Source organism: Meleagris gallopavo, chromosome 24, assembly GCF_905368555.1.
Source record: "Meleagris gallopavo chromosome 24, MGAL_WU_HG_1.1, whole genome shotgun sequence".
Taxonomy (NCBI): Eukaryota; Metazoa; Chordata; class Aves; order Galliformes; family Phasianidae; genus Meleagris; species Meleagris gallopavo.
This window is the reverse complement of record NC_139427.1, coordinates 1,710,955-1,849,257: the sequence shown is the minus strand read 5'-3', so window position 1 is coordinate 1,849,257 and position 138,303 is coordinate 1,710,955. Positions and strand designations below refer to the sequence as shown.

Here is a 138,303-nt window from a genome sequence, read left to right as displayed (position 1 = left end):
GGCAGCTTCAGGGACACAGGAGACTTGGCCAGACTGGAATTTGGCCAGAACTCATGGCTTGTCATCTGCATATTCACAAAAGGTTTCACTGCATAGCTTAGAAAACTCTCGGGTCTGTCTTGCTGCTCACCTGATATGGGAAGCTGATAAAGGGAACAGATGCATCCCTAGACTGTTTGTCAGAAGGCAGGACTAGGTGAACCCAACATTGTTTGCTAGCACTCCAGCAACGAAAACATGCTACTCTGCCTTCTGTAAGAGCTGAACACTTGCTGCTCTTAAGCTACAAGCTGGAACCAACTATCATCCCCATGGCATGTTATGATTTAATTCAAATCTTCTTCCTGAGCTACCCTTCCAGCTCAGAAGAGCCATTCCCTCTTCAAAGAGTCCACCTTCCCCATCCAGCTGCTGTTCAGAGGGGCAGCCTGCTGGCTCTGCCAGCCTCACGTGGCACGCAGCCACAGAGCAGCTCAGGGAGAACAGCAGCTGCATTAGCAATTATTCTCTTTGTGAGCCAGCACACAAGAAGGGAACATACCAAACTGTACATAGCACATAAGTAGAGGCTGACTTGTTTTTGAAGAGATTCACACAAAACATTTCATGCCTCCCTTCCACCACCACCTCTTTCATGCTTGGAGAGGCAATAATTTCATTAAGTGATTAAGTGCTTTTATTCCTCTGACTCATAGTTCATAAGACATATGAGCATGAATTTCAATTAGTGTTTCTTACGGAGAAAATGGGATGGAAAGAAAACATTCCTGAGCAATACAGCAAGTATGAGCTCAACTGTCCTTAGTAACCCTGGTGTAAATCAGCTGTAACTCTCCTGAACCCCTGGAATGCAAGTGCACAGAACTAGTGCAGTTCTGGAAGACAGCTCAGCACATCCAACTTCAAACTGCTCAAGCAGCTTTATTAAAAGCTAATTAAGTTAGGTTTTATCAGTTTTATAGGTGTTTAAATTGCTCTTAAAATATATATATAAAAATAAAATTCAGCTAGTGGGCTTTCTCGTGTGAAAAATCCCAATGTTCCATGAAGTTGTGGGTAATAGTTTGGAAATACCACATCTCAGTTGTTCTTTCTTCTAGAGGGCTAACTGCAAAAAAGAAGCAGCTGAAGAAACAGCAGTTTGATTTTTCTATTAGAGATCCTGCAAGAAAGGACAAAAACACAGCCTTGGGAGAAGCGTATTTCCAAGCCTGAGGAGTACCCTGGTCTGTACCATACTCACTGCTGTTTTCTCCCTAGGAAATAATAATTTCAATCACAACAGCTGTAATTCCATTTACAAAATAGCTACTTTTAATTACCACCTCATTTGATGTTTTCATTGATAAGTTGATACCAGCACTAGTTACCATGGAGCCGCACGGCACTTCTCTCCTGGGCTTATTATTTATCATCCAGATCAAACGGTTTGAGAAGGTTAAAGCAGGAGGGGAGCTCAGAGACATCAGCTGGACCTCAGACTGACTGCATTTGCGATGCCTTGCTTGCCTCCAAGTTACGGCCTTTGGGGATGTCACTGTAATAAATAATAAGCAACATCTATTTCATTCTCTGAACTACCTGTCCAATTTCTGGAATAAACATCCCCTCAGTGGAAATGGTTTTTCTTCCAGGCACAAATGAGTGCTCCCTGAGTCAACTTCAGCTGCCAGAGCCCCACAGGAGCCAGAGGAAATATTCCAGTTACACTTCTGAAGTTCTGGCTCCAAAAGACACAGAGGTATGGGAGTTACAGTAGTTTCATTCAAGTCCATAACTAAATGAAAATCAGCTTCTAAACACACAGGTCCTTTTTCTATACTGAGGCAAACGCTGCTTGTAGATTCCCCTGACACGGGACCAGACTACAGCCCTCGCCATCAGGGCATCCTCCTATGAAAGGTCATACAGCAGCAAGAAGAGAAAAAACAGTTTCAGAGGGCAGATGCTGTAGCAGAAAACATTCCAAAAAGGACACTTGTGTCAGAGGAAAGCCTGAAAACGAGACAGTTGCAGCACAGTTCACTGAGCACAAGCTCATGAGAATACCTTTTTGTTTTGTAACCAGAAGCAAGAAGGGCTTCAAAAGTCCAGAGATTCCAGACAAACCATCCCTGCATTACTTCTTCCAGCATATTATGGATGGAAGTAGACAAGCTTCCAGAGCGAGAGCACAGAAAGTTTGGTCTAATAATTAAGTACTATCAAATGGTTTAGAGTAAATTTGTTCATCACTGAACACATGGGACCTTCATTAAGTTGAATCTAGTACAAAGCACATTTTTGGCTCCATGCTGTTCCTCAGCGCTAAGATCGAGTTGCAGAAGTCAGACTGGCAGAAAACCAGAGCCCAGCCACAGTTTCCTCAGATTCACTTCTCATTGCATTTTTGCTTCCTAGGGTTGAGTTCAGAACCATGAAGCAAACGGGTAACCTTAAACGTACTTGAAACTGACAACCACTGGCAGCTGAGGCAGAGCCACTTCCTCATGCACAGTAGAGAAGCAAATACTTTGTAATGCAGTGGGAAGCACAGCAGTGACAGCAGAGCAGCAAGGACCCAGGCTGCAGCAAGTGAGGATTTGCTCAAATGCAAAAACTGTTGGACAGAAACAAAGGAAAGAAGCTGCTTGACTTCACAAGGCCTCAGGTACACAGGGAGCTCCAGCAAGATCCCCTTGCCTTCACTGCCAACCCTTAAATGAGGGTTGGGAAGGGGTGGATCCTGGCTCCAGCCCTTTGGGTCACTCAGTGCATTGCATTGCATGCAGCTGAGCTCCCCTGGGTTGGCCCTGCCTTCCCACCAGGTGCTCCATCACTGCTTCAAGCCATGTCTCAGCATTTCCACTATACACAGCATCTCAACAGTTAAAAATCAGATCGCCATCAAGAATCTCCAGAGCAGCCTTTGATAATGAGCTTTATATAACAGAGATAGAAGATGAGCTTTGCCAAAATCCATAAAGGGCTCTCAGCACTAAGACAAGCCTTGTTGTAGATTTTCATGATTATAACTTCCAATGAGGCTCAACTTCAAGTTCTTTTGAGAAATAATTCAGTTGATGATTATGACTCCAACAGGGAGCATCCGTCCCTCAGTTTGATTTGTTGTCTGCTCACTTTTCCTTTTAGCACTTGGGAATGAGAACAGCATGGGTGATGGCCACTGCTATCGAGTGCCACTGATTCATTTCCATCCCCATGTTGATTTTGTATTGATCAGTGAGCTGAAACAGACTTATTCAAATTCTGTTTCAGCAAAATGAACCCTGATGTTTGCTCTGATGTTTTTAAAGAATGCAGAACTCTTCCCTTCCATTAGGATTTCTTCACACTGCTTGGTGAAGCTATTTACCTCAGAACACTTCCAGGCCCTTTGCCCAGGGCTCTGTTGTGCCAGTGTGCAAAAACAGTAGCAGCAAGGCAGCTCAGAATCAAAGCTGTGGTTTAACAAGAAATGTTAATGCAAAAGTCAGATTTAGGAACATTATCCTTACCTTGCATATGCAGGACTTCAGGATGGAAAGCCTAAGGCTTTTAGCCTCTTTGCAATGATATAGGCATGTCAAATTCTAGAATTAAACCCTATCACTTAGTCCAATGCCTTAAATACAAGAAACTTTCCATTTACAGAAATGCACAGCATAAACAGTCTCAAAGGCAGCCTGGAAAGATTGCTGTGATGACTTAAAATCATCAGCTTTGGGTGACAAAAGAGCTTCCCCATCCATCCCTCCCAAGACAGAACCTGCATAAGCTTTCATCTGCCAAAGTGACTGTTCTCTCCCAGGACAGATGCAGTTAGCTGTTTCCTGACCAGGCTGTTCATTGAATGTGCCCTAATAAACATTCCTCTGTGTCCAGTGTAATTATTTGTGATCAAGGCCAAATACACAATTCTGACAGGGATGTTCTTACAAGTTCACAGCCTGTAAAACTGTCAGGGCAAATGCCTCTTTACATGTCCGTTCTTTAAGTTGAGCTGTCAAGAAGTTACCAAGGGAAATAGCTTATATAACTATTAACTATGACTGCAAGTTCCTTCCTCTGTGCCTAGCTCTGTTTAATTGCTCCTTTATGGTTTCCCCAGTGTATGTGAAGGTGGGATTAACTCCAGAAACCATGGTAAACACAGGAGGTGAACTCTGCATCCCTGCTGCCACAAAGAACATGCATTAGGAAAACCAAGCACAGGAGCCTTTCAGTGCTGGTCTCATGAAAGCACCAGCCTGACAGCCCAGACACCACAGGCCTTGGTTTACTCTCAGCACTGAGACAGCCAACAAGTCCTCCTGATCCATCAGTTCTTCCAGGTGAAAATACGCAGTACCTGCAGAATCCCAGCATGGATACCCCAGAAGCTGTTGAAAGGAGGCAGATAACACAGCAGGTTTGTTGGCATACCAACATTTGGTTTGGTTATTAGCCATTTTGGCTATACCAATGGTTTTGGTAACAAGGATGCTATTCAACCCAGAGAATGTCTTGTAACTGCTGAAATTCCTCTTACCAGACACATAACAGCTGTCATAAGGAAACCACGCAGACTTTATTGACCTAGCCTAAGCTGACAACATCAAAACCAGTCCATTTTGCAGTAGCACAGTGCAAGGCAAGAGTAGCAGGAGGAAAAAAATAACACTTCTGTCTCTAGAAAGAGGCGAGAGTATTACATTGTGGCTGTTTATTACCTGCAGTTTGTTATATCAGCAATAATTCCAGATAAAATAGGTAGAACCTTTTATTATACAGCCTGACTGGCCAACAGTTCAGGGTTAATAGGTCATGTACCTGTATCTGTTTATTATGCAGCCTGTTGTTTTGCAGATTAGATTGCTTTTTCTCTCTATGTACAAAAAGGATGGAGATTTTGCATGTTCCAAGCAAGCACCACATCTTTCACAAGAAATCTATTTCTTCTTGGGGTACCCTCTGCTTTTCCAATGCCTATTCTTCACACCAAATGTGCCTGCTAACTGCTTCTGAAGAAAGAGCTCCATGTAGCTGCAGTCTCCTCTCAGACAGCTCTGTGATTTTTGCTGTCTTAAAGCAACACCTTGTCTTCTTCTATCACATTATCTCAATCAAAATACAGACAAGGAATGAATATTTGATGCTGTGAGGCAGCAAAGGACCAGCAACACAAAGCTCAGTGCTTCAAAGGAAGCATCTTTGTGCAAGCCATGTTTCAGATACAGTTCCTTTCCTCCTGCTCTGCTACAGGTGCATCACAGGGCTCTGTCCTAAAGTTCAGCATAGAGAATGAACTGAATATACATGAAAAACTTAGTCCAAAGAAATCTGAGGACCTGGCATATCCCAGCAAGAGCCAGAAGTGAGCTTCCTGCAAGCCTACCTTCGTGTTTATGTGCTGAATCTGACACATTCAGAGACCTACCTGAAATGCAAGTCTCAAAACACAACTGCTCACACAGTTGCCTACCAAACAGTGACACACTCACTTGCTACACCCAGTAACAAACAACACCCTCAAGCATGACAGCCTCCTGCTGTGCCACTGCTGCAACCTAGGGAACACACTCAGGGCCTGCAGCTCCTGGGCTTCTATGTCTCTGAACACGCAGAATTAAAAGGGACTGTAAGGTCAGCAAGTCCAGTGTGTTGTAACCCCTGCACAAAAGGGCACAAAACAAGCTGTTGAGGCCATTTGAAAGGGTTAAGTAGGCTAGCACTGACTCAGAGGGATAAGCATTGCTCCTCCAGAGGAAGCAGAAGCATCACTACTAACCAAAACACACTGTAGAAGTCTTTCATCTGAATTCCAGCTTTGGACTTCAGGGGCATCTTTGACATTAATTCCCGTTCAAAGTCAGCACAGTTCTGCAATATCAAACAGGTATAAAATTAGTGCAAGAGGGAAGGCAAAAATCAATTTGGAGTAATTCGGCTTTTACATGATTGTACTCAGTCCTTTTCTATCTGTTATTGCATATTCAATTCCAAGTTTCCGTGGCCTAAAAAAAACAGCAACTGGTGCTGGAAGGAAGGAATTAACTTCTCCTTGTTCTGCTAATAGAGCAATTTTCCACTTGTCATTAAAAACATCAGGGTATGAGGTGTTTGTAGCAAGGGTTACATATGAAGAGAGGGAATTTGACACATGCTGTGGGACATTATTTGTCTGCAGATGTCAAAATTTCATTAAAGAACTGTTTTATTTTTTTAAGCAGAGAAAAGACTCCATGGTAAAGCAGTTCACCCAGAGGTTTCCTACTCTGCTAGTGATAGAAACGAAACATTGGAAACTCCATTCACCTCAGCTGGAAGCTACAACTTGCAGCAGGATTAGAACAGTCTCTTCACTGAGCAGACAAACCCAGAAGACCCCAAACCCAGCTGATTTCCATAAGAATTACCTTACCAGAGTCAGAAAACATCCCATAAAATAAGTGGGGGGGAAAAAAGCACCCAGACATTTTTCTTCTTGAGTGCTGCAAGATAGAAGGACGTGAAATGCCATGCTTTGAAGCAGGAAAGGAAAAGCCAACCCTCACGCTCTCCCCTACTGTGTTATGAAGGTTCACCTAACCCAAAACTGCAGTTCTGTATGCAGTATACCACACAGCAGGCCCAGGAGATGCATCACTGTCTGCCATAGGTAGACTGCCCTTAAATGTTTTAGCCTGCAGTGTTCCACAGCTTTGGAAGGCAGCATCTTTCTCACAGTATTTTAAAAGGGTAGAAACCATCCCTCATGTAGCAGCCCCAGCTTGCCAGGGGTAAGGATAAGCTTTCTTGGCTTGCTCAAAGCACATTAAACAGCTTTAATCCCTTCACAAAGCTGTAGGAAAATATCATCTCTGCTTAAAACATTCTCTGGAATGGGACAACAGTGTTCTTTCTTCCACATCTCTTTACTCATCAAAAGGTGAGACTCGGTGTAACAGCACTCAGATCTCAGACAGTGCCTGTAATCATTAGTCTAATAGAAATAAATCTCCGTGCAATTACAGAACAATGTTTGGTAGACTCATTCCAGATAACATTTTCCTTCCTAATGCTTCACCTCCACATCCTCCCTGGCCTGTGTTGCAACTCTTCCTTTAAAAGCAATCAGCCTTGGTGAACTTTGCCTCTTCAGGAATGCAGCAGGGCTATGAGAGCAGTCCTATCTATATGGAAATGCACACTTCAAATATATCCATCCTAGTAATCAAATCCAGAGGAAACAATCCCCTAATATGGAGCTAATAAAAGTTGATTTTAAGTCAGCCTGAAGCTGTAAGCAATAAGGAGCAGATTTATAACGGTGGCTTTCATTACTGCTGTTTTTGTTCTTTACATCTACACCAGCTTAAACCTATTGGTCAGCTTGCTAGCGAAGTTACCTGTGTTCCCCAACCTCCCTTAGCTCAATCCATGTTTCTTCTTCCATTCAAACAGCTCTAACTCAGCCTGGCTGAGCAGAAAGGTAGGTGATTAGGTAAATCACGAGAGCTTGCCTCTTCTGCCTGGTTTAATCATTGAGGTAAGTTAAAGCATTAAGCCTTTCCCCTATGTGCTCCCCCCTGAGACACTTGTGAACACATGCCTTGTGCCATTAGAAGGCAGCAGTGCCCCCAGAATTATTGATCAGCCATTGAAATCCCGCTACAAGCGGCTACAAGACTATTAACTTCAGAATGGAAAAATAAGTCAGTAACTAGAATAGATGAAAACATGAGAAAGCCTGTGACTTAACGTGGTCAAGTGCATTTTTCCTGTCTCCTCCCCCCCCCCCCCCCCCATGGATCTTTGGCTATAAAAGGCACTGATCATCTGGAATTGGAGCAATGATGTGACATAAAGCAGAAGGTAGCAGACCGAAGCAGACTTATCTCACACAAAGCCCCTAAGCACACAGCATTCAGGAATACTGAACCCAACAGAAGCCCTCTGCTCCACTTTGTGGCTCCCAAGTGCTGGGCATTGCTCCTCCCTGAAGGCTGTGGGTTCACCATAGGCCTTAGTGTAGATTAGTTCCACTTTGTTTTAAGTAGAGGCAGACTGTATACAGTGCCATTATTTCTGGATGCTGTACAGTTCCTTCCAGGATTTCCCTCTGGGGACTGAGTAGTTGGGCACATAACAGAAACATCTGCCTTGCCCAGGGAATAGCACCTCTCCAGCAAATGTTAAAGAATGTTTTCTGTAGGCAGCATTTGCTAAGTGCACGTTTATCTGCAGCATTAACAGGTGAGCCTTTGTGCATGGCTCCTACTGATGATGTAGAACAGGTAAAAAAAACCAAACAAACAAACAACAAAACCCACGACATCAGAAGTTCCTGATCTTGAGAAGAATGATTGATCTTTCAGAGGGATGATGTAAACAGGATTGCATCAGCCATTTATTTTTTAAGTGGTAAATTGTTGTCCAAAGCCTTTGGTACAGCTATTTCAGACTAAGAGTTTACTGCTTAGACAGGGAACAGCAGATTATACTTCTAGCCAGCATCTTCTTAATTGAGCATTCACTCCGGATACACACTGGGAATATTCTTTATTTTGTTCCTTCCCTACAAGGACTACTTACTCCCTGGACACATACACGCATTAATAGAATCCTAGGTCAGAGAGTAGTATAAACAGACCCATATATTTTTTGTTAAGAGAGGTTTGGTCTCCAGAGCTTGAAAGCATAAAATTGCTTGTAATAATAACCATCAAGAAAGCTCTTCGGGTAATTAACAAAGCTGACATGACAAACAAACCCAAAGAGGTAATTCCCCCAGCTCTAACATGAAATTAATGTATTATTTCTGCCCTTTCAACACTGCAGTCAGAGAAATCCTATAAGAAAAGGCAGTAAGGTCGACTCCATGACTTCATTGCAGGCAGATCATCAATAAACTATTTGCTGCACAAGGTATGTTTATTTTGTCAATGCTCTGGTTCCAGTTTTACCAAAGAAATTCAAATCAATATCCAGCTATTGAGACTTCCAACCTGCCTCCATCTCATTGATATTTCTGTCCTGTGACAAAAAAATGTCAGTGGAATTAAACTGCTGAGCCATCCTCCTCTCTATCTTTAACTCACAATAAACAGAGGAGCTGGAAGGTGCTTCCATCAGAGCTGATATCTGGCACACCTCTAACTTGTGTCTTTACCTCTCAACACAACCTCCTCCTGTAGCTGTCATCTTCAGCATCCTACCTTCCCAGCAGTAACCATAAGCTGCATGAATAGAGGATACAACTACATAAACCACTTTGCAGCATTAATTTCTGCCAGAGCTTGCAACAAGCAAATGATGCCCGCTTATTTGTAAAAGCACACAGTGTACAAAAGAGCATTTCCAACAGAATCCAGAACGTGGGATTAGCAGATAGAAGAAAGGACATGTTCTATCTGTTTTTCAGGCTGGTAATGATGCTTAGGCTGTTTTCCTCCCATGCTCCTGATTTTTGCTCGCTGCTGAACAGAACTCCAGCTCCACTGCCTTTGTAGCCCTTTACTGTGCATCTTCAAAGCACCAGAGACAGGCAACACCTGATTTTGGTATAGTCACAGCACACAGATGCATATTCTGCTACTGCTAGTTTAGGATGGAATTGTATAAACTTGTTGATTTAGAGCAATGCAAGTCACGCTTCCCTTAAAAGAAAAGAAAAAAACCACCACAACACACCTTATTATCCTTCATTAGAAACACAAGTCTTTAAAAGTCCCAAAACTTTCAGTCAAAGAGGTTGGCAGGGGTAAGAAATAAGGGAGATGTTTTAATGGGGGTATTGTCAGCATTGCCCATTTTACAAAATAAATGTGACAAAAGACAACGTTCTCTCCACCCCTTCCTGCATTTCCAGTAGACTTGGAAGAGGAATGACTTTTCTAAATCCTAAACTGACAGGGCTCCATATAAATCAATCTCCCATCACGCTCAGGAAAGGAGGACTAAGACAATCTCCTCAGCATCTCTAATATCAGCATCTAGCCTGATTACTTGTATATCCATTTAAGATAGGGTTTCCTAGCAACCTTAAGGATTTGTAATTAACATTGGGCTTTAAAAAACAAAAAGGCTGGTTTTAACATCCCCTTGTTTTACCTCTAGCCATAAGTCACACATAGCTATTAAAATGGAGTTTGATTTAAGTAAATTATCTTGGAAGCAGTTTAACGTTTAAATAATGGAGATGCTCCTTCAGGTGGCAAACCTGACTCTTAAACATGATATTATTAAATTTTTCAGCAATTTTTGGTCCCACATCATCGCAATACCTTACCAGGCTATTTCAACTACAGTGTGATTTAGGTAATTTAGGGATATTTGAGCAGTATAGAACTGAGATGCTGATGCAATTTCAGCGCTGTAAGAGTCAGAATTAGACTCTTTGTTCTGTGCCAACAGCTAACACAAAACCTCGCCTCAAGTATTACATCTTTGCTGTTTACTGTTATTCAGTACCGATAACAATGAAGTAAAATATTCATGTACTATCATTATTCTAATGCCTACAAGGATAGGAGATGCAGTTGCTAGCCATCATGCTGCTCGAAGGAACCAAAAGTTATCAGTCCCGTTAGTTTTACGATTATTGACATTGATAGCATTAAATCCTAACTAGTCAGCTACAAAACCTATGGTGAAAAGCATGAAACACCCATAAGCGTCACCCTAGCAGTGAATCTATGTTACATGCCCAGAACTAAAACCATACTAAATAAGACAAATGGCCCCACCAGCATCCGAACAGCTAACTGCATTAAGGAAATATAAAACTGTCTCTAACAATGACAAATCCCTCGCACAGCCTCGGCTGCACAGCTGGAACCCCCACCCACCGCCCTCACTGCCTTTCCTGGCCAAGCCTGGAAGGAGCAAGCTGGTTGTAATGACAGCAGAAGTCAAAGCTCATTGCAGAAGGAAAGAGCAAAGTGATATACTGGCTAAGAGGAAACAGGAAAAAAAAATCTCAGCTTATCAGTGTGTGTAACTTAAAAGCAATTGAAGACAATATTTCTATTAACGGGTCAACAGGAGACCTCTTGTGTAACAGCTTTCCTCCTCTCCAACAAAGGGTCGCAGCCCTGTGTTACACAAAGCACAGTTGAGGCTCTTGGCAGAATGGAGACAACGATGGAGACCAAATGTGAGGCACCCACTGCTGGCAGAGGCCGATGACAAGCAGGGAAGTACAGTTACTGCACCATATCTGGAAGCAATAACATTCTGCTAACAGAAGTTATGCACCGGGATGGAAGAAGATGGTAAAAGTAGCAGCATAAAAAAAAAAAACATTGCATAAACTTCTGATAGCAGTGAAGTTGCAACAATGAAAGTTTTGACACTGATAAACAGTGCTGGAGCTGGGTATTAGGTGAAGCTAAGGAGCTGCTGGAAGCCACAGCTCTTTACCCATCCACTCCATGGGCAATGCTATGGTGACAAGTGTTAACTGGAAGCAGCTGAAAGAAGGCATCTCACACCAAAGCATTTCAGCTGTGTGAAGAGTGGCCTGGGCAAAGCCAACCATTAAAGGAATAGCCAACTTTGCCTTGACAAAACATTTACATTTTGACATTGCACTCTGAAGAACCATCTGCAAACAGTTTGGAAACATTACGCAAATATTGAAATATCAGCTATACCTCTACATTACTATACAGAACACCCTTATTGAAGTCACAATATTGCCATTTACTCAAAGAAAGACATTGATTTTTCCTTATGATGCCTTTGAATTTCACTCCTACTTCCAACCGAACTAAAAAGCAGGAAGGAAATTGCAGATTAAAATAATGCACATAGCAGTTACATTTGAGCCCCCCTTCACTTTTCAAATATTTGGGTGTTCTCACTTCAGATTACCTCCTCCCCTTTAACAGATGATGAAAGCCTTTCCCCAACCACCTCTACCACAGATTTTCTGCTTTAAATCACTTCTCCATAGGCTGAAATGGCAAAACCCAGCAATAATCAAACACTCTTTTCCATTTCAAGCACTGCTATAGGCTCTAGGTCAATTAGAACTAACAAAACAGAAAAGACAGGTAAAACCAGAGTGACAAAGTCAAGCTTAGAGCTATATTAAAGCATGAGATAAAGCTCAGATGTGACAGGATTTTTAGACTAAATAACCTGCTCATCTGAGAGCTCTTCCACGTCTTTAGCTTGATCTTTTCTGTTCATATAGAGCAGGCTGCAAAGGTCAGGAAATATCAGATAGAGAAATGAGCTCTTACAATCTTTGCTGTTCCCAGGATGCTGGGAAAAGGTAGCATCTTCCTGCAGTCTTTGGCACAACAAGCTTTTCAATAGTCAGCTTAGACATTTGAGTAACTGCCAACCCCCGCTGAACAGCCTTTGAGTTGCATAACCTTTGTATTGATGGTGGATTTTGAAGATTGTTCTGAGGGGTTTTCTTCCCTCTCCCCTTTTTACAATGGCCTGCACAGCTTTGCTGCTGAAAAGCTGCCAACAGGACTCAGGGCTGGAAATTTTAATTCAGGTTTAGGGTAAAGCTTCTGTTAGGAAAGAAAGATTACTCCCTTCCTCAGAAGGAATGAAGTAAGAAACGTGAGCATGACTTATTTCTCAGAGCTCCTCAGAGTGCCTCAAAGGGAAGGATGCCCCTGAGCAGCACTGTGCAGCACCTCAGCCAAAACGCAGCATGTTCCTAAATCCCCATCTAACAGGATTCAGCTGCTCCAATGCTCAAGCAGAAGGAACCTCTGATTGATCACCTGAGGCAAGCAATGAGTCAGCCCTGGGAGCACAGCTGAAGGCAATTCACCTGTGCTACAGGAAGGGATGGAGCTTGGCTCCACCTCTCCTAGACCCATTTAAGTGCTGACTACCAGTAGGGAACTCCTTTTGGAGTTTTCCAGTGAGCCCAGGACAAGGGTAAGCCCTCTATCTATTCTTTTTTGGTGCAGTGACCTGCTTAGCCATGCTCTCTTGTATATTTCTTAATTATAACTTCTGTGTATTCATTGATTATACACTGTTATATTGGTGTCACGCTCAGATGTTTCCAGCAGCAGAGATGGTGGCTCTACACAGGTGTGCTGCAGAGCCTGAGCTGTGTGCTCTGTCCTCCAGCAAGAGCCAAAGGGGCACAGAGAATCGTAGAATGGCCTGGGTTGCAAAGGGCCACAATGATCATTTCGTTCCAACCCTCTGCTACGTGCAGGGTCACCAACCAGCAGACCAGGCTGCCTAAAGCAACATCCAGCCTGGCCTCAAATCCCTCCAGGGATGGGGCATCAACAACCTCCTTGGGTAACCTGTTCCAGTGCCTCACCACCCTGTGTGTGGAAAAACTTCCTCCTAATATCCAACCTAAACCTCCCCAGTCTCAGTTTAAAACCATTCCCCCTTGTCCTATCACTATCCACCCTTGTAAACAGCCATTCCTCCTCCTGTTTATATGCTCCCTTCAAGTATTGAGGAGCCCTCAGCCCTTCCAGGTCCTTCTGATGCATCACTTTGCTCTCTCTGCTGTTGTTATGACACTCCAACCCTCAGCATGAAGGAATACTGCATTGTGGTGATGTTCCTACATGAAAACAAGGTGGCTGTAATCGCTTCCTCAAGAGCCTTCGTTTACATGTGGTGGGGAAAGGAAAGGGGAACAAACCCAACCTTACATAAAAGCAGTGTTTTGAGCAAAGCTCTGCAATGATTACTGAGCAAACAAGTTCCCCGATTAGAATGGCAGAGAGGCTAAATTGCACTTTACAGGGGAATGGCACAGAAGGGCTTTCTGCTGAGTTATACTTAAATTGCAGCCGTTGCTAAAGGAAAGAGCTCGCAGTTTATGCATGGAGTTAAATTATGCATCCAGCAGGCAGGACGTTTATGGAGAAAAAAAAAATAAATAAAGGGAAGTCAATACATTACTGAACTGCCACCACCTTTTGAAAGGACAAAAATAACTGTAGTGGTAGGGCATCAAAAATGAGCCACAAACATCCATTATTCACCACTGTCCGGTATTCCTGAGAGAAGCAGCTCAGCTCTTAAGCACCCATGGAGTCGTCAACAATGTTAAAATTGTAAAGTAATTGTATGCATCTCTGCCATGTGAGTTTTGATGCCTTAAGAAGAGCTGCTTTGGGGAAATCTGTTCATCAAAGCGTGGCATGTGATGGTGAGTGGCTTTGCAGTGACTTCTCGAGGCATTGCTGGGGTAAGAAGGCTTGTTCACTTTCATCCAGGTGCTCTGGGGAGCTGACACTGAGGCACACCGTGCCATTGGCACAGCTGCTTGGAGGTGTTTGGCTCTCCTTAGTGGGGCTCAGGTGTTACAGGGAGGGCAAACTTCCACAGTGCATCCTTCATCAGAAACTGCTTTTACTAGTACCGTTTTTCTGCTTGTCTCTTGTTTAAACCTAGCCATTATTTTCCTGGGAAGCCTTCATGTGTTTTTTTTCCCATTGTTTTTACTATGAGTGGAGCGTATGAAGTCCCTAATGAGGATACAAGTCATACTGTTTTATTGTTACAAAGGGAGAGGTGTACAAGGCACAACACTTGCTTTCCGTCTGGTGTAGAATTGCTCTAAGTAGTCCTAGAAGAGACTGTGAGTGATAACATACTGCATATTTACCGTGTGCTATATCTAATTGTTTTTAATTAGAAGTACAAGCCTTAGATTTGTGATCCAGTAACTGTAATGTTAGGATCATTGGGATGTTCTGCTCACCAGCCTTTTTTATAACAACCACAGTAAAAAGATAATGCAAGATTCAGCCAAGCATTTTCAGTGTAACATTTCAAACTGTCACTTAAAATGTACAAACCCTTCTGAGCAAGGGAGATTTTTTTTTCTACTCCCACTGTTCTATTGCTTTGTGCTAACTTCCCTAACAGTGCCTTTGACAGCAAAACATGGCTTCTGACTTCTGGTCAAAATTGCAGCTCAGCTCCTCCCCATGTTTTCCCCCACTCCTTGTGCACTGCAAACCATTGTCCAGGCTTCATGCCCCTGCTAAAACACACGGGTCATCAAGTCTTTACTTGCTGCCATATAGTTATCCTTCAGTGCCCCCCTGCAGGAGGTATCATCTAGGGATTAAAGAAAAGAAGGGATGGGGGGGAAGAATGTGTTTGAAATGTCTAGGAAAAGTAATTTAAAGCCTGGAAAGTGAAGAGATGAGAATATAACTGGTGTGAAAAGGAAGAACTACTTGGGCTCTTCTGAGGACCTTTTAGTAAAAAGAGCTGTGGCACATACTGCAGGACTACAGAGCTTTTCAAGAGCTAGAAATGTGGGAATGTGCATCTTGGAACACTTTCTAAAGCATTTTTTTTCTTAAAGCTAATAATGAACTTTCAAAAGAATCTCTGACGTGGAGCATTAAGCACCAAGATGGTCGAATAGGCCTTAAGTCTTACACACAAATCTGTCAGCACTAAAGCCTTGAAATTAAGGACAGAAAATAGAAGATGGAGGCTATCCTAAGCATTTTCCTTTATTGAAGTGTAATGGGCCACCTTTGGACTCATACGGAGATGCATAGAGATGATGCACTAGTTATTTTTTCCCTGTCTGCAATTACCAGCTTGAGCTGAAGTGCATCTGAGACTGAGAATTGCAGCTGTTGAGCAGATGTGTAGGGAAAATTGGGGCAAATACTCATAAATGGAGAACCAAGAACCTGAGGAAGGAGAAAGAAAGTGGAAAATTGAAAGCATATGTCAAATGTATAGAGTAATACTGTGTAATTGTTATAATGGCAGAAACTGAAAGGCTTCAGGTATCTCAAGCATGTGGATGTGCAAGGCACTTCCACAAACATTAGAATGTAAGTATTTTTCTGTAGGAAGTGATGAAGAAGGAAAATAGGAAGAAATGGATGAGCAATAACTACTGCTGCTGTACTGAAAAGAAGTCTTTCACCTTGCAGATTCCTAGGCATACATCTTGTGTATACTAACAAAGCCGAAAGGTCCTTCTGATTTCTTCAGTCCTGATGATATGAATGAAGCTCAGGGAGTGTCTTGCAGTAGCTGTGGCATCCGTGTGTTGAAAGGACCTGTTGTACACCTGACTTTCTAAAGCTGGGATAGAGAGAAGGGCAGCTTGTGTACAGCTCCACTGAGGCTCCTCTGAAGAACTGCACTGTGAGCCCATCTGCCTACAAGCCACAGGATAGATGGAGTTGGGCAGTAAATCTAGAGATAAATGACTCAGCAAGATGGAAGCAGCCCATAACTTGTCCATGCATAACAGAGAAAGGTTGAGATAAATAAAGGGATAATTTTTTTCCCCAGGAAACATAGAAAGTGAAATAGGTAAGGGAGATGACATCTCAGCAGACTGTGACACGAGTAGCTCATGCAGCTAAGCATTAAGAATGGTTAAAAAGGAGAAGAAACATCTTAGAAAGACACACTTGGAATTGTGGCTGTAGGTTCGGAAGAATTCGAGTTTCTTAACTCTTGTTTTAGTTGAGAATTTGCCTGGTACTGTATCACCAACAAAGAATTAACTCAAGGAGCCTATTGCAGAAATCACTGTGATATTTTAGGGTGCAGCTGTGCTGCAGTTCATAATGTCTTGGTCCCAGATGGTGTAGAATAACTGATATGATGTCATGAAACAAATTACTGAAAAACCTATGAGCAAATGCAGCCCATCTCCTTATACGTGTGTGAACAGAAGTACCGTTGGCAACTGCCAAATGATGTTGTGCTGAAATACAATTATTTACAGGGAACTTCTCCCAAAAAACTTTCATAAAAATGTTAAGAAATGAGATTAGAATGGTCAGCAGCCAGCTCAAAACTGCAGCACCAAACACAAGGAGGCAAAACACCTTTTTGGCCTTTCCAGATGCTATTATAAAACAAACTGTAAAAACCAATAATGTAATTATTCATTCCTTCCCTTTTATTTTTGAAGTATAAAAATACCAACAGGAAGGGGGAGAGAAAGGAAGGACCTATAATTATTTCACAGAAGCTATTAAAAAGTGGTATTAAAATAAACTTAATGAATAGATATTAATATCTGGTTAAGGCTGCTCTGACCTCCCATCTTACAGGTCCCTTTTATGTCTTGTTTGATGAAAGTTTTTTGAGACTGCGAAGCAAAAGGGCAAACTGATTTATGAACAAGACTTATTGTTGCACTGGCAGATTTGTATAATGAGAAATATATTAAATCTAATGAAGGGAAAGCGTGCCTTTCCAAGGCAGTAAGTTTCCACCATGATTAAGTGATTCAATATCCCTCAGTGGATTAATTTAGACAATGCAGGAGGCATGCAGCCACTGTTGCAACCTCTTGCTCTAATGACAAATGTTAAGCAATGTCAAGTATTTGTTTTCTATTTCAAGCTGTGGTGATAAAGTCAGAGGATGTTCACTAAGAGATGAGTTAACAAGGGAAGTTGCCCTGATGCCAGTGCACTGGAAGATGCATCTCTGTTGCTTTGCATTGGAGAATGGCATGGCTTGTTCCATTTGACCGTCTGTAAGCCTTATTTTACAGCCACCAACCTCTATTGGTTAAAAACTGGTCTTCAGATCTTCAGTCAAGTGTTGATAGAATATGGTGGGAGAGCAGAGTTTGTGCTGCTGGTGGTGGTACATCACAATAAGAAATATGTGAGGAGCAACGCCACGGACAGAACTCAGAGCCAACGCTGTCTCTGCTCCTGGAAATGGTCATGGTCAGCGTAGATATGTCTTTAGGATGAAGTGCTAGAGCTTGGAATCTTGATGTCCCTTCAGAGAGCACTATTTCGGCAGCAGAAGTAGCAAATATATCCTTGACCTCACCTGCTTTGAAATATGAGAGGACAGATTTGTGTCAAGGGAAAACAACTGGTATTTGTTTGTCTGAAATAAAACAATAAACCCATCCCACCACACTAAAAATATTGATTAAAGGGAGGAGAGCATGTGAAGATGGTGGAAAACAAGGCCAAAGAAGCCAAACATTGATAAACTTAATTAAATTTCTAATGAAAACAGACACAGCCTGTAGTGATTACTCTGTGTAACTGAGACTAATACACCAATTAGGCTAATTCATCCCCCGGTGCTCTAAACACCGTTATAAACTTAATCCATATTTCTTCTCATATGTCAACAATTGATTTCCTTCGTTTGGGACACTCCTGGCTTGGACACAAAAGGCAACAGATTCTTTTTCACTAGGGAGATGCTCTATGGGAGCAGATAATGTCCTCCTGGCTGCAGATTGTCCTCTAGGGAGTCTCCTTTCTTTCTTTCCCAGACTTTCATGGGAACCCTAATGTACACTGAACACATAATGAGTCTAGTTCAGGATATTATTAATTAGTGAATTCAGCAGTTGGAAACATTATCTGCATCGGCACAGATGTGCAATGCATGGAGAAGTTCCATTTGTCTTTGGGCTGAGGGAGACCTGCACAAGGTGAAGCTCAAACCATTCCTGTTGGTCCCACGTTTCTGGACCTGGTGTTGCAAACCTGATGAAAATATCAGGTTGGACAAAGCAATTTGCACCCAAACTGAAATAATTTCTTCCTTAAATACTGGGGGAATAAAAATGTAGGACTGAGGTGGCCTGACTCCAGCTTTCTTTGCAGGCAGATGTCAGTTTAGAGCTGTGCAGGGGCAGTTTGTGAGGGCTATGCATGCAGCTGTCCATCACAACACAGGCCTGCATTCCAGATCAACGCCCTCTTGTGAACTTGCAAAAGTGTTAGGCATGTTTAAGCCTTTGACATCTCAGCACACAGAAATTTCTTCTGTAGCAAATGAAAATTGTAATAGGAAGGTCAGAGACCACCTCATGGCTGTTCTGTGTCCAAGAGACAAATCATGGGCAAAGCAACGAAGAAGCATTTGGCAACGTTGGCTCAGTTGCCTGTCAATAATGTAAACTTAGATCAGCTGGTTAGATACAGTGGCTGTATCAAATAAATACTGTCTCTGGCAATTAGCAGCACTTAATTTTGAAAATGAGCTAATATAATCAATTATGTCTTTTAATTTGTCAGAAAGTATCTTACAGGGTTTAATTTTCTGCTACTACACCTTTCAAATTATCTTCAGGTGCTGTTTTGAATGCGATCATTGATGCTTATTCTGAAACCATTAGCACTGAAAGTGCCCTCCACATGGAGACAGCCAACCCTCAGTGTCAGTGATCGATGGAAAGAAGGTAGCAGGTGATGTCCTGCTCCAGCCAGCATTTCCCCGTGGCATCAAAACTTTTAGGTTTCCACATCAATGGGTATGAATCTGTACTGCTGCTGTGTGAAACGTGTGTCTGGCATGTCTTATTTTTATCTCATCCTGCTGAAGGATAACGCTATTTCAGGAGGTTTTACATGAGTAGATTAGAATTATTACCAGCAGGAGGATATGCCATATGCAGATTGTGAATGGCATAAAGAGCGTGTGTATGCATGTATTTCCTTCCCTCCCTCTCTCTGAATCAGATAAGCTGTGCTGAGCTGCCTTGGGTTTGCACAGAACTTGGAATTGAGAGCTTAAGGAGTTTAAATTAAGGAACTGCTTTTTTTAGATAGGAATTGTGTTATTTGAATGAACTATTAACTTGCTAGTCTAACGTTTTATTCATGGATGATTCTAGGAATTGGTGGTAAATGCTTGGCATAGCTTCCTCCTTTGTATTTCATCCCCCAGGCAAAGGTAGTTCCCCAGTAGTCCAGCAGAAGAGGGGGGGAAAGGAGGATGGTTGAGTGATGGAGGTCCAGCTGTGGGCAGGCACACAGCTTTAGGTGCAGCTGGTGAGTCCCATAGGGCAGAGAGCCCAAGCGTACACAGAGTGCCCAGGGTACAAAGGTCACTAGTTAGGGGGCTGCGGATGGCTTCCTAGGGAAGATGTGGAGGCAAAGGGGAAGTTTTCCAGCATAAGGTATAGCCTGTTTCCTAGGAGGAGCCGCACTTTGTTTTTTCTTTGCAAGATCTCTGCTCTTGCAGAGATAGAGAACAATACTCTGCTTGATTTCCTTGCTTTCTTTTTCCTAGTGCAGCCCTCCTGCATGTTGCTGTGTTCTCCACTGTTCTGCAGGCTCTCTCTGCAAGACGGGCATGCTTCAAGTCAGACAAGGCTTCAGGAATGCCACTGCTCTGCAAACAGCTCCTGAGAACTGGCTCTGAATTTATTGGAAGAAGTTCTTAAGCTGATATTCTTCAGTTCCTGTAAAGGCAGTAAGGAAGCTGCCTCCCTCAGTGGACAGACAGACCATGGCTCAGTGGTCTCATTGACTACACACAGTATCTGACTCCTCTGTTTCTTTACCAAGTTGCCAGGTATTTGAGGATGACAAGAAACAAGAAAGCTGTTTTACTCATTCTTAGGTGGTCAGAGCTTGAAAAATACACAGCATCTTTTTTGGCTGCTCTTGTCTCTTCAGGCAGCTTTGTTCGTGCCTGACCTAGGCAGAAGAAAAAGCATTTAAACATCAAAGCAATTATATTTATGCAAATAGAGCAAATGTGCCTTTCGTTTTGTTTGTAATGAGCGCTGTGCTTGCATAAAAGCTGTGGTTGAATGAAGGGCCAGTAGGCATTGCTGGCAGTGGGCTGATTTGCTTAGCTTGGAAGGAAGGCATGCTTTCCAGCAGTGTGGTAAGTTACGAGCCATATACGTGGAGTCATTTCACTGAGAATCTTCATTTCCTCTTTAAATTGGCTCTGCTCAGCAGGAGACCCAAGCACAAATCCATAGGGTCAGCTGAAAGCTTGCTCTGTGCTTCCAAGTCTCTTGTTTTGCACGACAGCAGCAGCCAAGCTGAGCAGTCTGCAATACCTAAGACATTTCCTCTTAGCATTTACCACTTCAGAAGCTTCTGAAACATGTGTAAGGCAGCAGCAACTCAGATATTCCCTTCTCAACTTTGAGCTGCTTCACAAGCAGCCACCAAGGTCAGAAGCTCAGATTTGAATGTAATAATAATTTTATTCAATTTACAGAAATAATGTGATTTCCTAAAACGTGGGAATTAGCAAATCAAGCCCAGAGAATTAAAACTGCCCGGAGGCTCAGCTGCCCTGAAAGAATCCGGTAAAACTCCATCTCAAGTTAGCAGGAAGCAGAACACGGCATCTATTTTTATTATGACGTCCTTGAGGTCAGTCCAGCAACGGGGAGGGGAAGAAATTAAAAGGTAGTTTCTCTGAAGACACCTATTTTACAACACTTTCTTTGCTCGTAGCTTGTTAATTTTCACAGCAGAGTTGCCTTGGGATGTGAATTAAAGAAACAGATGAAAAAAGTCTTGTGCCTCTAACTGTACTGCAGGCCCTACGCATACTCCTGTGCCTTTGATGAGAAACATTAAACATTTTTAATTTAGCACATCAATTTGAAAATTTAATTTTTTTAATGCTTTGTAGCAGCAGACGCTTTTCACGGTGCTGTCACTACCATAGAAGAATTATGAGAAACTTGAACCGCGAAAAGTAAATTAGAAAAATCTCATTTCAGTTACTCTAAAAAGAGGGGAAATTAGATTTTGATTAAAATCACTCACACATACAATTTTAGGTAAACTAATTTAGCAAGGCTGACTATATAATTTTTTTGCTTGCCTCCTCGTCCCATAGCAGCAGCTGCCATGGCCCTGGGGTGGGAGGGGAGCTGCCAAGCGTGGCCATTCCTGGTCAGTCCCATGGGAGGGGAGAAGAGGTCACCGACTGCAAGAAGTGCTCACAACTTGTCCTTGAGGTGTGCCATGTTGGATATTCTTGTCCTTACCGATCTCCTTAACTGTAAGAGCAACCAGAATTCTTCAAATCTCTGATAGACTTGAAAGGAATTCAATGCTTTGACTTTGGGGACGGGTGAGTGATTCACAGAAGGCACTCTGGTTTTGTTCTAGTTCATGTTGCTTTGTGACTTCTCCATGAATTTGGCATGATTTTCCTGTGTCACTTCAAGCTATTGCCTGTATAATGGCAGCGAGTATTTTTGGACTTGCCCTGAGAGCAGGTTTTAAATGCGTTCTGTGCTTTTGGGCTGTGATTTGGCATAGTGAGCATGCAGCTGCATTCTTCTCTCCTTCATTGCTTGTAGAGTCATTCAGAGCCTGATTTTGGAGGTGACTCCATGCTCCTGTGCATTTCAGCCTGGTTGAACCAAAAAATGTTCCAGTGAAAGTAATCAACCGAGTTCTTTCCCCTGCTGCTTGCATTTGACTTTGTGCACAGAGTTGTTCCCTAAGGCATCATCCTCAGCACTGAAACAAGTCTTAAGTAGGACCAAAGTGATGCATGTGTTGCATTGGACTGTTGCACAGGGATGAATTACACCCATGTAGTCCTGCAGAGCCTTCTTCGACTTCATGCCCTCTTTTCTTCCACCAGTAAACCAGATGCAGTAGTACATATTTTTTCCCTAGATGGTTGGATCAAGTGAAGTCAGTGAGCTTTTATCTCTTCTCTGCTTTGATTTAATTTGAATACCCTTATAGCAGAAATACCACGATCAAAGATGAAATGCATGAAATGCGAAATGAATTTATTTGGTCCTAATATTCATGAGATATTTGTATGTTTTTATTTAACTCCAGACCCAAACATTTGCAAGAATGGTCGACGTTTTAAAGATCTGTAAGGAGACTGAGGAATAAGACGTCTAACACAGAGAACTGGGACAGAAACTTTACTAAGCAGTAGGAGAGCAGTGCCACGACTGAGCAGTAGCACAAAGCATCAGAGGAGGGGGAGAGATTGGTAAGTGACTGATCTGCTTAAAAAAAATCACAAAGGTGATGCGAGGTAAGCTTTAGCATAAACACATAACCTTAGAGATGACAAGGCCCGTTTCCCCTTTGCTCCCAACTTCTGAAGCGTGAGCAATATTAGTCAAATACTATTTAACCTTTCTTTCATTGCATCTGCTGTTGTTCGTTTGCATCTGTGGGAGCACCAGAATCTCTCCGTGGGTGAACTTTCCTCTGCTTCTATGCAGCTGGGATCTCCAACAGAAGTGTGTAATTTGTACCCATGGTGAACCTGCCCCATAAATGTGATGTTTAAGTCTTTTTACTACTGTAGCTTTTAAACTGCAGATTGCTGGCATTGTTTTACCCATCTTCACAATATGCTCCCTTTTTATTAGCTTGTTCTGGCCTTTTAAGTATATGATTAAACTATTTGGTAGTTTTATTGTAAGATCCATAAAATAAGTAATTTACAAAGAAACTTAAAATGGCTTTTATTTCCATGATAACCGTTTCTAGTGTCACAGTTCTGACATAACAGTGAGTCAGATGGGGAGCTGACCTCTGTGCCTCATGCATGACACAATGCATGGCTTCAGCACGAGGACACTGGATGGAGGCTGAGCAGCTCTTGCAGGATGGCTGCACAGAATCCATGCTGAGGAATCCTGAGGTCATAAACTGTAAATAAATCCGAATACCACACACGTTGTATCTTTCTCTCTAAGCAAATGTGGCTCGCAGTTGGAGACCATCAGCGTCCTGTTATTATGTGTATGATCAGAGCCGTCTGTGGCTTTGCCAAGGCTGATATTTATTTCATTTTTGGTGTGTTTTTGTGGCCAGGAGCCCACAGGAACCAGTGCCCTTTCTGTTCTGCCCTGCAGCAGTTTGCAGAGCAGCGAGTCACGCCTGCACGGAGCTGCAGCCAAGCTCATGTCCAGAAGTCGTGTTTTTGGCAGCTCCTCCTATGCAGGCAGGAGCTGATGAATGCCAGCTGAATCCATGGTGATAGGAGTCAGCGTGGCAATGCTGCCCATGGAAACCAGAGCTGCTGACTGTCATTGCTTCCTGCTCCCAGGCTTTAATACACTGTCACTCACTTTGGCTTTGCTACCACTTACACCTTCCTAAATCTGGAATAAACTTGCTTGTTGATGAGAGCCAGAAGGCATTAAAAGAAACGGGAGCCAACAGTCAGTTGCCCTCCCAAAGAATGACCAGCACAGCACATTTTTTTGCTGCACAGGAAAATTAGTGTGGCTTCCTGACTGTAACTGCAAGCAGACTGCCTGCTCTCAGGAGATCCGAGGAAGGGATGACTTCCTCTGTGCTGCTGCTGAGAAGCAGAGGAGGATTTAAATGGTACAGCTGGAAGTGAGGCAAGCATCCAGCAGGCAGATCCATGCAGCCAGACTGCAGTCATTGCAAAGGGAATGGGGACCAAAGCAACGCAGCCCCATGTGGGGTGGTGATGGTTTTCCACTCAAACCTGTCCTCTGCCCTCCAGATCTGACAGCATAAAGATCCAGGCGCAGTGAAAGAGCAATGTTCATTTGCCCCTTTTGAGTTCATAACTGCAAAAATTAAACATCATTTCTTGCCAGTGGCAACTTTCCCTAGGAGGGACCAGCAGCCATCCCAAAGTGACTGACAGGAGTAGTCAGACAGTCAGTTTGATACTGAAATAGATAGTAAAAATGCACTGTGTTGCTATTAGCTGTAGTAGTAACGGTGGGGATAGACATACTGGTATCTGTCATGAAAGTATTAAATCCAAAATTACTCATTGTTATCAGCACTGATAAAAATCTAGCTATCAAATTCTTAAATTGGTATCTAGAATGATGAACTCTCGGTCTCTGTTATCACACTGATCAGGGACAGGCTGCTGCTGAATCTGTCTGGACTCTTGCCTCGTGCTCTCTCTCCCAAATAATATTCAAAGCCCAACACACGGAGCAACAGCTGGATTCTGCAGACAGATGTGGGGAGCAGTGAGTCAGTGAGATGGCTGTGATTAGTGTGATAAACAGCTATCACAGCACACAGCTGCCTCATGGCTCGTAGGGTTTTGCAGCAGCAAGGTTCTGTGATGTCCCTGCCCAGAATGTCCCCATGCTGAGCTGCTGCACAGCAGGGCTGTCTGCCAACCTTACAGCTGCCCCTCAGAGGTGGATGCAGCCCACAGCTTTATGGGCAGCTGTAGATTTTAGAGGTGCCTTCCAGTCCAATTTCCTGACCGAACTTTCTGAACTCTCCCTGGCCTGTATGGTAGGCATCATTTCAACCTGGAGGCACTAATTGGTCACTGAATGCCAAACTGTTCATGGTGCCATTACGTGACTTCATTTGGTGCCAAGGGCTGAAGTGCTGCTGGTGCTTTGGATACCCTTTAGATACCCCTTACGTACCCCTTGGATACCCTTTGGATGCCCTTTATGCACTGCATACACTGCTATTTCTGAGGTACAGAGAAGGTCTCGTATTTAAGATGCTGAATAGTGCCAAACTCTCCAAAAACAAGGATAAGACCATGAGATGTTCCTTGCCAAAATGGGTTCCAAATGTCACTGCCTGGCCTTTATCACCACCAGCCTGCTGGTGTCCCAGCATGTAGGAACGCTCCAAAGCAGTGTGGCTCTCCCTAACTTAGTACCTCCTGCAGCAGCCAATATGAAGCCAAATTTTGTACTAAAGCATATGAAAAGAGTTCATGTCTTCTGCTTACCAGTGGAGTTTTAAAGGAGAGTGATTTTTGGCGAGAGGAATAATTTAAACCATTGTAGCTATTTTTGAATGTGAATCTTTTCTATAACCTGAGAGCTAGCTTCTTGCCTGATGCAATGACATGCTAAAAGCATAATGCATACGTAGGGGGAACAGAAAGGCAGGGTTATTATCCCCATTTCACAGGTGAAATCTGAAATGCAGTGGAGATTAAGTGATTTTTTCCCCAAACCACATTGGCACTGAAAGAAATCTCACCAGACATGAATGAAGATGCATCCATCCTGCGGTTATTATGGGAGGTAAGTGCAGCTTGTGCCTGCAGCTGCAAGGTGACGTTCAGTCTTCTGACTTTCATGTTTGCATTTGTGTGGAGGGACTTGGAGGAAGACAGTAAGGCTGCTGGGGGCTGTGTTAGATGTGCCTGTGCAAGTATGGTTTGGGAAAAGGGGATGGTTGTGAGCCTGGAGTCTTTCAGCACGTTTAATAAAGATCTTTCCTGTTGCATCAAGCGGAGCTAACAAAGCAGTGCCTGCACATACTTGATCAACCTGAGACCCCTCATGGCTGCCCCTGGTGTGTGTGTGCTCAGCGAGGGCTGGAAGGCTGCAGAACAAGTCAGTTGGCAGCCTCTCTGCTGAAGCAGCCCCTCCTGAAGCATGGCACTCCATTGCTGTGCTGAGAGCCAGCTGGGTGCACGGAAGTACAGGAGGGCTTTTGCATATGGGAAAATATAGTGGGAGAAGGGGTGTGAAACCTCCCTGCAGTGGCATAAATTATCTGTTGAAGAGCTAGTCTGTGGCCATCACCATTACCTGAATTATAGGTCTTTAGTCTGAACAGCTTCAAAGCAAGCTGTGTTTTTTTGTATATTACCCCTTCATCCTTGAATATTTAGAAGATGAAAGGAAGGATTTCAAGCACCGGTGGGGAATTTAGGCAGGAACAGAACATTCTGTTTCTTATTGTGTAGACAAAGGATGTTTGTCTTAATTAAGGTAAAAACTGAGCAAGACTACAGAGAAGTACTGCTCTCTGATGGCGGATGGAATCTACCTGAGAACAGTCCTGTGTGTGCTTTGACCAGGTCAGGTCATGGTCCTGGTTGTTCAGCTCAGTTTCTGCTGAACTGTCAGATGTGTCATAAGGCAAAGCTGCTGAAAGCTAAGTTCGAGCAGGGAGTGAAGTGAGCTTATGATCTCATTAATAATTAGAAATTGACTTGAGTAGGCTTGATAATTTTCAAAAGGAAATATCCAGTACTGAAAGCGACTAAGGTCCACTTGGGAGTCTTTTAGGTAGATACCAGAAAACAGCCTTTGTGAGGCATAGCTGTGTACAATGCCAAGAGAAATGAGAACTAAACAAAATGGAGAATATACATCACCCATTTACATTTATTGCACATTAAACCTTGGAGCACACAAAAGATAATGACAGATGCAAATTGGGAGCACTTGAGCGGTGTGTCTGTCAATGGGGAACAGGCACAAAGCCAAAGACCCATATTCCCACCAACCACTTGCTTTGAGGTGAGGTCCGGCATGAACTGAGCTACAAAGTGTGGTCTATGAGAATGCAGGCTAACCTCTGCCTGCTAGGATCTATTTTTGCATCCAGACTTGGCAATCAGTTATTTGCAGCAGTGGAACTGAAGCAGATGCCCCAACGCTGCCTTTGCACATACAGAATTCTGATCCAGAGAGCCTATCCTGGGCTCCTTCAGCTTGCTTGTTTTAGGAACCCAGCTGAGATCAAATCCCCATTGCACAAAGGCAGAAAAGGCAGTCCCTAGCCTGAAGAATTTGAATACAAACAATAAGCAAATAAAAGTGTTGGCCTTGTAACTAATATACTGGCATAAGGACAATACATTGCAAGGCAATTTCCATCCCACTTGATGTGGGATCATGTGTGTGTCATTGAAGCCCGCTGTCACCCCAGCTGAGCAAGAGGAAATCTCATCTGATTCACCTAGGATCAAAGTGCTTATTTGTTTTAGATCACTGTTCTTTATTCAGCCAGCACAGCCTCTAATGTAAAAACTTCATTTCAGATGGAAAAAGTAGAGCAAGGTGCAAGTTTCTGCACAGCTGGAGCACAGCTACAGCGCTGGAGAAACATCTGCATCGAGCACAGAGCCCTTGCAAGTCAGCAAGCCTCTATCAAAACAGCCCCCTGGGCAACTGCCTGGAGAGCTCATCCTTGGTCAAGTATTTGTTTTCAAGGAGGAGCTTTGACACCCACGCTGTAGTGTTTGCCTTCAGCCTTTCTGTGTCTCCCCTCCTCCCGTGAGCGGATTGCTGTGAGAACATCTTGCTGCTTCCTTCGCTTCTGCTGCGCCAAACACCCATCGGTGCAATGCTGAAAAGGAACAGAGAAAGGGGCTGGAAGCACTTTAATTACTGTGAGTTTTGTTTTGTGTTCATTGCTTCCTATGATACGGTAACTTCTTCTCTTTCCCTCTGCAAGCATGGTGTTTCTATTTATCACGAGGAAACCAGAGCAGCAAATTAGAGAGGGAAAGGGAGCAACTGCATTGCTCTATTTGTAAGCAAAACTGGCAGTGTATGCAGAGGAGCAACAGTTTCTGTTGGAAGCAAGTAATGGATTTTCTCCCTGCTGAACTCCTTTAGTCCTTCACTTTCACTTCCTGTTCTTCATTTGCTTTTAAAAGATTGCTCAAGCTCTTGCCAAGCTTAGAAGAGTTGAGTGCTATTATTCCCATTTACAGAGAAAAAAAAAATGTAGATGGAGAGAAGCTTCTACCTGTGAACGTTGGTCGATCCCATTCTTTTTAATACTGAAAATCTGTTAAGGAAAATGAGGTGCAGAGTCAGACCCCGCTTGGGCTCCAGGGATCACTGAGCAGCTGTGGGCAGCACTGCACACCATGAGCTGGGGCAGCTTCCAGAACTGGAGCTCCTGGTGGTGGGAAGGGTTCTGTTTACATGAAGTAACATTCCCTCAATCACCTTTTCCATTTAATTTTCTGTGCTTTGTGCTGCCTGCTAGGGATCGTTAAGCAATACTCCTGTTATCACTGCATATCACTTAGTGTGCTTTGCTCTAATAAGCTTTTGTAAATAAAACCCAGAGAGATGAAAAGGCCAACGCCTGATTACGAGCTACCAATTTTGTCTCATTAAGTTCTTATAAGGGAAAAAAGTAAATAGAATCTTTATCAATCTCACACACTTACAGCTCTGAAGAGAGAGCTTTCCACATTCATTAGGAAGGATGCTGAGAACAGAGATGTATTTGCAGGCACTTCTGCCTTATGAAGTTGCTAAGGGATGTTTTACTGATGATCGGCCGTTACTTCAATCAAGAGATGAGAAGGCAAAGATGGAAACCAAAGGAATCATAAAATATTCAAAGGCTGTGGTTGGAAGGGGCCAATACACAATGCTGTGCCATATTTGCTCTTCAGATGCTTATATTGATGGTCTTCCCGCATACTAAGATAGGAATAGCTTTAGTACTGGAACTTACTGCATTTCTATTTCAGTAGCTGTTGTGTAGAATTATTGATAAATGTGGAAAAATGTAACAGAGGAATTGTGTGGTCAGGCTGAGTGGACATCTATCTGCTGATCAACAGCATCTTGCCTGTCATTTTGTATTTCTTTACTTCTCACAAGAGAACCAGCCTAGAAATAGATATCATTTACTTCGGTGCCCATCTTTTTTTCATCCGTACCATCCTGAATTATGTTATTAGAATCATCAGTTTAAAGGACAAAATGACTATTGTGGCCAATTTCTGTAACTATTTCAATTGAGGGCTCTGTGAGAGCTCAGCAGGCAGAACTTCAGCTCTCACTCAGTGAATGGGGGAAAGTTTTCTGTTGCACATATTTTCTTAAAATTCAGGGTTATATCTGCCCCCAAAATTGGGGCAAATTTTTGCAATTAGCAAAAGCTGGCCAACTCTGGCAGACCCTGGAATTTACATCAGGTATTTGAAATGGGAGGCAAGGCTGATAGCCTGCATGTGTATGCTTGCTTTCTTTGCTACTCATTGTACTTCTTTTAATACATGAAATGCGTAAAATCCACCAGGTTTTTCCACCTTTCATCCTATACCCTCCTTTTGTTTCACGCCTCCGTACTCCAGCTTCAGTGTTTTCTCCTTTCTTCACAAAGACAAGCAATTCACTCATTCATCAGGCAAATTCATGGAACAAATGAGTAGAGATGACTTAGTCAACTCATTTCTTGTGGGCGTCACCGCGCAAGTGGATGATTTAAAAAATAACTAATAGCATTTTCTTTTGGAGAAGATAACACAGATATTTTTTTTTTCCTCTTTGCTTTTCGCAGTTCTATTTAGTCTTTATTTTTACCTAGGCTTCAAAGCTTTAACTCCTATCATTTCTGATCACCCTTCCCTTTGCCCTGCTCAGGAACAGCAGCAGCCATCCTCACGGGGTACAGCAGCACAGAGCTTCACCTTGGCCCATTCTTTTGACTACTGGACAGAATTCATCCATTAACATCAGCTGAATGAATCCTACACTCCCCAGATGGCATCATCCTGTTGGCATTTCCAACCTCTGCTGGTATTTGAATCATTCTTCTGGTGTGCTGTTGGCTGAGTCCTGCCAAGCACTCTGTGCCTATGGGCTGCCCTGTCTGTGCCTTGCTGGGAAGGCCCAGCTCTGCTCAGCTGCACTGCTGCCTGGGCTGCATTTCCTGCAGCATCCCAGCCATGCTCTCCTCCTGCAGCCCGTGTGCTTCCCACAGCCACAGCCTCTCTGTGCTATTCTCTGTGATCTTTGCACCATGCTGTGCCATTTGCCTCCTCCTGTTCAAAAGCTTTGGTGCCGGGATGTGCTGTAGTATGTGCAGCTGATGTTACAGACACATGGAAAAGGGCTTTGTGAAGCAATGCAGCTGTGGGTTCTGCCGTGCCCAGTGGTACTCAGGGTCTGGAGGGCTGGTCTTCGTGCTGTGCGTTGTGCTAAAAAATCCGTTGGGCTGCTGGGTGGGGATGCACAGCCAGCAGCACCTCTGAGCACAGCAGCAGGGATGCATCGACACACTGATGGCAAAGGCACAAGTGTCAGATTTAAATACGTGGAGCTAAACAATACACCATTTTAATTCACAGGCAACTTAAGATTCTTCTTCTTCAGTAAAAGAAATGTTTGCGAGGAGCAGCGCCCTTATCAGTAGATGCAATAGCTCCACCTTTGGGTCCTGGAACAAAATGCGCTTTGGCCACAACTTTTCCCCCGGTTTTTTGTGTAGCAGACTTATCTGCTGCATTGATGAAGATTTAATATGAATAGTAAAACTGGGGAGGGGGGAGGAACTGCTGCAGTGCTGAAGTAGCCTATCACAGGGTAGAAGCAATGGCAGGTCCATAGCTATCATGTACATGATGTCTTGATGCTGGTAGTCAGATGGTAAGCACAGAATGCAGAGCCAAAGTCAGACTGAAGGCAATATCCGAACCCAGATTTAGGCTAGGGTGGATTTTTCCACCTCTAATTCTTAATTTTGCATCTGGTAATAATTTATGCTAATGTTATGCATTTGACCAGACGCGTTGTAATTAGAGAGATTAGCTGCATGAATATGAGCCAGGTTTTTTTTCCTGCTGAAAGCAGGTTTTGAACCTTTCACTTGCAGAATCTGCATGCCTGAGACTGCATCAGATGAGTGCTGTGCAAATAAAACCACCACATCTGCATGCTTCTGTGCTCACAGGCATGGCTATCAGACTGAGATCCCCTACGTGCCCATAGGGCAGTCAGGCACCTGCATGGGGCAGTGGTTGTGTCTACATGCCTTCATGCAGCTGTCGTGCTGGCGGTGTGTCTGCATGCTCTCGGTGATGCACTGATGTCTGGTTGTATTTGCATGGCTGTATCTAGAGACAGCGCTCCTGTACACACAAATATTTATCATACTTGCTTAATAATGAGATCCCTATACAATTGTGTACATGAGAGTGTTTGCCCAAATACCAATGAAGTTTAAAAAAAATATCCAGTCGAAGTAATCAGATACTTCCTGAATGCATTGACAATAATAAGCGTGAGATTCTAGACCAGAACACTTATTCCCTCTAGAAAACAAAACAAAAGGAAGAGCTCCAAATAACCAAGTAAATGAAGTAAAAATGCGTTTTGCTTTCATATGTGCAAGGTGAAATCTAAACTTTGCTGGCTCTTACTCCTTTCCCGTGGTGTAGGAGACTGGAGCTTGCTAATCACAGCAAGATAAAGCAGAGAGATCTGCTAACAAGCCTTCAAACTGACAGCAGGTTTGGCAGGGTTGCTGTGCTGCTGTGTTGAAGATCTTTAAACTTCAGGGGTCATTATCCTCTGACCTTGAAAAAAAAACCCTACCAGATATCCATATGGGCTGGCTGCACAGGTCTCACTTAATTGGATGCACAGGTGTGCAGAGGAGCAGCTGACACTGCTTGATGGACTGGCTGCACAGCTGCAGATGCTCTCTCAGCTTTGATGTGCCATTAGAGAACCAGGGACAGCTTGCACCGCGTCCATCTCAGGGATGGCTTCAGCCTCATCTCCTACAGAATGCCACTCGAAAATCTCCCCTGGGCTCCAGCAGGCTTCAAAGCAGACAGGGCAGAATTCTCTTCGTGGTGGCATTTGTGCAAATGTAAATGTTGCCCTGACTTTGATCCTCTGCATGCAATGACCTGAAGTTTAGCAACCTGCAAAACACTTCTTTGCATTTCATGTTTGCATCCAGCTTTATGAACTGATCCCTTTACACTCAGACTCAATGCTCCTGGAAGTGCAGTCCTGCAGTACTATTATCTTTCAGTCTGCTTAGCTCTCAGCAAGGTCATTTCCTCACCCTTCATACGTCCTGTCATTCTCCCTTTCCATGCTTGCTTTGATGCAATTGATTTCACTTCTGTTTCTCCAGTCTCCAAAGGGTTTTTCTCAGATCCTGCCAAACATGCTGTAGTCAGTCATGCACCTCTTAACGTTTTCCAGCTAGGCTCTTGTTACGACCCTTTAATTGAAAAGGCTCCTAAGAGGTAGCACTGTATGCAAGTGTAATTGAAATATCTATTTTTTTTTTTTTCCTTGAGGTTCACTTGCATATAATGCTTAAAGGAACAAAATCAGTGAAGGCGGGTTTGGCCTATCCATTCCCTGCCACGTATCTTAGATCCAGTGACAAGAGGTGAGGATGTGAGTATCCGCAGCCATACAAGGAGGTGGACTCCCTGGGGCAGAAAGGACACAGCCCAGACCTGGATGGCTCTGCCTTACACCAGCCCTGTTCTTTTTGGATCCCGTGGGTTCTGACACCGGCAGACCAAGCACAGTTCTGATACCACAGAAACTTGTCTGATCAGCACTGCGGCCTCATCCACATCTTCTCAACCCCGTCGGAGTCTCCTTGAGGCACATGGAGGGCTGGGAGCTGCCAACAGCTCTTGGATCGGGCTGCCAGCACGGGGCAGTGCTGCGGATCAGCCCTGAGACATTTTTCATGGCCTTCATTCTCCTCCCAGAGCTCTGTGGGTTCTGTTCCCTATTTCTGTGCCTGAGTGCAGAGCACCAGGCAGATGGACAGTGGCACACTGATAACTTGAAGTCCCCATGCAAAGTAGGTAGCAGCTTCGAGCTGTGACACAGCCTGGCCCTGCCAAGTGCCACGGCTTCCCTGAGAGCACGGTGCTGCCAGCTCTCCCACCGTGATGGCTGCACCCTCGGGGAGATGTCCAGGTAATTGCTCTGTGTGCAGCCCTTCGTTAGTGGCGCTTCCGGATTGTGTCCATCAGATCTGCTTATTGGCTGAGTTATCAATACAGGGCAGCAGGGTGACACGCCAGCTAACAAGATGTCTTGAGAGAATTCCCTTGTAGGAGGGGGAGGAGGGAGGGAGGAGGGAGCAAGCGATGCTGCTTCCAAAAGATTTCTTCAGGGGAAAAAAGAAAGCAAATGAAGTGGAATGAAAGCTGCAAAAAGAAACACCCCTGATAGTTTGCTAGTGAATACTGCTTTTCATTTGGAACCAAGAGGGAGGTTCAGGATGGGAGCGGAATGAGGGACACACAAGTGTAGGTGCCATCCCAGGGAGATTTCAAAGAACATCTTGAATGGAAGAATTTATGTGATTAGCTGGAATTACACAAAGATGCACAAACAACCTTGGCAAAATGGCATAGAGCAAAAAGAAAGAAGAAACAATCCAGTGCTTCAGCGTCTGATGCTATTTTGTCTTTTAATGTTTGTTTTCTGCACAGTGCCAGCAATTCCTGTCATCTCTGGTGCACGTTGCCAAGTCTATTATTTGGGATGATTCCTGCTTTAAATATTTTTAGCTGTAGCGGATCTTTAATCACGGGGAGATTGTTTTCAGGAATGATTACTTTATGTGCATCCAAAAGCATATCTGATCCAAATCATTTGTGATCCTTTTGTAGCCAAAGGACAAAATGGGAAGGATGGGGCAAACTCAAAGGCCACTGAGGGAAAGAATGTTCTTTTTGAATGAGGTGACTGATCTCTGCCCTCTGCTCAGCCCTTCTGGGGTTTAGGACTAATAGTGGCACATTTGGCCTGCAGCCAGAGAAAAAGGTCCATTCTTTGAACTCTACAGTCTACTGTAGAGTCCAATTCATTCCATTCAGTGTTTGTCTGCAGCATGTTTATGATAAGCAAAACAAATCATAAATACAGGAAAGGCTTCTTAATATTCCAGTCTATCTGCTCTTTTAAAAGAAGCAATAATTTTTTTGATGTTAGAGAATGAGATATCCAGCTGTATGTGAGCTTCCATTGACTTCACCAAGGACACAGCAAGCAGGACAGCAGCACGGTACAATCCAGTTGTATTTTCCTATTTCATTCCTAAGATCCAAGGGTAAAACTGTCCCACTTTGAAAAATGCCACTAAGAATTTAAGAGCTGAATGAGCTGCTCAGGTTTCCCTCCCGCGTGGGGCAATTCTCAACCAGTATGTGGTGGAATCTGAGCACAGAGCTGGCATGAACCTCACAGCCCTCAGTGTGCTGAATGCTGCTAACAATGCTGCCTCCGTAGGAAGGCTTGGAGTTTCAGATAAGCACAAAACCTCAGATGATTATCTGAATCAATTTTGCAATGCAAAATTAATATGAAAACTTAACAAGAGGGCAGCTTTCCCAACAGCCTCTCCCCACAGCTCCTATTGATTATTATTTGTATTAAGGGAGCTCCTGTAGTTTCCTACTGAAATTAAACCCGGGCATTTTTCATGCTCAAGCTTTATAATCTATAGCTGGGACTTACAAACTGAAACGTGCACACAACACGCATTCACAGGGCTTTCTGCTGCTGACAGAGTAACAAAGATTAAGAGTTTGTAATTAAAGAAAAACTAATCCAAGTTAACTTTCAAAGTAGATTAACGACATGGCATTACAGCGTGGGGTGCAGCTGCCCTGCTGCTCTGTGGGCAGAGAGCTGAGCAGTCTGATGTGCAGGTAACCTGACTGCTCTCTTCCTCTCTACGTGGAATTAACATCGCTTCAGTCATGTCTGTGCATGTGCCCATGAGGATAAATGGGGTTTAAGTACATCGTTCTAAATTTACATCGTTAGTTAATTAGGATCAACTTTGCTAAGAATCTTGGCATTTCTCTGGAGGAAACCCTGGGCAGAGCAGGGAGACCTGCTACCCGTGCTACTCATTCACCAGCCAAGAATGTCTTTTCTGCTCTGGAAACCAGATGTTCTTCCATGGTATATTGTAGTGTTTCGCCGTCTGTCCTTCTCTCAGCCTTTTGATATCAACCATAACATGAAAAAAGAAGGAAGAAAAAAGCTCCATGGGATATCTGGTGCTTTCCAGACAGCGAGCTCTGGCTCAAGGTGGGTGCAGCACAGATCCAGCAGCTGGCTCTTGCTGCAGCTCTGTTTGCTCTGGGCACATCCCTGATCACAGCCATGTCCATGACATCCCAGTGCTGCCACCTCTGCAGAACACTGTGGCCCTGAGCCCCATGAGCTCCCAACCTCACCGCATTAAGTGTGCCCAGCTCTCTGTAGTGGTAACTCAGGCAACCCTGTGTGGTCCTTCTGTGCTCTCCATATCTGCCCCTATCTAACAGCAGCTGATCTTCCCTTGCTTAGGGCGCTGCCTGCTCGCAGCTGGCCTCTTTACTGCAAATAGAACATTACAACAATGGATAGGACCGCGCTAATTACAGCAAATTAGCTTTGGTAACACTTGCAACCAAACATACAAGCAGGCTCTGAAAGAGGTTAGCTGCTCCTTGCTGGCTGAATGGAGAGGGATGATGTGTGCATCCTCACACCCTGGTGTAGAACCACAGCACAGAGCTGCTAAGAGGCATTGCTTGGGATGGAAATGTACAGTGCAATGGATTTGGTAACTTTGGAAGAGAAGGAATTGGAAAGGTAGTATGTGATACAGGCTAAAATGATGCACGTCGCATTTCTGCTTCTGCTCTTCTTGCAATCTTGTTTTCATTGCCCAGTTTCTTGCTGGGTTGGATATCTACCTGTCTCAGGAAATAAATAAGTGTGACTGAGACAATCTTCTGGGTAATGTGGGTTCCCATCAACTCTAAGTAAAAATTATATATATCAGGGGGAGTTTACTTTTCATAAATCTTACGTACTGGATGGTTCCAAACATGCTTTACCTTGCTTAGAATGGAGAAAGCATCCACACAAGTGAATGTGGTTGATGTAACAAGCATGTGGGGGCAAGGACTGCTGTTTTCCTTGGTCTTCCTGGCATCATTTCTTGTTGTATCTTTAGACACTGCCAAAATAAACACAGTTGCATCTTGATGAGCAGAACTGGAGTACACAAGCTGCCCTGGGTCAGCACTGAGCTGCAACAGAAGAGCTGGGAAGAAAAACATTGTTCCTTGCTTGAATAACCACCTGATGTGTATTTGGTACTTAGAAAGTGCCAGAAAAAAGCAAAGAAACACTGTGTGAAGTACTGCTGGTATCACTGGGTCCACGTGAGCGTCTCTCAAGCTGAATGTTAAATTGCAAGCATAATCACGCACTTAAAATCTAAGGTGCTGTATACATGTGTTGAGAAGATGGCTCTAATGAAATTGGCCCCAGGAGCATAATTCATATTTCAGTATTCATTACTCTCCTTGCTTTCGTGATTATACTAATCCCAAGCAGGAGGAAGGGAGAGACGGCTGAGGCAATCCTGCCAGTGATCTGTATTTGAATATCTATGTGGATATAGGAGTGTGGGCTGACATGAAACAAGTATTAAATACAGCCAACAACCCCAAAGCAAACCCAAAATGGATGAAAGCGTTTTGTTTGCATTTCTTGCTCCCTTTTTCCTTTTATGACTTTGGAGCTTTTCTGTGGCACTGCAAAAGCAAGCGAGATGGGCTCCAAGAAGGAGCTACGCTGTTTGCACAGGAGCTAACCCGGTGTGATCCACGACTTGGTTGCTCCCACATCACTCTGATGACAGAGCCCATTAATGCACTAATTACAGTACAAGGGAAAGGAGCCCTGCTGAGCGAGGAGCCCAGGGCTGGAAGAGGGGAAACAGAACCCGGTTTCATTGCTCAGCTCTTGCAAGGCAACTACAGAAATCCAAGGCAGTACATATCTGTGGGAGCACCACACACCGTTTGTTTTTCTCTCTTCTCTTATTTAAATCACTTCCAGCTTCTAGTTAGGAAACAGAGCGGTAAGACAGCAACCAATCTCCCACCACCAACAGCGGGTAGCGGCGTAAAATTTACTGAGCGAATATCAGTTGGATTGCAAGCTTTTAAGGGTAGGCAGGAGATATTCAGAGTCTCCAAAGGGATTTATAACGCTGCCAGTTTTTGTGATTCCATCAGTACAAGTCTCTCAATATTTACTGTTTGTTCTTAAGGCTGCATTTCTTGCGGAGATGCGATTACATGTGAATCGCAGCATTATGCATTTGCTTCTTTACAAAAAGGAATATTTCTAACCCTCGTAGATTTAGAGAAAAAATGGAAAATATGCCTGGTCTGTACCCTGTACCCTGGGGCAAATAGAAAGAAATTCAAACTCTAAGTCTAAAGATATCCCATAAATTTAATCAGACTTTGCATACGTCCTGGACGCACGGTAGCCTTAGCCTCAATGGCATGGAATAGAGGTGCAGCAGAGCAGTGCCAGCCAGCTCTCCCACCAGCACCAGCGCTGCTGGTGGCTCAGACCTGCTCCTAAAATGCCCCCCAGCCCACATTGCTTATCGCCCCGCAGCCACAACCTCTCCCCAGCCAGGCTGCTGGTAGCCAGCCTAGCAGTGTGCTGAGCTACAGGTCTTCTCACCCTCTGCCATTGCAACTATCTCCTCTAATGTAATTGTTCCCCATCCAGAACATTTTTGCTTACTTATAGTCTGTGGAAATATTAAAGTTGATTAAACACATATGCTGCTGGTAGATAGCTCCTCTGATTGCATATGGAGCGATAAAAGGTTAGCTAAGGAGGACAAAATAGAACACAATACTCTGCTAATGCAAAGAACCAGCAGCTGAGAAATGCCAAGTCTGTGACAGGGGGAAGACACCCACACTCAACAAGAAGACTCCTCTGTGTATGAGAGGGGTAATGTGGGGGGAGGAATGGCATCCAGGCCAGCACTTCTTACCTCTTCTTTTGGCAGAGATGTCCTGAGCTGCACAGTTGCTATGCTTGGAGTCAGTTGGGCCAGGTCTGCATGGTCTCAATTTTGAATGAAGAGCAAATGCGGAGAGATGTCAAACACAGGCATATGCCAGACAGATCTGATCTGTCCATCTGTCTGTTTGCCTATGTATCCATATGTCTAGCCATCCATTTATTCCTATATTTATTTGCTTGCCTTACATACGTCTTCTCTCAATCCTGCCTGAACAAACGGAGCCAGGGAGGCCATATTACCAACAAGACAGCTTCCCTGCACCCTGAGATGGTTGGGCAAGTTCTGGGGTGAACACAAAGCCACCCCCACCTGACACAGCTGCCTTAAGGCTGAGGGTAGTTTGGTATTGGTGTTCCAAACACCAGGCACTGCAAATAGCCAAGTCTATTTCTATATCTACTGCAGCTCTGGACCTGAAGAGAACCATGGAGAAAAGTTTGAAGACCTTTCTGGATAAAAAAGTTCATCCTCCAAGGCTTTCAAAGGATGTTATTTAACTCGTATGCAATCTAACAAAAAGCAAAGCTCTTCCCTCATTCCCTGACCTCACAGACCAGATGCAAACTGCTGAAGGTGGTCATCTCCTCACCACAAACAAATGTATCTTTATGCATCTTAAAAGCATTAGGAAGGCTGCTAGGTGAAAGGGACAGGAATAGCATCTGCTTTCACAGCGTAATGGCCTGTATTCTATCTGGGGAAAAAGCATGCGTTTTCTAATTTGCAGAAGTCACAATCTAAAATGCTTTAAAATATACTTATTTCTCCCCTTTTCCTGCTATGGAAAAAGTGCTGAGGTAGATTTTTCTTTGCCCATAAACAGGATGCGTTTTATCATTGTGCCAGGCACGCTGCAAAGCTTTGCAAAGCAAAGAGTGGAAGTCAGGGAATGACAAAAGCTTCACAGATTGAATTTGCTCACTTGTATACAAGAGGGAAAGAATAGGAGAATGTTGGCATGGAACGAGGTCTTTAATCGTAAGAAAAAGTGCAGGAAGCTGCAGAGGTAGGGACAAATTTTAAATAACTAATAACTCACCAAAAAAGTTCTTGAGTACGCTCTCTTTGCTCAGAGTTGCTTCCCTTCTCATCAGCATCTCTGCCCACTTGCTTTTTGCTGACAGTTGCAGCAGAAGTTGCACAGAAGATCCAGGTCCCTTTCCTGCTTCTTCCCCCTCAGCTCACTGGGACTGCACTGCCCAGCTCTGAGTCCCTGCATGGCTTTACATTTGCCCACCTTGACCCATGTTTTCTGCCCACATAGACTTCTGTTGGCCTGGCCATCCCTTGGGGCTGTTTATTTTTTAATATATGTCTGCATGGTGCCTGGTGCAAGGGTCAGGCCTGGGGTCTGTAACTGCAGCTGTAAATAACAGAAGTATCTGGATCTCACAGCCAGGAAACAGCCTGCCATGGGGATTCCCTTCTGCAAGGTTTACTTTCCCTTTGCAGGACTTTTCCCACGCAGAAGGCCATGGCAGTCTGTGAGGAGCTCGGGTGGAGCTATGGTTCAGTTATACATCCATGACTTCCAAAAACAAGACTGCTCAGATGGGATCACTGCTCTGAGCTCTGCGTATTCATGCCCTCCCCCGGTGCTTTGCCCATCAGAGACTACAAATTAGTTTCCCCCTTTCCAAGATGGGCCCTTGCAGAACACATGATGGGGCTCCGACTCAGCCCTTGGAGAAATTGAAAACTCCTCCTGACCATCTATCTTGCTGTGGTGCACGAATAGATGATGAGTAGATCCTATTCCAGTTCCTTCTCTGCCCATCCATCACCTGCTCTGCCACCTGCTGTCCCCATAACCAAGAGAACAGAGACAGATGAGAGAGCCAGACAGACAAATGGGCAAGGACAGACAGAGGGATGTGCTCCTGTGTTTTTTGCCTCTCAGTACCATTTGAATAAGGGATACCCAGTGGAAATGGAACTAATTTCTCTTGATGGAAAATCTTCCTATTAATGTGGGTCTTTTTCTCATAGGGATTTGCAGATATCTCTTGAGAACAGCATCTACACAGCCACAGTGAGCAAGGCAGCTAAAGCAGGAATCGTTAACCAAAGGTATTGGTGGGAATAACAGATTCCATAGAATATTTCTGTACTGTTATGAGACAGCCTGTGCCACTCAGTGCACAGAGAGCAGGGATGACGTCTCTGTACAAAAAAAACCTTGTAGCCCCATGTCTCACTCATATACTTCTAAGGAATCTATCACAGATAAGATTGAAAGCCTTCACAGAACCAAATATCCACAGCATTGGTTGTCCTCAGGACGTCCACGGGCAGCAGCTCTCGCAGCAGTTTGCAGAAGCAGACACTGCAGAAGCAGACACTCCAATGCATTGCCCCTCGTGCCAATTGCTGCCTTGCACTGTGTAGAGCTGACCAAAACCATCCCTGGCAGCCCTCTCATTTATGATCTTGGATCAACACTGCCTGCAGCAGGGAGAACTGTGCCTTCCTTGGCTGTTGTCAGAGAAACTGTGACAGAGCATTTCTTTCCTGACAGCCGGATCTCTCCCAGAGAAACCACTGCTGAGTTTCTTATCGCCCAAGGAAGATCTGCTCTCATGCCAAGAGCTTGTGTAAGAGGAACTGTAAGGGCACCATCTGGAGCCCCTGCAGCCATGGCAGCAGCAGAGACATCGAGCTGCACTGATTTGCAATGAAAGCACTGTTTGATTTCAGAAGAGAGAAGGGGAATTCACCACCACACCGTGATGGGGGTGTTGTCCCAGATGCCAGAACAGCGCACAGCAGCACAAGCTGAGAGTGCCAGTTCCCAAACACATCGATTCCAACAGTTGCAGGAGGAAATTGTCCCCATCCTGTAGCTCTGTCCCTCATGTCTTGTGCAGTTCTCCCAGGTCAGCTCCGAGCTCCTCGCTACGCACTGCTGCTCCCATCACTGCTAACACATATCGACATAATGGAGAATCTCCCCCCTCGTTTAACTTGGCAGAAAATATTACACTGTTGTTAGCAGTCTCCAGGCAGTGAGTTCCATTCGTAAGCTCATCTGTCACCTTCCAAGGTGTGAAGACATGGAGAATCTGAATTCTTCTTGCTCAATGGGTTTTTGAATGAGGCAGAAGAGTTTTTGTTCATTCGGTGTTGGAAATCCTGTGCTGTGCTTTTTGGTGCATGCCAATTTCCTGGAAGTTCCATGGAACCATCCAACACTGTTCCCCCCTCCCCCCCAGGATGTTGTCTCTTCACACAACCTAAGGCGATGCTGTGCCAGCAGAGAACTGCTGTGTGTTTGCCCCATGGCTCTTGCTGAGGGAACTCAGTAGCCAGCAGCATGCCTGGGGACTGCAGAGAACAACGCACTGAGAAAGCAGATGGCATCCCCATGGTGCCAACAACTGGGCTGCACACTGCCAGTGCTCTCAAGCTGCCTCTCTTTCTCTCCTTGCTCAAGCTTTCTCAAACTCTTGCATCAAATCCTTTTCCAGGTGAACATCTCAGCATTAGCTGTATTTTCAGCCCTGAGTACCCAGTGCTGTAATAAACGTGGATATCTTCCAGCCCTCCGATCGCATTCAGTATGAAAGCCACACAAACATTAATTGTCTCTCTGTGTACTACTTCTGGATGCTTTACATGGGCTGTGATGAACTTAGTGGCTTGTTTGGCACCATCCAGATGAAGCAAGCTCATTGCCAGTTGAGCCTCTGGACATCTTTTGCCAGCAGATAATTAAACCTGTGCAAGATGGTCCTGGCAAATACCTGATCTAGCAGGAGATGCAGGCTACGTTCGTTGCAAGATTCATGAACTCTTCAACCTACAGAGATTCTCCATCAATAACATCTGAACCTCTCACCAGCACGAATGCTTTACTCTTCCTGCACTGCCACTGGCCAGAGGAGAATCATTCCCACTTCATAGGAAGAAGAGAATCATCAACATGTGGACTGACTTAGCACAGGGGGTGGGACCAGGAAATGAATCTGGTTCGTGTGATGGCAATTAGCTATTAACCTCTTTGAATGCACACACACACGGTTGTTGACGACATTTTAGGAGCTTTGCCTCGAAATGAAGTGAAACTGGCAATCTGTCAGCGTTTCAGGGTAAAATCAGGTGCTTTTTGTCCTGGTTAGTCACGCAATAGGACTTCATCATCACTTAAAGACTGTGAATTCCTTACACGTAATGTCCCACAAGCAAAGAGGACAGAAAGAGGTGAATTTCCCATTGCTGTGATGTACATTTCTGCCAGCCCCCCCTTGCTGCACTGGGGTATCTGAAGAGCTGAGAGCTTCTTTAGACCAACAGGAGCCAAGGACAGGCAGTGGTAGCAAAGACTGCAGTGATTTTAATACGGTGTTATGAAGAGGGAAAGAGAAATGTGCCTTTCTGCCTCAGCTGAAGGGAGGGTGGGAAAAGACAGCTCTCTCCTTCCCTAAACGAACCTATCTGCAACACTTCCATTTGAATCCAAATACTATCTGAGGTTTGGGATTCAGCAGCAAACTAGCTCTGAGTCCTTAATCCCAGCGCCTGATGTCTGGGGGTGTTGGGATTTGGAGCTAATTAATTCAGCCACCTGTAATTTTCACTCAGATGTTCTGTCTGCCTCTTCCTTAGATATATCATATGGTTTGGAAGCTGCAGACAATGCTGGCCTGAATCCTAATCCCTCGTATGTTGAGTTTTTTTCTATTTTTCCTTCTCTCTTTTTCTTCTTTTTTTTTTTTTAATGCTTTTTCTTGTTTCTTTTCTTCCATCCTTTCCCCACAGCCATCTCCCTCTTCTGATGCCTATTTAAAAAAGCAAAACCCCAAATATGTGACGTGCAGTGGGTGCTCTGGCTCTGCCCCATGGGTTCCCTGCAGGGCTGCCTGCACAGCGCCCATCCTGTTCTGCTTTCACTGAAGCACAAAACATTCAGCTCCTGTTGGGAACAAGACTTCAGGTGATAAATGTTGCAAGATCCAGAAAGCCCAGGAGTGCTGTCCTGATTTTTCTCCCTTGGCAGGAAAAGGATGGAAGAAGAATGAAAAGATAATTAGTTTGGAGTTTTCCGAAATGAAATGGAAAGGTTAGCTCATTGCCTTCTAATGCCAAGTGAGAGCTTGGGCTTAAACTGCAAGATTCTGCAGCCAGGGAATGTGTCTTCTCGCTTGTTCACAAAACACCCTCTGTTCTTTTGTGCCTGTAAAAATAATGGCTTGCAACAACTAAAGCTGGAGTCAGTTTTCCCACATCTGTAGAGCCTGGAGCTGCTATTTTTTTTATGGCTGCTTTTCATGTTCCATCATTGCCAAACAGACCTGGGGGCCCAGCTCTGCTGGGGGCTGCAGAGAGCAGCAGGAGGCAGCAGGCTGCTCACCCAGCTCTGTGCTGCTGCACGGGGTGGTTGCATGGAGGGTTGGAAGATGTCAGAGCAATGAGGAGAAAGTGTTATCGGATTGGTTACCTTTCCATCCAGCCTTAGGTACCTAATAGAGATGCACTAAACTGATCAATGACACAAGGTTCATCCTCTGCCCAGCCAGTGCCAGCAGGCTTGTGAGCTCTGTGTTTGTCTGTCTGTCTGAATTCCCAGATCTAATCCTTTTACCTGGATTTTATAAGGAAAAAGGATTAAGTTCTCTGGGGTTTCCTAGTTCAATCCCTGTTTTCCCATGCTGTTAAAGATATCTGCTGATAAAACATCCCCCAGCCCACATTTGTCATTTCACTTTGCATAAACATGCATCAGACTTAACATCACACAGCTGCGGGCTTCACGTGCTTTGGAGGTCTCTGTTGCAAAGAGGCCTTATTACTCCGTCCTGATTTCAGGTGTGCCTGATGGAGTGAGCTGTATACAAACCCCTCCATCTCCTTCAATCTTATAAACAGAGCCTCGTATTCTTGTCCCATGCAATCAGGCAGCAGAACTATAGTGTCTGGCACTGGCAGTTGATCATTAACATTGCTGTCCATGCTTGGATCCGTCTTGAGGACTCAGGTGGGGCACTTTGATACCAGCCTGGTCAGACTGCTAATGAACATAGCCCCTGTTTCCTGCAGAAATCTTTCTTTGGAGGGCACAGAGTCAACCCAGGTTGCTTCAATTGAAGGTCAAGAGACATCTGCAGTGGTGGCAACAAATAGGCCAAAAGGACCCTGGAGCTCATGGGCCATTGCTGTTTGAAGGAGATAAAGTTATAACTATTTAACATTCTTGGGTGTGAAATTAGAACGATCACTTAATCTCCTTAATCTCTGACTACAGGTCCAGCATGGGAATATGGATCTTAATTGGTATTTCCTTATCAATACACTCAAGTTGAGGGATTAAGGATAAGACTCTTAATGCAACCTGAATTTTTGGAAGATGTCCCTGATTTTAGTGGGATCAAAGAAGCATCTCTGGGGAGGAGTGATGGAACACGAGCGTCAGTTCTTGAGGTGGAAGCTCTGTGCCCACATGGTCACACCCGTGCTGTTGGTTCCCTGCACACCTAATGCATAGGCTGTGCAAAATGTCCCAAGGAATCAGTAACACGGGCAGGTAGGAAATGCAAATGTGGTGTGGCTTCATCCCCAGGCAGTTTTTCAGGCATTTTATTGGCATGACAGCGCTTTAAATGATGTTCCATAAAAAGATCCATCACCATGTGCATAAATGCACAAAGGATTCCTGTTGATGGCTCTATTTTATTTGTTATTTGAAGCGAAGGGCACAGTTCAAAACTTTGCTGAACGCTGATGAGAAGATGGGTTCCCTTAATGCATACCAAAAGGTGCATTACAACCACACATTGCATCTCCTCTGTCATCTCCTAAATACAGCATCACGAATTACTGTGCTAACACCAAACTCTTGCCATCCCATCCAACGAGGAGCAGCAACCTCACAATCAGCTGTTGGCTCTGCCAGGGTCACCCAAAGCAACAACAGGATATGGGGATTGGTGCATTTTTCCTCCAATTAAGTGCAAACTCAGAGTTCCTTGGAGCACATCAGCGAGCAGGAATGTCCTCTGTGCGACCCTGCCTGCCAGCACGCATCCGTGTCCATCTTCATTTACAGTGAAAGGTAAAATTTGTACCTTCTGTGGTTGAGAATGGGCAAAGAGGAGAGCAATAACAAAATCTGCAATTCTCTGCTGTTGTGGGAGCTCTGCGGATTTGTTCCCTCCCCGTCACCTCCAAGTTGCTTTTCTCCCTTCATTATGTCAGCTGTAAGAGTGTATCTCAGCCCTCCTTCCCCGCTGCCCCTGTTCCCAGGAGCTTTTCCTGCAAGGTTTGTGTATTTCATTCTTTCTTAACTGCAATTATGTCCTCTGCCTGACCATCAGCCCCAGCAGCTGAAGGGATGTGAGGATACAACCACACAGCGGGTTATTTCCATTGCCTCGTGCTCTCCCCTCACTAAAGGCTCTGGTTCCCAGCGCGTCCCTGCAGACCCCACTCACAGCCATGAGATAAATTCATAAATTCCTCACAAGAGCTGCTGTAGGAGCAAAGGCAGCTGTGCAGTGAGGAGGAGCAGACCCTATCTGTTCTGTAATCATCCCTTTGCAAATGAGAGCTGCGCACACAGAACCAGGAGCAGAGGTGATAAGGCCAACAGCCCCACTTGTTTTCATTTTTCATCTCTGCCAAGCAGGAAGATCACAAGATCTGTTGTGTCAGAACACATCCTCACTCTGGGATGCATCTTCTCTCTAACACACGTGGTGGTGAAGGCAGTGCCATACCCAGCCATGCACTGTGCCCTGCATCCCCATGCACCAGCCCTGCTGTCCTGCAGGACCACTGTGCATAAATTTACAGCCCAATTCCTGTCCTGCAGCCAGCAGCAGAGATGCGCTTTCTTCCTCAGCTCCAGCGGCTGAAAGATTAGAAAGAGAAGAGGTTATTTTATCCCTAGAGCACAAAGCATTGTACAGATGGTAGTGGGGACAAGAATGTGTATGTTACCAATGTCATTTATTAAGTGAAGGGCAAATTAGGAAAAACTCTTAACTCCCGAGACCAAACAGCATCAGGCAGGTGATCTGAAAGGGCTTCTGTTGAGTTTATTTATTAAAAATAGATATATGGAGCCAGGAGATGAGCTGTTCAAATGAAAAGCAACCTCTTTTTCCATACCCTTGTGACTGCCCCACTGTTTGTCAGTTGCTGCTATTTCATTGCCCTCCAAACTATTTACCCTTTTAAATTTTGGATGCAGCAAGAATTTTGAGACAAAAGTCCCCACACAGCAGAGAGCCTCGTGTAGCCAGTCAAAACAAAGCACAGCGTGCTGCACATCTAATTGCCAGCAAGATAAAAAAGGAGTTATTTGCACGGATATGCCATCAGTATTCACAAGCACCGGAGCTCGTGCTTCCCAGCAGAGACCATGCCTTGCAGAGAGCTTCAAACATTTCTATCCTGAGGAGTGAGGATCCTGTGCAACCCGAGCACCAACGCCTCTCTTGGCAGTGCTGTGTCGGGCATCCCAAAATTACCCAGCTGCTTCATCCTCCATGCCCAGCATAACATGGTGCTTAATTAAATATAGCATTTTCTCTTCCAAGGAACATTGCAGGAATAAACGGAACCCTTGGCCCCGATGAGCAGCCGTTCTGCCTGTGGTTATTAGCAGTGGGCTGCAGAATGAGCTCACTGTGTCACAGCCAGGCAGTTGGGTGGCTGCTGTAATGCAGTGGGCACAGCCAGGGCATGGGGCCAACTCAGAAGGTGACACACTGGGGCTCGGTACCAATGCAAGCAGTGATGGGCCGTGGTATGCAGGAGCAGTGCTGGGCTCAGCCTGCTAATATAGCTTTTTCTTCCCCATGAGGCACAGCATCATCTCCTGCCCTTACAAACCCAGTGGTTTCAGAGCATCGCAGCGATGCACACATGGAGCCATGAGCTGCTGCAGGCAGTTCTGGGCAGAGCCAGGATGCTGGGGTGCTCCTGTCTGAGCGGTGCGCTTCGGGAGGCTGCACTTAATTAAAACTGCAAGCTGGAACAATTAGCTGGGGCTGAAAATTTCCTACAGCCTCAGCTGTGTCTAACGGGTGTTTTCTAATCTCCCTATTTATCTTATTGTCAACCTCGCTATCAATTAAAACAATTTTCCAGACTTTGATGGGTCCATTTGGAAACGACTCAGATAACAATAGAATCATTTAACTTTTCTTTTGTGAAGCTTAATTTGCCTGCACCTTCTTATCAATGCTCGCCAGTATTAGGAGCAGTTTGTGCTCTGCTCTCAGAGTTGGCGTATGGCAGAGGATGAGGCTCAGTACCAGCACACCAAGGGCACAAGCATCTGCAAGAGCTGTGGTGTCTCCAGGTCGTGCTGACAGTTGCCATCAGCTGAGGAACGACGTGCAGTAGTCTGAGGCCAGGGAACAGCTGAGGTACAGAGCCTTTGAAGTCTGGAAATCGGTTTTCTTCAAAAAGAAAAAAGCTTCCTATCAGCTTACAGCCGCAAACACGAGCAGTGGTGGCTTTCTCCTGCAGTCACAGTTCAAATCCAGAGTGAGAGTTAAGGAACAACTGGTGTGTGATGCTCAGTCAGTCACAAAGCAGACGGAGGTCCATTTTTTGCTGGTCAGGCAAGGGGCACCTAATTGAATTGGCACCGTTGAGAAGCTGCAGTGCCTGTTCAGGGTGTCACAAATTTCCACTGATGCAAGGAGGAACTGCAAAATAAAGCAGTGTGAGCTGCATAGCTTCTGCCAATGCATCCCCATGTCCGTGTGTCCCCATACCCCAATGTCCCATGTCCCTGTGTCCCCATGTCCCTGTGTCTCCATGTCCATCTGCCCAGCAGGGAGCAGCCCTCACTATGTGCAATGCAGCAAGGCTGGCAGTGCTGATGCACGTGGCTTTATTTCTGTAATCCAATACAGATCCTGTTCTTTCACACAAGGAGCCGGGCAGGCAGAACAAAGCCGCAGTGCCTGCTGCCCTCAGGCAGTGCCCAGAGCTTTGCTGCAGGACAGCAGCTCTGCTGGGGCCGTCCGCTTCCACCTCAGTGTTTGATTCAATCACTGTGAATAAACTGCAGGAAGAGCTGACCTTCGCAGTGACCCCTCCTGCACAAAGCTCACGTTCCAGCTGAGAGCTGCATTTTTGTTTTTAGCATGAGTTTTACGCACTCTAATTAAATCAGGGAGCTGGTTTAATAATCCTGGTTGGCTCAGGCAGCTGAAGCGGTTCGTTCACAGTTGCTTTATTAATGCAGCAGTAATCTCCAGGTTGGGAGTTCACCTCCTTGTTCATTCAGCCAAGTCTTTGGGAATGGGGATAAATGTGAAGGCAGCAGCTTTGCTCTGGCTCTAATGTGCTGTGGTTGGAAAGAAGCAGCAGCACTGTGCACAAAGCTGAAGCAAGGATGGAGCAAGGGAACAGCACTGATTGTTTCCATCAGACTTCTCTATGAACCTATTTTGTATTTCCACAGCACCCAGCAGAGTCCAGCTCCATTAAGTCATGAATCTGAGCTCCTGGGCATCCACTCTAGTTAATAAATCTGTTGTCACCTGTTGATGGCTGAAAGCAAGCTTAGCAAAACTCTGACTGTGTTCTGAGTTGGATATCACATTTTTCCATAAGTTTTAAGTACAGGACTCTGCCTATTGAATGTCCTCTGCATGGCCTGGATTTATCATGGAATTCTCTGTAAAAACAATGTACTCATCCCATGATGATGCTGTTTGCACTGACTGGGGTGTAACCCAGGAGCCACGCAGCTCCCACTGACAGCTCCACACATCAACATTGGCACGAGCAGGAGGAGAATCAGTCCCCTGTGTATGTTCAAGGTATAGGATGAAACGTGCTTCAAAATGCTGCATAACGTACAAGCTGGCAAGTATTCATGCTGGTTGGATTTCTCTTAGTTCCCTAAAATATATAAAGGGTTAGAGACACAAAAAGGAGAAATACGCTTTACTCAATATATGGAAAATATATGAGAAATGACTTGGAGGCAGATATATCTTCTCAGATGGCATTGCTTTCTTAGTGAAACATCAGACATCTCGGCTGCTGCAGAGCACTGTTGCATTGGCACGAGTGAAGCTGCCATGATTTACAGCAGCCAACGATGCAGCCTTTACTGCAGCCTCAGATTGATCCCCCTGGAGGAAAACAGAGAAGTTTGGAAAGCTGAGGCAGTTTGTTGTGAGTGTGTATTGGGTGAGGAAAACTTCCAGAAACTCAGATAAAGAAAAACACTGAAGTGAGGCAAAGATGAGTAATTGACGATCGTAACTGTGATTAGAAGGTGTAATTACAATTAGCTGCACAAGAGTGTTAATCATGGAAATAATTACATGTCAGCTTTTTCCAAAAGAAAAGGGAACGTAATTAAGTGGCCCAAATGGGTGACAAAAACACACCAAGCAATGATGTTGGCAGGAGGGAACGGAATGCTCAGGGGATGCATCCAGAGGGTATTTGTCAGTGCCTCCGGGGCGAGAGAAGCACGCAGTCAATCTCCTATCTCTAACAACGAGCTGCTTGGGTTGATTGAACCAGATCCTTTCTTCGGTCTTTTCCCCCTTTTCCTGCAGCATTTACTCCCAGCTCCAGCTGCCGCTGTGGGAATCAAACCCTGCAGCCTCAGGAGTGGGTCATTGTGCCACAGGATATCTGTCAGAAAAACAGCCGCCCATTCTCTTACACACACATCGTGAATTATAAAAAGCTCTCTTTGGGGAGCGCGGGTGGCAGGTCCTGTAATTTATCTTGCATGAAATGAGCTTGTTTGAATGGACTGGAAAAGCCAAGCCATTAATTTAGAATAGCTTCTGGACTCTGCAGAGCTGCAATTTCATTCTGCATATCCACTGCAGTAAAAATTATGGGATTTTAATACCGTTTCCTTTATTTTCTTCCATGTCGTCCTGCTGCAGGTTCAGCACTGCTGAGCACTTCCTTATCCCATTGCCATGTGTGAGCCATGGAGTGAGTTTGTTCAACGTAAATCCTCTTCTTTAAACTCATTAAAGTCTGCGAAGCCTCTGTAAGAGTCATTTGACAAACTCCCCTGAGTGGCAAAGTAGTGTTTATTACGATTATTATTACTATTATTATTTTTCTCTCAGCTCCATCTGTAATGTAAACACCATTATGTTTTAATTATCTGTTTGAAAAAGAGATTTAAAAGCGAATCCCGCAGGAACCCGGGCAGCATACACAATGGGATCCCCCTGAGAGCTGCCTGCTGGGTGAGCACAGGAGGCAGTGATGCTCTGAAGGGAACACAGCTCAGCAGCACAGCCGCCCACACCACCACCCTGTCCCATGGCAGTGGGTCTGAGTGCTCCAGAAGCGTGTTTTGTTCCTCTTGTTGCATTCGCAGCATTAGGGGAAGGAAAAATGCTGGAAAAACAACCCACCTTTCTTCAGCTTTCATAAAGAGATTGCCACCCATTCAGCAGAGCAGGGTCTCCAAGGAGCAGCATCCTGGTTGCCATGGTGCCCAGCCTCAGCCCTGCGGTGCCCAGCAGGAGCTCCACAGCTGCACATCACCAGCTCTGCTGGCTCTGCTGCTCCCCTTCTCCTCCCTCCCTCCTCAGCAGCCCTGCCCTGCATCAGCAACAGGGATCTCTGCACCAAGGACTGTTTTCCAATGGGCAGCTTTTGGTTTGGAGGGGGACATTTGGACTCACCCCAGTAAAGGAAACGGGAAGGATAATTCAGGAAAACAGGGCGTGCAAATGAATTCATGAATTAAAGACACTGCCGAAAGGAGAGGAAGGCTTTGGGAATGAAGTCAGATCAAAAACAAGACAGGAACAAATTGTTGCAAAACCATTTCTCTCACTTCTTAAGCCTGAAGTAAACTCATCTTGGTGACCCCTTTTTCATACCCTTGCATGAGGACAAACCTATTTGCCAGTCCTCCTCCACAATGCAATCACACCACTGTTTAATGTTCTGCATTTTCCATTATCACTAATCTGAGCTGAAGGGCAGAGCTCAGGCTGCTCCCAGCCCTTTCTCAGCAGCGCTTCTGCCTGCACAAGAAGGAGCAGCGCCTGCACAGCCCTCACCCTGCCCTCATCTAACGCTGATTGCAGCTCCCAGCGATGCACGACTGTCTTCAGAACTGCAAAACTCTCCTTCCTGCACTGCACAGACCTCAGCAGTCCCCCAGGAGAAGCGCTGTAACATCATGGGACGGCCTCAAAATCTGAAGATCCTGCACTGAGGTCCTCCTGCGCTCTGCAAACCCAGAGTTCCTGTGGGAGGAAAGAGGCTGAGAAGACATGAGATGAGAATATTAACACCCCAGGGTTACCAAATACAAAAAAAATTGATTTTTAATAACTCTAACCATCTCTTCAGCTTTCATTAGTCCCTTCTTTGGCTTTATGGTGCTGGGCATGAAGAATATGAGGATTTGAAGAATTAACTGAGTTAATGAGGGCTGATTATTAATGTTCAGAGCTCAATAAAAAAGGGAGAGAGAGAAATAAAACACAAAAAATGAACTGAAAATAAGGGCAATCTTTCATTCCCCCAAAATGAGATACATTGAATTATCGCTATACTTAAGGCTGAAGCACCGAAGGAATGGAAATAAATACCATCCGTTAGCTACTGAAGGACCTGTGAAATTCACTGCAAGCAGATGTCCGAGTCAGGGGAAGAGGGTGATAATTAGGAAGCAGCACTCAGGACTGCTGCTGAGGCTTCAGGCCACTTCTCTGGGGTCAGCACGTAGAGCCTTGAGCACTGCAAGCAGCTCATCGGAGCAGGAGAACCCGCTCTGTATTTGGAACCCACTTGGAGCTCAGCACCTCTAATGGCTTTAGTGTTTGCTCCAGCAGAAGGCCCATTCCTGGGCACCTTCAAATACCTGCCCACCAATTCCTCACCTCCTATGAGTGCTGTGCAGCAGAACCATTGGGTTCTCCCACGTGTTCAGGTTGCAGAGTCTTTAGGGGAGGAATTCCCTGTGGAAGCCTGAACTCAGCCCAGTTACAACAACAGCTCAGACCTGACAAACAGAAATCCACACCTTCCTCCGTCCCAGTGCCCTCACCAGCTTCACCCTCACCAGAAAAGCAAAGCACTTTACTGATCTGCATGGAAAGAACTACATAATTGACTGTCATCGTGCCTTCACCATGGGTGGGATCGTCCAGGATTGTCAGGGCTAATGGTAATTGATGTTTCCTTTCACACCTGCTCTCTTTCCTGCTTTATTAAGCCTCTGCAAACACTGCTGTCTCTGGGGAAGCAGTGGGAGTGGAGGAGGAAACCTATGGAAGAGAACAATTCCGGTTGTTCGGCGCAGCGCTTTGCTAAATTGCATTCAGCCTCTTTTGCACAGTAATAAAGTGTTGTCTGAAAGGCGGCATGGAGTTTTAATTTTCTCATTGTCAATGGATGCTGTAATCAAGTAATTAACAAAGTGCAGGAGATAGTCATTTAAAGCAAGCCAAGAAAGCCAGCACACAGAGCAGATGCTTGGGAGAGCGAACAACTTTTATTTGCGCTCCTCCGGAACTGGAGACCTTTTTAGTACTTAGAAGATGGAGGAATCACGTTTGGATAACAGCAGTAGCTACAAGGAGGAGAGTGCTTTGTTTTGCTCTCCAACCCCTTAAATTTCCCAGTTCCATTCCTCTGCATTGCCCCACTCCAGCAGTGGGTGCCTTATGGGGTGGATCCTCACATCTGAGATCGTTTCCCACCAACCAGGGGACACTGATCTCTGCTTCTTCTCCCACAGCCTCCATGGTTCTACCCATCCCAGCACTCTTCACTGTGAGGTGAGGGGTTGAGGGGTGTTTTAGGGTGAGGGGATGTCATCTATTTACAGGTATTTCATCCTTAGTGGTCGTTGACCAAAAAAAACAGTGTGGAGGAAGAGAGGTGCTGGTTTTTATGCAGGAAATGCCTTCGGAAATCTGGGAACCCAGCAAACAATTACAGCAGTGGAAGGATAATGGAGATTTAGAGATGCAAGAGCGCTGACAAAGGCTAAGCCTGACCCATTTATCTCCCAGCCCCTCTCAGAATATTTAGCAGGAGCAAAGAAGCACCTTGCAAAATTGGAATGGGTGAATTTAAACCAAGGCCTCTTCTGTTCTGGCTTTTTAATCTCACATCCCAGGGATACTTCCCTCCCTATCCCCAAATGTGGAGTCCTCTTCATCTCCAGATAAACATCACCTGCCTGTCCGCACCTCCAGGCTCTGGACTGGAATGGTTTTGCTTAATGGACATCCTTTAACTAGGAAGGGATTCCATCCCCCAGGCTGCAGACAGGGAATGCAGACAGTGGGAGCACTGTGGGGCTTGGGGAGTTGGTATGTGGACCAAAGTGAACTCAGTGAAATATTGCACATCCCAGCACTGTTCCTCCTGCTGTTTGCTGCTGTGAAGCTCCTTTGATTATCAGACTCCATTTAAAAGTACTTGTTTGCTTTATACCTCATTAACCGAGAAAGAAATTGCCCAACAGAGGCCATAATTTTATGGTCCTGACCTGTGAATGCTCTGTACTTATATGGCCTGGAGGAAACCATCAAGGTTTGCAGTAGTATTTATGGTATGATGGTGTTTAAAGGCCCCAGCTGAGAACAAGACCTACAGCACCGGGTCCTATGCAGACACTGTGAAAGGGATGGTGTGAGATTCGAGCTCATGGCTTAAAGCTGAGGGAGCAGACAAGCAGTGGGGCTGCAGGACAATGTGGGGCTGGAGGACAGTGTGGGTGTGAGGCTGCTAGCGGGGCCACGGGTATCACAAAGCCTGTCTGCGAGCATCAAAGCAGAGCTGCATGGAATATCTCATCAAGGCTTCAATGTGTACTGGGATTTAATGGGGAGCAGCACTCAGATTATACGAAGGTTTGAAACTGAGTCCTTCAGTGGAACTGCCCTACAGTCGGTATCGGTGCCTCCCAGTGCTTCATTGAGTGTTTTTGGTGCAGGGCCAAGAACCAGACAAAGACCTCCAACATCTCATTTTTTTCCCCATAAGATCACATCTGTGCAAAATTGATGCCAGGTCTATACACAAGCACGAACGCACAGGCTCTCTGGAGCGAGTCCCAGTTCAGTAGAAGGGTTGTGATTTCTGTGTGCCACACACAGTCCCTGTTCTGATTCTTTTCGTGACCATCACAGTCTGCAATTGTTCTTCCACAGGGGAAAGAGGAACCATCCCCAGCAGTCCCACATGAGCAGCAGTGCAGACCCCACATCCGTAGCAGCCGTCACTCACAGCTCCTCAAACTCCTTCTGCACTTCTCCACTGCAATCCCAAATCACTCCCTTAGGTGTGGCAGTTTATGAGGGCTGATGTGCTTTATCCCCTGGAACAGACACGAAGGGATAGGAGTGACTTTTCCATAAACTCCCTTTTGGTTTTCACCCTATATCCTTCCTGATCCTTCAGGCTTTTTAGTTTTTAACCATTAGCAACTCGTGCCAGCAGGCTGAACACCAGTTTGTACTTCTGTATCACCATCACCGCTGTTCATACCGGGCTCCATATGGAAAGGAAATCCTTATGTGCATTTCACTTCTGCTACCACAACAGGAGATGCAGCAGCCCTTGTTGGAGCTTCCAGACACTGAAGGATTGTTCAGCAGCTGTCCCTTGGATACCTCAGAGGGATCAACAGCCCTCTAAAAACGCAAAGCTGCAAGGAAGGATGCTCATGCAGCTCCTGGAGAATGATGAGCCCCATTTATGGATCACTCCCCTGCCAGGGTAGGTGTCAGATTCAGCCAAAACCAATCAGTGCAAGTGGGAGCACAGGTTGTGCAAGAGGAGCAGACTCCACTGAAAGCCAATGAAGTCAGCAGAAAAATTCCTGGGGATTGCAACAGAAATTGGTCTCAGGCGGAGATGAAGAGTGGAATCACAGAACTGTTTGCCATGGCCCCACTGATTCCTTCTCATGCAGCCCTGGCCTCACTGCACCCTTGCATGAGCAAACGTGGGACAGACTCTTCTTCAGCTAAAAGTTCACGCTCAGATGTAAAACTCGAGTGATGAATTGTTTCCAGATGTACAGCCAGGTCAAGGGAAGGAGTCAGCAGTCTCTGGGCAGTTTTATGATCTAATTTAATTTCTCAACTGTGTCAGTCTGTGGCTCATATAGTCTCTGACATATGTACTTGGCCAAAACCTAGAAATAGGAGTATGTGGGTGGCAGAATAACTCTGGATGAGACAGGAATATAGACTCTATCAGCAGAATGAAATCATCAGCCCATTATTGGTTTGAATTACTTACCTGTACTCACCTACAGTCAGAACTCAGGCTGATATATAGCAGCTGAGGATCCTTCCTCATGGCAGCATTATCAGCAGAGAAGAAACTCCTTACAGATGTGCATTAATCATCTGGGAGACGGCGTTTGCAGCTCCACGCAAAGCTGAATTTTGCCTTGAGCTGTGTCAGCCTGGTCTGCATTTCCAATGGGAGCTGCATCAGCACCGCTGAAGGCAGAATTCATGCCAGCCTGGTTCGGAGCAGCGAAACAGATCAAGGTGTAAATATGGCCAGGGCCTTCTCTCCTCCTATTTATTTACAAAAGTGTCCAAATCACGCCTGCATTTTGTCTGACACCCTCACTGCCTCCAGATGCCTAAGGAACAATTCCAGGCTTTGTGCTGAGGGCTAAACCCCCCCAGCAAACAGCTGTAGGAGGCCACACAAGCAGCCACGGGGAGGAACTCAGCTGCGTGATGGCTGCTGAGGTCACAGAACACCACGAAAGCTGTGATTTTCCCACAATTGATTTCCTAAAGATAACTTGTGGTCTGTGTGCAGCGAAGGCTAATTTAAAGGAGAATGATGAGTCTTTCCAACACACCTTGATTGGCAATTGTGATAAATTCCTGTAATTACTATTGACTGCGCAGAGGGTTTCCATTTGTTAAAGATGTTGCTGAAATGACAGCCCAGAAACGGAATAAAATGGGTGAAGGAGAAAGATGCACAAAGTGCCATCTTTGCTGAGTTTCCCAAGTAAATCTGCAATGAGCCTCAGTGTTCCAACTCTCTCCCTCCTTCATCTCAATCCTCATGGTCAGACACTGCTCACCAATGTTGTTCTCATCTGTTTTCTGGCCAAGTGGTTCCTAATGTAGTCATTCGTTACCCATTCCTTGCAAGAAAACATGGAGAAACACATTTAAATCCCATGGGTTTTAGACATAGGAATAAAACATAGACAAATATGAACTATTTTGCAACATTCTGTGGTCTCTACTGAGCTTTGGGAAATGAGCATCATCCAGAAATATTTCCATCCTTTTTTTTAAGCCACAAGTTTAGCAATGCTATGATGCATGTGGCAACTTTGCCCTCCATTGTCTGACTCTTCAAGTTGTTCATGTCATGGTTTCAAGCTTTTGTGTTTCCCTTATCTCCCTTTTTAAGATACCCAATGGGGTTGGATAGCTTCCATCTGAAAAGCGAGCTATGTGCTCATATCTGCTAATCGTTTCCAAAGGAAAAACACTGCATAAGTGACAGACAGACCAGACCATATCTATGACATGAATCCTCAAAAGCAAAGAGGAATTGCACTGGCCATGCATACAACAGCAACTCAGAGTTATAAATTCCCATTCCCTAAATTTGGCCAATTGTGTGGGTGTGGAAGCTCAACCAGAAGCTGCGTTTCTTGGAGTCGAGAAGAGAATGAACACAAAGCAATAGGAAGGGGTAAAATGAACGCCTTGTAGGAGCCCTGCTCATCACTGCCATGACAGCTGGACTCACACACTTTGCTTTCAGCCCTTTTCCCTTCTTGGAGACAGAACACTTAATGATAAAATACAACCTTTGCTAAAGCAGAACTAATATTTAACAGCTGCAAAGCAACCCGCTCACACTGCAGACTGCTTCTTCAGCAGAGGAGGAAGGGAAGATGTCAAGGGCACGGCAGGTGCTGCAGTTTCCTCACTGCTCGTGTTTGATGGCCGGTTGATGGGTCCCTGCATGGGCAAACTGCAGACCCAGCACTGTGTGTGTGTGCACAGCTCTGTGCTGTGTGCAAGTCCCAGCAAGCAGCAGCCCTGGGGTTATTGGCACTGGAAGAAGACACAAGAGCAGATGGATGAGCCAACGGAGGAATGGAAAATTCAGATGCTTCCTACAGAAATATGGGACAAAACACTGGGAAATTTTCAAGCAGAAAAATCACTGCAGTTTTGTGTTCTGTGAGAGCTTTGTGGGCAGAGGAGGAGGGAACTTCTGGCACTGATGGACATTCCTGCATCGGCTCTGCTGGGATGGGCTGGAGCTCAGCATGGGAACTTCAGTGCCTGGGTTGTGCTCTCAGTCAGCACTCAGCACTGAGAGCTCCATGCTAAGGAAGGAAAACTTCCTTACACCTCTGCTTGACAATCCAAATGTCTCCTTCAGATTCTCACTCGTTTTGGTGAAAATCACCAAAAGAGAGTGGGAAACGAATCCCAAATCTGCATGGGGAAAAGCACACCCCAGAGCAGTTTCCTTGCCTTTGGTTTACCATTGCTTTCGGGTAATTGCATCATCTAAGATCAGCCCCTTCTCTTCTTTCCCAACCACCTCCAAGCCAACACAGCCCAATGGGTCCCAGCAGAGTTGCTTTGTGGTTGTACTATTTTAGGGAATGGCAGAATTTGACGTGTGATTACTGACAATACTCTGCTATCATTCTCACTGTTCCTAAGTAATTACAACAGTTTTGCATTATAGTTGGACGTATTATTGGCTCGTGTCCTCCTCTGGAATTCCAGGAGCGTATTCACACACATCTTCCACATCCACTCTGCATTCTGGCCAAACCATCACTGCCATTGCATGAGTAACTGCAGGAAGAGAGAGGTGAGGGAGTGGGAAAAGAAAGAGCTTCACCAAATCCTTCAGCTCTTCACTTGGACACCGTGAATGAGATATTTAAATACGTTGCCGTGGAAACAATCAAAGAGGGGGTCTTTGTGTGCGTGTGAGTGTGTGTGTTTTAGTAATCCCAAAGGGGGTATTTAATTGGAATCAACCACAGCTTTTTAACTGTGCTTTAAATTGGAGAGAAATAAAAAGAAGAAGCTGCCAGAAAAGGAACATTAAATAAAAGTGGGAAGAAAAAAAAAGAAAAAGCCCACATGAAACAAGATGGGGGGAGAAAAGGAAATCAAAAGAATAAATTTACTGTAACCGGCGAAGGATTCATTAGGGTTACAACAAAGCTCAGTTCAATTTCCCTCCTATTGACATTAACGAGTTTGATGTAGGTCTGGCCTGAAAGGCAGCAGGGACGGCTCTCTCCCCCTCCCTGCCCATCCTGGGGGCCGAGCAGCTGTCTGAAAATCACAGCACGTGGAGGAATGGGGATTCTGCTCTTCCTCCAAGCACAGCAAGCACTGCCTGGGGCCTCCTGCTCCCCCATAGCAGCTCTCACCCCCCGGGGTCCCGAACGTGGACATGCACTTCTAGTGCTGATGAATCTGAGATGTTATTTATTGCTACCCCTGGCCTGAATACGCTGGGCTATTACCAGGGTTATTTTTGGTGCCAGCAACAGCCCCTCTGGGCTCGTAATTAGCCATCATTACTGTTAGTGTTAGTGCTGGAGATGCTATTTAAGCTCAAGGACGTTGTTAGTCCAAGAGCAACCGTGCTGTGGGTAAACACACTGAGAGAGGTCTGTGAGCACTGAAAAGTCTGATCTTGAACCACAGGCAGTGGCACAGGGAGCATTCAGGTGGTAAGAGAGAACGTGACAGGGAGCTCTTATCTCAAAGAGCTGAACTGCATGGTCCAGAAAGTCTTTTCCAATCTCTTGCTCCTATGTTTTATGCTTTTTCGTATTAAAATGAGATGGCAGCGGGTCAGAATTACAATGCACTGTGCAGCCACTCAGACACAAGCAGAGCAGAAGCCGGTTCCCAACCCTTGTGTAGAAGGATGAGATTACATTCGAGATGAATTCTGCATGGACTGCAGTGCCAGTCCTGCAATGAGGGAAGGAGCAGTGGTCCCTGTGCTGGGATCTGCTGGGAGTCAACCCATGGTCAGCAGGTGGGATGGGGAGTGCAGAGAGGTGCCTCACCCAGGGCCCACTTTGGCTGTTAGATTTGGATACCACACAGTAAAACTGCTCTCCAGAGAGGAAATGGGACAGTGCTGCCCAGTCCCACTGCCTTTCAAAAGGACTCAGAACAAAAGTGACAGGAGAAATTACACACTTTGTCATGATCACTTATCACCTATTGCACTCATCAGTGCAGCTTTTAGAACTGGGAACCCGAGGGAGGGCAGGCTGCTCCCAGCTCAGGTGCAGAAACCTCTGCTCACTTCTCTCTCCTTTTAACCATATCACAGAATCATAGAACGGTTTGGGTTGGAAGGGACCTTTAAGACCATCTACTTCCATAACACCAAACCCCCTCTTCTGGCCTTTCCCATCGCTCCCTCAGACTCTTTGCAACTCTTGGCACCTTCCTTGAAGAGGAATAGAAGAAAGAAAACATATCCCTGCAGTAGATTTTCCCCACTGGAGCATACATTAAATGTAAGGCTTTGCTCTGGCCCAACCAAATGGTCAGTCATTAACGCACCTCGAGTCAGCAGCATAAAACAATCCTCATAAGTGCTACTGTGAAAAATGGTGGCAGAGATCAGAAGTGATCAGAATGCAGGCGGGAGCTACAGCTCTCAGCGTAAAAATGATTAATGAAAAATCCCCAGCACCCTCTCTTCTTTTTGCAGGGAGGAAGTGAGCGAACTTGACAAGAACAATGGCTCCTCGTGTGAGGAGGATAATAGCAGGAATGACATGTCTCCAGGAGATTCCCAAGGCCTTGTGCACACATAATAAATTGCCCTTGTCACTTTTGGGAAACTTATGAAGAAAGATGGCCAAAGCCAGCAGAAGCAATGAGGGAGAAGAACAAAAGATGCAGCCCAGCAGAGCCCAGCCTTGCTGGGAGACATCCCAGCTCTCCTCACCCTTTGCCTCCATTTGCTCAGCAAAGTGGTTAAGAACTGAAGGGGTCCCATCAGTGTGCAGTGGCAGCAACACCAGGGAAGGGGCTGCATTGTGCAGAGCTGTGGCTGCTGAACACTTTTCAGAGAGCAGAGGATGCACTTCTGGTGTGGCCATGTGGATGCAGGTAGGGGATGTCAGACAGAAATACTTCTTTTCTGCCCTCTCTTCGTTGCTTATGTTGAAATTCTCTGGGGCAGGCACTATCTCCCACTGTACGTGTGTATGGCAGCTCAGAATTGTGGTCCTGTGAGTCCAATCAGATCTTATCACTGTGGATTTGCATGAGGACCCGGTGAGGTGCGGAACATCTCAAAGATGGGGGTCACAGTGAGAAATCTGCTTTCATTTCCTGTTCAGCCTCGAGCTTCCATGTGACATCGTAAATCACTGGAAGAAAGGAACATGAAGATAGATGGACTGTGTGATGCTCAGCTGGTACTGCCCAGAGCACACAGGGACCGTCTCACTGCTCCTGCACATAGCAGGAGAGGCAATGGAACAGAGCAGGACTCCTTCAGGCAGCAGTTCCAAAGTGAGATAGCTTCCCTCTGAGAGTCATCTGGTACGACTTAGGACCTGCAGATGATCTGTGTGTATTCTTCCCTTAGTGGCTCAGTGTCTGTATTTTAATGATGGGATGGCAGCACTCGCTGGTGGCACTCTTCCCCACGGGCATCCATTTGAACACCTGCTGCAGGTGGCTCAGCTGCCCCTGCTGCAACTCAGCTGTGAGGATATTACCCTGAATGCCTTCCAAGTGCATAGAGCAGATAAAGGCTGGTGCTGCAGTGATGGCTGCCTGTTGGATTTCTGTCCTGGCTCCAGGTGGGGGGAGGTAAAATACCCCTTGGCACAACTGAGATGGCCACATTCAAACAGATGCTACTCATTCTGCTTTGTTGCTCCATGGAGAAAAATGGAGGGGAAAGGCTTTTGCTGAAGCACCGGCTTTCCCAGGTGTGCGTGGGGAGATAACAGCCTGCCGAGGAGGGTTAGCATTGCTGTCAGCAAAATGTGTGGTGTGGAAGTGGAGGAAGAGCTTTGCTGCACCTCCTGCCTCTGGGCAGTGTAAATCACCTGGAGCTGTGGCATAGCAGCATCCCAAACCAGGATGGCTTCGCCTGGACACACCTGCTTACCTGCTGTCACATCCTATTCACCCCATCAGGCTCTGCCCTCTGCTCCCAGGCTCTGCCTGGTGCTCTCAGGGTATCTGCTTTCCTGTGTGCAGTGCTGCAATAACCAACCAGGAGCAGCTTTGGCCTTTCCTGCTTCAGCGTGATGGATGAGGATGCTGATAAATAGCTGCCTCTATGGGAGAGTGCTCCGAGTCCCCAGCTCTCCTACCTGGCTGTAGGAATTGTCTTCCTGCTCACCTGTTAAAGGCTTCTGGCTCACTGGATGCTGTGCCCAGGGCAAAAGCTGTGCCATACAATAGGGGCTGGGAATTTCTTGCTTCATTGCTGTGAAAAACTGTGAGTTCCTTCCCTGCTTGCACTCAGACCCTTCCCGTGAGGCAGGATCTCCAGGGAAGCCCCACAAACACCCTCAGGGGTTCCCATTCAAACCTGTATGGATTTCACAGCCATTAAGTGCCAAATCCCTCTGCATTTCCCAGCTCCTCCTGAGGGATCAACAGCTGCAGTGAGGGGGCAAGGAATGCATTTCCCACAGGAGAAGGGGAGAGGGAAAAACAGTGAAATATCCCCATCAGAGACACGTCTGGAAGAGGAAGGATAAAGCATGGGAGCAGTGCAGGAGGCTTCAGGGCTGCTTTCCTTCAGCTCCCACATATCCATGCAGCATTCAGCATACAGAAGTGTGGGCATTAATTTTCTATCCCGTTTCCGAGTGTATTTTCCATTATTTTCTGCCCTGTCTATGTGAGACAGAACTCAGGATAGATTTAGATACCTGCATTCTGTGACTGTACATTTCCAAATGCCATGGGACACTGACTTCATTTGGGTTTCTAATTTATTTCACAATACTGTGGAATAATTAGAATTATTAAAGCCAAAACACCCTTTGCTGCCTGTTTCCATTAGGCAAAGCAGCTCAGACTGCTGTGTCTTTGGGGAGGGAAGAGAAGGAGGATCATTTTTTTTTTTTTACCACCTCCCAATCTTTTGTCCTTCATGACCTTTTTTTTTTTTTTTTTTTTTTTTTTTTGCTAAAATTAACATTTCTGCAAAAAACAGGTGGAAAATTGGTCCCTTTCCCCACTGCACCAAACATCGCTGCAAAGGAAAGGCTGCTCCTCTCATAGCCGTGTTACGTGGCACAGCAGATGATATGATCTGCCCTAAACCATCAGCCCTAATGTTTTCCTCCTCATTACCATCCTCTCTTTGAAAAAGGAGCACTTCCCACATAGGTGCAGTGCTGCTGTCTCTGCTGGTGGCAGTGGGGCTCATGATGGAGGTACAGGCAGTGTCACCACTCAGAGCCAGCAGCAAAATGCAGTGGCTTCTCATGTAGCCCTTCAACACACTGACAGAGCAGTTTCACTTATGGAAAAAAAAAAAGAGAGGAAAACCCCCACACCCCTGAGGCAGAACAGAGAAATCCTCCCTTTAAGATGTTGGAAGTTTTACAGCTGGTTTTGATGGAAGCAGGGATTTGTAGCCCTTTTTTTGAAGTAAATCAACCAACCAAAGGAGAGCTTTTCTGGAGATAAGCAAAGCGATGGAATCCAGCAGCCACATGTTTCAAAGGAGATCTATTTCTCACAGTCTAAACTGGAAGATAATTTTGGGGTTTAACCAGCTGCTGCAAATCAGGCCCGAATGGTCGTGAGTGTGTGCAAGAGCAACCAGAACTTCCATCTGCTGGGGAGACGTAATGAGCCTCTGTCTGTTCTAAGCAAACCAACGATATAGAAACAACGCAGCTCCATTTTTTGCTTGTCAGTTTCAGTGGTTCAGGTGGGGTTGGTCCGGGGCAATAGCCTCCCCTCCCTTTCCCCAGCCCTGCGTTGCTGCTCTCAGAGCAAACGCTGAACTTGGGAGGCAACAGAATCATAGAATGGCCTGGGTTGCAAAGGACCACGATGCTCATCTAGTTTCAACTCCCCTGCTATGTGCAGGGTCACCAACCATCAGACCAGGCTGCCCAGACCCACATCCAGCCTGGCCTTGAATGCCTCCAGAGATGGGGCATCCACAGCCTCCTTGGGTGACCTGAGATGAGAGAAGAGCTGCTTTAGAGCCATTTCATTTGCAAATGTAGCGCCTTGTCGCTGTTCCATCTTTAGGAGCCCTATAGCCAGCATGAGATTTGAAAGCTTTCTGTATTATCTGCCTCTCCCCTGAGCCGCCTCTCTTCCTATTGAAGGAGCTGCCGTGAGCCTTTGTGCCCCAAACACCCGGCAGCCACCGTTGTGTCTCCATTCACCGACAAAGAGAAGCCTTATCTTCTGACGGACACATCCAGCACATCCTCTGTGACATTTAAATCTCCCTTTGTAGCCAACTCAGGTATTTGTGCTGTTAAAAGCAGACCGTGCAGCAGAGTGATTTCATTACTGCAAATGTTATTACAGTGAAAGCCCGTTTAAAATGTAATGTCATTGAAGGGAAAATATGATCTAGCAGCAAGTGTGGCCTGGTAAAGGGTGCTGGGATCCATCCCCAGCTGAAAGAACCCTCTCAGACATCAGACCTGTTAATGGAACAGCTCTTTTCTTCATCAAATCAAACCAGCCGCCTCCTCGGAGCCCTGAGGCTAGGAAATAAAAAGAAGATTGAAAGGAATTAGGCACCCAACTCAATGACTTTATATTTGAGCCCTAAGCTTTTCTCCCCGCTTTAGAAATCAGCGCAGGGTGTTGGGGTGTGTAGAGAACAGAACCCCATTGTGTTAGCAGCAGCAACGGGTCTCAGAAAGGCAGCACTCCGTGTCTGTGCTCACAGTGATCAGACCTGGGTCTGAGAATGCTGGAGAAGAGAAATAATCACAGCGAGGTCTCAGCAACCCTGCAAGTCAGAGTGAATTTGCCAGGGACCTGCCCTCAATTTCTACCCCGGCACTGATATCATTCCTTTTTTTTTTTTTTTCTCTCTAGCAGATTTCCCAAAGGATTTTGGATTTGTAAGAGCAGCTGAGCTCCTGGATGTCTCATGGGGAGGGAACATCTGGGTGAGCATCACACCAGGGCTGCCCCGGAGCATCCCAAACTGCATCCCCTCCCTCTGCTTTCAAGGTGCAGCTTCCAGAGCTGATTGGTGCTGCTCTGAAGAGCGCTTTGCTATGATAGATGTGCCCTTCGTCTTGAAGGATTAGCCTTTACAAAGCGTGAGGAGCTGAGCTTTGTTAATGGGGATCGTTGTGTCTCAGCCGCCCTCTCTTCCAGGGGAGGCGTGCGAAATTCTCTTCCATCTGACATCCTTCTGAGCATTTAAGCACAATGAGTATCAGGTCAACAGCAAACCTCCCACCAGCTCCACAGGGCTCGGGCTGTGCCCCAACCTCTCTGCTAACAAGAAGAGACAAGCTGAAGTGAGCGTTCAGACAGCAACCCATCAGGATTTCATAGCGTGTTTTGCCAGCAACTTGTTTTGTTGTGGGTTTTTTTTTTTTTTTTCAGCTGTATTTTTTTTTTCTTTGTGATTTTTTCCTCTGTATGCTGTAGCGACTCAGATCTATCCCGGGCTGCTCCTGACATCAACAAGACAGTAGATGACAGGCAAAACGCGTCCACCAGCAATTCTGAGTCTCCCCGCTAAGTAATCATAAACACTGCAAGTTTGCAACAAAGCGAGCAGCTGTCTCTCTCCCTCTGGACAAGGACTGCTTCCTCACAAATTGAGGCTCTGCGGGTTTTACAGCTGTTGGACAATGAGTCTGGTGCTGTTATTTCCTCTTCCTTTTTTTTTTTTTTTTTTTTTTCCCCTTCTTTTCCTTTCTTTTAAAGGAAAATATCTCAGCTTTGCCAGAACTCGAGTGGCCCCTCCAGCAGTGAATCGATCCAGCCAAGTGATGAGGCTTTAACGTCTGTTCTGGAGTGGGCACAGAGGGGCTGTATTCCTGCACATCCTCCTTCCAAGGGTTTGTTGCCTTCGATCCCACTCTTATGGGGAAGCAGACCTCTGTTTGGGGCTGGGAGAGGATTTAACAGCACACAACTGCTGTCCCAGAGAATGGAGAGGTTTGAGAGAGCCCCAGGGAAGGTAACCTCGAGCTTTGCAGTTTCCTTCCAGAATAGCTACAGCATGGATGGAGATCCCAAAGAAACCTTCATTCCTGTCCTATATGCAAGCAAATAGAGAATGAAGATTGCTCTTTGTTACCTCACCGCTTTGATGGAGTTGATACCACGTTGGGATGGCTGTGTGGCCTGAGGAGCCTCTTACAGACCAGTGTTCTGTGATGCTTTATGAGGCAGCCTGCAGCACACCCCACAGCACAGCCAGAGAGCAATGCAAGGGATTTCCCTCCCCCATTGGGTGCTCACTGATCCCACCTGAGCACACAGCTCCTCCTGGGCTGCTCAGTGCCAAGCAAACCCCATTTGTCAGATCCCTCTCAGTGTGTTGCTGCAACACTGCTCTCACCTGCACTGCCCCTCTCCATAATGTTGCCTTCTTGCCATGACTGCCAGCTAATAGGAGGCTTCATTTTCTGCTGGTATTCTGCAGCTTCCTCTGCACTCTCTTCCTCCTCTGCAGTGGGTCTGCCGAGCAGTGAATGCTAGATGAAATACATCCATTCTGTTTGTGATTGAGTGTAATAAACTCTGGCTCCTGTGCCTTCCAGGTGGCTTTTGGACATGCAGCATTTACTGCGTGAAGTGATTGATCTCTGATCTTTAAAATAGAGCTGTGAAGTCTACGGTGCATTTGCATGCATGTGGAGTATAAAGGCAGGAAAAAGCAGCTCAGAAACTCTCTAACCCCTGCCCTTTATTTCCTTGGGTTGAGTTTTCCATGTTTGACAATGCACGCAATGGTGATTTATGTATAACCAGAGCAGCCTCCAGTGGTCGGATCTGCAAACTTTTCCCAGCTGCCCTTTTTGCAGCTTGCTTGTGGGTTTTGCAGAACCCCAACCCCTATTCCTTCCTGCTCTGAACTCCGTTTAGGAGGGGAGGGACAGCTGGGAGCTGCGGGTGCGCTGCTTATTCTGCTGGGAGCCCATTCTGCCTCTAATTGAGCTGAAAGCAGCTGCTCTGCCCTCGCTGCCGAAGGCCTGCTGTGCACAGCAGTTTTTGACAATAGCTGAGATATAGGGATACAGCAGTGCCTGTGCCAGCATCCCACCCCTGCTGTATGGCAGCACCCCTCTCAGCAGCAGGTCTGCAGCCACGGGATGCAGGAAACCTTTGCTGTGCTCAGCCCTACAGCAGCTCTCTGCAGCGATGCCCACAGCTCAGGGAAGCTGCAGTGTGCCTCTCCTTTCCCCTCCAGCCATGCAGCCACACAGCTTTTGCCTGCCCAGCACCAGAAACCCTTTGCAGCTGTGGGGCTCAGGCATCGTGGAGTGATAGAGCTGGTAGGATAGGAGTGTGGGATACTGTGGCTGGTCCTGCAGCTGGGTGCTGCCCAGGGGGACACACTTGGGGGACTGTGGGCAGGCGAAAGGCTTTCCAGGTTTGTCTTTTCAATTCTCTCAATGTGCCTTGGTGAGTTTGGCTTTTCAGTGCACAGCTGAGCAAAACAAGTGAGGGATGGAGCTGCACAACAGGGTGGTCAGAAGGAGGTGGGGGAACTGAGCAAGGCATGTGCAAGTCACAGCAAACACCGAGTAGGGCTTGAGCCTCTCCAGCCTGCAGCCCAACTCCAGGGCTTTGGCTTCTTGTCCTCAAGGACAGGTGCTGCAGGAGGGACACACTGAGCTGATAAATCCTGCCAGGGGAGCAAGGAGTGAGTCAGTCTGCACTACAACACCGCTGTTTATGGAAAACAAGGGGAGGAGGTGAGGCAGAGAGGTCTGGCTTGCGTCTGAGAAACTTCCCTTCTGCAGAAATAGATGGCTGACACTCCTCACTGCAGCTGCCCAGACATTCCAAACCGTCAGAGATGTCATCTCAGAAGTCACTGGCTTTGTTGGAGACTTCTGGCTGCTTTACAAAGCAATTCCAGTATTACTGGAATAAAAACATACCAACTACTAATCCTCTCTTTAAATGGCCAGTAAGTTCCCTACAGGCAATGCTCTGCCAAAGTGTTTATCCATCTAATTTTATTTCATGTTGGGCTTTTTTAGTTCAGATTTCACCTCTTGTGATGGAAGTTGTTGGCACTTCTATTTAGAAGCACAACTTACAGACTATTGGGATAGGAATGGGCAGAGGGTCCACGTTAAAGCTGTCCACACAGCAGCTGCAAATTTGTTTATAGGTCACTTGGCCGCTATGCTTTGGAGGGCAGAAGTGGGGCCTTTCTGCAGTGAGTGGCACCAAACCCTCTGCTCAGGATGAGGCACAGCACAGGCTTTCCTGAGCTGGCAGCATTCCACAGCATGGAAATACTTGTTCCGCAGGGACAGGGCTTCCTGGGGGCTGTCCCCTGTTGGCACCTGTGCTCCCCTGGGAGTCTGCTGTGGGACCTCTGAGTGCATCTTCCCACGTGCTGTAAAGGAGCCAAAGGGAGCAGAGGCAGCTGGCAGCATGCCTGGAGGGCAGCAGTGCACAGGGCAGCTGCACAGGGATGCTGCATTCAGCCCTCGAGCTCCTGAGGTTGCATCCTAAGATGCACAACTATGCAGAAAGTTTTCTGTTTAATTGGAGTGCAGGAGGGAATGTCATAAACCTGAGGGTTTTATTTGTTTGCTCTGAAACAGCGCGTTTCCATTCCTTCTCAGATTGTTTTCTCCCCCCACACTCCTACTTTCTGATTTGAGGCAAACTTAAATTGAACACCAGCACTTCAAAGGGCTCTGCCTGGGAAATGTTTGACTGAAATACTGAAGCACTTCTGAAATGAACGGTGTCATTTAGAAGACGTCAAAACAAAAAGCTTCAGTCTTCTGAGTTTCCTCTTTTTATCCCTGACTTTGGCACGACTGTATCAATAGATAAGACAGATCCCCATCCCCCCAAGGCTTATTTCCTTCACAAATGAAGAAACTGTCACCAAACCCCAGCTTTGCTAAACAGACCCCAGCAAAGGAGTTCATTAGGGTCAATTATCACATATAAATGACAGAGCATCCTCCAGAGACAGCTGCAGAGGTACGATGGTGATAACCATGCCACCAGCACCATTGCATCAGAGCTTTCCTTTCCCCTTCTCTGTCTGCCCGGGGCTTTGGTTTGCTGGAGGAGGAGTGAGAGCAAAGCTGCTATTATTGCTGTTGTTTTTGTCTGCGTAGTAATGGGCATTTATGTGCGGGTGTGTGCATGCCTGTACGAGAGCCAGCGTTTGTGTCCATCTCCCTCATTCCTCCCTTATCCATCCATGCACAGCATGATATAAACAAACCTGCCTCTGGACATGTCATGCCTTAAAATAGATGTTCATACATCAGCCTTTCCACAGCAGCGGCGGCAGCAGCAGGAAGACATGGCCGACTGGATCTGAGCACACCACACGTTTGGAGCAGAGACATCTCAGCCCTCACCAAGGTAGAGTAACAGGGTGGGCGTCTCCTCCCTCTTGCGTGTCTGTCTGTCTGTCTCCGGGAGCGTGCTCTGCTCCAGGCAGCTCTCCTGCTGCTCCCCTCCCTCTGAGCACAGCATGACAAGCAGAGGGGCTCCGAACAGCCATGGGCAGAGCAGGCTGTGAGCTCTGATGGGGTGCCTATGGGGGGAGGGTGGGGTCTGTCCTGAGTACTTGGACGTGGGGCAGTTTCTTTTCCCCTGCAGCACTTCAGGCACAGCAGGGATAGGATGCTGGAAGCCAGCTCTGGGCCCCCATAGGTATGGATTGCTGGTTTTACAGCAATAAGGGGGTCTGCTGTTTGGCTCAGCACAGCCTCGTAATGATGACGTGGTGTTTTTTTCAGACCCCTCTGCTGTTTGTTTCCTAATGCTGCCTATGGTGGCATGTGGCTGCGCTGCAGCCAAGGTCACCCAAGGTTTAAGGGCCCGGCACGTAGCCACACTGAATCCCTTTTCCAGGTGGGCTTTGCCAAGTCTGAATTCCCAGAATGAAGGAGTCCAAAATTCATCAGGGCAGGGGAGACGTGTCAGGGTAAAATCCAGCCCTGCTCAGAGCTGGGGAGCAGTGCCTGGGACGAGGGTGCAAACAGCACTGACCTCTCTGAGCAGCACCCCAGGCACAGGGCAAGGGTAGGAGGACACCCAGGAGTCTCTGGACCCCCTCTGAGCTCCCCTGTGTCCTTGCAATGTTTTCCTCCTGCGACATTGCCAAGAAATGGCTGGAGGCTTCTCCCTTCCATGCTCCTGGCTGCTGGCAGATGCCCTGGGCGAAATGTCAGAGCAGGGAGATGTGATCTGCTCCAGCCCAATGTCACTCAACTTCCTCTCCCAGGGTCCCTGGGAGAAGTGGGCAGCACTGAGCTGCTGCTAGGGTTGCAGCTGTGAGGACCCTGGGGACACCTTCTGTCCCCCAGGCAGCTCAGAGCAGCAGCAAGATGGTGGGAAGGGAAACTGCGTGGGGATTGCATGCTCATGTTGGGGGGTTGCATTGGTTGGGCAGCAGAAGGCAGCTCTGAGTTAATGCCTGGCTGCAGGGACTGCCACTGCTCCAGGGAGGTTTTTTGCAGATGGGTGACATGTATCAGCATGATCCAAAGGTCTGAGAATGGAGCTATGTCCCAGAGGACCGACTGTAAAATGAGCTTTCTCATCCACTTAACTCTTTCCCACCCGAAACCAGTCCTGATGTTCAAATGCAGCAGCAGGACTGCCGTGCTCAGAAGGGTTAACCCTGCACTCCCTCCCTGCAGGCTTTTGTGCCTGGTCTGCAGCAGTCTGGGCCTGGGCCAGGCTCTGCATGGTGCCATATGGAATCCTCCACCTGTTTGGGGCATTTCCTCCCCAATCCTGGTGGCTTGCCCAGAGCTGGCCGCCTTTCATTGCTTCTGATCACAGGTTGGCAGCATCAGTTCTTGAGCTGGCTTTGTCCTGCTGGCAGGCAAAGCCCCCGAGCCAGCTCAGGAGGAAGGTGGTCCTGTATGGAGCATCTCTTGCCAATATGGCTTCAACCCAAAGTTGTAGAGCTGGAGCAGAACCTCAGCCCATGGAGACTCAGCAATCTGGCTGCCTCTCTGGCTTCCCTCCCCAGCCCTGGCATTGCAAACTGCTCCCCAGCAGTATTGCTTCTTGGAAGGGAGCGTAGGTGATGCTGTCTCACAGCGGGAGCCACTGGATAGCTGCCTGTACACTGCCTTCTCTGCAGGAAGGTTGGGCCTGGCTGTTTCAGGCCAGCAGCTCTACAGCAGGGATGGAGTGGGAGCTCCCCATCCTTCTAACAGCAACTCCACCGCTTCCATCGCAGGACCGTGGGTGGCAGCAGCAGCAGAAGAGACCTCCAGGCCACTCTGCGGCCTTCAAGACCCCACAGGTATGCCTTGTGGGTCTCGGCAGCTCCAATGGCTTTCCTGTCCCGGTTCTCCAGGAACAACACCAGGTCACCGAGTCGGGGTGTGCGGGAGGAACGCAACCGCCATCCCATCCTCAGCATCTTCGAGCTCGAACGGTTGCTGTACACAGGGAAGACAGCCTGTAACCATGCTGATGAGGTCTGGCCAGGACTCTACCTGGGAGATCAGTATGTATCACAAGGGGATGAGAAGTGAGGGGATGAGGGATGGTTTTTTGAAATGGAGGAGACTAGGAGAGGAAAGTTGGGAATGTGAGGGAGAGGAGGACATGGGTTGAAGGAGGAGGAGGAGTGAAGCAGGTGGGTGGAGGCATGTGCCCATGGACTGTGAGATTACCTATCACTGTGAGTTTGAGTTCAGCATCTTTCCTTCTCCTTTGGCTTTCTCATATGCAAATGCTTGACCAGGACATTTGAAACTTCTCTTTAACGTGGAACTTTCCTGCGCTGTTTCTCCCTCCCTGCAGAGATATAGCAGCCAACCGACGTGAGCTGGCTCACCTGCGCATCACCCACATCCTCAACGCCTCGCACAGCAAATGGAGAGGAGGTGCAGAGTACTACGAGGGCACAGGCATCCGCTACTTGGGCATCGAGGCCCACGACTCGCCCTCCTTTGACATGAGCCCCTATTTCTATCCTGCAGCTGACTTCATCCATCAGGCGCTGAATGAAGGTCAGTGATAAAGAGTGCTGGGACAGAAGTGGGGAATGGGGAGAGTGGGTGGAAAGCTGATTGGCATCCTAGGAAACAAAGCTACTTCCAGCCTGATGTCTTTGCAGAATCATAGAAACATTAAGGTTGGAAAAGATCACTAAAGCAATCTAGTCCAACCATCTTCTGGTCTGGATCACCTCCTCCAAAGAGGAGATGGGCCATATTAGAGCCCTGGCCCCATGGGCCACAGCCTCAGCCTGTGTCCAGCACTGTGTCTGCTCCTATTCAGACTGTTTTGGGAGACCTGTTGCTCTGATACCCTTTGCCAAGGAGGGGACCACACTGCATCATAGCCATGCTATAGCTGAAGCCCTACACGCAGCCCTGGAGGCTGCACACCTGACTGCAGCACCAGGATGCACCCAGCAAAGTTGGATCCTCAGTAACTTTGTATTTGGGATATTCACCCTGCAGTGACACAGCCCCTGTGTTTTACCCCCAGGAAGGATCCTTGTGCACTGTGCTGTCGGGGTGAGCAGGTCAGCCACCTTGGTCCTCGCCTACCTCATGATCCGCCACCACATGCCCCTCGTAGAAGCCATAAAGACGGTCAAGGACCACCGTGGTATCATCCCCAACCGGGGGTTCTTGCGCCAGCTGGTCGCCCTGGACAATGCCCTGAGGCTGAAGAGGAGCGCGTGAAGGAAGACGAGGAGGGCTGTGTGGTGGGAGCAGTGCAGTGCTCAACCCATACCACTGAGTGGCAGAGGTAGATAGGGCTTTCCTCCGGGTGCAGATGCTTGGCAGCTAATGGGTTCCATGCAATCGGTTCCCCCCAGCAGAGGGGGTCCCCAGACATGCGAGCTATTCCTAGTGGTAAAGCATAGGCCCTCAACCTGCAATCTTGCCACTAATGCATAGCCTTCTTCCCAGCCTGCTCGTGCAGAGATGCCTCTGGAGAGACATGGCCCCACGTTTCAGGTTATTCTGGACCCCTGCTGGCTCCTGGAAGCCTTCAAGGGTTGGTTCTCCCGTGTGGCAGATGCATCTGCCAAGCCTGTCCCATCCCTCCCTCCCAGGAGACTGAAGCTGTGTGTGTTCCTTGTCTCGTTTCCCATTTGTTTTCGGTCTGTGTAGCAATGTGAATTAGGTCTGGCGTGTGGTCCCTGGCAAACAGGCCTTTAGTCATAGTGTTTGGGTGTCCTCCGTGCTTAGTGTTAACCTGTACAAATAAAGGCAGCGCTAAGGAAGAAGTCTGGCCATCCCTCGTGTGATTTGAGACAGACTTTGTGTTCAGGCTGCAAATCAGGTGGAAAAGCATCGCCCTGGTGTGCTCAGGGTTGGGATGGGCAGAAGTCCTTCCTGATCCTCAATCCAGGACAGAAAGGGGTGAATCTGAGAGTGAAATTACTGTCAGATTGCGTGTGCTGTGCATTGCTGGGTGTGCTGTGCATTGCTGGGTGCTGTGCATTATTGGGTGCTGTGCATTGCTGGGTGTGCTGTGCATTGCTGGGTGCTGTGCATTGCTGTGTGTGTGCTGTGCATTGCTGTGTGTGCTGTGCATTGCTGGTTGTTGTGCATTGCTGTGTGTGCTGTGCATTGCTGTGTGTGTGTTGTGCATTGCTGTGTGTGCTGTGCATTGTTGGGTGCTGTGCATTGCTGGGTGTGCTGTGCATTGCTGTGTGTGTGCTGTGCATTGCTGGATGCTGGCAGTGCCCGGGCATCTCTGCTGGGGATCGATGAGCAGTGAGGGATGCTCCTACACTATGGAAGTGTCTGATCATGCCCAAATCTCCTTTGCATCGCCTGCACAAGGCTGAGAGCCACTGGGAGCTCAGCGCCTGCTGCACAGCTCCCCGGACGGCTGACGCACAGAATCACAGAAGGGTTTGTGCTGGAAGGCACCTTAAAATCCTTCTGTTCCCATTCCTGCCATGGGCTGGGACATCCCCCAGCAGTCCCATCCACCGTCCCGCAGGGATGCACGGGGCTCTCCTCCCGGGCGCAGAGCGGGGCTCGGGGCGAGCAGAACCCGAAGCTCCGAGACCGGGGGCGGCTCCGGGGGCGGCTCCGTGGGCCGGGGCGGAGTTTGAGGGGCCGGGGCCGCTCCCTGCCGCCCGGCCCGGCCCCGCTCCCGGCCATGGCCCGGCGCTACGCACGGCGGAGCCGCTCCGGCCCCGCGGAGCAGCTCCCGGATGCCCCCGTTCCAGTGGTGCCACGGTGAGAACGGGGCCGGGGTTTGGGGCTGCATCCCTAACCGGGATGGGGCTGAGGGGTTGGGGTGGCTCCAGGCTGCTTCGCGTCCCCGGCGGTGCCTTCTGGCTCCTCCCGGAGCTCCGTGGACTCGGGTCAGGGTCAGGGTTAGGGTCACCTCGGTCTTGCTTCTGCTTCACTTCTAGAGCTCCCAGCCCGCTGCCGGTGGAACTTGCAGCGCTTTTGCTCTTGTTGCTCAGAATGCAAACCCTTCTCCCACGTGTCTGTGGAATAATCTTCTGTTAGTGGAGCCCAGGCGTGGCTCCTCGCTCTGCTCCTGGCTGAAAGAAATTCACAGAAACATGGAACTGTTTGCACATGTGAGGGAGTTGTGTTTAAACTAGAAGTGGTTGATTTTTGTGACTAATAGCTGAGAAGCTGAGCTGGGAATTCTACCATCAAAGCTCTGCCTCAGCAACAAAGGCCGGGTTCTTTTAATTTATGAAGGGGTTACAGCCTTTGAAGCTAAATATAATGCAACCAGTGGCTTCCTCTGCTGTAACGCAATGCCCTGCGTGTGCTGTGCAGCTGGGGTGAGCAGTGCTCCTGCAGGCAGGCAGGCTGCCCGTGTGCCAGCCGTGCTCCTCAGCAGCAAATGCAGCAGCCCCGGGCACAGAGTTTGCTTTGGGAGGCTCTGAGCGGCCGCAGCTCTCCCAGCTTCCCCCGGTTTGGGCTTTGGGCAGCGCTGAGAACAGAGCCTGCCCTTGTGTAAAGGCCAGGACGTGGGTTTAGGACTGGCCTTAAGCATCTGACGTGTGTGTTTTGGCTTTAAGCCCTGACCTCACAAATATTTAAGTCGGTGGTGTCCAGCAAAATTGCTTTGTTGTATACTTTTGAGGACCGTCGCAGAATTGGGGCCACTGGTGCAAATAAATGTGATATCCAGCAAAGAAATTGAGTTTTCAACACAAATAGTTGTGCTCCACATTTCATAACAGAAGGTACGTGCTGTGCTGGCCTGGAATTGCAGCTCCTCTTTGGCATCACAGCTTTCCCTCCCATTGCTCAGCTGTTCTCTGGGGGATTTGGTGGTCCCCAGCCCTGATCTTTGGTGGGCACTGTCCCTGCTGTGAGCTGTTGGCACAGGGCAGGCTTTTGCAGGAAGCCCATTGCAGCATCACAGCAAAAATTATATGGAAGCTGCATTCAATTTTGGTGATGCAAAGCTCGTAGCTTTTGTGTGGGAGTGGAAAGAATGGTTTTATTTAATGACCTGCTGAGTTTTCCATTCGTTTGATTGAACAAGAATTGGGGGTGAGGGAGAAGCTGTGCTCAGCACAAACCCCATGCCTGCATCCAGCTCACAAAGCACTGCACAGGCAGAGTCACCATTCCTGCCTGCTGCTTTCCAGGCCTTTGCCTTCAGGTGCAGAACTGGCCCTGAGGAGGCTTACATTGGTGGAATGAGTTGGTTTGGGTTTGGTGCCCATCGGGCCTTTGCTGTATTAAAACCAGATTTGCCCTGTTCCTCTCGAGCTAAAAATACAAAAGCCTTTGTCAGGCAAAGGGCTGTGCTAATTAATCCCAGCACCAAATCAGCGCCCACCCTGCTAATAAATTCCATTGGGAGGAGGTGGAGGAACCGGGGGGTCTGGCTGGAACTGCTGGGATTGCTGCTCCAGGACTCATCCTGCTCCCTAGCCGGGTCAGGCACTGCCCAGAGCTGTGCTCCCTTCTGGCCTTTGGGAATTCCTGAGCGCCTTTTTAGCAGGAATGAGCCTTGCTAAGCTGGTGGGTCTAAAATTAGCCTTGCCAGCTGTGTTGCGGCTGGCAGGGACGTGTCAGAGCTGCTCCTCTCTGCTTCCTTCGGTATGGGGCTGTAAGTCACAGCTTCTCCTCTCCTAACTCATCTGTGCCCCTGATCCGTGTTACTGCTCTGCCAATCCCTGTGTGAGTGGCAAAGAGTGGGGACAGCCCTGTGCTGAGGCCATTCTGCCTGCATTCCCATCAAAAGAAGGGCCAAATGGGACTCAGCTTCCCAGCCCTTAGTTTGTTTTGGGGCTGCTCCTGGTGCCATAGATCTTATGGCAGTGGAGCTTTTCACATGTCCTGGGAGCAGCTCTTGGTTTGAAACACACGTGGAAGCAGCACTGCTTTATCTGCATGCTCATGAACCATGATTGTTGCCACAACTGTTCTCCTTTTGGTCACCTTCAAATTGAGCCTTCCTCCATCCCTCAGAACTGCTGAGCAGTCTGTGCCCCAGCACCCTGCACACAGCATTACCTCATTTACTTGTTCCGTGGTGTTTTTTTAAAAGCTGAGATAGTTCTTTTAATACTTTTTTTCTTTTCCCCCTGCAATCATTTCCAGCAGGGAAAAAAAATCCCCAACAAAAAAAAAAACCCCTTCCTATTGTCTTTTCCTGCACCTGGTGGTCTGGAGAGCAGAATGCTGGGAGAACAGCAGCCAACAAACAAATCCTCCCTTTCATGCTCCGTAGATGAGTGGCACATAGGCTGTGTCAAGCAATTACAGGAGGCAAAGGCCAGCAGTGGCTCTGCCCTCTGTAGGCAGGAAAACCTCGTTTCCTGCAGCCCAGGTGCTCACCTGCTGCACATCCCTGAGCTGGATGCCTCCCATCCTTTGCAGTGCACAGATCTGCCTGGGGCACATCGTGCTGCTGGAGAGCAGCTCAGTGTCTGTGGAGATGCAGCAGTCAGTGCTGGCAAAAGAAGTGATACTGCCCCTGCAGAGATCTCTGATTTCCAGCCCAGGAGACAGTGTCAGGGCTTTTGTTAGGGGATGGGAGGCTCTAGGGACTGCACTGGGAGAGGACAGATGGGAGCGAGCAGGAGCTCCACACATCTCCTGGGTCTGCAGGGTGACCTCCTACCCTGTCTGGCATATCCTGTATGGCATGGCAGAAGGTAAGTTTCATCTTCTTCTGTTCTTCTCCTCTTCTTCCTCTTTTTTCTAATCTAAATACGGAGTTTTCCTCTCCCCCCAAAGGGTGCTCCTGCAGTTTGGGGCTGATTTACGCCAGTAAACCCTGCACGATGCCCCCCATCACATTCCAGGACCTGCCACTCAACATCTACATGGTCATTTTCGGCACTGGCATCTTTGTCTTCGTGCTCAGCCTCATCTTCTGCTGCTACTTCATCAGGTGAGCCGGAACCCTGCAGCACTGATTGCTGTTCTGATAGGGCCTTATCATCCAGGAGCATCTGCAGCGCCTGGACCACTGTGCCCATCACTTTGTTCCATTGCACAAGAGCTGCTCATCACAAGGCTCTGCCCCAAGGACTGGGGCCAGGCTCAGTCCCCTGGTCCCCTGTGGCAGAGCAGGGCAGGAAACGCAGGAAGGGGCTCTTGTTTTTCAGGGGACCACGCGGAGCAACGCATTGTGTTGGGCAGGGGAAGGAGCAGTGCTGCACAGGAGAAGGATGTCTTTCTACTCCCCTCCCAGCTCAGGGAGAGCTATTTTTAAACTCAGCAGCAGCAGCTGGCGTTTCTGTGAGCTCGAGTTGCTCTGTCCTTCACTGCAGGATGCCTCAGCCCCACTGCAACCCTCAGCTATTTGGGGGCTCTGGGAGCACACCTCGGTGCCTGGCTTGGGGGAGAAGTGAAGGCTGCAAGCGGTCTGATTCCCCCTGTGCTTTGCTGGGTTGCTTTGCAAGCAGCTCTCCCCTCTGTCTGTCTCGGCCAAGGTCGTGGTGGGGCTGGGAGCTACCAGTGGGTGAGTGCTGGAAATAGGGCACTTCCTGTGCTGCGAATGACTTCCGAAGGCAAACAATCGGGGCCGTCGGCCCTTATCGCTGCCTGCTGCTGATTCCTGCAGGTGGAGCAGAGCCCCTGGCTATGCAAGAGAGAGGCTTTGGGAGGGGGACTTGGAGAGGATCCTGGAACTGTATCTATGCTGTTCAGATGCTCCTCTCGGGGATGCTGTAAAGCTCACAGTGCTTTTTTTTCTCCCCATCTCTAGCAAACTGCGGCACCAGGCACAGAGTGAGAGATTTGGGTACAAGGAGGTAAGGCTGATGGCTGTTTTCTACAGACGTCCCTAGAGATATAGGGTCGATGTAGGACGTGGGAACAGCTGGTTGGGATATAGCAGGGTGTGATGGTTCTTGTCCCCAGCTTATCCACCAACATGTTGGGCACGTGGCTGTGGTGCCCAGCTCAACCTGGTGTAGGGAACCTGCTTTGGCAGGGAGGTTGGACTCGATGATCTCTGGAGGTCCTTTCCAGCCCCTACGATTCTGTGATTCTGTGATAACCTGCCCCTGCCTGGCTCATTTCAATGAGGCTTAAGGGCTGGGTCTGTCCCACAGGAGCCAGGAGCCCCATTTGAGGTAGTTGATGAGCAGGACACGTGGACACTCTTTGTCCAGCTTGGACTTTTCCCAGCTCCATGCTTGCTTCATAGAAACCTACCACTGGATCAGTTCCAGCTGCTCCTGATACTCATCTGCTGTCTCCTTCCCCAGGTGGTTTTGAAAGGCGATGCCCGGAGGCTGAATGTGCATGGGGTGAGTATGGTGCAGTCATCACAGCTCCATCCTTTGGGCTCGTATAGAGCTGGGGTTCCTGGGGTTGTATGGTGGCAGGGATGTGCCAGCACCAGGCTGGAATTGACAGTGCTGGGTTGGAAATCAGGAAGGAAAGCCCTTCCTTGAACAGCGTGGGGCTGGGAATACCCATGGAGAAGCATTCCAGCAGCAGGGCTTTCCCAGCCACAGCATTTCTAGCAGGGGCTGTGCATGGACGTCACTTTGGGTTCCATGTATTCTTGCTCATCCTCACCACTTTCTCACCCCCTGCAGCAGACCTGTGCCGTCTGTCTGGAGGACTTCAAGGTGAAGGAGGAGCTGGGGGTGCTGCCATGCCAGCACGCTTTCCACCGAAAGTGAGTACAGGTGTGGGCAGCGGGGGATTCCCTTCTGGGGATTTACATCCTCCCACGTCTCTGCTCCACAGGTGCCTGGTGAAGTGGCTGGAGGTGCGCTGCGTGTGCCCCATGTGCAACAAACCCATGGCAGGTCCAGCCCAACCCCACGCCAGCATCGGCACTCTGCTGGATGAGATGGTGTGAGCGGCCCCGCTGGTTTTCACAGGAAAATGAAAGCTTAATCCTGAAGGATTTCGGGTTTGTGAGCCGGGATTTGGCTCACGGTGCGTCGCTTTGTTTCGGGGGGTGTTTGTTTGTACCCCAATGTGCTCTGCAGGGACCGCCTGGGGGGAGCGTGGGGCACAGCTGTGAGCGCTGCTCCCTGCTCAGAGCGTTCTGTACCCCAGCCCTCCGGACTCTCAGCCTCCCCACTTTTGGGGGAGAAGTGTACAGGTTTGCATAAAACAGATTAAACGGATGTTTGTCAGTCGGGCTGAAAGGCGAGTATTTGGGTAGGGCGGAAAACACCAGGGCTGTGCAATAGCAGCGTTTAAGCGCCCCAAAATACCCTAAAACGGGGAACCCCAACCGCAAACAACCCAAAATGGACGCGAATTTCTTGTTTGCACTTCTGCAATTAAAACCTGCAACGGTACGAAACCGCTGATGTGTCAGCGCGACCCTCCGGCGCTCAGAAGGGGCTGTGCACGTCGTAACAGAGGGCGCACACGTCACGCAGCCGCGTGCCACTCCCATTCATCATTCGCTATGAACCGGAAGGATCGAAAGAGCTGTTCTCCGCGCCCGCCCGTACTGCCGCGCACCTCACCCGGAGGTCACGGCGAGGCGGCCTCCTGCCGTTGCTCCCGTTCTCTTTTGCGCCCTTCCGCCTCCGCCTACAGACCCAGCTCAGTTCTGCTCTCGTCGCCTCTGTCTGTGCGTCTTCGGGGCTGCACAATACCTCCGTATCGGCTTCTCATTATCTATGCTAATTTATTCGCGCGGCGCCACGCCCGCCTCGCCATTTACAGCAGGATCTGATTTTACGACAGCGGGGAATCTGATTTTACGACAGCAGCGCGCTTTGTGGCCGTGGAGCGGTTTACGGCAGCGTGAAGGTAGCTGCTGTTCGCTGTGAGGCGCTGCGGGGCTTTCGGAGCAGCGCAGGCCGCGGGGTGCCATGGAGCCGCAGCCGCCGGCCGAGGAGGTGCTCCGGCAGCTCGGCCAGCTCCTCTCCCAGCGGCCCGGTGTGATCACGGAGCTGGGAGCGTTGCTGGAAGCTGCGGAGCCGCGGTGGCTGTTCGGGGCCGGGAGCCCCGCCGCGTTGGGCGAGTTGGCGGCCGCGCTCAGCGCCTTCGCGGCCCTCCCGGAGCGCGAGGAGGACGCGGTTGAGCTCCGCGACGGGGACGGCGCCTACGCGGCCGCAGCTGAGAGAGCAGCCGATGTCGGCGGTGTGTTCCTGCGGCTCCTCGCTAAGCTGGAGGCTGCCAAGGCCGACGAGTCGCTGGGGCCCGCGGTGGAGGCGGTCCTGCGGCGAGTGATGGGGCACATCTACGTGCTGGCGGTGACGCACATCGAGGAGGGCGCCTGGACCGGCGCCGGGTCCCGTGCGGTGGCCACGGAGCTGCTGGGGGCTCTGGTGAGGGCCGCGGGCTGCGGGACGGTGGCGGAGCTCCTTCGGGGGAGGAAGGAAGAGGAGGAAGGAGGATTCGCGGCGGTGATGGGGCTGCTGAGGCCACGGCTGGGCAAGTGAGTGGGAGGAGCGGGTCCTGGGTGGGGAGATTTGGTGTGTGACTTCGTGCAGGGTGAGCTCACGTTACGAGGAGGGCCATAGAAATGATCCGAGGGATGGAACGTCATCCCTGTGAGGGCAGGCTCAGGGGTGTACAGCCTCAGGAAGAGGAGGCTCTGGGGAGAGTTCAGAGCAGCCTTTGAGTTTCTAAAGGAACAGACTTCTTAGTAGGGTCTGTTGTGATAGAACAAGGGGAAACAGTTTCATACTAAAAGAGGGGAGATTTGAGCTTGATATAAGGAAAAATTTTTTTGCAACTTCCAACTCAAACTATTCAGTGATTCTCTGGGATCCTGTTTGTATTCCTAGAGACACCTGGAAGCGCAACCCAGCCACAAAACACGTCTTCTCCTGGACACTGCTGCACATCACCCGGCCATGGCTCAGCCAGCACCTGGAGCGCGTCCTCCCCGCATCGCTGCTCATCTCGGATGACTTTCGGGAGGAAAATAAAGTCCTGGGTGTGCACTGCCTGCACCACATCGTTCTCAATGTGGTAAGGGGAAGTTGGATCTTCTCCTGGCTGTTTGAAGGAAGGGTGGGTTGGATGCCTGTCAGGTTTCCAAATTTCTGTTCCTGGTCCTTCTGTTAACCTTGTGATTTTCTCCCTTGCTCTATGCTGTCTCTTTTTAAGTTTGTATTTCTCCTATCTGTTGCAGCAAGCAAAGATTTCCTTTGCCATATTTTGAATCCAGATGATGCATGTATCAAACTAACAATGATTTACAGGACAGGGTATTAAATTAATGCCAATGGGACTGCAAAGCAGCAGCTGGGGAGGCAAGGGAAAAGTGGCTGCTCCTGTCCAGGGTTTAAGCTATGGCATCTGGTCCCACTTTCTTGTAAGCAATGTTCCTAATGTTTATGATTACTGTTTTCACAAAGCCTAGGTTTGTGAAGACTTTCCCCTCTGATGAGGTTAGGTGAGCACTGAAGGTGATGCTTGCGAATAATGTTTGCTCTCTTTCAGCCAGGTGCTGATCTGTGCCAGTTCAACAGGGCTCAGGTTGTGTACCATGCCCTTTACAATCACCTCTACTCACGAGAGGCTCCTCTCATCCAGGTAGGATAGCAGAACTTAATTTTAATCTGCCTTATGGTATTGCATATCGGCCCTATGTGGGATAGGCAGCTAAAAGCATGAGGAGGCAGAACTGTGTTTGCTCACAGTTCAGGTTGTTAACAGCAGATACTTGTGTCCAGGGGACAAAGTAACTCAGCAGATTTCAGGAACAATGTTAAAGGTGGTGGCAGCCTTGCTGAAGAGGGCCAGCTGGGGGGAAAGCAAGCATTAGAAGTCTATGGAGGCTGCAGCTGTAGGGGCAGGAAACTGTGTGTAATTTATGTCAGAGGAACTGCCCAGATTTCCCATCCTGCACCAGGCAGTACTGCTGTGCCTGCTGGACTTGCTGCCAGTCCTGGAGAGAGCGCAGCGGCAGCAGCCCAAGCCAACCTCACCCTGTGATGAGGTGTTGCAGCTGGTTCTGACCCACATGGAGCCAGAGCATCGGCTCGCGCTGCGGCGGGTGTATGCCAAAACCCTGCCTGCCTTTGTGCAGAGGTGAGAGCAGCAACCACAACCCTACAGGACTTTTGTTTTGTCCCTGGTATACATCTCCCTCCTCAGTGCGTGCTCTGTGTTGACAGACTTGGCATCCTGATAGCACGACACCTGAAGAGACTAGAAAGGGTTATCTTGGGTTACCTGGAAGTCTCTGATGGCCCTGAGGAAGAAGCCAGACTGGGAATACTGGAGACACTGCAATGCACCATAGAGCATGCTTGGCCCAGGTACTGGTCTGGGGTGAAGGATGCTGCAGAAAGCATATCCTGAATGGATATCAGCCCTTTCAAAGCCACATTTAGTGTTATCTGAGGCAAAGGCCTTGAAACCTATTGGGAAACCTCTCACAGGGAGCAATCACTAGCACGACTGCATTCCTGAAAAACCTTGCCCAAAACCTAAATCTATTTTTTATCTTTTTCCTGCTCTGGAAGCATAACCTTGGCTAAAAAGTAAATCTATGCACTCTCTGTGGCACAGTTGTGGAGCAAGTCCTTTGCTGTTAAGGTTACCCCTGTGTTCAGGGCCTGTGTCTTTCCTCTGGTGAGCATTCAGAAAGAGGCAACTTCTTTCAGCCTCATCACTGAAGCATTTGTTTCCTGTAATCCAGCTTCATGTGTAAATAGCCACTAACAACTTCTGCCTGGAACTGCAAAGCAAGGCTGTGCTTTTGCCTGCCTCACAAAGAGGTTTTATATTAAGGCATGCATGCATGCTCTTTTCAGAATGCCATGCAGGCTCCCTGTGCTGCTCAAAGCCTTGCTGAAGATGATCTGGGATGTCCACACTGATCAGGGTTCAACACCAGAGCCAGTGAGAGCTGTCTTGCTCCAGAGAGCCACCGAGTGCCTCATCCTGCTGGATCGGAGCTCTGAAGGACAAGTGAAGGTGAGCCAGGGACCCAGCAATAATTTATCTCTGCTCTTCCCCCTTAAAAAGCCTGGTGCATGCAAGAGCCCACTTATTTCTTAAATCCAACAGTATTTCCACCCGCTCTGTTAGTACTTGGCTTAATTGATAGAGGACCTGATATATAGCAATGGATAATACGCTTTGTATTGATCCCAAGGGCATCTGGGCACAGTTGATTGCACCATGCATCTCAGTGTGCCAGGAGAATGGAAGCTGATGCTTTTCCTGTTTCAGATTCTGCTGGAAGGTGTGTACAGCTGTTGTGAGGAGAACCGTGTACAGGAATGCATCAGGAGAGTGCAAGAGAACACGTGAGGCATGACAATGTTAATTGTGCTTTTTGTACAGTAAAATATTTTTTTTATTTAAGTTACTTTGTCGTTCTCCTCCTTTGTCTCATACCTCCCTCAAACAAGGTTTGCTTGAGTGCTCTTCTACCCCCATGCAGGCTTCTCTGGCTTCAGAACAAAGCAGCATTGTCTCCAGTCTAGGTTCTTTTGTGGAGCAGTCCTTGCTGAGCCTCACATGGTTGTAGAGAAGTTGGGGAAGTTTTCTTAAAGCTACACCTTGTTCAACAGTTGTACAAACTTGCTGCGATTGCGTGGGCTCAGGACAGAAATCCTTTTCTCTTTTTAAAAAAAATTATTAAGCTACAATATTGAAAAAGTAATTTTTGATAATCCTGTTTAAAGTGGTGAAAAGCTGCAGTACTCCTAATGGACACGTGGAGTTGTCATTCATCAAAAAAATGCAAGTTCAGGCGAGAGTCAGGACACTTTTGTTTTGGTGGCTGGCTCTGTTTCTTCCTCATATTCTATTTCAATGTAAGGGCGTTTTCTTCTGGTTGGTCCTTTCAAAGGAGTTTTCCCCTTAGATTTGGAGCGAGATGCTTTCTTCTCTGTTTCTTCCTCATCTTCCTGCTCCTCTTCACTACTTGTCTCTAACTTATCCATGTCCTGAGGAAGGAAAAGAATCAGAGCACACTGTACAACTAAGCCTCCGCTTTCTGCAAAATTATCTTGTGTATCCAATTCCATTGTATAATTCCTGGCTCCCAGCTGTCTAGCCAGAGCAACTAGGCTGTGGTAGGCACTGTGCAGTCCTCCAACTGTATCATTCTATCCCACAAATGTGATTTACTGGCTCTTATCCCATCACCAGAGCCCCCGGGCTGGCAGAGGTTACTTTCAAACACTTTAGCTTGCAGTTTATACCTGCTGCTTCACTTACCTCAAAGTCGCTGATGTCACTGTCATCTGCTTCCACAAACTCTCTTTTATCTTTGTCCTGTAGGAAACAAAGTCAGAAATGGGCTGAGAAATATCCCATTACAATTCACAGTGTAGCAGCCAAAAAGGCCATGACCTGCCCATGTTTTTTTCTGTATTCACCTCTCCTGATCTGTTCCCCTCCCTTGGCAATAACACTGAACACTCAGTCTGCAAGTGAATTAGAACTGTTGCACCTCAAGGGAGGGTTAGCTGTGATGCTCTGGTTGAAGGCATTACCTCATCATCTTCTTCCTTTTCCATGTCAGACTCGCTCTCACTTTCTGCATCCTGCTGCTGTAGGGCTTTGTCAAAGGCATGAATAGGGAAGTTGTAAATGTCTCCATACTGGAAAAAAAAGAAAACAACAACAACACAAAAGATTTTCTGTAAGCCCAGGGGGAAGCAGGCATTGGTAGCAGAGTCATCTGAGGCCTGTACTGTTATACCATACCAGGTTGAAATAGACATTCCTGAAGAATGAGGAGCTCAACATCTTGGGAAAGGACTGAGGCAAGTAGAAGCAGTTTTACTGCTGTGCTCTGAAGGCAGTGATTCTTACCGTATCCTGCTTCAGTCTCTCCAGCAATTCCTTCTCAATGGCGTTATCCAGCTGAGCAGCAATCAGGGCTTTCTCCTAAGAGAGCAAAAAGGACCTGTGTCAGTTCTCTCAAAGGCATGAGAAACAGAAGCAACAGACAGGAGATGACAAGACTCATTACCTCTCTCCTCTTCTCTCGCCTTTCAATCTTTCTGCTTAATGGAACGATCTTCCTCCTGCAGGGAACAAGAGCTGCTTAATGAACCTTTCAGCCTCTTGTGTAGCAGATGGGCAAATGCTTGCTAGAACAACAACCAGCAGCTGCATCATTAGAAATGTGGGTGTAACAAGTTTAGGTGCATCTATCTATGCATAGTAAGATGCTGTTACATCAGTTTAAAGCAGGTTCATTTAGAAGCCAGCCAAAGCCAGCAGGAAAACAGCATGAGCTGCAGGTGCAGTGGAGCCAGGAAAGGGCTCTGCACACAGCCTGTGGCAGCAGCTCAGTGCATGGGAGACAGCTTGAAGTCAAACCAACACAATCACTCTTGTTGTCACTTACTGTCTCTTTAGAGTCAGCTTCCGGATGCGGATGAGGTACTGGGTGATCTTGGTGAACCGCTGCTTGCATTTGTGTCGGATGAACCGTGGCCAGTAGATGAGATTCTCATCTATCTCCTCCAGTGCTTTCTCATAGTTCTTGCTCAGCAGGACCTGGGGAAAAGGGGAAGGGTTGAGCGAAGGGGACACATCTGCACGTGGGAGGAGTTTGACTGTCCCCTGCCTGTAGGTACATGATGGTGGAACATGCTTGGTTAGCAGTCTGCTCTCATCAACTCACCCGCTCCCACAGCCGACGGGGAAATGGAGCACGTTCTATAGTCTTCATGTACAGGTAACATCGGCCTATAGAGAAGAACATGACCCCCACTGAGACCTGAGCATGGAGTGGGGCACAGAGCCAGGCCCCAAGATTGCTCCCACAGGCCAAGGGCTGTGAGCAGAGGCTGTCCAAGCACTCACCTTTCTCCTCACGGATGGTTGCATACTGACTGTTGGCCAGCGGGCAGGAGGAGCGGTTGCACAGCCCAGTCAGGTTGTACTCATTGCGACAGAAGCTCTGGGTTTTGGTCCTGGAAGGGAGAGCTGTAAGATAGAGCTGTGCACTGCCTAGGCTCGCTGCCCCTACATCCTCACACACTCACCTGATCTTGTAGGAGCAGAACTGCTTGTTTCCAAGCGTGTCCCAGACAATCTGCAGGGACAAACCACGTGTCAGCGAGCACCCTAGGACCCTGTAACCCCTCCAATCCCTGGAACAAGCAAGGCTGTAACAGAGGGGACCCACACATGGTGCAGGGAGAAGAAGCAACAGAACCAAATCCCCTTTATGCTGCCCCAGCCACGCTCCTGCCCCCCGATCCAGCCGCCTCCACGTGTCATTTTCCCGCGGCTGGGGGGGACTGCCCGAGCCGGACGCAACCGAACCAGCCCCAGGGTAGCCGCTAATTAGTTGCGGCGGGGGCGGATGGAACCGAACCGAACCGCGCGGCGGACTCACGTCGTCCGAGTGCATGGTGGTGCCGAACCGCGCGGCCTAGAGCGCCGCCATCACCGCAAGGGGGCGGGACATCCGGGAGGCGAGAGTCTCGCGTAAGACTCGCGAGACTTTTTGCGACGTTCTCGCGAGAGTTGCGGGGCTGTCGTGGCGGTCGTGTGAGGGGTGTTGCTGGGCGGCGGGAAGCGCAGCGCGGTGTGGTTCCCTCAGCTGGTGGCTGGGATGTTGCAAAATGGACATTAAATGAAGCCACTCACTGCGATAGGTTGGGGTCGCAGACATCCCGTGACCTCATCTCAGCTAAAGGCGTCTGCGGTAACGCTCTGTCACTGTAATCACAGGTCTGAAGCAGCGTCTAAAGGTTTAAAACTTTCAGCCTTATATTTAAGTGAATTTCTCAAGAGTTCTTCACTGGTAGAATGGCAGTACAAGCAGCCATGAATAGCATGAATAGAAAGCACAGACAGCTGTACCGAGGCAACAACGAACTTTTAAAAACTGCCTTCAAGTGAGCATGGAGCACATGAACAGGACAGAGCTGTCTTTATTGGATCCTGCTGGTACAGAAAGGTTTTGTGCTGGGGATTACAGCAGAACTTTGGAGGAAGAGATGTCCTGAAGCTGCTAACTTCGTTTTGGTTTTCTCTGGTGCTTTTCTTCCAAAAGCAGTAAGCAATTAAAAGACATTAATGAATGCAACCTGTGTGGGAGAGGTGTTGGTCTTATCCCTATTGCGTGGGCTGGCAGCTCGGGACAGCATGGTATCATTCTCTACGTTGTATGTTTTTTACAGCTGAGACGGATTTTGAGTGACCTTCCTAGATGTCACCCAGCAAAGGGGTGGCAGAGTTGGGCAGGGAGCCTCCAAGTGCATTCCCTGATGTAGACTGCCAGGAGAACAGCTGAACGTACAGCTCATGTCCATCCTGTGCCTACAGGTCTTGGGTTATTCCTGGGTGCTGAGAGATACATTGCTCTGTGAACTTAACATAGCTTCAAGCAGGACGTGCAGCCTTGCTGCTATTCCACATTTTCTGCCTCCACATCACTGTTGTCTGTGAGAGGGAAATCCCGCAGAGGCTTCTGAGCAGTGGAGCTTTTGGTTTGCATGGGGCATTCCTGGCTTAAAATTGCCTACATAAAGGAGAGAAGTGATGTTTTAGTAAAAATGGCCATTAATTGTAGTAATAAATAGAAGCATTACTAGTTTTAGAGAAAGCCAAAGCAACCAACAGCTTTTGCCCAGGCAATACAAGCTATAAATTAGGAGGACACAGTTCCTGGCTAATTTATCCTAATTCCCTCCACGTATCTCTGGATTATCAAACTCCTATACTTTAGGGCAATAAAGTGCACTCACTATCTTCTCCTCTTTAGCAGGAGGGCTTCTCAAGAACCAGCAGAGAGGAGCATAAGCGATGTTGGTAACTCCAATGATGACCATCAGCCAGGGAAACCCAATAGCTCGTACAATCGCACCGCCTGTTGATGGACCTGCACATTTAAATATGAGCAAAGGCTCAGGAGGCAGGAAAAGAGCAAAAGATGCTCTTCCACTTTGGAGGGGATCTAAAGTCTGCAATGGCTGTGCTACAGACTCAGTGCCAGTTGCTGCCATTGGATACTGGGTGGAGGAACACACTGAGAACAATACCCCATGGGTCCATACCAATTGCAAAGCCCATGCAGAAGGCAACATCTGCGATGGCATAGACATTGCCATAGACAGAGGTGTGGCGAAGGTCCACGAGGTAACCCATAATAGGCATCATGGAGGAGTCCACCATTCCTGCTCAGAGCAAGCATGAGATCAGGAGGTATTACCTTTTCTCAAGGCAGTGCTGGGAATTGTACACACTGACCACTTACCTATGGCGAAGCCAAGCCCGCCATTTGGGCCAATCAGCCCATAAATATTTTTTGCCAGGGGCACCTTAGAGAGGAAAGAGAGAAGATGTGAACGAGGCCAGAAGAGCTTCAAGGTGAGGAGGCACAGCATAGTTCTGTGAAACAGATCTGTGGTGCAATCCCTGAGCAGGTCTTAGAGCTGCCCTGCAGTACTCACACAGAGCAGACTGATCCCCACCACAGCCATGCCAATCAGGGAGCATAGCCACCTGCAACGAGGGCAACAGAGGGTGATTCCTTCAGTGTATGCAAATAGGATCCTTGCTGAGGCCACTGCTGTTCACTTACCGGCCTATTTTGTTAGCCAGGAGCCCGAAGAGATTGGTGCCAATGAGGTAAGATATGCTGGCCGGAAGGAATGCCATCCCTAGGGGAGAGAATAAGAGACAGTGTGCAATCTCTCTGCAAATGCAAGGATCCGGCACACACACTGAGGGTGTCTCTAGGCTCCATGGTGCTTCTCCTTGTCCTCTGTCACAGTCTTATTGCTCCTCTGTGAAGGCAGAGAGAGGCACAGAAAGCGAGTTTTCTTTCTGCAGGGTGAGAAACTGAGTCACCCAGATTTGAGCCAGCTGCAGCCAACTGCAGAGCTTTCTGTCCCCATCCTTCTCTCCTGTCATCACTTCTTCCTTGTCCATCTTTCTCCCCTTGCCTTCTGCTTTTAGCTAAATAAAGAGGGATAAAATAGCTGCTTGAATGTAAAGCTTAGCAATCGTTATGAGTCAAAAGTCAATATTTGAACTGCTTGCTGATTTACCAGTTGTTTATTTTTAATATACTCTCCTGCTGACTATAGATAAAACACATCAGCTATATTTCACTGAGACAACTTCCTCATTGAAACACGTAGAATTATATTTAACTTTCTTTCTCCTCATTGACAGCTACAGAACACTGTTAATTCTGCAGGTTTAGTCCAAGCTCTTCTGTTTTATTTATTCATTTTTCTCAGAATTATGGAAGTGGGCAAATGAAAGCATACAAATAATAAGCTCTTTGTGTTTCTGAGAGCTTTTTTGATAGAGGACTTTGGTTGAAGTGTATCTAAATGCAGACCACTCCCAAATCTCAGGTACAATGCATCTGGGGGTTTCTTGCTGCCAGCTTACTGCTCTCTCCCCATTTCTGGGAAACTCCAAAAATCCCTTTGATTTCAGCAGTGACCAGAGCAGCTCTGAGTGCCCTGAGGTGCTTCCTTACTTTCACCCACCTGTGTTCAATCACACAAATCATCCTGAGCTCTTACTGGGATGGATGCTGCTGCCTGACCAGGGAATAACTTGATTAGGAGGGTTATCTCAGTGCTTCTGCTCCCAGATTGCAATTCAGTCTGGGTTCTAAGTGTTGCCTGGGGTGTCCCCCAGGTTATTTCCCAGCCAACTGGATTTTAGAACAATTAGTTTTTGTTTTTATAGGACAGTGCTATCTCCATATTGCATTTTCAAGGCAGCTGGTAGTTAGCACACACCATCTCTAAATGGCTGTGTTTTACTGAGAGCTGCCTCTGCAAAACCCAGCTGGCTGCCATGACTTCAGCCCAGCACGACTGATCTGCTCAGCCTTTCTTCCACCATTATTGCTGTGGTAGGGAGACTGATTCTATACCATTTTTTCAATAATAGTGAAAAGCATGTTGTATAGCTATCACCAAGGACATTTCCAGCTAAAATTGGAGCAGCACACAGCCTGGCATCACTCTGTGGGAATATGTTTTCTTCCTTTTAAGATGATATTAGAGATATTCAGCCCATCCTGCAGTGCCCAGCAGGAACTGCTCTGACCAAACTGCATCAATCTGCTGCTGAGGAGCAAGGACTGCAAAGTGAAGCACCTACCAAGCTGCCATTTGGGGGAGCACATGGTTTGCATCATCCAGATGGGCAAGGTGGGCTCGAGCATGGCCACCCCCATGTTGGAGAAGCAGAGGGCTCCTGGTGGGGAGAGAATAGAAAAATGTCTGTTTAAGGCTCCTCTTGCTGCTGTTTTGAATAGAAAGAAGGAAATGGGGCAATGTGGGAACGCAGAGGTTACCTGCAGCCACCAGCACGTAGGGGTCCCGCAGTAGGGTGAGCACTGGTGTGCCTCTAGTGCTCTGATTGAGATGGGGGTTTAGGGAGCTGCAGATGGGGGTCTGAGCCACCCCTCACCTGCAGCATCTGCCCCAGCATTGTGCCCATACTCACCTCAGGAGAGACCTTAGAGGGCTGCAGAATGCAAAGCTGCAAACCTGGAGGGGGTGGGGGGAGGTGGAAACAGTGCTGTTAGTATTGCTCCAAACCAAATTTCCCTGTGGGTTTTCCTTCAGAGGGGCATCAATCATTGGCAGAGCCCCAAGAATGCAAAGCTGTGCTGTTGGGGCATCATCCAGGGAGCTGTCAGCTGGGGGATTTCAAATGGGGCATGGCCAAAATGAGACATGGAAAAGAATGGGATGAAAAAAAAAAAACAACCTTCAAGCATAGGGAACCTACATTTCACTTTCCAAAGTCTCTTGCATGCTCCATTAAAGATGTCTTACATTACATCTAGGCAAAGATGGTAACTGTGACTGTAATCTAATTAGCTTAATACTTCCCACTAAAAATGTGTGTTTCTGCTATCTGTAATTCTGAACGCTGTCGTGGCCTGAATCTGTAACACAGCTACAGAGAGAGTAGGGGATTGCCATTCACAGGCAACATCCCATTTCTTTGTATTACGATGAAGATGCTGCAGGCAGCACCACGTGTGCCTTCTGCAGAGAAATTCTGTTCAGAGAGCTTGACTGATGTGCTATTTGAGCCATTAAAGCAATCAAGGGGGTCATTAAATAATGAGGGACTAATTCTTACTGTATTGCTATGTCACATGTCTGGTGGTGGGAAGCATATGGTTTAGCAATAATGGAGTAACTGATGCTGTATTAATTGTGAGAGCCCTCAGAAGTTCTTCCTGAGAGGGCTGCATTTCGGTCTTTCCATGTCCTTTGGTTTATGGTTGGGTGAGTTGTTTGCTTTTGGGTTGGGTTAACTACGTGACCCCTCACCTCCATCCAGCAGGGCTAAGAATGCCAGGACCAGGAAGGGGGAGGCTTTCCCCACAAACTCGTACATCACACTGCCAAATGGGGCCCCGACTGCAAGGGAAAGGCTGTGTCACCACGCAGCAGGCAACTGGCTTTAGCCCAAACCCACGTCTAATGATGGACTATATTGGTGGAGCCACTGGAAATGGATGGGGAGCAGAGACTGGGACCCCCATCCCGACACTGAACCAAGGATGCTCAGCAGCACCAAGCAGCAAAGCATGGGGATATTGCGGGTATGAAGCCCCCGGCAGCCACAGATCCTCACTCAGCACACCCAAGGCCAACCCTCCAAGAGCGATGCCCATGGCGTTGCCTCTCTCAAAGTCATCTGTGTAGATGCTGGCCAGCATGCCCAAGCCTGGGAGCAGAGAGAACCTGAGGTGATGACTGAACCCAGCTGGCATAGGGCTTCACAGCATGCAGTGACCCAACACGCTCACCTGCAACTGATGAGAAGGAGGAACCAACGCCTCGTAGAGCACGAGCGATGAACAGCAGCGTGTAGGTGCCAGAAAATGCAAACACTGCAGGAGGAGAAACACAGTGCCCAGCAGAGCTCACATCTAAAGCCCTGCTAAGGTGCAGCAGCAACCACTTGTGCCCAGCTGAGTCCTTCCCTGTCCCCAGCTTCTCATGCATGGGGACAGAGCAGGTGGTTGTCTCCTTTGCTGCTTTCATTTTGGGGCATCCTGCTGTGTGTGAAGGGCAAATCAGGGGTGGTACTCACTGAGCGTGGAGAGAAACATGATGACGAAACCAATGAACATGGGAATGTGGTATCCTATCCTGGAATGAGAGAAAAATATATCTGGTAGAGCTATGCCTATGTGCATTGAAATGTTCTGATGTGATGTTGAACACAAGTGAGGCTTATTTTATAATGCAAGCTTGCAAACCATTTGTAGGCTCTTAAAAAAGGCAAAATTCATTCCTGTTGTGGTGCTTGCACTCTTCTCCTTGCTATTCTCTCACCAGATCCCATCATTATGTGACTGCAGATCTTTGCCACTTGACTAGAAAGCAGTAGATTGCAGACGTACCTGTTGGTCAGCAGCCCCACGCTGGGGTTGACCAGGAGCTGGACAAGAGCCTTGGAGGCAAAGAGCAGCCCCACACGCATGTTCTCCTGTGTGAGGAATTCCTCACCCTGTGGGCAACCATTGGGTGATGGGGAGCTCATGGGGCGATGCTTTGGGTGCCTGGCGCTGGTCCCTTTCTGCAGCTCCATAGTTCTGGGGGAGCCCAAGGTCATCGTGGTGCTGGTGTCAAAAGAGGAGGACGTGGGGGAGAAAGGAGGATCTTCGATGGCTGAGGGAGGTGACTCGGGTTGATGCGGGGCAGCAGAGCTGTTGGCACCTTCGTATTCTATTGTATAAAGGAAGGTGGGGATGATAGGCACTGGGAAAAAAGCCAAGGAGAGTGTTCATCAGTGTGATTGCTAGAATTTGTGGCTCAGCATGCATATGAACTGAATGGTGCTAGCTCAGTGTCGATGCTTGGATGCTCGTTCACCCATCCTTCCCCACGGCTGTCCCCATTGCTGTCTCATTGCCTGTCCCCATTGCTCTTACCTTGCCTGTCCCCACACCCGTCCCCATGCCTGTCCCCAGCATGTTCTGACAGCTTTCTGCAGCCATCCCTGCAGTGCACACCATACCCACAACAGTCAGCAGCATGTTGTCCAGCAGCAGTGCAACGAACACCACCACCAGTGCCAGCCTCCGCGATGCCCGGCCCTGTGCCAGCCAGCTCTGAGACATGGGGGCTGCTGGGGGCATTGCTGGGGCTCTGTCCCCTGGCTCCACTGTCAGCGATGTCCTGCAACCTTGGGAGAAGATGCTGTGGGTTACCACCTCGCTCAGGTTCATGACTTCTTCTTATCTCCTACGTGAGCTGGGTGCCATTCTGAGAAGCAGAGAGTTCCAGCTTTGCTCTCAAAGACTCCACTTTTATCCAGCTCACGTTTAATGCTGCAGTCAAGAGATGGAGTGCTCCCCAGCCCTTTTCCATTCTCTTGAGACATCTTGTCCCTACTGCAAGCATCATCTCAGTCTTCCTTCAAAGACTCAAAGCATAAATCAAGCTGGTAGCTTATCTGTGCTAATCTCTACATCTTGTATTCCATGTTTGTTCCATGGATCTCAAAGGAAATTGATTCAATTTGCATGTCTTTTCCTTTGACCTAATAGAAATGTCGCAGCAAGATGCAGGACTTAAAAGCCTAACGTACAGGATTAAGGTTGGGACTTGTTCAGTTATACTGAAATATCCCTCAGAAGTCTGTACCAAACCAACTTATCAGTTAGCATTTGGGTTCCTATAGCTTGTGGCTGCTTCAGCAATAAAGCAGCAACATGAGCAGAGCAGAGTCTGAGCTACAGCTGCCTCCAACACTTCTGTGGTTTCCTGACATCCCAGGCAATGACATTTATCATTTTATTCCTGAAGAAAAGAGTAGAACCTCCAAACCTTCTATCATCTGATCTGAGTGCCATGCAAGTCACTAACTTGAAAAAGAGAGCAGGCTTCTCATCGTACCCAAGCACCTCCAAGCAATAGCAAGGATCAAATAATATAATTAATGCAAGAAAATAGATATATTTACGTATAAATCACCAGGAAGCAGGAGTAAAGAAGCAAGGAAAATAAAGACAAGTAGGCTGAAGCTGCCCTGAATCTCAAGACCAAACCCCATCCCTCTCAGTGCAAACCTGTTGCACGTAGCACAGCGACAGAGCCCTTACCCCTGGACGCATCCCAGTGTGCAGAGCTGACAGCAGAGTGCTCAGAGCTGCTGCTCCCAGGGAATTTATTGCAGCTCTTATCAGGAGAGGGTATGAGCATCTGTCTTCCATGGAGATGTAGTTGCAGCCCTGCAGCTCCTCCTGCGTCAGAGCAGGATGGAGGGACGGGGGCTCCTTTATGTGTGAGTCAGGATTTGATAGAATCATTGAATTGTTTGAGTTGGAAGGGACCTTTAAAGGCCATCTGGTCCAACTCCCCTGCAATGAGCAGGGACACCCACAGCTCCATCAGATGCTCAGAACCTGACTTTTTGGTCTCACACTTCTTACACTTCTCTGGGCAACCTGTTCCAGTAGTTCACCACCCTTATCATAAAAAACCTTTTCCTTATATCCAATCTAAATCTCTCTCCTCTTTTGGTTTGAAACTATTTCTTCTTGTCCTATCACAACAGACCCTGCTGAAGGCTCCATCTCTTTGGCACAGGCTGCGCAGGGAGGTGGTGGGGTCACCATCCCTGGAGGTGTTCAAGAACTGTGGGGATGTGGCACTGAGGGACGTGGTTAGTGGGCACAGTGGGATGGGTTGGGGTTGGACTTGATGATTTTAGTGTTCTTTTCCAACCTCAGTGATTCTTTCATTCTGTGGTTCCATGGTCCTATGATTCTCTCTGCCACTGAAGCCATTTGCCTGGCTTCTGCGTGGCCAAAACCCACAGCCAAAAGCATGAAAAAAGCACATCCCTCTGAGTAACAAACACGAGGGCGGAAGCCGAAGCCTTTAAGTACATTTCATGAACTGAGAACTGAGCGTGGAAATCACTTTCTGACCATCCACAGAGCTCCGCTCCCACCTACCGGTGAGCTCAGACCCTCAGCCAGCACTGCTGGGAGCTCCGGCTCCTCCAGGGACTCGTGGGGATGGCCATCACTGCCACCTCCTCATCCCCACAAAGATCAGGGCACCATCCCTTTGGCAGCCAAAAGAAACTGCAATGCCATCCGTCTGCATTGGGAACGTTTGCTCATTTCTTCTTTGAAAGCATTTCCATGTGTCCATCAGATTTTTTTTCCAGGCTGTTGACTTCTTTTTAACCATTTTTTTCCCCTTTTTAACCCTTTTTTTTTTTTTTTTAATTCATTTTTTAACCCATGACAATGAGTTCTCCTCGGGCAGCTACAGTGAGGTGGGGTTGTGTGATGGGTTTTCCATCGCTCTCACAGCCCCCAGCACTTCGTTCCTCCTCCAAACACACACAGCTCTGCAGTGGCTCCTGGGAAACACGTCTCCCAGTATTTCAGTGTTATCACAGGGAGAGCTGGAACATGGTTTCTAACATCAAATCCACCTTCCTGCTGAGCAGGAAGCAAACACCGACGATTAAAATTTAACGTGTATGAGGAGAGAAATAATCCACGAGGAAACAAAAGTTGACACACTAATTGTTTCCTTGGGGGGAAAAAGAAAAAAAAGAAAAAAAGAAAAAAAAAGACATTTACAAATTGCCCACTGGCTATTTTTTTATTAAATTAAAGGTTTGATTTACTTTTTCCTCTTTCCTTTTTCCACCCTTTATTCCCATTCCGTCTCTCTTTTTTTTTTTTCCATTTCCCATTTCTCTTTCTCTTATTTTTCTTCTTTTTCCTTTTTTTTCCCTTTTTCTTCCTTTTCCTTTTTTCCCCTTTATTTCTTTCTCCTTTTTTCTTTTTCCTTTTCTTTTTCTTTTTCCTCCCATTTTTCCTTTCTTTTTTTCTTTTTCCTCTTTCTCCTATTTTTTCTTTTTTTCTTTCTCTTTTTTCTTCTTTTTCTTTTCCTTTTTTCTTTCTTTTTCTTTCTTTTTTCTTTTTTTTTCATTTTATTTTCTTTTCCTTTTACTTCTTTTTTTCTTCATTTTTCCCCTTTCTACTTTTACCTATTTTCCTTTTATATTATTCCCTTTTTATTTTTCCTTTTCTCTTTTTCCTTGACCCATTTCCTTTTTCTTTCTTCTTTATTTTTTTTCTTTTTCCCTTTCCCTACCCCCTACACCTTCCCTTACTCCTTCCCTTGCCCTCACTCCTGCCCCTTCCCTTACCCTTACCCTTGCCCTTATCCTTGCCCTTGCCCCTACCCCTACCCCTATCCCTACTCCTATCCCTACCCCATCCCCAACCTCACCCCCTCCCCCTTCCACTACCCTTACACCTATCCCCATCCCCATCCCCTCCCCCTATCCCTATCCCTATCCCTATCCGTATTCCTATCCCTACCCCTACACCCATCCCCACCCTCACCCTCTACCTCACCCTCTACCCCTACCCCTACTCCTAACCCTACCCCTACCCCTAACCCTACCCTTACACCTATCCCTATCCTTACCCCTATCCCTATCCCTATCCCAAACCTCACCCCATCCCCTACCCTCTACCCTTACACCTATCCCCAACCTCACCCCCTCCCCCTTCCACTACCCTTACACCTATCCCCAACCTCACCCCCTCCCCCTATCCCTATCCCTATCCCTATCCCTATCCGTATCCCTATTCCTATCCCTATCCCTCACCCTCTACCTCTACCTCTACCTCTACCCCTACCCTTACCCTTACCCCTATCCCCTATCCCTATCCCTACTCCTACCCCTATCCCTACCCCTATCCCTATCCCTGTCCTTCATCCCCTCCCCCCCCCGCAGCACCCTGGCCAGCTCCCTCCTCTCCCCTACGATCCCCGCCCCGTGCGGGCGGGGCGCGGCGGCTCTATATCAGCGCATGCGCAGCAGGCCTCCCAGCTGGAGCAGCGCACAAGATGGCGGCGGTGGCGGCGGTGCGGGGGATGATGAACAGCGCCGGGCCCGGCGGGGCGCGAGAGCAGGCGGCGGCCTTGACGAGGGACTTCCTGTCCCAGCCGCGCCTCAGTGAGTGCGGCCGGGAGCGGGCTGCGCGGAGGGACTGGGGCGGTGGAGAAACCTTTCCCGGCCGTTGGGCCGGAGCGGGGCCGTAGGTTGTGCGGTACCGTGCGTGGTCTGCGGTGGGGAGGGGGGAGAAAGGGCGAGGGGGACTGTGGGGGCTGAGACTGCGGGGGGGGGGAGCTGATGCTGCTGGGGTGGGGGCTTTCTGTTGGCCTTTCTTTCCCCTGGGCACCGGCTGGGTGGCTGCTGGATGTCACGAGCGCTTCTCTGCTGCTTGATTTTGAACCACCTGGTGTGAAATCCAAAGGAAGCATCGCAATTCCTTCCCCTCCTTCCCGCCCCTCCCCTCCCCCCCCCGGCGTCTGCTGCTCTGCTGGACTCCAAGCCACGGCTTCAGGCAAAGTTGATACCTGTGCAGATCCCAGTTTGTATCTGCTGTCTCATTGCTGGATGTGAAAAACATCATGTTTCGCTCACTTTTGGGGTTGTTATGGAGCAGGTCAGTGTCTGCACATGGGAGCTCTGAGTCTCTCAAGCTGCTTTTGAGGGGAATTGGTGCTTTTTGGTATCATAGATGTTGTTTCCTCATTGCTGGGGCCTGCCCTTCACTGCCGATTGAGGAAGAAGTGCTCGTGAGGTGGTCATGGGACGGGCTGTGTTGCTCAAGGGAACCTTTTCCATTCCTGCAGCCCTCACTGAGCCCTCTGCCAACCCCAGGGCCACAGAATCACAGAATGGCCCAGGTTGGAAGGGACCTCAAGGATGATGAATCTCCAACCACCCTGCCACATGCTGGGCCACCAACCTCCTCATTTAATACCAGCCCAGGCTGCCCAGGGCCCTGCAACCTGGCCTTGAACACCTCTAGGGACAGGGCATCAGCCCACACAGGTGACAGAGCCTTGTGTGCTGGTGACAGCCATTTCCTGCCACATCTGATGGCATTTGGCAGGATTTTGATAACTGAGACAACAGGAATTCCTCCTGAAACCGCTCTGCACCACCACCTTGTGCTTTATCTAATGCAGCCTTGATTATTGCTGCTAAGAGATTATATTGCAACAGTTCAAAGTTGCACTTTGTTGACAGTATACAACATGAACTGTGTGTGCCAAACTTGACAGCTTTTACTGTGCCCAAGCCAGGTGTTACCAGTAGCTCCCCATTGGTGAGGTTTGTACCCTTTTCCTCTGCCTTATGGCATGCCAGCAGTAAGTGCTGCTCTTTTCTGCTCTGCGAATGGCTCCACTGCCTCATTTTTCCATTTGAGGGAAAAGTGATTAACAGTCACTCGTGGTCACTGCTCCCTCATGATCCTGATAAAGCTTTGACTCAGTGTTACTTCTGTCTGAGGGTAGGTGATGCTGAGCTGTACTGTGATGCTGTGTGTCCATAGGGCAGAGCTGTTGCTGTGTTTTCCCAGCTTTTCTGCTGTGCTGATAGCACGGGAATGAATTCTAATTCCTGGGCACACAAGTATTTCTGAGAACGATGTGCAGAGCTAACACGTGAGCTGCTGATGTTTCAGGTGTGAGCCTTACGGTGAGCTATAGTCATGCATCAGGTGTCTTAGGATAACCCAGGAGTAGGAGTAGTTTGACTAAAGTGGAGTTCAGTGTTTTGTAGTGTAGTCCGTTGGCCTTTTCTAGGAGACAGGAAAGGAATTAAAAGATTTTTGTCTCAGCAGTATTGTTTTCAGCATGCCAAAAAAAAATGTGCCTTAACATAGAAGTTCTGCTGATCAGTTTTTAATTGCAAGTCCTGCTTGAATGGCTTTCATCCAGGTCATTGCTGTGTCACGAGGCAGGGCACATCTGTGGCTTAAGAAAGAAAAACCAAAAAGGGAAGTTCAGTGTTGGTGTGAGGGTTATGTCTCCATTTGTTAGGCACAAATTACAGTTACAACCATGACTACTTTATCACTTGTTACAGTCGTTGTTATCTCTGCTATGTAAATATCTTGCAACTGTGTATTTTAGCTTTGCTTTGTAGTGGTGTTTCTGGTGGTAGCATTCTGATGAACCCAAATAAAGGCTTGCAGCAAAGAATTTCTAACAGACAGGAAAATGTCAAGATCATATCTCAATGCTAACCTTGACTGCTTTGCAGCAGTGGCAAAAATGTTGGCAACACAACTCAGCACCTCATCCTTCTTGTGGGGCTCCTAAGAAACAGAGCAATGCAGAGCTCAGCCCCACAGCTGCAAACCTGATCCTGATGATAGGAGTTGAAACTTTGAAAGCTGGATATGGGGAGTTTGTGCTGTTCCAATGAAGTATCTGACTTGTGGCTCTTTCTTCCAGCTTATAAAACTGTGTCTGGTGTGAATGGCCCTCTGGTTATCTTGGATCAAGTGAAGGTAAGGATGAAGAACCTTAATGAATGAAGCCATCAAGAGAGATTTTGCAGGAAGAGCTGTAACAGGTTAAATGTTGACTGTTGTGAAATTCATGCATCTCCTGAGCAATTTAAATACAAGGTTGGTTTCTGACTGCTGAAATAAATGAAAACAAATAGCAGTACAGCTAAAGAGTTGCACTTATGTCAGAAGAAAGTGATGAATAGCTGAGGCTCTTGGGGAAAGAAAGGAAACACTGTTCTAGTTCTGTCAAACAGCTCAAAACTTAATCTAAAATAGACATACATAATCATTTATGTATGATTTTTTTTTCTGATGATAAAATTATTAAGACAAAGGAAAAAAAAAAAACCCTAGGTAAGTGCTAAGCTAAGCTTGCCTGCAGCTGATGCCTTCTGTTTCACAGCTGTACTTTTGAGTTTTTAATGTTTTCCATCCTCTTTCTGTCTCATTTTCAGTTTCCTAGGTATGCAGAGATTGTCCACTTGACTCTTCCTGATGGCACCAGAAGAAGTGGGCAGGTTCTGGAAGTCAGTGGCTCCAAAGCTGTGGTTCAGGTGTGTATGGGGACCAGATCATCTCTTGATGCAAGAGAAGAATACTTTGTGAATCAGCGTGTCTGAATTGCCAGATGTCTTGTGATGCATTCTGTTGGTGCTATAAGCTTAAAAAACAACAACAATGCTACTTATTCCAAGTTTAAAACCATATGAATAATTGTAGGCTGAAAACTGGATTACAGAATGACTTTTTTCCTGTATTCCCTCAAGACCCTGATTAATTTGCAGCTAGTTGAAGGGTATCATGCTGTGTTTGTACAATATTAGGCTCAGGATCAGCTGCTATGCTATGTGCATGTAGGTATTTCTTCTAAGCCACTGTTTTTTGCTAATGCTAATTCTTATCTGAATAACTTTACCCTGCTGGCAAAGGAAAATGCTTGAGATCAAAAGAATGGCACTGGGTCTGTTGGTTGCTGCTGATATCATGAGTTTGTTACAGTAGGTTTTGATGCCATGCTTTGTACCAATGAGCTGCTTTTGAAATCCTTTGCTCACAGGGGACTGCCTTGTTTTTTGTCCCTTATGGCTGATCAAGTTCTCAAGCTGTGAAGCAGCATTCTGGTGCATTATTTTGTGAAGCACAATTCTTATTCCTTCCTGGTTGTTTTTGTGAGTTTCTCTTTTTTTTTTTTTAATTCCCCTGCTATCTTTACAGGTATTTGAGGGCACTTCAGGTATTGATGCTAAGAAAACATCCTGTGAGTTTACTGGGGACATTCTTCGAACCCCTGTCTCTGAAGATATGCTTGGTGAGCACTTGTTTCTTTCTTTAAAGAATGAACAGGCTTATTGCCCACTATCTTATTTTCTCAGTAATTTTCACTTCTATTTTATTGCTGTTTCTTGTAGGCAGAGTATTTAATGGATCAGGAAAACCTATAGACAGGGGCCCCACTGTTTTGGCTGAAGACTTCCTGGACATAATGGGTATGTTTTTCATCTCTTTCTGGTATGCAGGTAGAAGAAAATAACTGTCTTAAGTGATACTTGGAACCTGGTCATGGAAATATATGTCAACTCCAAAGATTAGTAAGCCTGAATGTGTGATTTGCAGCTTTTGACACAAGCCTTGGATCATTGCTCAAAATCAGTGGTAGTTTGATCAAGTGTTGAACAATGTGTGCTTTCTTAAAATCTAATAGGTCAGCCAATCAACCCTCAGTGTCGAATCTATCCAGAAGAAATGATTCAGACTGGCATTTCTGCAATAGATGGTATGAACAGCATTGCCAGGGGGCAGAAAATCCCCATATTCTCTGCTGCTGGTTTGCCCCACAATGAGGTGGGTATTCAGAGCTGTTCTTAAAACTCCTGAAGCAGTTTGCATTTCACCAGGGTTAAAGAGTGAGCAAGTTTAAATTCTTCATCAAATGTGCAGATGCACTGAAGCTTTTTATCTCCCTCTAGATTGCAGCTCAGATCTGTCGCCAAGCTGGCTTGGTGAAGAAATCCAAAGATGTGATGGATTACAGTGAAGAAAACTTTGCCATTGTGTTTGCTGCTATGGGTGTAAGTCAATAATATGAAGGATTTAAGTGCAGAATGCTGAAGTCTGGTCTGAAACTGGTGCTTTAATTTCATGATTTAGGTGAACATGGAAACTGCTCGGTTCTTCAAATCAGACTTTGAGGAAAATGGCTCCATGGACAACGTGTGTCTGTTCTTGAATTTGGCCAATGACCCAACGTAAGTAGTTAGAACTGTGTTGGTTGGGAAAAGCTGAAAAGAACAAATGAACTGAAAGCCATGGTCTCACTGTCGATCTGCAGATGCGATGCTGACATTGTGCAGTTAAGTGGAATATGAAATGCTGGTATTCCAGTTGGTGCATCTTGCAGGTTTTTCAGAGGGTTTTAATGTGTCTGTGACTTCAGGCTGTTCTCTGTGGCCTTGAAGTACCTGCCATAAATATGCCATGCTGTTCTGTTTCAGCATTGAACGCATTATCACACCTCGTCTAGCTCTAACAACAGCAGAGTTCTTGGCATATCAGTGTGAGAAGCACGTGCTGGTCATTCTGACAGATATGAGCTCCTATGCTGAAGCTCTGCGAGAGGTACGTGTTTATGAACTCGCATGCTGAGTGTTGCCTGACAGAGTTCGTAGTATGAAGTGAAAATGCAAATTTTTGCTCCAACTTTACAGTTAGTATTCCTTACAATGTTCTTAAATTAGCCAGGGAGGCCTTTAGTTACTCATTGCTCACCTAAAGTTATGGTTGGTAGTCAGAGAGCTATTACTGTTTCTCATATTTGAATTTAATTCGTGACGTTCAGCTGTTTAACATTTCTGGTTTGCCTTGGCAACAGTTGGGGGTGTCATATTTCTCTTTTAGGGGTTTATGTGTCTGTATCTCAGTACTACTTGCAGGAAGAGGAACTTTCAGTGACTGCTGTAGATTAATTAGGGAAGATGGCAGATCTATCAGAGTGATCTTGGAAATTCTTTTCTCAATCCTCTCAGGTTTCAGCAGCTAGGGAGGAGGTACCTGGCCGTCGTGGCTTCCCAGGTTACATGTACACGGACTTGGCTACTATATATGAGCGTGCTGGGCGTGTGGAAGGCAGAAATGGCTCAATTACTCAGATTCCCATTCTTACCATGCCCAATGATGGTAAGTTTTTTTTTTTTAATAACTAGTACTTGAAATGACTCCTTCAGCACAAACAGAAAGATAGGGGTCCTGTGGCCTTCAGGTTTTTATTTGGTAGTGCAGTTCTTGGCTGCTGTCTCAGTATCATTGAGAAGAATGTTTTGTCATTTCAAGACTACAGGGTTGTTCTCTTGCCCTGTCAGGAGAGCTTACAGCTCTTGTGTAAGAGCACTTAGTGTCATATGGCAGTACTCACTGAGGGCATTTTGCTACAGAAGTCATTTAACTCTTTGGGGGGGGGGGAAAAAAAAACCTGCCATTTCACTGCTGGAAAGGATAGAAAAGGTTTGAAAACTGTCATTCTGTCATTCTTTTTTTTTTTAATAAAGATATTACTCATCCTATCCCTGACTTGACTGGATACATCACTGAGGGACAAATCTACGTGGATAGGCAGCTGCACAACAGACAGGTGTGTACCACAGTGGTTGGAACACATTTAAGATCGCTTTCTTGCTTTTTAAAGTATTATTACTATTTCTTTGTTTCTCTCCTCAGATTTACCCACCTATTAATGTACTGCCCTCCTTGTCTCGACTGATGAAGTCAGCTATTGGAGAGGGCATGACCAGGAAGGATCATGCAGACGTATCCAACCAACTGGTATGTAAAAACATCTTCAGGAAAGGAGAGGCATATTTCAAACAGCTTCTTGCTAATCAACCTTCACCTGGGTGCTCTGTAGCCTTCTGAGTCACCTTCACTTGATTCTCCGCAGCATGAAATGTGAGTGCTGTGTGATGTAGAACACCTAATGTTCTCAGCAGTTACTGCATAAATTGTTCCTTTCTATATTAACCACAGACTGAGTCGTTCTTACTTTACTGGTCACTGTGTAATATGATAATGACGTTGGCTTGAGCTCTCTAAGTGACCTCCAATGTCATCCTTCCAAGCAACCACCTCAACTGCTGTTAAGGTGAGGATGTATTTTAGTTACCAAGGTAAAAGCTCTTCTGTTTTGGTCCCTTTTAGTATGCCTGCTATGCTATTGGGAAGGACGTGCAGGCTATGAAGGCTGTAGTTGGTGAGGAAGCTCTTACCTCAGATGACCTTCTTTATCTGGAGTTTCTGCAGAAGTTTGAGAAGAACTTCATTGCTCAGGGTGAGTGTCAGTTTCAAGAACATCACAGTACATATTAACTCCTAGAATGTCATGTTTTGAGAGCTCCCTGCTCCTGAGACACTTTCCTGCCCCATGTTTCAGTCTGTGGTTGATTTCTGTAGGTCCTTATGAAAATCGTACTGTTTACGAGACCTTGGACATTGGATGGCAGCTTTTGCGAATCTTCCCCAAGGAGATGTTGAAGAGAATTCCCCAGACAACACTGGCTGAATTCTATCCTCGAGATTCGACTGCAAAACACTAGCCACGACTTCATCTCCAACTCCTTGCTCTGTGAAATGCTGTTTGTTTTCCTTTTTTCATGTGTTGATGTTTACTTGTCGCCCTTATAATTAAAACCAAGAATAGGTGACATTTGTGCCAGTGTTCCAATGTACACTGATACCAGTTTTAAAAATATCCCTTCTTCCAAAGCCTGGATCTTCAGGAAGACCTTTAGGCCAGCTCTGATGTATGTGCAATAGCTATTGTTAAGCTTTCCTCTTTTTTTGAACTGGACCTTCTGTAGACATTTCAAATGAATGTCTGAGGATTGCCAGAAACTGCAAGTCTTTAATTTCAAACCAGGAGCACGTGGGTTAGAAAACATGAAAGAGTAAATGTGACTTAATGTTCAAAGCATCTGCTCAGTTTGATCACGTGCAGTTGCCTTGCTGCTGGTAGAACAGATGGCTCTCTGCTGTCCTCCTGCTGTGCCTGAAGACCAGGCTAACATGTGGAAAACGTGGTGCACAATGGCATATCTCTGAAAAATGCAAGTCACTGATTTATCTGTGGCTTAAAATTCTTAAAGGAATGCATGAAGTAAGGACACTAGTGAGCATGCAAGTGCTTTTCTGCTAGCCAAGGGCTCATTGCAGAGGTCACAGGCCAGTGGGTCGCTACCTGAAGGCAGCATGTTATGGCTGAATTAAAGGTTCCAAATTGTATTTTGCAAAGAAAGATTCCTACTTTAACTTTTCTTTTTCATTCTGGCAATGCCAGAAATGCGTGACAGCAGCTAAAGCGTTCTGAGATCAGTAGTGTCCCAGTGGTTAATAAGACTGGGTAATTCAAGGCTCCATGCTGCTACTGAAGGGGATTATGAGAGATGCTAACAAAAAAAAAACCAACAAAAAAAAAACAACCAACCCTCTTTCTGCGAGACACGATTGTACTGGCTGGAGGTCAGCTTTTAAAATGCGTTGGACTAAACAATGCAACAGCAGAAAGCAAGCTAATGTATGAATGGATGCTGAATTCTGCTCCAAAGCATGCTGTAGGTGGCGCTGGGTCCCGAGTCGTGTTGGGAGCTGTTGTGGTTTGCACTCCAGGCACAGATTTGGCTAGCCAGGAGAGCTCAGCATTCCCAAACACTGCGAACTTGGCTAGTCTCTTCAGTGTTATTTCTTACTTTTAAATTAGTTCAGACGAGGCTCAGAGCCCGGTGCTAGCATGCTTGCTGGCTTTTTTTTTTTTTTTTTTCCCCAGGCTTAATGTAAACTTATCTCTGGTCTAGCTCACCAAAGCATGTTGCACCTCTCTGAACGCCTTCAGTGCTAGTCTAGGAAGGTGCTAACGTGACTCGAATGATAGCGTGCTAATTCCAGCTTTCCCTGATGTTTTCTGTGTGCAGTTCTATGGTTTGTTCAGTGTTCTCTGTAACTTGGACACAATAGTAACTTTATTCCAGTGCATTCCACTCTAAAGCTGTGTCAAGTCTATTTTTTCTTGAAGTAGGGATGGGAGGTCGCAAGTGTTGGCATGAGGATACTTTAATGTAGAGAATATCTAAATAAATTAAATATGGAAGGTGTTGAACAAAACAAATTTCTGTTATTCTGTGGTTAGAAACAACTTGGGGTCGTTCTGCAATGGCTGAGCTGTCCTTTGCCACCGAGGTTTCTGTTTACACAAAGGAAAATGCTCCCTAGTCTGCTGAAAGCAAACACTTCAGCTGTCTGCAGTGAGGGCCACCAGAGCCACATGCCTTGTTAGTGGAGCTGGTAGCTTTCAGGGCTGGAGATTTGGCCTTCAATTTCAGGGCTGAATGCTTTGTGCTGCTGAGTGGGTGGCTGGTGCAATCGTTGTGTGATACCACTTTTCCACACGAATCTCAATTGGTAGTTTGTGCTGGAGGAGACTGGGAAACCTCCTCAAGAGGCTGCTTAAGTGTGATCTTAAGGGGTGTGTTGACTCTGCACTTTTCTGTATGAGTGGTGCTACGAAGGGCGAGGGGGAGCTGTGCCCTGGGTGTGTTTATTCTGATATTCTGAGGCTGTCTTCAGTCTCTTCCTATTAACTGTTCTACCATGCTGCAATTCAAGCTGCTGCTTGTGCGGAAGCACAAGAAGTCCTTGAGGGTAGATGAAGACATTACCTCACTCTTTAAAAACTCATTTAGCTGTCCAGGCTGGTTCTGACGGTTGTGTTTTTTTGTTTTGTTTTTTTTTTTTTTCAGTAGGAGAGACACCGAGTTAGAAATCCCATCTCCTCAGCATTAAGAATGGCTCTGTAATTATTGTAGGGAGTTTGAGAGAGATTCAATGCTATAGAGGAAGGAAAATGTAGTATATTAAAAACACGTCTCCAAAAAGGCTGGGAACAAATCTCAGTGTTTTCTACACATTCAGCCATGGTCACTTTTTTTTTTGTCTTGAGGGAGAGCCTGTGGTTAAGGCATGCGAATAACTGCATTAGCAGAGGGCAGCAAGCTGAAAACACGAGGAAGAGGAGAAATTCCAAAGTCCAGTGGATTCCTGAAATCCTTTAGTGGTGGTGAGGGCTGAGGACAAAGGTTGAGCAGCATTCCTGCGGGCAGTGAGCACGGCGGAGTGGGCAGCTGCTTCTCACAAGATACCTGCAAGAATGTGCATGGGGAACATGGCCCCTGGTCCTTGAAAACACTAGAGCAAAGCGAAAGGAATTTTGCTGCTATACTTGCTGCAAATCAGGTCTACTTCTTTACAGCCAGTGGGAGCAAAGGGGAAAAAGAATGAGATGTATCTGCTCCAGCCCAAGGCTCAGAGGTGTAAGCAAGCCTTTGGTGACAGTGTGGCTAGTTCAGGCCAGACAAAGGTTTGGGCTGAATGTAAATAGTGAGGGTGGCTTTGTGCTGAGGATGAAACAGCTGCTGAGTGCAGCTCAGCCCCACAGCCGTGTAGTGGCACTGCTTGCCTGATCTGCTTGTGCTGCCAAGTGAGTGGAGAGGGGATGGAGAGAGCTGCAGCCTGGTGGCTCCAAATCAGCCCTGTTACTGTGCTCCTGATGAGCAGGGCCGCTTCAGACTCTAAATCACCTGGAAATGGTTGTTTTGCTATTAAATATTCAGTGGTGCAAAAACTGTTTCAGAAATTATTGGTCCCACTGGAAGCAGCTATCACACAGCAGTGATTTCTGGTTTGCTTGGCTGCCAGCGCCTGTAAATGCAGTGAGTTTCTGAGCAGCGGGGCAGGGCTGCTTTGCCTTCTCTTGGCTCTCTAAGGTCAAGGGCTGTGCTCAGAAGCACCAAAGCAGCCTGCTGGGGCTCTTCAGCTCTGACCTGTGTGAGTTAGTTCAGGGTTACTTGCTGCTTTAATGGGGTACGTTTGCCTGGCAGAGCTTTGGTGACAGTATCCCATTTAGATTTGCCCTCATCCACATGGGCAGCCAGGCTGTGCTGTGGGATGGCCAGAGCCTGCTGGGCAGAGATCCTCGCCTTCTCGTTTTGCAGCTCCCCTAGCTGCTGGAGGAAACCAGCATATCCTGCAGACAGGCAGCTCCCAGGTAGCAAATAGTGCAGCAGAACAAAAATAGTTTCAGCCTGAGGCCCTGGGAACAGGCTGGGGCTTGCCGTGCAGCTATTTTAGCACTATGCAGCTATTTTAGCACTGTGCTGAGAACAGAGCTGTTCCTACAGGTAAGAAAACGAGGGGAAGCAAAGAGGCACTTGAGGCATGAGAAGAGAGGTGTCCTTGTGCTTTAGGAACCCCACAGCAGGAACCATGGTGCTCAGAGCTGTCCCTGCAGGTGAGGGACGCTTTGCATTGGGAACAAAAGGAGCTGAACAAACAACCCAATATTTCATGGCACGGTGACAGCAGGTACCATGCTAAATGGGACGTGGTGATCTCACAGCTGCTGCCTCGGTGCATTTACACAGTATTTCCCTCTTCGGCAATGACTAATGAGGACTGCCTGGGGGTCCCATCCCCTCTACCCCCCGGTTTCAGCCTCAGCCCCACAGCAGCTGCTGCCTCGCTGCAGAGCAAACAGTGGCCACTGCCCCTCGGAGCAGCAGATGCGAGGCAGGCCGGTGCGGGAGCTGCTGCGGGGGATTTGCACATCAAAAGCAGCTCTGCCTCCTCGCCCTGTGTGCGGGGCGGTTCGGGCTAATTGCTCTTTCAAAGGCAGCTCCGGTCGTGTCTCTGCTGGGATGTTGGGTCTGACTGAGCCCCCCCATAGCGGAAAAGTAGCCTAGTGGCACGGAGGTGTTAAGAAAAGATGTAAATCAGCTTTCCTCTCTCTCGAAGCTTATTTCCATCTGCTGATTCGTTCAACAACTAATTCTGGCTCCTTCTGTTGAGCGGAGTTAGGCTCGAGCAGCTGGGGCAGAGCTAATGGGAAGCACCAACCCACAGTCCTGCACAGAAGCATTGCTGCTGCTTTGTCCCCCAGCACACACTGGTGCTGTGTTGGGTACCACTGGTGTCACCAGGGTGCTCTGCTCCTCAGTGCAGCAGAGGATGCCCCCAGCTTTCTGTGATGTGATTTCTTCCTCCCAGTTTGGAGGGGAAAACAATGCATTACAGTCAAAACTTGACTTTGATCGGGCTATGTTCCCTGTATCTCTTCTAAGTTCTTTACAGAGAGAGTGATGAGGTGTTGGAACAGAATGCCTAGAGAGGCTGTGGATGCCCCGTCCATCCCTGGAGGTGTTCAAGGCCAGGTTGGATGGGGCCCTGGGCAGCCTGGGCTGGTGTGAAATGTGGAGGTTGGTGGCCCGACGTGTGGCAGGGGATTGGAGTTTTGTGATCCTTGAGGTCCCTTCCAACCCGGGCCATTCTGTGATCTCTACCTGTTTTCACAGTGAGGCAGCACTGCTTGGGCTGCTCTGGAAATGAAAACCAACCCATTGCAGAGCGCAGGGGTTTTGTCTTCTCCTTTCCATGCTTGCAGCAAGGTGCTGCTTTTCCATGCAGGAGTTATCCCAGCTAAACAGAGCACAGGGCAGCCCACCTAGTAAAGGGCTGGAGGTGAGCAGGGCCATGTGGGAGGATGGCTTAGAAGGGACCTTGGTGATGCTGTGATGAATGTCTCTTATCTCTTGGGGAATGATGTGCCATCTAGAGATGTGGGGGAAATGCTCTGACCGCTGCCTGGAGACCCCTGGAGAGCACAGAGATGAGTTTGAAAAAAATTATTTATAAATAAAACCATAAAATTAACCAGTAGTTTACATCAGTCACCGGAAATAACATCAAAAAAGAACCAACAAATAATACAAACAAACAAACAGAAAAAAAAACCTGCAGAAAAATAATAATTATCTGTACAGGCTGTGGCCGGCCAGCTGCCAGCTCACACATCTCACACACCTGCAATGCTCACGGTCACACACAGCGTTGTGCAAAGGCAGCAGTGGGCACCTCTGGGCAATCACATCATACAGCATTGAGTGCTGGGGATGAGGGGTTGGGGTGGTGGGGGCAGGAGTGGGGCTTGGAGGGGGCTGAGCTCTGCTCCTGTGGTGGGGAGCCCATGGGAGAGGGGCTCTGGCTTGGGTGTGGGTCCCTGATCTGCAACCTTGGGGCTCAGCCGTGGGCTGGGTGGGGACGTGGTGGTTGCTGAGCAGTGCAGAAGGCACAGACTGGTTTCTGTGGGTCACATCTGTGGGTGAGGGGTGTTGGGTTGTGCTAGGAGTGCCCCTGTGCTTCGTGGCAGGGAGGAGCTCATCCTGCTCGCGGTGGTGGGAGGAAGGATATATGGCCAGCAGTGAGTGGTGATACGTGGGTGCTGGTAATGGGGTGGGGGCTCAGCCTGGGGCTTGTGTGACTGCTGTGATGGGAGAACAGGGAAAAAAAATGCATTTTTGGTTGCTGTGATTCTAAAAAGACAGGGAGGAGGCAGGAAGCGTTAACTCTGGATTTTCTGTATAAAATAGATATCCCCTCCTGATGTCTGGGTCATCCCAACCTCTGCTCCCTGGAGCTGGAAGGCACCATCCCTGCGCACTGAAGGTTGCTCCCATGGGTGTGAAGTAGTGCATGTGTGCAGGGTCCTCCCCGAGGCACTGCAGGAGCTGGAGGGCCGGAGTGGGTCATGTGGGGTCCATAAATAACGGGGGAAAGCAGCTCTATACCCTGTCCAGGCTGTAACAGGAAGCTGGGACCAAGGGCATCATCCCACTATCGAGCATTTGCCCATGTCCCATTCCCTGTTTGCCCTCATTGCTGGTCCTACAAGGGTCGGGGGAGAGGGGGGGGGGCTGCAGGACGTCACCATTGGCACGAGTGGCTTGTTGGCCTCGAACACAACAGGCAGCAGCGAGGAGCTGGCCGGACGCTGGCTCCTCTAAATAAATACATGGCTCATCAAACAGTACAGGGAAGAGGAGTGGGGTCAGATCTCAGTGGCTATGATGTCCTCGTAGGGCACGTCAGCGCCGGGGATGTCCAGCTCAATGGGCTCCTTGCCATCCTCCCCCGCCGCGAGCTGCTGCAGCATCTTCTCCAGGTTCTGGTTCCTCTTGTACATGTGCAGGTAGCTCTGCTGCAACTGCTTCTGGTAGTGGATCACCTTCTCTTTTTCCTCCCTCCACGTCTGCCGCTCCTGCTGGAAGCTGGAGCTCATCTGCTCGTTGCTGTCCCGTTCAGCTTGCAGCTCAGCCCGCAGCCTCTCCACCTCACCTTGCAATGCCTGCACCTCACTGGGCCGGGTGGCATCACTCAGCTGTGCCCGGAGCATGGCCATCTCTGCCCGCAGCTCAACTATCTCCTGCTCCAACAGGTTGACCTTCTCCCTCAGCAGCTCGGACTCGTTCTTCTTGCGCTGCAGCTCATTTTCACACACCTCCAGCTCTATGGCTTTGGTGCGCAGGGAGCCCTCCAGGTCCTGGGTCTTCATCTCCAGCCCTTCCATCTTGGCCCTCACGTCCTTCAGCTGTGCTTTCAGGCTGAGGATCTCAGTGGTCTTGGTGGTGAGCTCGGTCTGGGACTCCTTCAGCTGCTGCTTCAGCAGGGAGATCTCCCCTGACTTCTGGCACACCTGTGGGAAGACAGCGCTCACATTAGGGCTGTAGTCACACCGAGATTATCACAGAATCATTACACGGTTAGTTTGGAATGGATCTCAAAGACCATCAGGTTCCAACCCCTGCCAAGGCTGATTGCCAGCTGCTACATCCAGCACCAGAGGGGCTGCTGATGGTGTGGATACCAATGGAGAAGAGCTGCAGGGTTTGCTGCCACCCCTCCCCTGCACACCTTTGCATTCTGCACCACAGCTCTGTGCCTCTGGGCCTTACCTCCCATTGTGTTTCTTCCAGCGCTGGTGCAAAGCTGGTCTTCTCCTTCTCGTAGGACCTCAGCTTGGTCTCCAGCAAATTTTGCTCCTTCATGAGGTTCTCCAGCTCCTCCCGCAGCTGCTGCTTCTCCTGTTGGAGCTGGAACACCTGGAGCTGGAGAACTTGCTGCGTGCGCTGGGTTTTCTGCGAGCTCTGCTTCAGCTTGCTGTTGCACTTCTGCTTGAGCCCCTCCAGCTCCTCCTTGCAGCGCCGCTGCTTCTCCTCGTACACCTGGCAGGAACTGGCTTCCTTCTCCTCGAAGCTCAGCTGTAGCTCCTGCAGCTCTCCCTCCCTCTCCAGCAGCTTCTGCTCCAGCTCCTGGATGGTGGACTCATCTGTGGAGATGGGTGAGCGGATGCACGCGGTCTTCTCGGCGGCGCGGTGCTGGGGGGCTTTGCTGGGGTTGAGGATTTTGTTGCCACCGTCGGAGAAGGACATGGCCTTGAGGCTCATCATGTTGCTGTCCTGGATGATGGCACACTGCATGATGTTGTGTGCAGAGCCCCCGAAGCGGCTGATGGGCCCCACGGGGGTGACGATGGGGTCCAGCTGATAGCTGCTGCTGGTGCTGTGGGTGGGCAGGCTGGACATGGAGTTCCTGCCTGAGTCAGACAGCCCTCCTGAGCACAGCGCCGGCTTCAGCTCCTGCTCCTTGCCTTTGTCCAGGGGGTGAAGCTGTGTGGGGAGGTGAGCTCCATTCTCTGGGGTTGAGTGGAGGACGGCACTGGAGCGGGGCAGTACTGGCTTGAAGGCGGTGGGTCGTGCCGTGGGTTTCTCCACACCCTGGGGGAAGAGCAGAGCCCATCAGCATAAACCCACCACCATCCCTTCTGCCCCCCAAAGCCCTGCCATAAACCCCAAAGGTGAGCACCCCAAGCACCCCATAGGGCAGGGAGCCGTGTGTTTAGGACCCCGTCTCCCCTCCTCACCACTTCCAGCTGGCTGGGGAATGGCCTCAGCTTCTGGGGTGTGGGTGTCCCAAAGTCCACCCCGCTGCTCCCAGCCTGGCCCAGCTCCGAGCTGCCCAGCGCGGTGTAGTCCGTGCGGTGGGGACCGGGTGCCTTCTGACTGACTTTGATGTAAAAGAAGTCCTCATTCTTGCTGCTTTTGGAACCCGATTTGTGGCCGGATTCCTGGGAGAAGCCAAAGCGGAGCAGCCCGTCCGAGTACCTGTTGAGCTTCTTCAGATGGGACGACTTACGGAGCTTGTACTGCGAGGCACGGCAGTGCTTGCTGTGAAAGCTGTGGCCAGAGATGAGACTACTGACACTGCCCATGCTGCTGCCGGGCAGGTGGCACGCTGGCTGTGATCATAGCAGAGCCCTCGCTGTGCCCGGGAGCTGCAATCCTATGGGAGGCAAAGAGCAAAGTGAGCACCGCAGGGTGGAGGTGGGATGCAGTCTGCACCCAGCGCTGGGAGCTGATCCTGGAGGTGCAACGCTGACAGCATGGAAAGGGTCACGCAGAGGGCATCCCCTGCACGTGAGGGTGCTTCATCACCCTGTTCTCCCATTCCTCTTCAATTTTCAGTGCTCCTCTTAACCCACCTGAAAAGGGATGCTGCGAGGCTTAATTATGCTTAATGTTGCTTAATGTCGGTGCAGCACTTCAGAAGAGGAGAGGCATTGTGTGTGTGCTGAGCATTGTGATTAGCGTTCAGAGGTATGCAGAGCATTAATTCTCTTTGCTAAGGGGGGAAAAAGCAAAAAAGGATCAAATCCTGACTCCTGGGGGCCCTCGCAATGCCTTCCATGGGGTAATTAAAGGGTGAGGTGGGGAGAAGGGGAACAAGCTGCTGGTGGGCGGGTATGAGAGCATAACCAAAGTGAGCTAAATTTGGGTTGCACAGCGAGATGTCAGAGAAAGAGGAATTGTTTGATGGCTGAATCACTTGGGGAGCGTGAGCAATTGGAAGCAGCATGCTCTGCTCTGCATGCAACCTGCTGCATGCAACCTGCTGCACACTTCTGTGCTTGGTGCTGTGGGTGCTGCATAGTTTGGCTTTGCTCTGGGGTGCCCATAGCACAGAACACTGGGGCACCCTCACTGCCTTCCTGGTAGGAGCTGCTCCAATGTTATTTCTATGTTTTGTCATGTTCTGACTCTCTGTCAGGCTCCTCTGCACCCTGAGCTCGATAACTGCAGCCTATGCCCATCCCTCAGCTTAATTTCTTTTCTTTTCCTCTGTGCCCCAAGGACTCACATTGATTAAGTGTCAAACCAAAGTCCCAGCAAGACAGAAGATCCGCTTTAATCCCTAAATCCATTTTTTGGGAGATTAAGAGAAGTGAGCCAGCAGCCCGTCTGGATGCTGATGCACTGGAAGTGATCCATGAGTTTGGGTTCATTCATTTTTACAGGGTGAGAGGCACAACAGTGGAGGAAGTATTGCTGCAGGGAATGGGATAACAGCACTGTGTGTGCACCTGCATGGATTTGTGGGTGCCGGCAGCTGGGGAGGGAGCACTGGGACTTTCCAGCCCCTTGAAAAGGAGGTGTTCCCATCCAACCCACGCGTGCCTGGGAGGGTCAGGCACGGCTTTTTTCTTCCCCTTCCCTCTGCCGATTTAATTTGAAAGCTGTGGAGGTGTTGGCATTCAGCACACAGCGTGAGCAGGAAGGAAAAGGCTCTGCAGGCTCTGCACAGCAGTGAAGGTCGGGGTGGTGCTCGGAGCCAGGGATTGCCCTACAGGGGACCATGCACATCCCATGCAGTGCTCAGCAACTGCAGTGCTGCATGCAGGGGCTTGTGGTGCTGTGAGCAGTGCAGGCTGCCCAGATAGGATGAACTGAGGCTGGACCCGGTCTTATTTTTTGCAGAAAGGGGGGAAAAAATGAATGGCATGCCACATTCCTTCCAAAATCCAATCATGCCTGCCCTGCGATCACGCGCAGGAGGGCAGCTCTCCCTGCAGATTGCAGGAATTTAATCTTATCTCCTGGCAGCACGGTTTCTTTGAAGCCTTTCCCTCTTCCCTGCAAAGCTTTCACGGGCAGTTGCTTTCTCTCACCTTAGTGAGAGCCTTCTTTCCTTTCCAGGCTTCGCAGCATCGCTCTTTCCCTGCTGATCCTGTTCTTCCCCTCCAGTATCTGAGCTCTTCCTTCTCCCCTGCACCCTCTCACCCACTCTTTTTCCCTCTCACATTATTATTCATCATTTCTGTGCAGATGCGCCCACACATCTGGGTGTTTATTGGGAGGTGCACGGATAGCACAGGAGCAGAAGCAGCAGCTGCCAAGAGCCCGGATCCGGGAGGAGCATCCTTCCTCTTTCTGTCGATCACTGCCAGGTGATGTGCCCATGTTTTGCTCAATGATTTGGGTCTTTGAGACACTCAGAACGTGGCCCCAGGGGGGAAATGTGGACATTTCTATGGTGAAAAGCAATGCATGTGCTGCCTGCAGCATCTGATTAACGACTTAATGAAGAGGCGGCTCAATCCAAAACTTAGCAGCAATCTCACTGGGCTGGGATTGAGATCTGGAATCAAAACTGGGATTGAATGGTTTGAATTTCAGGCAAAGTGCTGATATCACATGCTTGCAAACACCGCACCCGGGAGCTGGACAGACCATGTGTGAGCATCCATGGGGTGAGCATATCCATGCCTATGCCCAACCCAACTCCCCGTGCCCAGCTCCTCCAACCCCTTTACTTTGGTCCCCATGGAAATGGCAGCTATGAGGCCTGGAGAGCCCCATCAGCAGCACCGACCTTGCCCCCACCTGGTGATCCTCACCCTCATCGCACTAATGGGAATGAACTCAACACAGCCCAGGCAGGCGCTGTCCTTGCGGTGCTGCATTGTGGCCGTGTGCTGGCAAAGGGCCCCACGACAAGGCTTTCATTCACTCTAATTCATTGTCCCCCTGCTCATTCATTGACATTCATTGGGATCGTTTTGATCGGAGGCAGCGAGTGAATTGCAGCGGGGCTCACAAAGCGCGCACCATGTGTTCTGCCCTGATTTGCCATTAGTGAAGGGGGACACTCCAGATGAAGAATAACCAGCCTCAATTACATGTTACATCCACTCTAATAGCCCAGGAGTCCATCACACTTAATGTTATTTCAATGAACACTGGGAGAATTCACACCCCCTGGCTGGTGCTTGTTAGAGGAGCCAGCAGTGCCTTTGGCAGAGGGTTTGGTGGGCTCAGTGCCAGAGTGGCAGCCGTAGCATGTGCTGTGCCAGTGTCCCCTGGCAGCTGGGCTCCTGGAGGTGAAGGTTTGTTGCATTGAGCAACTACAAAGAAATCCAGACCTGCTTTGGAGCTCGTTGGCAGCACCGAGTGCTGCTTCCTTGCACCCAGGTCCTGCAGAATGTCTCAGGTGCTCTTTATTTCTGCAGAATTCTGCATCAGCACTGGGAAGAGCAGAAGGAGCTGCAGGCACCTGTGTAGCGTGCAGCCTGGTCCTGACCCGGGGTGAGCCCACAAGTGGCCTCAATGGGCGTTGGTGTGATGATGTAGGTGGCACTGAGGCGCCTGGATTAAGCCACGATTAGGGAACCCAGTACTAGGGTAAGAGGAATTTCTTGAATTAACAATGAATCATATTGGCAGAGCGAGCTGGTGAGGATATTGACTCAACACCCGCTGCGCAATGCCTCCTCTCACTCTGTCTGATCCCTATGTGGGGAAGCCACTGCGTTTCTCTGAGCAGAAACCCTGCTGGAGGCAGGGAGAGGCTCCTGCACTGCTGGGGACGATTGCACAACCTGCAGAAATACAAGTCAGCAAAGCCCGGACTTCAAGTGTCTGCATTCCTGCAGAGCCTTGTGCTTTCTCTGCAGCTAATGCTTACTGGACAGTTCGCCTACGCTAATAGCACAGGCAGGTGCGTGGGCTACAGAAGTGACAGATCTGTCTCTCGAGCCCAAGGGGGACTTAAGAGCAAGACAAACTTGGTGCTAACGGCTGCAGCAAGCAGTTCTACTCAGAAAAAGCTGTGATTTCTGGTACCCAAGGATGTTGGTGCCCAAGGGGCTGGTTCCCATAGGAGATGGTGCCCAAAGAGGACGCTGCCCAAAGGAGATGGCTCCCAAAGGGACTGCCCTACAACACACTGCACTCAGAGCTCCCCAGCTCAGGGATGCACTGCCCAGTAGCGTTGCTATGTGAGCTTATGGTGAAGGACCATCTCCCAGCCTTCACCTGGCCGCGCACAAAGAACCCCAGCTGTGCCATGCAGGAGCTCCCTGAGCTGCTCCCAGCTCTGCCCCGCTCCCATAATAAATGGACCCTGGCACTTGTTGGTGAATCAGCAGCCAAGCAGCACCCACATGTCCCCACAGTCATGTTCCCAGCACAAAGGAAATGTTTGTATGAGACATACTTAAATATTCCTTGGGTGGGGAGAAAGATCCTTTCAGCTCGCTTCACTTCTAAGAGCATCTGGCTTTTCCTGCTAACAAGCAACAAACGCTGCAATTAAAGCCCTGCTAATTGGGAACGCAGAAATGCTCAGGTCTGGTGGAACCCAGGATTTTTCTACTGAGCTGTGGGGTGGGGATTTTGCACCCCCAGGATGGGAGTTGAGAGGGCCCTACGGGGCTGGCAGGTGGGAAGCGGCCGCGCCGTGCCCGGGAGCTGTGGGCTGCTTATTTTGGGAACCGTCTGGGGCCGGCAGCTGGTGCTGGGGTGGGTGACAGCTGAGCATGGCTTTCACTTGGGATCTGCGAGGCCCCTTCTCGCGCATCTATTTCCGACCCTGTAAAACACAATCTGGCAGTGTGTGAGGATGGAGGAGGGGGTGGGCACTCAAAAAAGGGGGCTGGCAAGGGGCTGCCTCGCCTGGCAGGTGCCCCTGAGCGTGGTTGGGATGTGCAGAATGCTGTCCTTCCATCCCCACAGCTCAGCAGAGAGTGTCTGTCCCACACGTCTTCCGTGAGCTTTTTCCAGGATCTCATTGATGCAAAGGATGCAGCCAGAAATAGCAAAAGCTTCACGTAACCAGAGATGTGCCCTAAATACGGCTCCTCCAGGCTTTCTGTTCCATGGGCTTTGCATGCATCTTCCTCTGCCCCCCAATCATGGGTACAGCATGAATGAGTGATGGGGTGTCTGTTGCCCACTGGGTTCTGCCAGAGTGGGAGCACCAAGGGTTTCTCCCATTTCCTCAAACTGCCAAAAAAAAAAAAAGCCAAAAAAAACAAACCAAACTGAGGCTCTTTCTTTCTGCTGCAGCCCCCCCAGAACACACAGAGGAGAAGCATCCTCTCCATGGACAGGGAAAAATTTAGAACTGGAGCTGTGGGCTGCCATGGAGACCAGGCTCCATCTGCAGTGCTCTTCTTGCCTCCCCCCCCCCAGCAGGCAGAGGAGCAGCCAGGAGCCCTCATTGCCTCCATGCTGCTGCCCCTTCCCTTCCCATGGGCTTTGAGCACCTTTTGGGGCTACAAAAGCAAATCCACATTCTCTGGGTGCTCTGCTAAGTGCTGGGAGGGAAAATAACTGGCCTGGATAGCTGAGCACTCTAAATCCATGAGCTTAGCAAGAAGGCTGAGTATCAGGGAAAGAATTTTTCTAACATAGGACTTCATGTCTGCCACCAAACCAGGCTCTCTGTGTTAAGCCCACATCACCTTCCCAGCACCCAAGCTCCAGAGCAAAGCCACGCACTCCTTCTGCACCATCCTTTCCTGTCTGCAATACCAGTTGTGCTGTGATTTCTCTCATTCTGGGTATTTTTGTACCCCACGCAGTGCTCAGCCAAGAGGGAGCTGAGAAAAGGCAACTTCTGCCTGCTGACAACAAGCCAGGCTCCGTCCCTGTCGTGCAGAGCATCTGCTGTGCTGCCTCTGTCTGCTCACATCCTTCAGCTCCTTTTGCTTTCCAGAGCATTACATTCCCCCATCCCTGCTCTGCTCAACTGCTTTGGTACAGCAGCCACAGAAGGGAAAAGAAAAGGCAAATTCATTTCTCGCTTCCTATTTCCCTCCTCCTCCTTTTTTCCCAAATTGGCCCATTGCGCATTCCACCCCTTTAATGCCTGGCTGCCAAATGGAGCAGTTCTTTCCAAAGAGAAATGCACATCAAAGTTGCAAGGAATATTCAATTAACCTTTAAATAAGATCATCCACAAGTGGCTGATGGAGATGGCGTTTAATTGTTAAAAAAAATAAACACAGCCGCTTGCATTTCAGAGGGGCATTTCTGTGATACAGCTCTGCCTTTTGCTGCTGTTGTGGCTGATGTTTTGCTAAAAGGCAATTAAATATTGAGATACGCCTTCCAACTTTCCCTCTGACACCATTCTCTTTGCTTCTGCAGGATTGGAAGTGGATGCATTTCTCCCTTCTGCATGCAGGAAACCTCAACAATGCTGCGCAGCGGAAGGGAGATGTTTGCTCCAAAGGTGAGGATCCCTAACAAGTAATTAAGAACCCCTTTATCCCAAGGAGGACAGCATGCTCATGCATTGCTACCCTCTGCTGGAAGGAGCTGCCTTGGAGAGGCCTGGCAATAGGATAACAGAGATTGCTTTTAGCTCAAGAGGAGAACTTTGCAGGAGGAAGAGGAAGGTCTGAACACAGCGCTGCTGCCTGGAGCTCCCAGCTGCAGAGTGCTGCAGGGACAGCATCCCAGCCCTGCTTGTGTAACAGAGTGCCCCTTGCTCCTGTTTTTTCCCCTCCCTAACAAAGCAATGGCCACCCAGCACTTCCACAACCAACCCACTGAGCCTTCCTGCTCTAGGGGGCCCTTTTCTTAACACCACTCCAAAACACCCATTGCTGGCAAACAGCCCCTGCAGGAAATCCTCTGTGACCCACGTGCCAAACCTTCACGCATTCCCTGCTATTTTTAACTCAGCCCCAATGGCAACCACCCACATTGCTCCTGCCCACTGCCGCCTGCCTGCAGCCCTGCAGCAGCTCACAGCCCCCAGACTGCAATGGTGAATTGGGCAGAGGGGTTTCAGCACCTCCAACAGAACTATTTATCAGTACATGCAGCATTCAGGGGCTTTAGCAGCACTTTGCTGCAGCAGTGCTATTGTCACTTATCCACATTGTGGGGTTTTGAGGGGGGACTGGGAGCTCTCACTGCTGCAGATGGAGATGGGTTTCTGAATGGTCCCAAAAGAGGTGGGGAGCTGCTCCAGCCCTCTGCTCCTGGTTGCACAGAGCCTGCTTGGTGGCTGCCCACCTCCTGAATGCCTCAGATGCCTCACCTGAGTGTGTGCTGAGCATGACTGTACCTGCCTGCAGCAAATAAAGGCTTTTCAGGAGGGGAAAACAGCGATTGAGTGTGAATGATAGCATCGGAGTGAGGAGGGACGAGATGGGACAGAAGCTCTGGGATGCCCCAGCCTGCATCCCAGCAGGTGTCTCTTTTCCATGTCCCTCTGCTTGGGGCTGGGTCTGCCCTTGTCTGTATGGGCTGCCTGCTCTGCCTGTTGGTTCCTTACACAGATCCCTTTTCTTGAAATCTCCTTTCCCTGAGCCTCAAATTCATTCGCCTCCCACCTCTCCGCAGTGCCAAGGAAGAGTGACTAAGGGGTGGGTGGAAGGAACGGCTCAGGACTGATTTAGCAGCCCCAGTGCCAGGAGGAGGGGTCAATAGAGGCACAGCTGGGGGCACACAGAGCCCAGTGGGAGCCACGAGCATCCCCCGCAGCACCCGATTGTGCTCCCGAGCTCACTTTTGCAGCTGCCATTAATTGCCCCCTCCGCTGATTGCTTGCACCGATGGTTTTTTGCTCTTGTAATTCTTTGTCCTGCTGATTAATGGCCCCGGTGATTAATGGCAAGGGGGGCTCTGCGGGTCCTGGGCTGGATGGAGGTGTGAGCCCATGGCCGTGAGCGCAGCTGGCGGGGTAGGCTGGGGGCAGGCAGCCAGGCAGGCTCTCGTGCTGATTATTTCAAAAGGAAGGTTCGTTGGCGTCTGGAGCGATGCTATCAGTGAGACTGATAGCAGAGACTTTGTTTCCTGCTCGTGTTGCACTTGCTGCAGCTTTCAAGGAGGAAAACAAGCTCTCCGGAGGAATCTGGACAACCATAGGGACTGCTGCATGAACACGAGCCTGCTCAGGAAAATGGGTCAGGTGCTGCTCCCTGTGCTGAGTTCCCAGGTCTCAGCTCACTTGTCAGCACCAAAAGGCCCTCAGACTGGTGTGCAGTGGTGAGGAGGTGCCCGGGGCACAGCACTGCTGGGGGGGTCAGCCAAAGGGAACAACAGGAAACCAAACAGAGCGCCCAGCAGCAGTGATGCAGATGGGACTGGAGGAGGTCAGCAATGGGGGTAGAGGTTGGGGCTCCTCCACATCCCTGGGTCAACAAATGTTGTGTTGGCCCCACTGGGAGTTACACCAATGAGCAGATAAATACTCCTGAACCTGGAGAAGGAGAGTCCCTGTGGGTATCCTGCCCTTTGGAGGCAGCCAGCTGCAAACTCCCAGGGAAGATAGGAGTGCAGTGCTGGGGCTGAACGCTGTCCCTGTGAGGCTCTGTGGAGCTGCTGAGCAGGGAAGACCCAAGCTGACTCCAGCCACAGCAACAGTGCCTGAGCTCTGTTTTTAAGGGCAGAGATGAATTGCTGGCTTTCCAGGATCTGAGAGCTCTGCATCCTCTGCTCAGCCGTGACCTCCTCCGTGCATTTACGTGCACACACACACACACACACAGAGGATAGCACCGGCACAAGGAAAGGCTGACACACGACCGGCAGAGCCCAGCTGCAGGCTCGCACTCAGCATCCCGACACCATCAGTCCTCACACACGGAGGATCCCAACACCTGCACAAACCACAGCCTCCCGCACAGCAGCCCTCTGCACCCACGCCGCCCACCCGCTCTCCCCACGCTCCCCCAGCAAATAATATCCGACGCCAGCACGGCTTGATGCTCACAACAAGGCAGATAGACGTCCATCTGCACGTTTCCCAAAGAGTTCGAGGGCTGTACAGCCAGCAGCAGCCTGATCCGAGGTGCTGAGCAGGCACAGTTCCCCCTCTCCTTGAAGTTTGCCACTCTTCGGATAGAAGCGATGGGGCAGAGCCGAGCACAGCAGCCGCGGAGGGGTGCGCGCAACCGGGGCCGCGCTCGCGTTAGGGGGAAGGGGACACCCGCAGGACCCCCCCGGACGTGGAGGTACCCGAACCCCGAAGCTCACGGCTGGGAGCGATGCTCGCCGCCGTGCGGGGCCGCCCGCTGTCCCCGCGCCGCAAACCCCTCCGCTCCGTTCCGCCCCCCTCCCCGGAGCTCCCCGTCCCCCGACGGCTCCCCGTCCCCCCGCGCAGCCTCCGGTCCCGATGGGTTCCCACCTCGGGTGGCCGCAGCCCGCAGAGCTCCGCGGGGCTCCCGGTGCGTGCCCGGCAGCAGCATCCCCGCTCGGAGGCGGCGGAGGAGGAGGAGGAGCCCGGAGCCCCGCGCATCGGCCCGCCCCGCTGCATCCCCCGGCCTTTGTGTCCCGGCCGTGCCCCCACCTCCCCCCGCCCCACGGCCGGCACAGGGTGTTCGTGGAGGGATAGGTCGCTTTGCTCCCCAGACTTGAAGCGTGGAGGGGGTTAAAGGAGGACAAGAGGTGCTCGGGTTGAGCGCCTGGCACCGTCGGTGCCTCTGAGAGCTCAGCATGGGGAGAGCCCGGAGATCCGAGCAGCAGCCGGCAGCGGGGGGTGCAGCTCTGCTCGACCTCGTTCAGGGCAGGGGCTGGGAGGGCAGACTCCGCTTTCTCCCGGCTGGATCACACCATTCCCCAGCCACATTCCCCATCCTCAGATACAGGAAACTGAGCTGTGGGGCCGTGGCCAGAGCTGCCCAAGGGTTGGGAGGGGAAACTGAGGCACGGTACCTGCAGATCTGCACCAGCTCCAACAGACTCAGGGCCGGCCAAGCTGCCCAGCAGCAGCAGAGCAGCCTCCCCTTACTCAGCCCGATGCTCAGTGAAGTGGCTTTGGCTCTGCAAACAACCCCTTCCATAAAGGTTCATACATGCCCATCTGCATGCATTTACTGGGTGGAAAGGCAAATAAATGCAGGATGTGAGGTGCTGAGCCTTCTGCAACATGCACACTACTGCCACTCTGGCTCCTGCAGTGCTGGGCCTGGCAGGGATCTGTGCCCAGCGAAACTGCCCCAAACACAGCAAGCTGAGGTCAGCACAAGCAGAGAGCTGGGAGTTACTGTGCCATGGGGCAGACTGTGGAATCAGGCCCTTGAGGCCTCCTGACCTCCTCTTTCACACTGGATGGTGGGGAGGAATGCTCTACAGAAAAATTCTGAGTAGCTGTGCTAAATCTCCTCCCTGAAGATTTCTCCAGCACTGATTTCTTCCATTGTAGCCAGAGCCGTGCTGCAGGCTTGGTTACATTCACACATCCCTCCTCTCCATTTTCCCCTGGATAGCTCTGTTTGCCTCCTCCTTGCTCCCTGGGTCACTCATCTCATCCCACCTGGGGCAGCTTTTCTGCCTGCTGGCCATGCCTCAGGCTGACACAGCACTCAGGAATGCACACACCGACTGGCAGCACATCAGGACTTGCCCCACGCACGGAGCTGCGTGGCTGCATCTCATCCAGGTGTGCAGCGAGCAAAGCTGCTCCAGCACTGCAAGAGGGAGCAACAAGTGGGTCCCCAACGTCGTGTGAACGCAAGAAATGGGTTGGGGGAAACAGAAAGCAAGCCAGCACGTTGCTAAAGCCTCATGGCCAGGGGTGAAGTCAGTCCCAAAGCAGTTGCGCACTGTGCTCCCATCTGCCCACAGCATCCCATGGGAGCAGACTCCTGGCGCTGCCTTTGGCACAGCTCAAGGACAGCCCAGGCTGTGTGCCAGGGCTTGCTCAGTCCCTGCTCACATGCTGCAAACACTGCAAACCGGAGCGGTGAGCTCTGCCCCAGCCCTGCCCCGTGCTCATGTGTTGGAGAGGTGCAGCAATGGGGTGGAGCAGAACAGCAATGAGGGCTCAGCTCCGCTCAGACCGCAGCGCTTTGATTTATGGCAGATGAGATCCACCCCCCCTGTCTTTTTTTAATATTGTTTCCTGGCAGCTTCGTTAGTTTCTCTGCTGATTTGAGCAATGCTCCCACAATCCTGCAGGCGCCTCGTTGCCTTGAAAGCAGTCAGCTGGAATTTGCTATTTTAGGAGCGAGAAATTGGAGAGAGGAAGAAGAAGGAGAAGGAGACGGAGAAGAAAGAGAAGAAGAAAAGTGTATTCCTGTGAGTGCAGAGGAATGATTTAACAGGATTTCAGTCAAGGGAAAAAGGCATAAAAAAGAATTACGATTCATTTTCGTTCGAATGGGGCTTCATGTTTCTACAGTAAGTCATAACAAAACAAGGCAGCGAAGCCAAGAAGTTATCTGTACCAGATGGGGCAGCGGTTGTGTCTGCAGCTTTTCAGGAATCGTCCTGACTTGAAGCAGATTGTGCAGTGATGGAGCTCAGCGTGCAGCCCTTAACCTGGAGGGGGGATGCTGTGTCACCTCGCTGTCCCCCTGGTATGGCAGCCCCATTGGCAGCAGCTCCTCCTGGGCTGTAAATTGCCCTCCCCGACCCATCTGTCCTGCACAAGCCAGCACTCGTCTCAGCTGCTGTGCCCTCACCCCCTCAAACGAGTCTGACTCGTGGGGCCACCTCACCTCTCAGCCACATGGAAGCTTTCCCAGTATGAGGCAGCTCAGGGAAGAGCAGCAAAGGGCACTCGTGGAGCAGGGCTCATTGCATGGATCATTGCACGGCTCATTGCAGAGCTCATTGCATGGATCATTGCACGGCTCATTGCAGAGCTCATTGCATGGATCATTGCAGGGCTCATTGCATGGATCGTTGCAGGGCTCATTGCAGAGCTCATTGCATGGATCATTGCAGTGCTCATTGCATGGATCATTGCAGGGATCATTGCAGAGCTCATTGCATGGATCACTGCAGGGCTCATTGCATGGATCATTGCAGGGATCATTGCAGAGCTCATTGCATGGATCATTGCAGGGCTCATTGCATGGATCATTGCAGGGATCATTGCAGAGCTCATTGCATGGATCATTGCAGTGCTCATTGCATGGATCATTGCAGGGATCATTGCAGAGCTCATTGCATGGATCATTGCAGGGCTCATTGCATGGATCATTGCAGGGATCATTGCATGGATCATTGCAGGGGTCATTGCAGAGCTCATTGCATGAATCACTGCAGGGCTCATTGCATGGATCATTGCAGGACTCACTGCATGGATAATTGCAAGGATCATTGCAGCACTTACTGGCACTCCCAGCCACTGCTTGGGCAGATGCTACTGATCACCCTCCTGCATATTTGTGCCTGCACAGCCCTAAGTGATTTTGTAGGTTGAATACGAGTCCTATTTCCTTTGTATTTAGGTTGAAAGATAAACAGTAATCATAAAGCAGGTTTGGTTTTTTTGTTGTTGTTGTTTTTGGGGTTTTTTTTTGCTAACAGATTATTTACAAATCCATTGAAATCAGGTATAATATAATAAAAAAAGCTCGTGCCAATTTAAGGGAATTACAAGAGAATAAGATCAGCACTAAAAGCAAGGAGTAAGTGTGTTTAATGGCTTTTCTCCCTGCAGACCTCGGAAGCAATACTGGAAGCAAGGATAGGAAAAGGAACCGAACCCAGTGGTGCTCCAGAGGAACTTCAGTTTGTGGTTTTTGAGCAGCGGTGCAGGAACCCAACCTGGGCAGCACAGGAAGGGCGAGGACCACGCTCAGCACTCCCAATGGCAGCTGTGCTGAGCACTGAGCTTGGCACAGCTCTCCCAGCACAGCAGTGCTCTCATCAGGGGAGATGAAGGCTGAGTTTCAACCCCAGCCCCATTCAGACCCTGATTCCACTGTGTTGTGCTCAGGGGTTTCACTCCCAGGCAGTTTAGCAGCAACAAACAGACCAAAGGTCATGAGAAAATGGTATTACACCCGAGCTCGTAAAGGCAGCCTGAAATTTCCTCTCCCACTTCTGGGATTCATCTGTTCCTTTCCCATTAAAATTAATGATAAGAGCTCATCCATTTCTCGGCTCCTTGGTCGCTCCGCAGCTTTTTCTTTTGCTCGATGCTAAAACAGAGACAAGCCCAGACCACATCCCCAGAGCCTCAAAGCAAAGTTTGCTTTTGCAGTTAAACAAAGCAGCTTCTCCCTGCCCGACAATGTTGCAAAACATGGATACGTTATTGCATGGCTCTCAGTATTGATCTGTGGTGTTAATCTGAGAATCTGTGCTGGTCACCCTGCCAGGTCCTGCTTTCCCAGCCCAGGTCTCATGCAATAGGGATTCCTCTTAAGCTCCATTTCACTGCAGGGGCTCTGAAAGCAAACAAAGTTTCTAGTGCTTAGATTTTGTACTGAGTATGGGGGGAATAATAAGAAAAAAAGGACCCAGCTTCCTCTCGGGACTATTCAGCACAGTGCTCAGCTCCGTTTGCTTCTGCTTCATCAGCCTCCAAACCCAAATCCCCCTCAATAATTCAGCAGAGCTGCTGCTTGCATGTCTAAATAATTCATCCCAGAGCTCTGAGGAGGAAAACGTGGTTACATCACCCTTCAGAGTTCTGCTTTGGGGCTCCCTGTGCCTTTCCTGAGCAGATTTCCTCTGATCAGAGGATGCTCTGCTTGTGCTGAGGGCTCTGTGGGGAGCGGAGTTCTGTGCAACCTCATGCATCGGGGATGGGAGCAAACGGAGCAAAAGGGAACAAAAAGGGAGTAAAGGGGGGTAAAGGGGGAACAACTCCATGCCCCTTTGCTGCATCCTAAAAGCACCAAGGGCTGCCGGGGCCACCTCCAGGAGACAGAGGGAAGGAAACGAGAAGGGATGTGCTGTTTGGGTTTGTTTCCCATTTTCTCCTGGGGCTGAGGATGAGAGCAGCTGTGGTGGGGATGGGGCCGCCAGGCAGCAGCGTGGCACAGTGCAGTGCTGTGTTTGCAAACCCTGCTCACGGAGCTGACTTCTCCCACGGGGTATCACTGAGCAGCTCCTGCCAGCAGCCGGCTGCTCTCCGGATCAGCAGACATATGGGCTGTTTTTCCAAGGGGCTGTTTCAATTAAAAATTCCCAGGGCAAAGCAGCGATGATCAGCCCAGCTGAGGATGGAGTGGCTGCAAAGGGCATCTGTGCAAGCGGAGCAGCGCGGTGCTATCCCCGTGCATCGTGGTTTCAGGGCTCTGTGTCGTAGCATGCATCGTGCTGGAAGCATTTTGCTTAAATATTTATCAAACCTCTTCCAGGCCAAAGGGAGGAGGGCCAAGGCTGGGATTGAGGACGGGCTGAGGGTAACGTTTATCTTAGAGCGAGCTAAAGAGCTCGAGCGTGGCAACGAGATACCGATCATCCCCAGGTCCTTTTCGTTTTCCCAACAAGAAATGCAAAAGTCACCTCACCCCCAGCTGCTCTGCTTGTATTTTCCATCCTTTCTGCATCCCTGTGATAAGCAGCTGCCACACACCCGCACTCCACCACCCCTTCCTCCCTCGGCGTGGGACAGACCCTTATCTCTGCACCGCGTAATTTGATTTTCACGGCAGCGGGAGCATTGGCAATTATCACAATAAAAGAGATTTGCAGCCGGGCCTGACACCGTGTCACCCTCCTGCTCAGCCCCCCAGCCTTACAGACACCTGGGGAGTGCTCCTCCCGGCACGATGCTTGTAGAGCTCCTGCAGCATTGGGCATTGGGTATGACCCTTGGCTTTGGGACTCTTGGCTTTGGGACCCTTGCTTTGGGACTCTTGGCTTTGGGACCCCTGCTTTTGGGTTTTCCTGGCACCCCTTGCCTTGCTGCAGGGCTGCAATGCCCTCCCGCTGCTTCTGCCCAGTTTGTTTTGCTCTCTCCCAGCTGTGAGGCCGCTCGTCTTTATGGCGCCCATAAAACCAAACGCGCTCCGCTGTTAAGCTCTGTCTGTTACAAACCATAATCCAAATCCCATAAAGGAGCGAGTCCTTTGCATAATGATCACATGCGTCTCTCTGCTTGCTTTTATGGGGTGCCAGAGCTGTGGTTCCTGCAGCTCAGCACCTTGCAGAGATGAGATGGGAGCAGCTGATGGAAGACGTGGTCCCGTTGCAGGAGGATGGCTGGGACTGGGGGCTGCCAGGGAGCACCAGGTTGGGGAGCAGCATTGCATGGGGATGGGGCTGCTCTGCTCCAAAATGGAGTGCTGAGTTTTGGGTTGAGGCTGAAAGATGCAGGGCTGTCTCTTTTTGGCACTGTGACTCAACCCTTATCTCTGCTCCAGCACAGAATTCAGGAGTGCTCAGACCTCAGCAGAGATGAGCTAACAGCAGAGATCACCCAAAGGGGAACTGTAAACTGTAAATTCAATGCATGCCTCCCATAAAAAAAACAAACAAACATTTTTCCTTTCCTGCACTCGTGGACACCACATCCTATGCTGAGGCTCTTGGGGGCTCACAGCACTTTTTGGGCATTGCTTAACTCCAACTCCACCTGCATTTGTGGTGCACCCACTGGAAAAATACAGAAAACAGGTTACTGCTGGGCTTTGAGAAGAGCATTCATAACAAACTTTTGTCCCAGCTCAAATATAGGATGCTTAAACTGGGCTGAAAGGCTCACAGGGACATGTGGGGGATTTGGGGTGGGAACCCCCTCCCCCCCACGCTGAGTTTCTGGAGCAGCACACCTGAAATCAGTTTGAGTGATTTGAGCCCTCCTCCAGCACTTGTCTATTTATTCGCTGTTGCAAAGCAGAATCCCTTAAACCAATTTAAAACCCTTATAAACATGGGTGGTAATCTGGAGATTTATCGGAGCAGGCTCTGTGTAAACACTGATACAAACTGGTTTCACTAAATCAGGGCAAGACCCAAAGCAGCATTCCTCTCTGCCTTCACTCCAGAAGAGTTTGAATCAGCTCCAGGCTCATTGGCACCAACCCTGAGTGGGGAGGCAGCAGCTGACCAGCACAGCACAGCAGCAACGAGTGAAAACTGCTCTGCAGAGTTGGGTGATGCCCCCAAAAAGCTGAGCCACGAGCGTGCTGAACTGTTTTTGACCCACTCCTTGAATCTGGATAAACTTAGCAAGCTATTCTACCCCTTTCACATCTACTTGGTTCTTAATGCACTTGCAGGCCATCTCTTTCTGTATCTATGCTTAATAAGTGGAAGCAAATTAAAGGCAGTGCTCTGATTAAGTCCCAGGTGAGCTGGGAGCAGGCTGAGCTGCTTCTGGTTTCAGCAGCCCTTTGCTGTGAGATAACATCTTGGCTGTGCTGTGCTGGAACAGAGACACCAGAAGAGAAAATAGGATTGCAAAAAAAAAAGACAGCCTGGCTTATCAGCACAGAGTGGCTTAAATCAGCACTCAGCTGCAGCAACGAAGTGGGGATGGAGCTCGTTGGGAGCTGGCTTAATTGCTTAGTCACAAGGTAATTTTGTCAGGTCGTTCCTGGTTGATTTCGTTAGTTTGCTGATCAAATCTGGGCAGCTGTGTAGTGGTGCTGATAGATGGGAAGGGGGAGTTGCACGGTTGCATTGCCTTTCCCTGCCCAAAGCATAAGAGAGAGCAAACAGCTCCGCGCCATCCGGGCGCTCCTGGCTGCAGGACCCGCCGTGCCCGCAAGAGGCTGCTGGTGCTGTTTGCAAACGTCCAGCTGCTTTAACCGAAGGATGACAATAAAACAAAGTCGGAAAAGCAAGGAAGAAGTCGTTTCCTGGCCAGATGTGGGAGGGAAGGTGCGCTCTGCGAATGTGCGGGTGATCCTGGAGGATGGACAGGAGGGGAAGCGCTTCAGGCAGGGAAAAGTGCTTCTGTGTAAAGAGTGAAGCAACCGAGTGCTGAGTGAACAGGAGCTGGGCTGGACCCCAAACTGTGCTGTTCTATTTTGCTCTGATTTCTGTAGGGTTTCCAAGATCTGGGACCTACATTTCCATGAGGGTGGAGGGAGAGAAGAAAGTCCTTATCCACCTCTGAGCAGCCCAAATGGTTCTGCCCAAGCCAAACCCTCATTTACAGCACCTGGATGGCAGAGCCACGCTGTGGAGGGTTTGTCTGGGAGGTGAGGACGGCCAAAGCCTTGAGTGGGTTGTGATTCTGCTCCTCATTGCATACCGAGATGTGTTTGCTCCTTGTTACTGCACACCGCCATCCTTGTGCTGTGCCAAAAGGCTGCCGAGAGCCGCACCGCTAACAGAGGGAGCTCTCACGCATTTTGCGTGTGAATAGGTTGGGCCGAGGGTGATAAAGCAGCAGGATCCGGCGTGGGGCTCTGCTTGCTTTTCTCGTGGTGGCCAGCAGCTTCGTGAAAATCAGCCTTCAATTTAGATGAGAAATGATGGCACGTAAGAGGAGAGCATCAATCCTAAAGCCACGGTGGAGGGAAAAAGCACTCAATCTCTGCAAACTGCTCTGGGTGTTGCTCTGTGCTCTCCCAGGAGCAGGAGCTGCCCTGGGCACGTGTTGGTGCTGTGGTTCCACCCCCGAGGCCCCTTGAGGAAATACAGTCATGTTTTCCCAGGAGATTCCAGCACGCAACAGGTAATTTAATTACTTTAATAAGAACAGTCTGGGAAATTGATTCGTAACTAGGCTTGAATTTTGCAAACTTCCAAGCGTCATTTTCCTTCTTTTAATACTGCTTCATATTAAAGTAATTAGGTTATTAGCTAAAAGCCTTGCTATTCCTGGGAATACGAGCCTGCCTGGGATGAAACACCTGTGATGTTGGGGTAGGTCTTACTTCAGACCTGAGCAAGGCTGTAGTGGAAATGCTAAGTCATGGCTTGAAGCAGTGTTGGAGCACCTGGTGGAAAGGAAGGACCAACCCAAGGAAGCTCAGCTGCATGCAATGCAATGCAGTGCAATGTACTGATTGACCTGAAGGGCTGGAGCCAGGATCCACTCCTTCCCAGCCCTCATCTGGGGGTTGGCAGTGGAGGTAAGGGGATCTTGCTGTGTACCTGAGGCCTTGTGAAGGTAAGCAGCTTCTTTCCCTTATTTCCATGCCCACAGTTTTTGCATTTGAGCAAATTCTCTCTTGTTGCAGCTTAGGACCTTGCTACTCTGCTGTTATTGCTGTGCTTTCCATTGCATTATAAGGGCCATGGGCTGCCTACTACTGTGGTTCCTTGAGAACACCATTTATTCCCTATTCCTCAATTTTCCAGCCCCATCCTATCTGTACATGCAGGATGAAGGCCATGCTTTGCTCCCTCTCTGCGTCTTTGCCACCCTCACCCTCTTCTAGGGAACCTCTTCTAGGGAACCTCTCCACTGAGCAATGGTTGTGCTGTTCCCATTTGGCTCCCTGCTGCTGTGCTCACTATGTAGCAGCCAGGACCAGAGCTCATCCATCTCCCCGTGCTCTGAGCTGCCAACCTGTGTGTGTGTGTGGCACAGAAGGGAGCCTGCAGCCAGCCAGGTGCCCCAGCAGCAATGACTCAAAGCCCCTCTAATTTCCTTGCATCTCATTGTGTATTGATGGCTGGGGATGTCGGGTAACCATGGCAACTCATTGATTAGCATCCAGCCCCTGTGAAATGAGGAACACGCAGCCATAAGAATTACAAATGATGCTGTATTGTCTGCTGCCAATAGGCTGATTACTGCCATTTTCTGCCAGGTAGACCAGCTTTTACAGGCAACTCGGTGGTGTGTAATTACCATGCTGTGATTGATGCATTGCTATAGTTACTATCTGCTGTGTTCCCTGACTAATAGTTTTTAAATTCCTCTTCAGATGGAAATGCATTGCTTGTAAATGTGAGAGGCAGAGGTCTGCAAAGCCAGGAGATCCATCTGAAAGGAGACAGTCTGGTGGTAGATATGTCTCCTCATACAAAACGTGGTGCCCAAAGTGCTTGAGTCATTGGATCCAACCAGTGAAGGATGGGGATAGAGCAGCATGAGCTGGGTGAGGTGCCCTCTGCATTGGTGACCATTGGTCACCTGTTGATGCCAAGTGATTGTCTTGAATGAGTACAGATTATGGTACGGATTGGTTCATGGGTTTCTTGTCCTGGTTCCTATGTGTGTAGAGCAGGATTTTGCATCCTACCACCCAAGAGCTGCAGCCCGGGCAGTGGGCATTTAGTGTTGAGTCTCAGTGCCTCAGTGGTGTTTGCAATTTGCCACCCCACAGCAGGGGCAGGAGGATGGATGTGGAGTGTTTGAGGTCTCTAGGAGCCAGGCATGAAGCCATCCCAGCTGCATGGAGCTGGAGCTGCTGATCAGTCAGTGAGTGATGCTCAGACCTCAGTGTTCCAAGTCTGTCCTGGATAAGGATCAAGCGAAGCCTGGCTTGGATCTGGAGGGCTCACAGATGGCCTTTGCCTCTCCTGGGGTGAGGATGCTAAACCTCTCCCCTGTGCCTCAGACCTCTTCCTTCCCTCTGTGCATTGCCCTCGGTGTTTAGATGCTGGTGTAACAGAGTTAAAAGGGGGTTGTTGCTTTTCAGCCAGGGTAATTTAGTAGAAAAATGTCATGCTAATGCAATTCAAAGTTCAAATGATCTTTCATTTTGAGGGAGAGGAGAATGCATGTGCAGTCAGAATGTTAAAACCCACGGCTTGCCCTGCAATTCAAAGAGAAATATGAGCTTCAGGGGATACATAAGTCACATGAAGTACTGTGAGTGAAACACACAAAATGAATAAAAATGATCCGGAAGCCATTATTAGTGTTGCTGGGGGGCAGATCCAGCTCTGAACAAGTGTAGTGGCAGTCAGTGAGGAGAAGTTTGCATGAAATTACGATAACGTGGAAATAATAGGAGTTACCAGTGAGCGATTCCTTGTATGAATATCTCAGGGTTGCCTTTTGGGCGCTCCAACCCCACTCCTTTGCAATCCACGTGCTCAGCATTTGGGTGGGTGCCTGGAGCAGCACGGGGCGGTGATGCTCTCTGCCTGTTGTGAAGCAGAAGGAGAGAGGTGACAGAGGGAGGCAGTTGTATTTAGAAACTGTTCCTGCCCTCTCCAGGAGGCAATAGAGCTCTTTTAATCCGGGAGCGACCAGCAGAGCCTCCGTTTCTGCCTGTGAAGCCACAAAGGGAGCTCCCAGAGGCAGAGTCCTGTCTGAAAGAAGCAGGGAAGTTCCCTGCCGGGTGCAGTGACTGCTCCCGTTGTCTTTATCTGCAGTGCTTGGGACTTCCCAGCTCTCCTCTCCCCGCGGTTACCCCCTGGAGGCAAATACCTCCGACTCCGCTTCTATTAACGGGAATGGGGGTTTAGCACTGACAAAGGCTTGCGAGGCCTGTAATTAAGTTCCTGCTCATGAAAAAGAAAGAAAACCAGCAGAGAATGCGTTTCTCAAGCGAAGTGGCTGCTATTGTGTCAGGATCGCATGTGCCTGGTGCTTGCAGCAGCGCTCGGTGCAGTGCTGGTGCACGCAGGCTGCAAGCTGGGTCCTGCGCTGCAGGAGGTGCTGCATGCTTTGCAACAGAGACACAGCCTCCCGTTTGCAGCAGGTTTGCTGTTAGTTAAAATAACGCTCAGCAAAACCCCTCCTAGCTGGCAATGCAAGGAAACTCCATCTGGAGAGGCAGCACTTCAGACCTGCACATAAAATGCACGTTGCTACCCAAATCCCCCAGTGGAATTGTCTTCAGTTGTAATGGTGTACGACTTCAAGGCTTCTGTAACAGTTCAGTGTGTGTGTCCAGAGAGAAGGTGTTGCTGGAGTAATTGGGCAGTAAAGCAGTGCATGCACACTGTGGGATTCTGCCTGGCACTGTGATCTGGAAAGGAAAATGTGGTTCTCCTGTGTTGCTGCGTTATAAACGTTCTTGGTGGCATTGTGCCTATCTGAGAAGTGATGTCATGTTTTAACAAGAAATTTCTCTTATTACCATCCTGCATTTAGCACAGCTCTTCCTCTGGGTGATTGTTTGCTGATTGTTAGGGAGAAAAGGTAATTGTAGAAAGAGACTCGAGAAAACGATTTTGGAAGTTGAGCAGAACTGCGACACAGGCGTCAGCACGGCTGGTTGCCTGCAGCTGATGACAACTATTTGCATATTCCATTTTTTATCGCTCTGTTTGACACTTGTTTGCCAGCGTGTGGAAGTCCTGGTATCTCTTTGCCTGTCTTCTGCTCCAGGACTTGCATTTCTGAAGCCCATGAGTTTGATAACGAGGTGGATTTGTGCTGTGCGCGGTGGGGGTCTCCCTGTTAAACCTCATGCAGACCAAATCTGAGTGTTTTTTTTTTTGGTTTTTTTTTTCCCCCCCCCAAAAGTTTGCAGCTGTTTGGTGGCTGCCCCATGTCATAGCAGTGCCTGGGAATGCTGTCCATCAGTGCCCAGGGCTGGGGCAGGCCCTGCTCTGTCCTCCATGCACTGAAATCGGTGCAGCTGGGAGATATGAATTCCCATCCCAGATGGTTTTTATGGCCTGGAACATGAAAATCAATACCCTAGTGATTTTTAATCCACCGTTTATGCTGTGTACATGTATAACTGACATGTCTGAGGTGTAAAACAGCGCAGTGCCATTGAAATAGATCCCTGTTTCCAACAGCTGATGGTCTCCCTTAATATTATCCGTAGCTGTGATACATCTGCCAGAGCTCTTCCCTTCCCTTTGACCTCCAGTGCCTGCACTGGGGAAGACACGAGCCTGGATGCTATGCTATATTCGCAGATACACAGCAGAGCCTCACACCATCTTGAATTATTCTTTACCCCTATCCACCATAGCAAGGCTGTACATGAGCACGAGGCATTTCCAGATCTAGAGAGCTCGGGATCAGCTTTAAGAAACTCCCATCTTAGAAGCGATGGAGGGGAGATGGCTCCCTCTGCACAATCTGGTTGTTGCAATGGGCCAAAGAAGGACTTTCTTAACATACAGTTGGGTAAATGGAAAGATGCATGACGTTTCTTGACAGCAGCCATGTGGGTGGCTGTTGCAGCCCACTGCCTGCTCCAGTATTTCCATAGAGCTGTGGCCATGTGCTGCGGGGGAGCTGGATGCAGCGGTGGCTCTGGGAAGCACTTCTCACTAATTCTGCATTAGATTTTCTCTTTATTGGGGGGGTTTGGAAAACGACTGAAATGCCTCTGGGACTCGCGCTGTCTTTCTGCAGGACGATGATAATATTTCCCAGTGTGTCCTATTGTTCATCTTGTGATGGGGACGATAGGGCTGTCATAAGTGAAATTAATGGGGCTGAGAAGGGATGCTTCTCACCTGCTGTTTCATGTAGTTCTCTCTTCCTCTTTTCGTCATCAGAAAGCCTGTTATTATTGCATCGTGGGGTTTAAGTACGACGTGGTCTTCTGTCTTATTTCTGAAGCAGAGAAAAACAGACTGAGGGAGTTTTCTCCATCCCTATGAGTTCCACGAGATGTGGCTCAGAGGGAGATGGTGCTGCTCAGTGGGAAGTCCTTTGCAGTGCTGTGACAGCAAAGGTGGAGGTGAAGGGAAATGCCTGGCTGAGATTTGTAAAGGGCCTCTGCTGGAGAGCTGAGAGCAGCCAGCTGCGTGCAGGTGTTTGGGTGGGTGGCATTCATAGGGGCTGGAACACTGCTCACATCACTGCCAAGTGCTCAGGGGGCTGGGAAAAAATCCCAGCACCAAAGCATCGTGGCCTCAGCAAGGTGGAATTCAAGGATTCAGAAGGAAAAGGAGCATAGATTCCTCTTAAGCATCCATCTGGGGATGGGGTGTGTTGCCACTGGGTATGACTGCAGGTGTGGTGGGGGTGATTTTGTCCTGGTTGTGGTACGTTGGGGACACGTAGCCTTCAGCTGAAGCTGTGTCCCACAGAAGTGTGTCTTGCCCAAAGGAGCAAAATCATCCTGGATGGTGAAATGAGGAGAAAAATGCCAGTTTTGGTTAAAGCAATGGATGCAGAGAGGAGGGCTGCTCTGGGTGTGCTCCCGTGCACGTGTCTGTGTGTGCTGAGAGGTGGGGGCAGATTTACAGTCAGTTTAGTGGCACTCATCACGAGGGATGTTTACTGGGTGAGCAATGCATTTGTTAGATAACACAGACTGTTTAGTAGCAACTGACTTATGCCAGCAGTGCTGCCGATGCCATTAGTGCCCCCGGAGGATTAATTACAGCGATGTATATCCCTCTATTCAGATGTCTGGGAGTAAATCAAGTTGTTTTCTGTGGGCAACTTCCTCCCAGGCGCTTTGCCAAAGGGAAGGGAGGAGGAATTGCAGCGCTGTGCTGTAGGAGCTGACCTCCATGCCAGAGATGGGCGTAGGGGTGTCAGCAGTAGTTGGTTCAAGCCTGAAAGGGATGGATAAATAGGTGGAAAAGAAAATAGAAAATGGTGTGAAAACTGGCTGGAAGATAAAGAAAATTAATAGGTGGTAACAGATCCTGAAGCACTTTGTAGTGAGGGCTGTAGATTCTGCTCTCATATCAGCAAATCCCAGCTATCTCCCCTGAATTGATGATGAGATCACCTATGGGGGCAGAGCTTGGAATTTTTTAAACCAGAGTGGAAAAGCAGTTTGGCTGAAATCAAAGGCTTCACGATGATATGTCAGCAGTGATGATTGCTTGGTGAAAAAGATGCTTTTAACCACATTCTCAAAGGCTTTTTCATTTCTACTTTTTTTTATTTTTTTTTATTTTTTTTTATTTTGAGGGAGAAGAGGGGGAAGAAGCCTTAAATATTTAGAATGAGAGTTTCCCCAGGCAAAAGTCGAGGCTGTGGGTCAGAGGTGAGATGGCACGCTGACTTCCAACAGGCTGCAGCTGAGCAGGGTGCCCTGTGGAACCCACAGCACTGGGTTGCTGATGTGCTGGGTCCTGACTCTGCCCCCCATGGCCCTCTGCCTCCATGGGGAACTGCCTCCTGCTTTCATTAGACCTTCATTTTGTGGAGGGAGGAATGTCTGTGTTCCCTCTGCATCCAGGTTGGAGCACATTGGTGCCCTCCTTTCCCTTAATGGCTCTCAGGCAGAGCCAACAAGCGGTGGCATTATGAATTCCTCCTGCCTGGTGATAACTTTTTATGAGCTTTTTATTCTTTAGATAATATATTAAAACCATATTTTTCGCCGCGTTTGCTCTCACTTGTTCCTTGCCCTTGAATTCCCCCTTTTTTCACCTGAGTGGCACTTTCACTGGAGATGTTTAATACAGCTCTAATCCTCTGATTCCCCGAGGTACACAAAAGCACTTTTACGAACCCATAAATCCAGAAAGTGCATTTTTATTAGTTGTGTTGCCATGAAAGTACCGAAAAAAAAAAAAATAGCCTAATATGAAACAGTCAATAACAAATTTGCCTAATAGTTTTGCTTGCAGTGGAAGCACTGGGAGAAAGGCTCTGCCAACCTGTCAGTGGGGAAGGAGCTGAGCATCCCAAAAGGCTCATCTCCTTTAGGGAACCTTCTGAAGCAGATAGTTTGGACTTGATGATCTGCAGAGGTCCCTTCTGACCCCTGTAATCTTGTGACTCTGAAAAGGCTGAGAGCTTTGCAGGTGGGCAATTAGAGGGGAGATTTGAGGTGAGCCACTGACCGACATAAGTCTGCGTTTGGGTGGTTTGTTGCAACCGAATGACTGATGGATTTGTGTGGATGTGGGCTGAGGGGGTCCAGGTGGTCGTGGGGTGGATGGGGAGAGGTGAGCACACAGCCTGGGGATGGGTGGATGGCTGCAGCCCTTCCCATCTGTGGTGACAGAGCCGTGCACCTGCGGGTGTGAGTGCACAGAGGGATGGAGGAGGTGCAGCCTGGGGTCTCCCTGCCCCAGATTTGTAACCTCCATGGTGTCAGCCCTGTGTAGGGGCTCCTGGTGGTGGGGAGCCTGGGCTGCTTGGTGGCTCCTTTTCCTCCAGACACAAGTTATGCTCCCACATCAAACAGGGGTCAGGAACAGATCGCTGGGGCTGCTCATCCCCCTCCCCTCCCCCCAGTCGCATCCTGCACCGAGCAGCCAGCGGATAAAGAGCCCTTATTGTCCATCCCACGCACAACACGACGGCACAAAGCCGCTTTTCCCCTGACCTCTGCTCTCTGTCTGACCTCCCAGTGCCTCTCTGAGGTTTTGGCCTCCCAGCCTCATCCCGATGTCGCGACTCTCCGCCTCTCCCCGCGTATCGCCTCGCTGGCAGCGCTAGGTGGCACGAGTCAGTCGCGCAGAGCCCGAGCTGCGCAGGAACGGCCGGAGCTCGGGATGGAAGAAACGCAGCTCAGCCCGGAGAGGCTTTGTGCCAAAATCCCTTTTTGCAGCCGCATTTTGGGACGGTGTTTCCCATTCCTCCCCAAATCCCGGAACGCTCAGCTGGAGGATGGAGGGATTTGGGGAGGATTTACGAGGGGTGGTTCGGTTTGAATTTGGGTGTGCTGAGAGGGCGGGTGTCGTGGTTTTATGTTTTTTGGTTCTCAGTATTCCACATCATAACATCATGTAATGCACTGGGTTGGGATGTGGTATTGCTGTGTAGTTTGGGGGTCTGTGATTGCTTCAGGGGATTTTTTTTATTTTATTTTTTGGAGGGGGCAGGCAGAAAATGGGGTGAGGTACGGCCCTCCTGCATCACTCCATCACTTGGATGGTGCTGAGCACTGAGCTGAAATACCTTCATCTTTCACTGCAGCTTTAGGCAGGAGATACCAATTGTGTCCTTATTAATGAACTTAAACCCAGGGTGGGCACTATTGCAAATCCCATTTCTCCATTTAAATAACATCTTGAGCCCACCTTTGCTTGGACCTCTTGCAATTCTGCCCAAAGCAGGAAATCAAAGAGCAGGATCTGCAGGGGCACTGCTGTGTGCAGCTCAGCCTGACAGCTGTTTGCTTGCACCGTGTTGCTCCAAGTCCTGGAACTTGTATCGTGCTGTGGCTTTGCTGTTTGAGATGCTCTGGTGGCAAGGAGCAGCTGCAGGCAGCAGCAGGAAGGCAGCAGCTGTCACATCCCACTCCCTAATGGTGTTCCCTATTGAGCATGCTGTAACCTTTCTGTTGCTTGTGCCGTGGTATTATCAGGCCAGAAACCTGAGGTTTGAGAGACAGATGATGCAAAATCAATCTCTGGAGCACCTGAAAAGAGAAGATTGGTACCAAATGATGTAGTAGCAACAAAAGGAACACTTTCTTCCTCAAACTCTCTGCCTTTGAGGATTCCTCTTGGGATGGAGAGGAGCTGCTGTGATGTGAGCGTGAGCTGCTCCGTGCTCTGGGAGGCAAAGAGCTGAGCTGTCCCCTGCGGCTGATGCTCAGGAGGCATCAGGCACCGGTGTTATTTTCATCAGAGCACAATTAGAAAGGATGGCTAATGATCTAATTGTTCCTCTCATGCCAGCCCTAAGAGAAGATAACCCTCTGGTGCTAATCCAGGCTTCCAAGTCTTGCTCTGACAAGTTATCCCCTCTAATGCTGCCTAATCTTTGTCAACCAGTAATGGTAAAAGGATGTTCTCTGTGCCCACACTGGGAGCACAGCACAGAGCATCTGAGGCTGAATTTCCATCGCTCCAAACTGTCCTGGATAGTCCAGGGTTTGTAGCAGGGTTTGAGCCATCCCCTGTCCCACAGCACTGCTTATGGCATCCCCAGAAGCCTTCTCTGTGCTGAAAAGCAAAGGCAGAGCTGCATGGCACTTTTCAGACATCCTCTGAAGGGGAGGAGGCATATGAACTGTTTGGTGCCTGAGGAATGAGATTAAACCTGATAGGAATCGC

At 48.5% G+C, this 138,303-nt stretch overlaps 7 protein-coding genes, 3 long non-coding RNA genes and 1 other non-coding gene across 15 annotated transcripts; 7 read left to right on the top strand and 4 right to left on the bottom strand.

Annotated features, from left to right (window-relative positions):
• The first annotated feature begins 27,413 nt into the window (after positions 1-27,413).
• Positions 27,414-52,368, top strand: LOC146542835 (uncharacterized). Of its 3 annotated transcripts, none has more exons than XR_014887979.1 (3): positions 27,414-27,783; positions 29,786-29,941; positions 49,916-52,368. It is a non-coding gene; the product is annotated as an uncharacterized LOC146542835 (long non-coding RNA). The 3 variants fall into 3 exon arrangements; XR_014887981.1 differs by lacking the exon at positions 49,916-52,368 and adding an exon at positions 32,461-36,664; XR_014887980.1 differs by lacking the exon at positions 29,786-29,941.
• A 16,074-nt stretch (positions 52,369-68,442) lies between these two features.
• On the top strand, positions 68,443-72,031 carry DUSP26 (dual specificity phosphatase 26). The gene is made up of 4 exons (XM_003212452.5): positions 68,443-68,581; positions 70,419-70,691; positions 70,991-71,199; positions 71,684-72,031. The coding sequence occupies exons 2-4, from the start codon at positions 70,513-70,515 to the stop codon at positions 71,881-71,883; spliced, it is 588 nt and encodes a 195-aa protein (XP_003212500.1). The 5' UTR covers positions 68,443-68,581; positions 70,419-70,512; the 3' UTR covers positions 71,884-72,031.
• A 1,202-nt stretch (positions 72,032-73,233) lies between these two features.
• Positions 73,234-78,755, top strand: RNF122 (ring finger protein 122). 2 transcript variants are annotated; one of them, XM_085242836.1, is made up of 6 exons: positions 73,234-73,401; positions 76,387-76,543; positions 77,363-77,408; positions 77,868-77,909; positions 78,207-78,286; positions 78,358-78,755. In XM_085242836.1, exons 1-6 carry the CDS (start codon positions 73,377-73,379, stop codon positions 78,470-78,472), a joined length of 465 nt encoding a protein of 154 aa, XP_085098962.1. In that variant the 5' UTR covers positions 73,234-73,376; the 3' UTR covers positions 78,473-78,755. The 2 variants fall into 2 exon arrangements, with proteins under 2 accessions (XP_085098962.1, XP_085098961.1); XM_085242835.1 differs by having other exon boundaries at positions 73,243-73,401; positions 78,204-78,286.
• Positions 78,756-78,957: 202 nt separating this feature from the next.
• Positions 78,958-79,051, bottom strand: LOC116217427 (small nucleolar RNA U13). Its single transcript, XR_004161956.1, has one exon. It is a non-coding gene; the product is annotated as a small nucleolar RNA U13 (small nucleolar RNA).
• On the top strand, positions 78,969-82,905 carry TTI2 (TELO2 interacting protein 2). The gene is made up of 7 exons (XM_010723160.3): positions 78,969-80,017; positions 80,370-80,556; positions 81,031-81,123; positions 81,443-81,621; positions 81,708-81,851; positions 82,350-82,512; positions 82,771-82,905. The coding sequence occupies exons 1-7, from the start codon at positions 79,449-79,451 to the stop codon at positions 82,849-82,851; spliced, it is 1,416 nt and encodes a 471-aa protein (XP_010721462.2). The 5' UTR covers positions 78,969-79,448; the 3' UTR covers positions 82,852-82,905.
• MAK16 (MAK16 homolog) lies at positions 82,868-86,021 on the bottom strand. Its single transcript, XM_010723100.4, has 10 exons — positions 85,907-86,021; positions 85,551-85,600; positions 85,369-85,478; positions 85,187-85,251; positions 84,908-85,059; positions 84,527-84,581; positions 84,367-84,441; positions 84,045-84,152; positions 83,767-83,823; positions 82,868-83,492 (listed from the first exon to the last, which is right to left on the bottom strand). The coding sequence occupies exons 1-10, from the start codon at positions 85,919-85,921 to the stop codon at positions 83,304-83,306; spliced, it is 876 nt and encodes a 291-aa protein (XP_010721402.2). The 5' UTR covers positions 85,922-86,021; the 3' UTR covers positions 82,868-83,303.
• An 866-nt stretch (positions 86,022-86,887) lies between these two features.
• On the bottom strand, positions 86,888-92,848 carry SLC18A1 (solute carrier family 18 member A1). Its single transcript, XM_010723101.4, has 15 exons — positions 92,536-92,848; positions 91,919-92,276; positions 91,606-91,664; positions 91,319-91,402; positions 91,144-91,236; positions 90,837-90,926; positions 89,995-90,038; positions 89,843-89,903; positions 89,647-89,742; positions 88,100-88,178; positions 87,969-88,020; positions 87,773-87,836; positions 87,573-87,692; positions 87,264-87,397; positions 86,888-87,037 (listed from the first exon to the last, which is right to left on the bottom strand). Exons 1-15 carry the CDS (start codon positions 92,744-92,746, stop codon positions 86,924-86,926), a joined length of 1,659 nt encoding a protein of 552 aa, XP_010721403.2. The 5' UTR covers positions 92,747-92,848; the 3' UTR covers positions 86,888-86,923.
• Positions 92,849-96,357: 3,509 nt separating this feature from the next.
• ATP6V1B2 (ATPase H+ transporting V1 subunit B2) lies at positions 96,358-104,899 on the top strand. The gene is made up of 14 exons (XM_010723099.4): positions 96,358-96,516; positions 98,814-98,869; positions 99,328-99,426; positions 100,088-100,181; positions 100,282-100,359; positions 100,575-100,714; positions 100,840-100,941; positions 101,021-101,118; positions 101,365-101,488; positions 101,896-102,046; positions 102,415-102,497; positions 102,584-102,688; positions 103,061-103,190; positions 103,313-104,899. The coding sequence occupies exons 1-14, from the start codon at positions 96,408-96,410 to the stop codon at positions 103,453-103,455; spliced, it is 1,512 nt and encodes a 503-aa protein (XP_010721401.1). The 5' UTR covers positions 96,358-96,407; the 3' UTR covers positions 103,456-104,899.
• Positions 104,900-108,573: 3,674 nt separating this feature from the next.
• Positions 108,574-121,134, bottom strand: LZTS1 (leucine zipper tumor suppressor 1). Its single transcript, XM_085242866.1, has 4 exons — positions 121,001-121,134; positions 111,663-112,081; positions 110,695-111,516; positions 108,574-110,435 (listed from the first exon to the last, which is right to left on the bottom strand). Exons 2-4 carry the CDS (start codon positions 112,008-112,010, stop codon positions 109,791-109,793), a joined length of 1,815 nt encoding a protein of 604 aa, XP_085098992.1. The 5' UTR covers positions 112,011-112,081; positions 121,001-121,134; the 3' UTR covers positions 108,574-109,790.
• On the top strand, positions 113,417-118,790 carry LOC146542834 (uncharacterized). The gene is made up of 3 exons (XR_014887976.1): positions 113,417-114,023; positions 118,009-118,093; positions 118,177-118,790. It is a non-coding gene; the product is annotated as an uncharacterized LOC146542834 (long non-coding RNA).
• Positions 121,135-122,334: 1,200 nt separating the features above from the next.
• LOC146542833 (uncharacterized) lies at positions 122,335-125,217 on the top strand. Of its 2 annotated transcripts, none has more exons than XR_014887974.1 (2): positions 122,335-122,892; positions 124,265-125,217. It is a non-coding gene; the product is annotated as an uncharacterized LOC146542833 (long non-coding RNA). The 2 variants fall into 2 exon arrangements; XR_014887975.1 differs by having other exon boundaries at positions 122,335-122,994.
• The last annotated feature ends 13,086 nt before the right edge of the window (positions 125,218-138,303 follow it).

Excerpts from the sequence above, each read along its gene's own strand:
- LZTS1 (XM_085242866.1), bottom strand. The coding sequence starts at position 112,010 with ATGGGCAGTGTCAGTAGTCTCATCTCTGGCCACAGCTTTCACAGCAAG. Across the intron at positions 111,517-111,662 it reads TCCCCAGCCAGCTGGAAGTG|GGTGTGGAGAAACCCACGGC; the intron begins GTGAGGAGGGGA and ends CTCTTCCCCCAG. Across the intron at positions 110,436-110,694 it reads TGGAAGAAACACAATGGGAG|GTGTGCCAGAAGTCAGGGGA; the intron begins GTAAGGCCCAGA and ends GTCTTCCCACAG.
- SLC18A1 (XM_010723101.4), bottom strand. The coding sequence starts at position 92,746 with ATGAACCTGAGCGAGGTGGTAACCCACAGCATCTTCTCCCAAGGTTGC. Across the intron at positions 90,927-91,143 it reads GTTGGCCTTGGGTGTGCTGA|TCGGGGCCCCATTTGGCAGT; the intron begins GTGAGGATCTGT and ends TTTCCCTTGCAG. Across the intron at positions 87,693-87,772 it reads CGGGCTTGGCTTCGCCATAG|GAATGGTGGACTCCTCCATG; the intron begins GTAAGTGGTCAG and ends TGCTCTGAGCAG.
- RNF122 (XM_085242835.1), top strand. The coding sequence starts at position 73,377 with ATGCCCCCGTTCCAGTGGTGCCACG. Across the intron at positions 77,910-78,203 it reads GGAGGCTGAATGTGCATGGG|CAGACCTGTGCCGTCTGTCT; the intron begins GTGAGTATGGTG and ends CACCCCCTGCAG. Across the intron at positions 78,287-78,357 it reads CAGCACGCTTTCCACCGAAA|GTGCCTGGTGAAGTGGCTGG; the intron begins GTGAGTACAGGT and ends TCTGCTCCACAG.
- MAK16 (XM_010723100.4), bottom strand. Across the intron at positions 85,252-85,368 it reads AACCATCCGTGAGGAGAAAG|GCCGATGTTACCTGTACATG; the intron begins GTGAGTGCTTGG and ends TCTTCTCTATAG. Across the intron at positions 85,060-85,186 it reads CCCGTCGGCTGTGGGAGCGG|GTCCTGCTGAGCAAGAACTA; the intron begins GTGAGTTGATGA and ends CCTTTTCCCCAG.
- DUSP26 (XM_003212452.5), top strand. The coding sequence starts at position 70,513 with ATGGCTTTCCTGTCCCGGTTCTCCAGGAACAACACCAGGTCACCGAGT. Across the intron at positions 70,692-70,990 it reads GGACTCTACCTGGGAGATCA|AGATATAGCAGCCAACCGAC; the intron begins GTATGTATCACA and ends CCCTCCCTGCAG. Across the intron at positions 71,200-71,683 it reads CCATCAGGCGCTGAATGAAG|GAAGGATCCTTGTGCACTGT; the intron begins GTCAGTGATAAA and ends TTTTACCCCCAG.
- TTI2 (XM_010723160.3), top strand. The coding sequence starts at position 79,449 with ATGGAGCCGCAGCCGCCGGCCGAGGAGGTGCTCCGGCAGCTCGGCCAG. Across the intron at positions 80,557-81,030 it reads ACCACATCGTTCTCAATGTG|CCAGGTGCTGATCTGTGCCA; the intron begins GTAAGGGGAAGT and ends GCTCTCTTTCAG. Across the intron at positions 81,622-81,707 it reads CTGCCTGCCTTTGTGCAGAG|ACTTGGCATCCTGATAGCAC; the intron begins GTGAGAGCAGCA and ends CTGTGTTGACAG.
- ATP6V1B2 (XM_010723099.4), top strand. The coding sequence starts at position 96,408 with ATGGCGGCGGTGGCGGCGGTGCGGGGGATGATGAACAGCGCCGGGCCC. Across the intron at positions 101,489-101,895 it reads ATGCTGAAGCTCTGCGAGAG|GTTTCAGCAGCTAGGGAGGA; the intron begins GTACGTGTTTAT and ends CAATCCTCTCAG. Across the intron at positions 102,047-102,414 it reads TCTTACCATGCCCAATGATG|ATATTACTCATCCTATCCCT; the intron begins GTAAGTTTTTTT and ends TTTTTAATAAAG.